This window comes from Chamaea fasciata, unplaced genomic scaffold, assembly GCF_029207755.1.
Source record: "Chamaea fasciata isolate MVZ Bird 193981 ecotype frontalis unplaced genomic scaffold, bChaFas1.0.hap1 SCAF_1, whole genome shotgun sequence".
NCBI lineage: Eukaryota > Metazoa > Chordata > Aves > Passeriformes > Sylviidae > Chamaea > Chamaea fasciata.
The window spans coordinates 24,265,586-24,409,764 of record NW_027094086.1 but is presented as its reverse complement, the minus strand read 5'-3'; the positions used below and the strand labels follow the sequence as shown (position 1 = coordinate 24,409,764).

At 39.6% G+C, this 144,179-nt stretch overlaps 4 protein-coding genes and 1 long non-coding RNA gene across 14 annotated transcripts in view; 4 read left to right on the top strand and 1 right to left on the bottom strand.

Annotated features, from left to right (window-relative positions):
• LOC136301591 (uncharacterized) overlaps positions 1-685 on the top strand; it is a 1,587-nt gene extending 902 nt beyond the window's left edge. Inside the window, exons 2-3 of the long non-coding RNA XR_010723903.1 lie at positions 1-179; positions 271-685. The exon at positions 1-179 is cut by the window's left edge and continues 27 nt beyond it. This is a non-coding gene — a long non-coding RNA (uncharacterized lncRNA). The remainder of the gene's footprint in view (positions 180-270) is intronic.
• A 34,607-nt stretch (positions 686-35,292) lies between these two features.
• Positions 35,293-56,269, top strand: CIBAR1 (CBY1 interacting BAR domain containing 1). 5 transcript variants are annotated; one of them, XM_066178823.1, is made up of 9 exons: positions 35,308-35,360; positions 35,553-35,594; positions 37,177-37,411; positions 39,859-39,927; positions 45,182-45,283; positions 48,838-48,942; positions 49,438-49,551; positions 51,124-51,243; positions 55,472-56,269. In XM_066178823.1, exons 1-9 carry the CDS (start codon positions 35,326-35,328, stop codon positions 55,580-55,582), a joined length of 933 nt encoding a protein of 310 aa, XP_066034920.1. In that variant the 5' UTR covers positions 35,308-35,325; the 3' UTR covers positions 55,583-56,269. The 5 variants fall into 5 exon arrangements, with proteins under 5 accessions (XP_066034939.1, XP_066034929.1, XP_066034920.1 ...); XM_066178814.1 differs by having other exon boundaries at positions 55,469-56,269; XM_066178842.1 differs by lacking the exon at positions 35,553-35,594 and having other exon boundaries at positions 35,293-35,360.
• Positions 56,270-58,667: 2,398 nt separating this feature from the next.
• RBM12B (RNA binding motif protein 12B) lies at positions 58,668-66,273 on the bottom strand. Of its 4 annotated transcripts, none has more exons than XM_066178773.1 (3): positions 66,173-66,273; positions 63,266-63,311; positions 58,668-62,581 (listed from the first exon to the last, which is right to left on the bottom strand). In XM_066178773.1, exon 3 carries the CDS (start codon positions 62,551-62,553, stop codon positions 60,454-60,456), a length of 2,100 nt encoding a protein of 699 aa, XP_066034870.1. In that variant the 5' UTR covers positions 62,554-62,581; positions 63,266-63,311; positions 66,173-66,273; the 3' UTR covers positions 58,668-60,453. The 4 variants fall into 4 exon arrangements, with proteins under 4 accessions (XP_066034870.1, XP_066034880.1, XP_066034900.1 ...); XM_066178783.1 differs by having other exon boundaries at positions 66,202-66,222; XM_066178803.1 differs by lacking the exon at positions 66,173-66,273 and adding an exon at positions 65,672-65,853.
• Positions 66,274-67,978: 1,705 nt separating this feature from the next.
• Positions 67,979-100,314, top strand: TMEM67 (transmembrane protein 67). Its single transcript, XM_066178761.1, has 28 exons — positions 67,979-68,162; positions 70,104-70,192; positions 71,629-71,722; positions 73,179-73,278; positions 73,702-73,771; positions 73,870-73,944; positions 75,159-75,221; positions 77,547-77,701; positions 77,821-77,929; positions 79,473-79,559; positions 81,470-81,535; positions 84,396-84,552; positions 84,938-85,061; positions 85,933-86,038; positions 87,792-87,848; positions 87,944-88,042; positions 88,535-88,633; positions 88,969-89,055; positions 89,776-89,875; positions 89,988-90,127; positions 91,622-91,762; positions 92,227-92,307; positions 93,462-93,578; positions 94,771-94,887; positions 94,970-95,074; positions 95,432-95,534; positions 96,548-96,690; positions 97,142-100,314. Exons 1-28 carry the CDS (start codon positions 67,979-67,981, stop codon positions 97,220-97,222), a joined length of 2,949 nt encoding a protein of 982 aa, XP_066034858.1. The 3' UTR covers positions 97,223-100,314.
• Positions 100,315-124,511: 24,197 nt separating this feature from the next.
• On the top strand, positions 124,512-132,097 carry PDP1 (pyruvate dehydrogenase phosphatase catalytic subunit 1). Of its 3 annotated transcripts, XM_066178740.1 has the most exons (3): positions 124,512-124,637; positions 125,077-125,111; positions 128,156-132,097. In XM_066178740.1, exons 2-3 carry the CDS (start codon positions 125,081-125,083, stop codon positions 129,805-129,807), a joined length of 1,683 nt encoding a protein of 560 aa, XP_066034837.1. In that variant the 5' UTR covers positions 124,512-124,637; positions 125,077-125,080; the 3' UTR covers positions 129,808-132,097. The 3 variants fall into 3 exon arrangements, with proteins under 3 accessions (XP_066034837.1, XP_066034845.1, XP_066034830.1); XM_066178748.1 differs by lacking the exon at positions 125,077-125,111; XM_066178733.1 differs by lacking the exon at positions 124,512-124,637 and having other exon boundaries at positions 124,659-125,111.
• Positions 132,098-144,179: the final 12,082 nt, after the last annotated feature.

Genomic DNA, 144,179 nt, shown 5'->3' with positions numbered 1-144,179 from the left:
ACCATTTAACTGAGAACTTGATCCTGGATAAAAGTGAATAGTTTCCATGAAGCCTGTGCTTGCCACACTTTATCCATAGCTGCATCCAACACAATCCTTCTGATCTCAGTGGGGAGGACAATCTCCATCTCAGTGCATCTGCTGCGAGTGCTGTTTGCAACCAAGAACAAGAGACTTTGGTTTGTGTTTTTGTTTTTACTTTCTATCCTTTGAGTATTTTCAATAACATTAGATCTTTTCATTTGTGGATTGATTTCTTTTCTTTTCCAGACAGGCAACACATCTCCTATGAATCACTGTTCCAGTACTGTGGCTTGGCTTCTGTTCAGTTAGGAGGACTTCGAGATCTTGTACAACACTGTAGGGGCTCCAGCATTCATGCTACTGATCTGCCTGAGTTCCCTGTTTCCTGCTCCTCTCAGTGCCATGGCCAACAAGTAGGATCAGTCAGACTTCATATATGAAGCAGCTGTTTAGGGTGGAGAGAAAAGATGTGTCATGTAGCCTGAGTGTTAAATATTGGACAAGTTTAAGCACACATTTATTTTTTTTTATTTTATTTTCATATTTTCAATATCTTTTCATGTAGCCCTTATACCTTGGCCAATATGTGCTATTCTTTATCTGTCTTTTATTTAAATATGTCCTGGATTCCAACTCCTTTGTCAGAGTGTCTTTTGAACTGGCAACTATTACCTTTCCTGCCAAACTTCTCACAGGTGTGTTAGTTTTGTCAGGTGCATAGTATCCTCAGTGCTATACATGTAACAGCAAACAGAGGAAACTCTGAAATCACAAATTTGAAAGGACTCCCACCCAAAAAAGGCCAGAGATGCTGTGATATTTATCATTTTCTCTGTCCCAGTCAGGCTACGTTTTGATTTTTCTGCAAAATGAAAGTCAAATCCTCAGCTTCATGATTTTTTCCATGCATTTGAATTTGAAAAATAGAACATGTTTTTCTGGCCTTTATTCCCCTTTTTAGATTTAAGTGGGGCTGGCCTACTTGATGCTTCTAAGAAGTCTCATTCCCTGAAGTGTCAGCATGTGTTTTTTCCTTTGACTCTCTGTTACTCAGTCTCCAATATTTCATTCTGCCAGGTGCAACAAGCATGCTACTTTATCCATCTTTTGAACATTTGCTTCTAATGTATGCTCGGCTACCTGGTGGTGTGTAGCTGACATTGTCTTTAACATGCCTTGAATCCATCTGTCTGTTGGACCATATGGTTGTAATTTATTTGGCAGCCACACTCCTAATCACAAATGGAGCATCGTCAAGTCTCTTCTATTCCAGGAGATGCAGCAGTTCCTCATTCCAGCATTAGGATTATTGGGAGATCCATTTCTCGGGCTCTCCCTTGCTGCTTTATAACCTCTTTAAGAGCCATCCTCAACATTCAGCAGTTCTCCCTGGGGATGTCCAGCAATGCAAAGCCTTTGTGCAAACCCTAATGCCAGACACAATCATTTATAATTTTTCCTGTGACATACAGGCCCAAGTCATAGCCAGCTTCTGTCAGAGAAACATCTGTCCTTTCGTTGCCTGAGCAGCTGTGCTGGCTCTCTTCCTGTAAGTTGGAAATACTTCAGTCAGTTGGTGAAAAATGTAAGTTTGGGATAAGAAGGGTCCATTTCACAACCTGCTCTATAGTCTAGACATCCTCTTGTGAGTTTATTACTTTTTTGTGTAACTGGTTGTCATAAATGTTATATTCCTAAGACACATCGCTACATCTTCACTTATCTTAGACCATCAGGCACCATTTCATAATCTTCTCAAAGTTTTATTCATTCTTGAATTTCCCTGAGGGTTATTACATGCTAACAACCTGATTTTTGTGTGTAGGCACTGTCAAGTCTTCATCTAAGTCGATATGCTTGTGACACCATACCACTTTCCATCCCAAACTATCCCACTAAATCAGAGAGGGTTAGATCTGGTGTTTGCAATACTATCTTGCCAAACCTCTGTCCTTCCTTGAGATGATGGAGCAGGCCATCTCTTAAAGACTTACAGCCTGGAGTGCTGAAGCTGAAGGAGGTGTGCTCTTTGCTGACTGCATGCTCTTTTCCTGCAGAGCAAGAGCTGGTGCCTCATAACATAATCTGAAACAGGATCCCAGCAGTGGCTGATCCACCAAGGTGTCTTTTAATGTTGCCATCTGTTAACCTGAACATAAAGTAACAGCAACTTTTCTTGAATCATTTTGCTAATACTTGCAGTCCCCATGTGAGGTGTTCCCTCTCCATCATAATCTGGGCCACCTACAAACCAAACAACCTACCCAATTTTTTGGCTTTGTCACTTTTACAGTACCAAAAAGGGTCTGTGGTTTCGGTTTGGGCAGGAAGTCCTCATAGCCTCACACTGATTTTTCTTCATCTATTAACAAATCAAAGACAGAGACAGCAATGGAGACAGATCTTGACCTCCTCCACTTTGTTAAGTGAAGGCAGTGGCCCCTTGGTTATCCCAGGGTTTGATGTGACTCTTATGAGCTTTTCCTGACAGCAGATGCATCACCAGGTGTGACATAGGTGCCTCTTTGCATGCCATAGCTGACTGGATGGGAGGCATATACATTTGAAGTGTGAATTGCTAACTTCCAGTTATTTCCAATCTATTTTATAGTGATGTATGAGGAGATAACTGCTCCTGTTTCAAAACAAAGTCATCTTTGCACTTCCACCTTCCTTGCATTCAGAGATGGAAACTACCCCAAGTCCTGCCTGGGAGCCTATCCTTCTCACTTCACTTAACTTTCAAGCCCACCCAGAAATGCTAAATCTGATGCCAGCATGATAAATGTGGGTAGCAGGCAATCAAGAGCTGAGATAAAAAGGTCCATCCTCTAACAGGAAAGCTTTACTGGAACATACACAACTACGCAGAGCAAAGCAGTGATATGCAGCCTCTGTTAATCAACTCTCACTGGTCTGTTGGCCAGATGTCCTATGAGTCATGAGACTGGAGATGCTCTACAGCAGAGATCATGCAGATTCAACTCCTTAAAGTTCAAAGCATTCACAAGTTCAAAGCATCCACAACTCCTCTGTTCTGTTCACCTTTTACAATTTTTTCCAGTTCTTTGTTTAAAGCTGGTAATGCCTCATCTTACCTCAGCAGTCACTTTCCCTCCCTGAGCTGTTGCATTCCTTTCTTTATCTTTCCAAACAGGCTTTTTTTTTTTGCTTTCCTTATCTCCTATTTTGCTCATGGAGTCTTAGATAATGCACTGGCAACAACTACTCTTGTTGCTGAGGAGAGAGAGAGGAGAGAGGGTTCAACCATAAAATGATTATGTCAGCTGTTACTTGTGCTGGCTACCGGCTACTTGGCCTGCAGTCTACTGACTTAAAATAAATTATAGATTAATTTAAATTTAGCTTTTAATTGTTTAAATCTAGTCACACTAACTCATCACTAATAATTCTTTATTTCTTCAGTATTTCAACAGATACCAATGCCTTTTAAAATCCAAGCAAAGAGTGGCTACAAATTCTGCTTATCTATTTTTCTGTTGAAGTATTTAAAATATTCTTGCTCTACAGATGCCAGATTTTCCTTTATTTAACTGTCATTCATGCTCTGTCATATCATGCAATCTGGATGCTTTATAACTATTTTTAGCTATTTCATCCCATTTAACTACTAATAAAACTATAAGTTTTATTGACTTTTCTAGGATCATCCCCAAATTTTCTGCTATTCTCTTTCACAGTGTGGTAGTTTTAATCAGTTACAGTTTCAATCCAGGTCATGTGTAATTGCAGGAAGGTTTAACTGGATATCTTGGCATTTCCTGGGTGCTTCCCCAGAGTCCTGGAGTCCTGGAGGTATTTTGCCATTGCCTTTAAAAAATTGTTCCTTTTCATCATTCCATCTTTACCTGACACAAGTAAGACCAATGCAGTGAACTCCCCGACACGTTCTGAAGAGGGGACTTATACAAAGAAATTATTCATGTTCTTGGCAGCCTGTGCATCTGTCATAACCATTGTTATTCTTCAAAAGCTGGTAAAAACCATCACTTCCTTTTTGGGTTTGCTGCTCTTGAAATACTTTAAAGTTTCTTGTTGTTTGTGCTAATGTCTCCATAGAGTGATTCACTATATCCCATTTAATTAGGAGAAAAAAATGAGACTTTAATTAGTATGTACTCCAGACAACATAAGGAAACAATTCAAACATGTAAACATATAAATATGTGAAAAATAAGGAAAAAGGAACACGATTAGAAATGGTTGGCGTGGATTTACCAAAGGCAAATTCTGCCTGACTAACATGATAGCTTTGTATGATGAAATGATTGACACAGTGGGCAAGAAGAAAGCAATAGGATAATTTGTACAATGACTTTACCAAGGTCTTCCTCTTACAGTCATCTGTGGCCAGGTTGCTGAGATATTGGCTGGATAAACAGATGATGAAGAGAAAATAGTCTGGGATCGCCAGGCTAGAAGGGTTGTGATTGGTGGTATAAAGCCCAGTCAGCAGCTCATTACCAGTGTCATCCCTTAGAGATTGATATTGGGGCCAATACTGCTCATGAAAGACCCAGAAGACTGTCAGTAAATGCAGATGATAAAACTGAGTGAAGCAGTTAATATGCTGCAGGTAGATCTGCCATGCAGAGACTTCAACAGCTTTGAGAAAAGGGCTTGCAGGAATCTTACGAAGTGCATAGAAGTCAAATGCCAAATCTTTCAATATAGATGTAACAATACCAAGCAACAGTACAATCTGGGTAAATAAAAAAAGTGGTAAAAAAAGGAAGTTTTGCCAAAAAGGACTTTGGTGTTTTGGTAAGCAGTACAAAGAACACCATCAACACATTAATCTGATCTAATACAGCGTAGCCAGCAGGTTGAATCAAGTGGTTCTTCCTTTGTTTGGCCCTGATAAGTCTGGAGGGCTATGTCCAAGAGGTGTTGCCAGGCCAAGAAAAACATGGACATTGTGAGTGAGGCCAGTAAAGGGTAGTCAATATGGTCAGGGCTGGAGCACAAGAAACCTGAGAGCAGGATGAGAAACCTGACTTCAATGTGCTTGGACAAAGGCACACTGGAGCATTTTACTGCTATCTTCAGCTACCTGATGGGAGAGTACAAAGGAGATGGAGAAACTCTCTTCTCAGAGGTAAACAGAGAGGTGACTGAAGACATCAGACACAAGTTGGAACATACAAAATTCCCATTGAATATTAGGACAATCTCTTCTACTAGAAAGGCCATCAAGTACTGGACCCTAAGGGTTTATGGATCCTCCATCTTTGGAGCTGTTCAAAACTTAACTAGACATTGCTAAATAAGTTGATCTACTTGAGCCTCCTTCAAGACTTCATTCCAACCTCCATCTGTAAATATTATACATTCACCTTGATATGTCCCAGGTTGCTTCCACTTTCTCTGAGATTTTTCTTTGCAATCAAAAGTTCCCAAATGGCTCCTATTCCTGCCCTGCGACGTTAATTTTTTTGCATTGACAGCTGTGCTAGAAATAAACTGGAAGGGCTGAGAGGGCGCACCCCATTAATAGGATTCAACAGCTTCTGTGAATCAGAGAGTTTCTCTGAGTCAGAAGCTGGGCACTACACATCAGCTGGTTGTTATATATATCACCTATATATATGGTACCTAAGGTAAAGATGGTTCAGGTAAGTCTTCTCTAAAGCAATCATTTTTCATCACTGATATGTAAGTTTTACCTGCATCTTCTCCCATTAATAGTTATCAGTAGAAGGAGGGTAGTGAGATAGTGACCTGGTTTTAAGAATTCTCCTTCTCACAGATGAGATCAGATTCAGATCTCCTCTTGTCTTTTGAAATTTTTCTCTCAAGAAGCCCAGCATGACTGCTGAGTGACTGAATTTCCACTTTGGTAACTGATAACACTGACTATTGTGTTCTATCCATTCTCTCTCTGTTTTTATGAGAGGAGACAGCAACGCTTTGTAGCCCCTATTATTTGCACATGTTGGGCTGGGGGCTTTTCTCCAGAATAAATTATATTAGCACAGCACCTGTTAATTCAGCTACACTTTTGAAGGAAAAGAAGTAGAGTTGCCTTTTATACTTAGACTTATGCATTGTCCAAAACAAAGCAAACAAAACAACAAACAAACAAAAAACCCACTATTTCCTCAAGTCCCCTTCCAGTCAGCATTACAATTAACTAAAAAATTGTCTCCTGACTTGAAGAAGGGATGGAAGTTATCCAAACAGAGGAAACAAGTAGCTTTCTCTGCAGTGGAACCAACAACACCCTGCTGGTTTACATCTCAAGGGAAAAGCCTTCCACTGGGATTTTTTGATGTCTTTTAAAGACAGCAGACTTCCCTTTGGCAAGGCCCTTAAAAGGGCTTCTTTCCTCTACAAGGATTTCTATTTTTTCACAGAATGTTTAAGAACACAGTGACTGTAAGTCTTCCATCCCTTCATTAAATTTTGTGGAAATTGGTCAGACAAACATTAAGGGACTAAGGTAGCTGTATTCATACACCTTCACAAACATAATTCACGTACACGTATACGCCTGTTACCACATTAAGTCTTATTTCCTTCAGCAAGAAAAAAAAAAGATATCTTCACAGAAAAATGCAAAAAAAAAGTCCCATGAATAACACTCATCCTCAGTACTTTCATGATAAAATTTTTTTCAAGCAATAATTAAAGAGCAATTATTAATAATTCATTGGATTAGACTACCAACCAACTACTTACAGAGATGGCTTACAACTATAGTATAAAACTCCAGGGGGGGAAAAAAAAAAAAAAAAAAAAAAAAAAAAAAAAAGGAAAAAAAGGCAAGGCAAATCACCACCTTTTTTTAAATGTTATTCATACTTTTCCAATTATGAAAATCCGTTTCAGGAACGATGATCGCAGCAGGATTACAAAGGGTCTGTGTCAACACTTTCAGCTGTTCCAGCCCTCCCCAACAAACACATAGAGTCTCAATTAAGGAATGTTCTTTACAATCACCCCCATTTTCAGCTCCCCACCTGGCTGCAGAGGACTTCAGTTAGTAATACCCTCCATGACAAAGGACAATAAAGGATAGGCTGTTGCACCACCTGCAATCAATCTCACACTTCTATCTCTGCCCGCAAGGCAAGTATTAAAAATAGTCAGAAACATTGACAGCTCTAAGCCAAAAATTCATGGGAGGTTTCTTAAGATGGCTGTGTTACCACTCAGTAATTTCCAGTCTTCTCTGTGCCCATGCAAATAAGCAGCCCATCACACCTAGCCACCACCACATCTTCCTCACCACCTGCTTGCTGCCCTGACCTTTAGTCACTGGTTCCATGGGACCATCCACCTTAGTCAGTGGAGACTAAGTTTGGTTCCATATGAACTAAACTTACTGCTGCTGAAAGGTTAGCTTCTTCACTGTGTATAAAGGAAAAAGCTGAAGGTCCTGAAACCCATGCCAGCAGTAAAACTTAAACTGATGTACAAACCAATACAGGGGAATCACTGCAAATATGTACTGCGGACACTGTCAGATCCACTTAAACCCAGGTTGCATCTCTTTGCTTGTGCTGATATCTATCAATCCAACCCAAGATTCAGTCAATGTGAAAGGATATTTGCAGGTAGATTTCCACAGTGTGACTGAAAATTGGCTTGGTTAAACTTAAGTAGATTTTGAGCCTAGAACAGGCATAAATTACTAGTATGATCTTTCCAACTGTCAGAGTAAAAAAATTATATATTCTAAAGACTACTAATCATCTGAAAGAATTCTAAAATTATTCTAAGTGAAAATTATCATCTCTATGGGAGATGAAAGTTATAGAGGCAAGCTTCATTAAAATGCATAATTAGGTACAGGAAATACAAAAGACTGATCATAAAGCAGCACAAACTAAAGCCCTGAATTACTGAAAGTATTCCCGAAGGATTATCCCAGAGTCTTAAAAAGGTGATTTGGATTTGATCAAGAGATTTTAAACCCGTGAAGAAAATGAGTAAAATTTAGGCTGAAGTTATGCCAATGGGAGCTTTGTAACTTAAGTGTTGTAAGAAATGTTCTATATTTACAATATACAGGGAAATCTGCACAATGGCATTCAGGATGAAAGAAGTTAATATGAAATTTAACTTATATTTATCTGTTTTCCTGTAATTTCATAGCATGAAGGGTGTTTTCTCTCCAACCTTCCTTCTATCCATCAGCTCCCTCCCACTCAAGTCAATACCAAAATTTCAAAAAATCACAGAATGGGTCAGGCTGGAAGGGAGTACAGTGGGGAGCACATCTGGTCCAAATTCCCTGCTCAAGCAGAGCCATCCCAGAGCACATGGCACAGGATTGTGTCCAGACTGATCTTGAGTATCCTCAGTAAGGGAGACTCCACAGCCTCTCTGGGCAGCCTGTTCCAGTACTCAGTCACCTGCACAGTAAAGTTCTTCCTCATGTTCAGGTGGAACTTCCTGTGCATCATTTTCTTCCCATTGTCTCTTGTCCTAGTGCTCAGCACCACTGAGAAGAGCCTGGTCCGTCTTCTTGACACATTCCCTTCAGAGACTGATAGACATTGATGAGGTCCCCTCTCAGGTGCCTCTTCTCGAGGCTGAACAGGCCCAACTCTCTCAGACTTTCCTCAGAAGAGATGCTGTAGTCCCCTCAGCATCTTTGTAGCCCTCCTCTGTACCCACTCCAGCAGGTCCATGTCTTTTGTACTGAGGAGCCCAGAACTTGACAGAGCACTCCAGATGTGGCCTCACCAGGGCTGAGCAGAGGGGCAGGACAAGTCACCTCCCTTGATCTGCTGGCAATGCTTTTATTAATGCATCCCAGGATACCTTAGGCCTTTGGCCACAAGGGCACTGCTGACTTATGGATGGCTTGTTGTCCTCCAGATCCCCAAGATCCTTCTCTGCAGAGCTGCTTCCAGCAGGTCAGCCCCTATCCTGTACTGGTGCAGATTATTCCTCCCCAGGTGCAGGACCTGCATTCACCTTTGTTGTATTTCAGAGGGTTCTCCTCTGCCCATCTCTCCAGCCTGTCAGGGTCCTTCTGAAGGGCTGCACAGCACTCTGAGGTATCTGCCACTCCTCCCAGCTTTATGTTGTCAGGGAACTTGCTGAGGAGGCCTCTGCCCCTTCATCCAAGTTACTGATGAAAAGTTAGGAACCACTTTTATAAAACTACTATTTGACTAGTTTGAATTTATTGATTTCATTTCCCAGATTAACTTCTGCAGGACATTTCAGTAAGGAAAGGCTTCTTTTTAAGCAGCTAAACTCAAGTCCTTACTACTGTCTGTGTCACAGAGGCAAAACCCACTGCATAACCCTGAAGAGTTCCCAGTAGTGCATGGAGAGCAATTCGAGTTGACATCAACAGTGTGCTCTTCACTTGAGGCTGTGGTGCCAGGAGGGTCTGCACATACTTGCATCACCTCAGTAACACAGCAGGTTTTTACTTTCCATGGGCTAAACATACATACTGTAGTCCAGAGCAGACTTCACTGAATGCCATTTTGCTTCTCACCCACATGCACCCCAACCATGACCAAGGTTACCACCAGGTAGGACTGCAGCAGCAGCATTAGGTTGGTCAGTGGTCCTGGCACTCACGATATTTTCACAAAATGTTGCATTGTCTCTGTCACAGCCTGTAAATCCTTGCAAAGCACATGCACATCTGAACTCAGTTCTGAGAGTACACACTTGGATGTTACAAAACTGCCTCTTCACAGTCTTACACTGCTTAGAGAAATGCTGTATTTGATTTCATTTTTTTTCCTTATATTCAGCCAAGAGATGTTCACTCTGCCAGTTGTTTAATATTCTGTCTTAATGAGAATATTTCTATTTTTCACTAAAAGTGAGCAATTTCTACCTGCTCCTTTTCTATTACATACATATATTAGGTCTAATTTGCAAATATATATAAAAATTCTTTAGGGATGAAAATTGTACTTATCTTAAACTACACATACACTCCACAAACAATATTTTTCTAAGAATTGGTGTGTACTTCCCTACCCATCATTTATTAATAGGCTTGCCATCTGTATTCATCTTTAAATTCCACCAATTAATATTCTTCAGCCTGGAAACTCTGTGGGTACAGCTTTCCTAATGTACAAAATCTGATGTACAATTCATTTTACACTGAGGAATTTAACCCAATACCAAAGTGATTTTAAGAACAGATTTGTTGCAAAGACTTAAAATAAATTGATTTAGTTGGATAAGACAACTTTCATAGGCATTCATTTAAACACTAAACTACACTAGCTGCACAGAGTTAACAAATGTGCTACAAAGCTCTTCAACTCCCACACAAGCTGACTCACACAAGATAACAAAACTATTAGTTCTTGAAAGAACTCTATATTTTTCTTTGTTGTTCCAATGACTTCCCCAGTTTTGAGGGGCACAATTTCAGATGTATACGCTATAAAGAAAGTGATATTTGGAGACGGATGGGTGACCAGGTTATAAATGAAGGAAAATAGCCGTGATGACAAGTAGTTTATATCACCACCCCAGCTGCAAAATTCATCCAAAACTCAGTAATTTATCCAGTGTATCCATTATTTTTCCCACCAGCTAGCAGTCCATCCAAAGCAAGCACAACCATTACTGTTCAGTTCCTTCTTTTTACTGCATCCCTCTCTTCTCATCCTTTATTTGTTGCTGGCATTTCATAACTTGTGACACATGTCCTCAGTTAATTTGCCCACACTACTCATTTGTGGTCTATGTACCATTTCATGTGACTCACATACTCTCTTATAATACTTTTTAATGTCTATTCCTCTAGAGTGAAGAGAAGCTTTTTTTTCTGATGCATCCATACAGACCTGTCAAATGTATGTCTGAAGCCAATGACTCAAAAATGTCAAATTTAGATCAGATATGTCTTTGTTTAAATTTTGATTTCTTTCTAATTTTATTGATATTCTCAAAAAGAGGCCTTACAGTTATTTCTAGGAACATTATTTCTTTGCTTTGTATAATACATTTGAATGTATTTTTACTAAAAGCGGTGACTTGCAAAGCAGGTAACACAAATGCAGTCTTGTGTTTTCTTTCTATTCTTATCAGAATTGGGTCCAAATATAGATAAGTCATGAAAAAAAAAAAATCCCTGAGTGTTCTTGTCTTTTAAGCTGTGTTCAAACTGGGGCGCCTTGGAGCGCATCCAATCTCCTTGGGCTGTAATATGCACTCCAGAATTTTGGATTTGGGCAAAAGGCACACACACCAGCTCCTTCACCCTGACATCGCCTGTTTTCCCTGGAGTGAAAGCCAGAACACATGAGTCAGAGCTACCCATGACCTGAACCTTCAGGGGATTATGACTGCAGGCATGCTGCTGTACCACATGCACCACTTCATTTGCACTCAGCATTAGAAAAATAAACAAAATCATCGGACCATATGAGATATTCCCCCTTGTCCTACCACTACATGCTCTTGAAAAAAGTTCCTCTCTGTCTTTCTTGTAGGTTTCCTTCATATACTAGAAGGCTGGAATTAGGTCAGCTTGAAGCTGTCACTTATCCAGGCTGAAAAGACCCTCAGCCTTTCCTCATAGGAGAGGTGCTCCATCCCTCCAATCATCTTGGTGGCCCCCTCTGGACTTGCTCCAACACATCAATGTCTTTCTGTGCTGGGTACCCAAGAGTTGGATGCACAGGTGAGGTCTCACCAGCACAGAGTAGAGGGGCAGAATCCCCTCCCTCAACATCATGCACACACCTCTTCTGCTGCAGCCCAGGACACGTTTGCCTTTCTGGGCTGCAAGAGCACATTGCCAGGTACATCCAGCCTCTCACCCACCAGCAACCCCAAGTCCCTCTCAGCAGGGCTGCTCTCCATCTGTCCATCCCCGGCACCTTGCCCTTAGTCTTGTTAAACTTCATGAGATTCCCATGGACTCACTTCTAGAGCTTGTTCAAGTCCCTCTGGATGGTATCTTCTTCAGGTGTGTCAACTGCACCACTTGGCTTAGTGTCTTCTGCAAATCTGCTGAGGCTGCACTCAATTCCTTTGTCTATGTTATTAATAATGATATTAAATAACACTTTTCCTAATACGGTCTCCTGAGGGTCACCACTTGTGACTGATACCCACTGGAATTTGAGCTGTTGACCACCCCTTCGTATGCAACTCTTCAACCTCTTCCTCATTCACCAAAGACTCCACCTACCAAAGCCATCCCTCTGCAATTTAGAGAGAAGGATGTTGTGGGGGACTGTGTCAATGGTTTTATACAAGTCCAGATAAATGACATCTGTAACCCTCCCCTCGTTCACTGATGTAGTCACCCCATCATAGAAGGCCAGTAGTTTGGTCAGGTAGGATTTTCCCTTGGTGCAGCCATGCTGGGTGCCCCGTGTTACCTCCATGTTCTCCACATGCCTTAGCACAGCTTCTAAGAGGATCAGTTCCACGAAAATTCATTACTGTGAGTGTGGTGAGGCTGACCAGAGAAGCTATGGATGTGCCATCCCTGAAAGTGTTGAAGGCCAGGTTTGGGGGCTCTGAGCAACCTGGTCTAGCAGAAAGTGTCATGGCCCATGTCAGAGGGGTTGCAACTAGATGGTCTTTAAAGTCCCTTCTAACCTAAACCATTCTATCATTCTGTGGTTCTGTGGATTAGGTCTTGTACAGGTATCTCAACCAGAAAGTCAGGAACATGAAAAAGCAGTCCAGAACAAAAATTATTATATGAGAAAGCCTGCTACTTTCATGAAAGGAAGGACAAAGAAACAGCCCAAGTAAAGACTTGTGGGAAACTGTAAGAGAGGGGACTGGAACGGGGGCTCCCAGAAAGAGCTGGGCAGAGGAAACCAAGCCAAACAGGTACAGAAAGAGTTGATATGTCTGAAATATTTAAAGACAGAAAGGATGGAAGAAAGAGAATATTGAGTGTCTAAGTTTAGATTACGATTAAATTTGTGTTTAGATAGTGATGTGAATTGCTCAAGTCTGGTTATGAGGAAATTACAGAACGGGAAGGAGGGAATGCAGTAGGTTTTTTTGATCCATCCTGCCATCAAGAATGGGAATTCCTGGATCAGTCTTGAAGAGGATGAAGAGAAACAAACAAAAGTCTGTGCTGATCTGTACATTGATATGTAGAAATAAGATTAACTGCAGCTACCACTTGATCTATTGATTAGATGCCACAAGATGATGAACTGCAAGCTAATGGCAAGCTATTACCCAACTCAGTCTAGGAGCAGTGGAAGAAATCAATACATAGCAGATATCTGACTTTTATTGCTGGTTTGCAGGGAGGAAAACCTGTAAGTTGGTACATTCTTTTAATTATGTACAATACAGATATGCACCTTAGGAACTGCATTTGTCTCTTAGACTTCATAGGACAATTAAATGTTTTTTTCTTCAGTGGACTGACTGCTCCATCATTATTGCAGCCTTAATCTTAGAAGTATCGCTAGCTTCATTGTTCAAGCTATAAAGTGGATTTCTACCTCAGAAGTAAAGGAGGAAAGTCTCTACAGAAGATGCAGATAATATCTGGAACTTTAACATTACTGGAACAGTCAACTTAAGTCAACTGGAGAATTCTCATTGAAATTCTGGAGTATGGGGCTTTCATCCTGTCCCTTATGCAGAGATTAGACCTTCCTCCCCTTTAAACTTAATGAATTTTGACAATGTTTATGATATTATTTCTAGAAGGTGGAAGAAGAATATTTTTGCAAATGTCACTTTGAATATTTGGAGGGTTATAGCACTCTCAACTTGAAAATCCAAATTGTAGGATCAGCAATATCAGTGACCAGATGTCATACACTTCAGTGCTGGGGATAAGTATGATATTAGTGTCTCTCCAGATTTAAAAACTCCTTGACATGAGTTAAGTAAAAGTTTTAAAAATGAAGATATCAGTTCAAAATGCTATTATTTCAAATTAACATGTTTCTTTAAAATAAACAGTGGAAAAACATAGATGCACTGCAGCAAGACCAATGAAGAGTCACCAGTATGATTGGGAGCTGGTATAAAGACAGGATGAGAAACCTGAATTTGTTCTACCTGCAGAAAGAAGGCTCAGTGGACCATCATACTGCTGTCTTCAGCTACCTGATGGAAGAGTACTGAGAAGATGGGAGACAGTCTCTTCTCAGAGGTGCACAGTGATGCAACCAGAACCAACAGACACAAGCTGAAACATGAAAAATTTCCATTAAAGATTAGAAAAATCTCTTTCACTGCAAGGGTGTTCAAGCAGTGGACCAGGTAGCCCTGAGAAGTTAGGGATTCTCTCTATTTGGAGCTGTTCACAATTTGAGTGTACATGGCTCCAAGGCATTTGATCTAATTGGACCTGATGTCCACAAACTAATCTATTTTGAGCCTGCTGACACTGTGTACACAGACTTCTGTAGTAGCTAAATCCAGCAATTCCCTGTCTTTGAAGTAAAAAGAGTACTGTTTCATGTTTTAAACCAGTCCCCTACTGGCCTCACGAAACTCCCTATATAGCTAATATCAAGATAATTGCTAAAATGCCATTCTGTGTTCAGCTTATCCAATATCTCCACAATTTCCAAAAGCCTAATCATACTGCAACCCCAACCTTCTTGTCTCCTGTTTGAAGCATATTAGCCTTTATAGTTTCTCCTCCTAAGGAAACTACTCCATCCTCTTAATCATCTTAGTTGTCTTTGTACCTTCTCCACACTGTCCTTGATATGCAGAGACCAAAATGGCATTTAGAATCCCCTGCCTTATTCTATATACCCTTTCTGATTATTTCCAACATTCAGTCAGCTATGTTTGCTACTTCACATCAATAAAAATTTTATTTGGTTTAGTAATGAAATTTAAAATTATTAATCCTATCATGCCATGCATTAGTCTTTTTGAGCTATACTCTGAGCTTATTTATTTACCTCAGCCTCAGTCATAAATTCATAGAATAGTTTGGATTGGAAAGGACCTTAAAGATCACCTAATTCCTACCCTTCTGTCATGGGCAGGGACACCTTCCACCAGGCCAGGTTACTCAGAGCTCCATCCAACCTGGTCTTGAACATCTCCAGGGATGGGGTATCCCCAACTTTTCTGGACAACCTGTGCCAGTGCCTGACCACCCTCACTGTAAAGAATTTCTTCCTAATATCTAATGTAAGACTACCCTCTTTCAGTTTTGACACCATTACATAGTGTCACATTTTGAATAAGTTTCCAAGTTTCTCATGATATTGAGCATGTCATCTATTATATTATGATGTGCCCATAACACTCTTGAGCCTACTGCAGACCTGATAGGCAGGAATGAGAATAGCAGGTATAGTATTAAATGTGAATTACTGCACTTTGGGGCTAATAACAAGAAATTTTGTTACTAGTTGGTTTACTAATACACAGATATTTTTGAAAAATAGGGGGTTTAACTGTTTATATGGTTGATCCTAGGCCATGGTGTAAACACTGGTGGTGATTTTGGCATGGCAAATCATTCAATTTAGGATTAAGTGGGTAATGAAAAAGAGGATTGTCATTACTGCCATTGGCAGTACTGTCAACAGTAAATTCTAATTGGGAATGCAGTTCATCATCTTGGTGATCAATTTCCACAAAAAAAAGGAGGAAATGCTGGAATGGTCTAAAAGAACTATTGGGGGGCAGTGGGGGTGGGAGGAAGAGGAAGAGTCAAAGAGCTCAGGTTATTAACCCTGCAAAAGAAAGTCTCGGATGAGTTACAATTTCTCCCTAGGATTATAAAAGGAGCAACATCAGGGCTGGAAAGAGCTATATAAATCAAAGCAAAACACCAACACAAACGACCATGAATAAATTTACATCTGAAATTGAAGACCAAAACCAGAAGAAAGAGGGCAGTGGGTTGCTACAGGAAGATTTAATGTTCAGTCAGTTATTAAAAATTGCTCAGTCTCTCCTAGATCGTGCAGACTTACTTGAATGGCCCCCAAGAGCAACCACCTTTTCCAGCTGGGGACAGCTCAGCACCTTGTCCCTTTATCATAACAAACAAAACTTTACACTGTTCAGCAACCAAACAGGTTTCTGCTGGAGGTACTGGTCTCATAAAGAGGCCTCAGCAAATAATAAACCTCTAAAATTCCAGACACCAGAGCGTGAGTGGAAAAACACTCCCATAAAAGATTGCACAAAGATACAAAAGATTCAAAACAAGATGGATATTTTTAGCTTTAGGGCTATAGATCTATTCAGTCTGCAGAGTTGCTGTTGTCTGTATCTGCCCTGAACTTGTTCCTTTCTTTCGGTCTGTGAAAGCAATGCTATGGAATTCTATTCAGCAACAGATCTGTTTGGTCTCAGCTGGAGAACTTTGTTTAACTACCTTTTAATAGCTCTTGAGAGAGTTTAGAGAGAAGGCGTGTGCACAAACATGCAGAAACACAATGTTGGGAAGCATCCTCTTGTGAAAGGACAGGAGCAGTAAGCTTGCCCACCCTGGGGAGAGCCTCTGACATGTTCTCAGAGATACTGACAACCAGGATGTCGTGAAGAGAAAAGCTCTCACACGGTGACATGTCTCAGGTTCTTCCTTCCAAGGAAATGAGATGGTGAACTGTAGACTATCCCTTTGCAGGAAGTTGAGAGGCCGTTTACACAGGAAGAATCAAAGATCTGGTTCTAGCAGCTCACAAACTAAGATGAAAGGTGAAGTCCAGCCTTCCTGATATTTATTTTCATATTGCCTGCAAAGTTCATTTTTCACTCAAATATTTCACAGGTCAAATATGGAGAGGAGCATGAAGCGTGAACTATCCCTCCCCTCATGCCATAGTGCTTATTCTGGAAACCAAGGAGGGTCTTCAAATGTAACTTTTGTTCCCTACAGCTCCTGAAGGTGATCGAAAAAGTAGCACTCTGGCATTTATGGGAGAAATCAGCAATTTATTTGATCCATTTTGCACTCCTTCTTGTTAATAATCATTGTAGCAAAATAATTTCCACTGCAAAATGGCCTCACAATTTTTTCGGCCCTCTGCCTGGGTTATTAGTACATACAGCAATCCTACAGAAATGTGGGGAAGAAAATGTTGGCCTAGCCTATCAGTTAAAGTCCATGAAGTCTGAACATAAATAGATCAATCTGGAGTCAAAAGCCCTATCCTCAAATTTTTTGTTTATTCAGTATTGCTCTGTTCATCTACTTCAACAAAAGATTCCAGACGGTATGACAAATCATGATTATAGACAGACTGAGTTCTTCAATTGCTTCTTTCCTCATGGTCTGAGCAGGAAATGATGATCACTCTCCTATGAGATTTCACAAAAGTCTTTCTCATTGAGAAATAAAATGGGGTTTTGGAGAACGTGCAAATGTTCCTGTGAATCAGATAATTCTGCCCCTTGGCAACTTTTCAAAAGTTACCAATATTAGGCAGAAAGTCAAAGAGTTATGAACTGGATGAGGGCAAGCCCTCCCAGGGAAGGAAGAGAAAAGCTTGAGGATGCATGTACATACCCTACAGGGAAGCTTTCAGATCAAGATCCTTTCTGACTCATTTCTGGTGTCAGTTCAGTGTAAGTTAATGATCACTTTGATTTTTCAAAAGAAGCCAAAATTTCTCTCAACTGATTACTAAAGCTGCACAGAGCATATTATTAACCACATAAAGGACAGATTCTGTCACTACTAGCAACCAGGTTTGCTGCTCTACCTGCATCTCATAAAAGCCGTGGGGGTTTCCTGCAAACTTAAAAGCCTGCTACAGACACTGTATCTTACAGAACCTGGGTGCCTCAGTAGGATGCCCAGTCCCCAGGGAGACAAGCTCAGGCGTGGGGTCTCTGGTCACATCTTCTCACTGCTGCAAAACTGTGACCAACACCAGTGATGCACCAGAAACTCAATGAAAAGCAAAATGTCAACTTTCAATTTCAAAGTTATCCTTCACTCTGTTGCTCTCAAAAGAGTTCCCAGGAGCTGGGTGTATTTCCCAGAATTCTTTCACCCTTAATTTCAACCATCAGCCTTCTTTTGCTACCCCGCATGCCTGCCCTGCACTTCACTCAGGTGATGCAAATCCAGCAGCTGCCCACAAGGTCTTGACTTCAATTTGTGCCAGCACAGACAACCTATAACTAACATGCACAGGTGTGCCTCTCCTCTGGAAAGTCATTAGTGCACAAAGTCAATGCTCAGAAGGTGTAACACTCTGAGGCCTAGCCAGGGACCTTGAAGGAACCAGGAGGACCCCCACAAGCCGCTGGACAAAGCTCTCTTGCTGTATGCCCCAGCCAGCTGGGGCTGCAGCCCTGTGCCCAACAGCTTAAGGAACCTTCTCAGAAAGGTGGTGACTGGTTGGGCCTGGACCAGAAGAAAAAAAGGAGTACCAGGTTACTCCTTGACTGAAAAGCAACTGGTGGAAGTTTCTCAGCCTTGCACAGTACATGGCTCACCAAGGACTGGAACTCCCCAACACCTCCAAACCTCTACATGCAACCAAGACTTTAACCTCTCTTTCCTATCCAAGCCCTCTGTTCCATTACAGCCCAACTCACAAGCACATCATTGCACCTTCTCACTGAAGCTGCTTTCTGTCCACAAAGACAAATATCTGTAAGCGGTCATATAGCTGCAATTTCAAAATAAAATACACTGTGCCCCAAACAAACCAAGTGTGGTGATGAAACAGACAGTTAGTTTAATTGAGAACCTGAGTAAAAATATCAAGCTCCTACTCAGGGAGCACAAGGTTGACAGCAGAGAAAATTCTGTTTAGTTCTGTTTGCATTTTCTCCAGCAGAAGTGTAGAACCAGTGCAACAAGTGTAATTTACTATAATTTAATTATTCAGGCAAGTGTCCTCTCTACTTTTATTTGCTGTTATCATGGAATAAGTTATTGAATTTTTGGAAGGAAAAACAAGAACTTGTGAACAGAGATGCTAAAAAAACCCACTCAACCAAATAAACCAGTATTAGCTCATCTAAAATATAAGGAACAATATTTTTCTTTAAACAAAATATTATAAAAATACAGTTATTTTAGCATACCATTCACTTTCCTGCAAAGTATGCATTCCTGTTTCTATGAAATAAAAGGTTAAATTGACAATAAATGACAAGATGTCATTTTGTTATTTAAGTGATATTTAACATTTGTAATATCGTTCACTTTCTTTTGGTTTTCTAATCATTTATTAGACCTCTTTGCATAAAAAAAAAACAAAATAAATTTAATTGAAGTTCACCTTAAAAACAATCAGTCTTCAGCAAATTTCTGCAAACTGTCCAAGTATGTTTGCACCAGGAATATGTCCTCCTTCTGCCATACTAGAGATAAGAAGGGACTTTCTAACTTCCAAAACAAGACTAAACACTAGACTGAATCCCTCCAACCTGCTAGTTTTCCAACCATGTTTATAATTTACAAAAATACTAGCATTTTTTTAAACCATCACTTTCCATTTTTCTCTCTTTTTCCATGAAGCATGCTTTATGTACAAATGCCTATGGCCAAAAATTGTCACAAGCTTTTTGTGGTAATTCACCATTCAATTAACAAATTATGTTTTAAGCTTCAGCACACACAAGCTCAAACTGTTTTAATTTTAAAAGTGTATCCATAGAAATCTTCTAGCACACTGTAAACTGTCACTGGAAATATCTCTGTGTTTTCTATATTTTTGGTTTCCTGGTAGAATACAAAATTGCAGTTGTGCAGTTCATACCTACCAGTAATTTATATGAGATAAAGAAAATTTTAAGTTTCATTCAAATTAACAATATAGAATTAACCACCTTGTGGGGACATGCTTCATTATTTTCTCATCTTCAAGGCTGACAACATAAAATCTCCCTTGTAATTTTTAAGTTCTTTGACAGACAAGATGCAGTGTCTGCATACAATATCAAGAAGGAACAATAACGTAGTTATTCCATTTATTCATGTATTATGTACTACAGGAACTATACAATTAGTTGAAAACAAATAACTTTTCCATTTTTTATTAAGTCATAAACACTCTCCTTCAGCATTATCTGTTACGAAGGATACAACATCATGGTGAAGCATTATTGAAGTTCAAACCTGGAGTCTCTAAGAGCTGGAGACACTAGTAATGGGGTATTATTAATGTCTTGAAAATTATCCTGCATATGGTGGATGTTTCTGCTTTAAACTGTGTAGCTAAAAACAATTATTGGAAACATTTTAATATTTCCATTATTGGAGTCCAAAATAAACACACGACCATTTCAAAAGTCTTCATTTTCTCAAACGAAAAAAGGATATAATATATTGTAACAGACGGAATATCTGCTGTACCAGGATCTATCATTTTAGCATTTTAGCAAAGATCATCTTAGAAAACAACAACAATTTTTCATTGTCTTTACTCAAACTTTGGAGGTGAGCATAAATTCTACTGTGCATTTTTGTTCACTCTTAAGGAATTTTATTTTTATAGGTGTTGGGAGAAATTCCTATGTGTTTTATTTGAAGCCATGGTGAAATTTTTCAGACCTGCTTTTGCCTTGTATCTGGCAATCCACTATGATTAACTGTAAAATTTCTGCATAAGCTACAGCAAGTCTGAAGAGGCACATTCCATTATTGTCTTCAATGAACCAAGCATCCCATTTCTCCTTTCCACCTGGAAAGTGTTTAGGGTTGAACATTCAGTATCACTGCAAGAAGGTGACATGCCAAAGTGCTCCCTAGCTGGCAGCTGTGCAGCCAGGATGACAAACTCTGAGGGAAGAACATGACCTCGAGGTGGCCAGGCCCAGTCAAAACAACCCTTTGGTACTACATTTCCAAGCCTTGTGGCAAGCACTAGCTGAACGTCTGCAGAGAACATCCCTACTCACAAAGCCATTAGCACACTATTCCAGGGGTATTCTTGTATGCCAGCATCTGATCTAAGTTTAAAACTGCAGAGAAGCCAGGGTTAATGCAATCTTTTAAAGAACAAAAATTATCAATGATTTATCTTTTTTCTGTTTTTAACCTTGGCTAGAGACACAAGGAAAATCTTTTATGAAATTATTTTTAGGGTATGGCATTTTCTTCTTAGCTTTTAGTTTAGGTTTTGCCAAAAGATTTAGTTTCTTTGGGCTGCCTTGATCTCTGAAACAAAGTTTAAGCAACAGTTGCCCTGCTTAGTGCTGCTTTTCAAATCAACTTTTACCTTTACTCATACAACAAACCAGAGACTGTTATACCGAGGAAGCTGTAGAAAAAGTGTAGCATGAATTCTTCCTCCAATATCACTATCTCTAAGAGAATTTGAAACAGAAAATTGGTAGCCCATTTAAAACAAAGTTATTTTCAATGTAATTAAGAAAAAAATCTCTACTTTTGATTACCTTCTGATTAAGTTAAAGGGTTTACTTTTGTTTTTGTGTGTGTGTGTGTGTGTGTGTACATGAAACTCCAGCATGTATTGGGATGAGTTTATTGCAGTTCATGTTACTGTACAGCAAGACTGCCTCCACATGTGCTCTGAGTGAGATATGGGATAGATTTTTTTTGAAATTCAAAGCAGCAAAAAAGGCTTATTTTGCTTATTTCACTACTGTCAGTCTGAGGTGGTTTGGGCTCTTTTATTGGCTTGTAAAGGTGGTCATGTTTATTAAAGTAAGAGGATCAACTTCCTGCTTTTTTCAGTTTTGTGCAAAAAACTAGGAACTGCTCATAACCATCTCTCTGTAGGAAAATTAAGCCATCTCATGTGCAAAGAAGGGAGCCTGTTGCAAGGGAACTCCAGGTGAGCTTCCCCATACACAGTGCACTGCTGAGCAGAAACACCAGCTCACATCCCTCAGCCACAGCCAGCATGCACTGTGCCTGGATGGCTCTTGGAGACAGCACCAACTTCCCCATCCCTTGCTGTACCGCCAGCTCCAAGGGCAGCACACAGCCCTGCTGTCTCTTGTGCCTATAGCATATTTATGGCCTGACATAGGGTAAGGTGTATACTAAGAAGGTCTTGACAGCTCTAAGCTAAGTTTCAATTTTTCTTTTGTTATGTCAGTCCTTAACTTCTCAATCATTTTATGTTTGAGCTTGTGCCTGACAAGTTGGCTTACTTGTATTTTTCGGTATCAAAATGAAAGCATGGCTAGTTTAAAAGGGCTGACAACAAAATCCTCTAGTCTAAATGAAAGAAAGAAAAACAAAACAAAACCCCTAACTCAGCATAATCATCTCTCTACAGCATGAGAGAGAAAGAAGTAATAGCAATCCACAGATTTTTAAATTATTTTTATTGATTCTCATTGATGTCCTTGCTGAAATGTGAACAAAAAATTCAGTCGTTTACTGAGGTCTATTCAAGACTTTTCTGATAGCTTAACCAATAATAACTCTATGAAAAACTCAGTTGGGTGGAGGCAGAGATCCTAAAGGGTATCTTTATAATTAGGGAAGAGTTCACAGAGCCGCCACAGGGCAGTATACCCACCCTTGAATACACCAGATGCATTTCTGCATGGAGGTTGAAAGGTGGAGTACCAGCATGGGCATCGACTTTGCTGGTTCTGCCCTTCTATGGTGTATTTGGTTTGCATGGCCAAGCTTTGGTAGCCAGGGACCTAGAGAGGTGCCTTCTTTGAGAAGCTGCTAAAAGCTTCCTCTTTGTCCATCAGAGCCAATCCCTTGTAGCTCCAAACTCACGTGCCACTGGTAAAGAGGGGGCCAATTAGAAATGGTGGTAACACCTCTGCAATAACATATTTAAGAAGATAAAAAAAACCCCCAAGTTATTGTTGAGTTATATTTGAGGCCAGAGAAGAGTGGGATGAGAACACATAAGAGGAACAACTCTGCAGACACTAAAAGTCACTAAAGAAGGAGGGGGAGGAGATGCTCCAGGCATTGGAGCTGGGATTCCACTGCAGACCCATGGTGAAGACCACGGTGAAGCTGTGACCCTGCAGCCCATGGAGGTCCATGGGGGTGCAGACATCCACCTGCCATCCACGGAGAAGACCCACGCCAGAGAGTGGATGCCTGGAGGAGGCTGTGACCCTGAGGGAGTGTGAAATGAGGAACCTACACTGGAGCAGCCTGTCCTTGAAGGACTGCACCCCGTGGGAGAGTGACCCACGCTGCAGCAGTTTGAGGGGGACTGTTGCCCATGGGATGGACTTACATTGTAGCAGCTTGCGGAGAGCTGCTGTTCATGAGATGCAGGCACATCAGAGAAGTTCACAGAGAACAGTCTCTGATGGAGGGACCCCATGGTGGAGCAGGGGAAGGGCTCTTCTCCCTGAGCAGCAGGAGAAACCACAGGTGATGAATTGACCATAACCCCCACTCCCTGTCTCCCTGCACTGCACTGGGGAGGAGACAGAGCTGGTAAAGAGGGAGGAGATGAGGGGAAGGTGTTTTTAAGGTCTTATTTTACTTGTCATTATCCTGCTCTGAATTTGTTAGTAATAAATTCAAATTATATCTCTAATTCCAGCCTGTTTTGCCTGTACTGGTATTTGGTGAGTGATCTCTTCCAGTCCTTATCTCAGCTCATGAACCCTTTGTTATATTTTCTCTCCCCTGTCCAGCTGTGGAGGGGAGTGATAGAGAGGCTTTGGTGGGTGCCTGGAGTCTGGCCAGCATCAACCCACTACATAAGGGAAAGGCAGATTTGGAAATTTATTGCTGTTAGTACTAAGTTATGATTTGACTAGCACAAGGAACTTATTTGTTGAGTTATCTTTAAATCATCACATTTCAGAGTAAAACCATACTTTAAATATGGGAAATGTTATTTGCTGTATATGTATTATGTTATTAAGCATAATTAAAGTTGAAAGCCATGAACCACACTCGAAGCTACTGCAAGGCTACAGAACATTTCTGTGGCCAACAAAATAAAGTACCATATGCTGGAGAAGCCAGCAGGCAAGAAGTAATGCACTTAGTAGCCTAAACTACAACATGCTGTGGGCCAGTATCTGTGCAAATATTCCAGAAATGAGTAATGAATAACTATTCTATTCTGAGAAACAAGTATGTGACTGCTAACATCATCATTTCTAGATATGAAAACTGCCAAAAACTAAACCTAAACTTTGGAGAACAAAACCTCTCTTTTTATGGGTACAAAATTCTACAGTGCCCTGTTTGAGGCATCTGAAAGATACCATATCTAGCTAAAGTATTTCACCTTCTGACTTTTCTAGAAGCCTTGCTGTGATTTTTTCAGGCACTAAGTCACACAGAATATTCTATGTTTCCTTTGTACCCTCAGAAGTAGACAACAAAAGCTTTTTTTTTCCTTTATGCTATGTTTTATTCATAACCATTGAAAAGAAAAATCGAAAGTCTGGTGTGAGTCATTCTTTAGACTTTTCTATTAGAAAATTGAATCAAAACTGTAAATGGTTTCAGACACAGATACCCAGGACCAGCACTGGAAACAGAGAAAAACCTAATGCAGACCTGGAAAAGGCAGTTCCAGTGCAAGGTCTTAAAATACGACTGAAATGAGACCTGATTTGCACCAGGATTGCCACCAGAATCATTCACTAGTGGAAGAAGTAAGGTCTATCTCTGAGACAAAAAATTATAGCTGCAGGCCTCATTGGCCTCCAGAAGAGAAGTGTTTTACTCCACACATCCTCCTGCCATAGCTCTGGACTGAGCACCCTCAAGGGAACCAACTCTGCCAGAAAGATCGCCACTGGAAAGAGTGGTGCAAACACAATACACGGTGGTTCTCCCTCAACCAGAGGCATGCAATCTAATGCTCTGGGATGTTTCTCAGCCAAAAGAGAATTTCTCCATCTCTATTGGAACAATCCCCTTTCTTGACCTCCATAGCACTGAAATGATGACAGCTGGAGCCTGATTCTGTTACACTGCTATTTCTGATATCTGATACTTGGCAAAAATGCCCTTTAGGCTAGAGGATATACAACCCATGTTCCCAGCCAACAACACAGTTTGCATTAGGAGAATGTACCGAACTGTGGCTGCCTTCAGTCTTCTACATTCATAGGTAGTCATGAGGAATAAATTACACATTAGAGAAGCTCAAAATTTTCATCAGGTTATATCTGGAGCCAGGTTATCCCCTAGACAAAGTTTCAGCTCATTCTAAGCAAAGAGCCAAAGAGATAAAGAGTCAAAACAGGCTTTCTAAAGAAGTTGCTATCTGACCTGTTCCCATTCCTCTAGCGCTGCACAAATTCAACTAATGAAATTTTGAAAAGCAATTGTGTATTTTTTCTGGGGAAAAGAAAAGAAGAGGAAGGGATCCTGGGGGCTACAAAGTTAGAACAGCTTCTGTGGAGACAGATCACTGACTGAGAAAAATACAGTAGTTACAAGATGTTTAGTCAATTCATCACCATTTAGATTACACTACATTGGTATAAGCTTCTGTGAACATACCAGAGCTGTGACAAGGAGGGCTATAGAAAAACATATGCTATGTAAACTTATGTAAATAAAAGTGAAATACATTTAAAATAAATATTTTACCTTCAATATTTACTTCTTTCTTTTAATTGTATTAAGCAATACTTGTGAATTTATCAGTTTTTTCCTAAAAGAAGGGGCATCCCCCGCTGTCCTCTACCATGTGTGGACAAAGCAAAAAAATCATTCACATTCCTTTAAAAACCACAAAACAAAACAGATAAAAAACCCCAATGAGCTCATATTTATATAAATACTATTACATTTGTGTCATGTACTTTTTATATCCAATGAACTGTAGCCTTAGAATGTTAATAAAAACCATAATGTTTGCATCCATAGTTTGAAAAACTTACAATTGATAACAGAAGTCCAACGCACTTTATGCACACTATCTAAAATAGTGTGCATTTTATGCACACTATTAAAAAGTGAGGGTGGGAAGAAAGCAAGGAGAGTACCAGGGGCCTGATCCTGCTCCCATTAAAGACAGTGGGAAGTTTTCCTATTGACTACAAGATGCTGGATAGTGCCTTTGGTTTTGCTGGCAGATCTGTATGTGACTTTTTGTTTCTCTTGTGGCTAAAACACAGTCATTTGCTGCCCTCTAGAAGTAGACTGACACATACACTTCAGTTTACTTCAATACAGGCCTTGTCACTGGAAATTTAAAAATGCACCTAACAGCAATGAGCAATGTCAAAGGACTAGAGGGATGTGAGGAACTATGAGGTACTGAGAATTTTGAAGTGTTCTCTAAATTCAGTTATTTGATAACATCGCTGGTTATTCTGTTTGAAACATGTAACAGTGTCATGTGTTGCTCCTGGGATTATCAAACTTTCAAGGAGGAATTAATTCAGATTATTGTTTTATTCTGCTTAATAAAACTGAAAATTAACAGAATAGAAATGTGAGTGCTCTATTTAAAGCCCAACCCTCACCACACTGATACAGGACACTGAGAGGAATGAGAGAATCATCATGCTAGGATGAAAGAATGACAAAATAGGTCAGAGAGTTTCAATTGATAGTTAAATCTTTTATTGCCTCCAAAAGTAGCAATCTATTAATAATGGTTATTTATCAAGTGTTTAGAATTTTTTTTCAATTTTATTTTGGTTTTATTATTAGGGGGGGAAAAAGGCTAAAAACCACTGGGAAGTGCCTGATTTCTACAAACTCCCCAATGAATGAAAATTAGGACTGAAATTCATTTTAAATTAAGAAAAAAAAAAAAAAAAGAAAAGAAAAGAAAAGATAACCCCCACACATTCTAACTTCAGCTCCAAGAGGTTAAAGAATCCAAGCATGAAAGCAATGAAAGAATAGAACTCAAATGTCAAGATACCATTCAATTATCATTGTGTAATGCAATTATTTTACAAGTATACAGTTAGTATATGGTTTTCTTAGATTTTTATTTATTCATTTATTTATTATTTCACTTCCATCACAATTGGATTTTATGTGTGAAATATGTAAAAGTAGAAATATAGTTCACAATCAGCCCAATGCCATTAAGTTATATCTCATACCATGCTCATTGCTATATTATGTTCCCTGAAGTGACAAAAGACTTGCAGACCAAGTCTTGAACAGCAGAAAAGTTCTTGATTCTCCTTATACCTATCAGAAAAATTTCCCACTTAAGGATATATGCACTAACCAACCAAAAATCAATTCATAATTAGCATCCATTTAAAAAAAATTGTCTTAGAATCACCAAGCTATTTACATTGGAAAAGACTTTTCCAACCTGTCAAATCCAACCTGTGTTTGCTTCTCTTCTCAGTACTTTGACAACAAATACAAGCAGGACAGGCTTTCAACTTTAAATCTGAAGTCAGGTACTCCTAAGATTCAAACTGAATGTGACTGTTGTGCTATATGTCATTTCAGAGACAGACAAAGACCTTCAAATTAAGATTTTGGCGGGTGAAATATATTTCAGATGCCTCATTTAAATGTCAAAATTTAGGTAAAGTGAATATGTAGTTGCTTGTATCTTCTAATAAGCATTCTTTAGAAATGCCAATGTTTCACACTTTCCATAATGAGTCTGAATATATTTCCTTTGAAGTGTAAATCAAAGATTCAAGAAGTCTTTCTAAGTACACTCTCCCCATAACCAGATCTATGCTATTTTTGCTTCTAATTGACTTGTCTAAAATCAAACATTATTTTAAACTCAGGTAAGGTAAGCAGCAAGGTCAAGACCAAAGGTCTAAGAGCTTAAGCATGTTTCCTGTGAATGAAAAATAGCTGAACAGTCTCCCAAAGAATGGCAGCAAGATAGAGTTTAATCACTTTGATAATTTGAGTCAACTGCAAGGTCAATAAATGTGTATACTCCCACACTAAAATACAAACAGAAGGTGGGTTATACATGTCAGGCCCTGACCAAACCAGACCTGTCTAAGATTAACTATTTTAAACACCCTTAAGGAGTGAATGTCAAGGCAGGCACTTCCAAAGTTTTCTCGGATTGCTGGCTGTGGAGTTTTCAGCTAAATAAAGTATGGTGTGGATGCCACCAAGTGGTAGCTGTTATCACACACCAGTGTCTTCAACATGGCCTCACTCCAGGCTAACACTTCAGTTGCAGAAAATATTCCAGGTACAGGCATTTGCCAGGAATGGAATATCACTACTGCAAGAAGAGGAAAAGAATTCTCCAAGGAAAAAATTAGATTCCTACTGCTAATGACAGAACTGTCACGGACTTAAATTAAACCAATTCCAACTTCCTTTTGAAATTTTATAAAATACTTACAATCTTCTGAGAGCAAATTCAAGGTTGACCAAAAGACCACATCTGGAGTTCAGATTTACAGGAATCCTGCAGAGAGATCCAAGGTGTACCTGGAAGAGACCCTGTATGTATAACTGATTCTTTGGGTATATACACATTGTTAATGTCAAAGGGCCATGAGACAAGTCCAAGTATTGCTTAATTGTCTTATCACTACCTTATTTTTGTCAGTTGCAAATTGTTCTCTCTCAGACAAAGCATAAACAGACTGCTGGGAACAATTTCCTCCAGAGAATGATCACAAAAGCCTGTTGGCTGAAACTGCCCTGGGTTTGCCATACTCATTTGCTCTGCAATTAACTAACTCCCTGTGTTCTCTAGCATCCTTCAACATTATCGCTGCAAGGTTTGCAAATATCTCATAAACCACATCTCAGGACATATATAGCCTCAGTTCCATGCCATAAGAGCACTCACAAGGGCTATTTCACGCCTTTGCATTATTTCAACCACAGTGGCTCGACAAGAGGCCCACAGGATCCATCCAGGCACACAGCACAGAGGTGGGCAGCCTTTACCCCTATGGAGCCAGGAATTACAGCAAGGGTAAGACAACCCCTGCCACTTGTTGGGATTTCTGAGAAGAAGTTGCTTATGTGAGAAGCAATTTAGAAACACACCCTATCTATGATCTCATTCTCGGAGAGCATTATAGAAGGAATACATATATTCCTTCAGGAATTCTGCTATGACTCCCAGTTTAAATCTGGTGTAGAAGACATGAAGAACCTTCTATCAAAGGCATTGCACCTGGTACATGTTGGAGATACCTGGTTCAAACACATGAGCTCCATCCATACCATCATTCTTCCAGCCTCAATCACTTCAGTTGTGAAGGACCTAGGAGAAATTCCCTGTCTGCTGAATGGGGCAATCAAAGAACTCTGTACTCTCTGCTCTACTTTTCAGGCAGCCAAGTGACTTGCCACCAGTTTTGTAGTTTAATAAATACCAAATTGAAAGTGAATAATTCTGAGTTGCTTGTTCTTGTTGACTCATACTCATTTCAATAATAAAGTATGTCTGGAAAAAAAACTATTTACTAATTAAAATTATGTACTATGTTAATAATAACAGTGTCTATTTAATTAATGTGTTTATTAACACAGTTATCTGAAAACAAAAGGCAGATTAGATTGCTTCTGGCACTAGCCTGAGGGGAATGGCAAAACAGCCTGGCTCCACTGCCTACCTTCATCAATCAGAGCCCTGGAAAGCTGAGCAGGCTGTGACAGTGCTACCTACCGCCACTGAAGAAAGGAGAGACACTACTGCGGAAAGTGTAGCAGACCCTCTACCCAAAACTTTTTTTCCTCACCATCTATACACTAAGTTCAAATAAATACTTTGCTTTTCACTAAAGATTTCCATGGAGGTGCGTAGTAAAAGTATCTTTCTAAAGAGACTTCTGCCCTGTCTTTCCAAGAACAGAAGTAGATTGGCACAGGCCCTTTGTCTACGGCAACGTTCACAATGTGCCCACACAGCTCAGGAACCATGAGCAGGCTTCAGGTGAAGCATTCTGACAGCCTAATCTTGGATTTCTACAGTGCAACCAACAAAAATCAGAGCACCATTTGTTGATACTAATGAATAAGAACATTCAGAATCACGTAGACAGTGAATCCAAGAAATGGATGTTTTCCAATTCCTTCCCTGGAATCTAAATCAGCACTCACCAAACGTTACTGAGATCATAATCTGCATCCCAAAAAATATGATTATCTGAAATAGACTATCAAACATCATAAATCAATGTCAACAAAGAACATCTTCATCTGTCCATATCTGAGCAGTATGTCTTAATGATAAACCAGAAAAAAAAACCAAAAACCCATGGATTAGGCAGGCTAGGGAAGTAAGCCAAGGACTCAGGGTCCTACTACATAAATAAGAGTTTGGGAGAAACAAGTCTGAAAGTTTACATGGTAGAAAAAAAGTGGGAGTAACACTGAACAAAACCTTACTGTCTTGACAAATCACTGAAAACAAGACACATAAAAAAACACTTGTACAGCAGCATGTTCCAGACATATTTTGCATTTCACCTCTGAACTCAGTTTGCATAAAGAGAGGCACAGGAGCCGAAATACTTACACAGAGGTAAACAAGGAACCAAAAAAAAAAGAACTCCTTCTTGTCTATAAAAAAAATTACGCCTTCAGAACATGAGTCCCTGTGCTGAACAAAGACCCTGATAGCCCAGCATCCTGCTTCTGACAGCGGCTAAAGCTCTACTGCAGAAGTAAGAAAACAACAGGCAAATGTATAAATCATCAAGAGGCTGTTATGCTTTCACCAATACTGACAAAATGGATGACAGAAGGTTATACCAGCCTGTGGGTATTAGCCTGAGGAAACAATGTTTTACTGCTTTTCTAATTATGTTGACAATTTTTTCTCTAACAAACTAACTGATTTTTAATTAAGATGTTTGAAACTTGGTATTGGAGACTTGTGCATCAGAGAAGGATGTTTCCCAAAAGCTGCCTCTTTTTCCTGAGAAAACACAGAGCTAGGAATAAGAGGTGGTCTAGTTCCTGCATTAAGTAAGGGAGCTGCAGACTCAAAGAAGTGAAATAGCACGAAGAGGGAAGCGGTCGCAGAAGGAGAAAACACTTGGAATTATTAAATCTAAATAATGCCCAATCTGCTAGGAGCTGAATTTCTCTGCTAAAACAATGTTGTTTGACACTGAAGGTCTACAGTGATTGCCTTTCAATACATATAAGAAGATTTGATAGCACAGGTGAACAGGAAAATGGAATGTTACATAATAAGTTTAAAGACGGCAAAAAACCATTCTAAAGTTATAAACACACTGTGAGAAAAGAAGTAATAACATGAATATATAGGTAGGTCATCAATTACATAGACCTAATCAACCACCACGCACAGATAAACCTCTGGACCTGTATGGATTATATACCATATACATTAACATCAGTCAACAAAAAACCAAAAGTTTTCTGAACATTCTGTTGGTATTTTACATATATCTAGAACACACTCATTGATGAAATTCCAACCCAGAAATGTGGCCTTACCTTACCAATGGCTAAGGCATTCCCTAAATATGATGGAAGAAATTCTATCCCAGTTAGTGTTCCTGAAGTTTCCACAGACTCATGCGCACCCTGTTTTTTCTACACAGTAATGACAGGCAATTCTTCACTGCTGCTGAACACTGCTGGAGTTACATACTGTTGTTCAATAAACCAGTACACAGAATTTACTCAAGCTGATTTAACTCAGAAGTCTGTTGCTTATCCTCGGGAGGAATATTGGAAAATACAGTCAGCTGGATATTTCAGAGCTTTCTTATCTGCAGAATTTGTCATTTATAAGATGTCATCATCTTTAGTATGTTATTCTGGAAACTTACTTAGAGGTAATGAGCAGGAAATTTGGCATTACTTTCAACATAATTCTCCGTAATTATTTCTAAATCATAGTACAAAAATATTTTTCCACTCTATTATTTATGCAGCTTGTATTCTTGTACACTCTGATGACTCAAAATTTCAACAGGCCCTCATGACATTATTTTCAACTTCCTATGTGCAGCTGGAGCTGGTGGGCCATATATTCCAGGACTATCTAGAGCATCATATTAAGAACTATTAAGTCAAACCATGTGTGAAATCAGCATACACAAATTAAGTTTTTTAATGTCTATGCCAAGTACCATACTTCAGGACTGAAGCAGAATTAGTTTGCAATAACTGAAGATGAGCTGTCATCCTCTTTCATGTCTTACTCCAATGACAAGTACTTCTTGAACTTTAATCACAAACAACTTTCCCTTATTTTCAGTCTTTTAGCTTCTTATTAAGTGGCAGTCTCTGTTTCTCATTGACCCATAATTTGAAGCAAATAGAATTGTATTTCTTTTTACTGTGTGTATAGCAGTTCATGTAGCACCATTCTGCTGTTTATTAAGAATTTCTGGGTATTCTGGAACTTTCTTAGCTTGACCATTGCTGGGTGATGAAGTCCAAACATATCCTAAGTAGCAGAATAGATGTTTTCAACTTACAGAGCTCTTAAAATTTGTGAGTGAGAGGTCCTGCTGGAGTACAGGCCCTTGTGAAGAGACAAGACTACCTCAGGAGACCAGGAGATTATCCAAAGAACGTGTCAAGGGCAATGACTTGTAATTAAGCACTTGAGAGCAGGATGCTGTCTGAGCACAAAAATAGTGAGGAATAAAATAAATTAACAGGATAAGCCTTGCTCTGGTATGTCAATTTTCTGCATATAGGATAAAGGGCTTAGATGTAAATGGAGGAAGGAATAAAATGGAATGGTATGTCTCAGAAAGTATGCCCCATAAACAACATTCAGACAGTAGAAACTGCATAACTGAAGGAGAATTTGAGGAAAAAATCTCCCTCAAAAAATCCATCCAGAGATGGATTGCATCTTGATAACAAGCAGTGTGACACAGTCAAGAGAGGGGTGATAGAGTCATAATTTAGTGATAGTGGAATGTAATGAATAAGATCCAAGAGTGATAAACTTGGGTCTTGCTACAGTGTGGAGATCTACAGGATTGCACAGTAATAATAGTGACATCATTATTTGCTTGGTCAATTAGCTGATTTATTAGATTATTAATAGTGAGTAGATCCAACAATAAACATTGAAGCCTCTCCTCTCAGGCCTGCAGTTGAGAAAATATGACTTCCAGGTAACAGCCGTCCTCTCACCCTTGCATCCTCTGAAAGACATTTTCCATTTAGGCATATTAGTCTACCACCCTTAAGGGCTGCAAACCTTTGGAGTGAGCTTTACCACTGATTTCACAAACTCGCCTTAAGAAAAATTGGCAACATTTTGTTTTAGCTTAAGTTGATGAAAACCACTAATTAGATCCTCATTATTTGAAGAATATTTTGCTTTATGTGAATAAAAGTTTTTATTGAAGTGATCTGAATTATCTATTTTCAGGAGAAAAACCAAGATGAAAAGTTAAAAACCGAAGTTTGACTAAATCAGTTTCTATTCACACACTCATGCAAGCCTATAAAATTCTTTTCATACACCTGTGGTAGTATTAGCACTCACCTTCTCCCTGGCTGACATCCGGAGACAACCAGCCTTTCATGACCCAAGGTGGGAATGGGAAGAGGCAGAACCCCTTGGTCCACAGACAGGGTCCCCAGACAACAGGGTAGAGACATTTCTGCACCATAACCTCCATCCAAGGAGACTTCTCTGGACTGAGTGCCCCTCACCATTCTCTCCCACAGCAGTGACTCTTTTTGTACTGGATATCCCTGAGTGATCCTTTGACCCTTATATCTTCTGGGTACCCTTGAGTGAGAGGCCTCTTTGTGTGCGTGTGTATCTGTGTGCACATGTACATTTTGTGTAGTAACATAATCCCAGTGGGTGCGCCAAACCTGTAACCTGTTAAATGCCATGGGAGCATCACTGTTACCTACCTTGTTCATTATTCCACGCCATTAGTTTTAGTTGCAAATTAGTTTGTTATCTGCATGAAGTTGTTGCGACGTACTTCTGTGCCAGCATGCTGACAGTTGTCTGAATCCTTAGCACTCATGGACCACTGTAATAACAGATGGGTATGTGTTGGACACAGCAAAATTCCCACTCTCCTCCTTTAAGACTCTTTTCTGCATTAGTATCATACAGCATGTGCAGTGACTCTGACAAGATCATGGTCATACAATTCTGATGCCACATTCCCAATATATTTCCACTACAGAGAGGGGGTTAGGGTTTTTTTTACGTTTTCAGTTTAATTTCGTTTTGTTTTTCATTTCTTTAAGATGTTTCCTGGTGCTACATGGGATTTTTCCCATGGCTGCCCAACTTCAACAGCTCACCCTTAGGGTGAAGACAAGTTGGTCTTTTTGAAAAAAGAAATTTTTTTGGTAGTGGGAGAGGCACAAGTTTTGTGTCTTTCTGCTCCTGTACCAGCCCAGGCCTTGACACGGCACTTGTCCTTGAACAGACCTTGCCCCTGCCCTTGGGCGGGCTCATGTGTGGGAAGCACCAGTCACTACTTGTGTCCCCCAGGGATCAGTATTGGTCCCAGTCCTAGTCAATATCTTTATTGATGATCTGGATGAGGGAATCAAATGCACCCTTAATAAATCTGCGGATGACAGGGCAGGAGGGTTGAAAGGATCTGCAGAGGAACCAGGACAAGCTGGATCAATGGGCCAAGACTAACTGTATGATGTTCAACAAGGCAAAACTCCAGGTCCTGCCCTTGGGTCACAACAACCCCTGCTGTGCTACAGGTTGGGGGAAGAGTGGCTGAAAACCTGCCCCATGGGAATGACCTCGGGTGCTGGTTGACAGTGCCTGAATGTGAGCCAGCATGTGCCCAGCTGGCCAAAAAGGTCAATGGCATCCCGTCCTGTATCTGCAATAGTGTGGCCAGCAGGACCAGGACATTGATTGTCCCTCTGTACTCGGCACTGGTGAGGCCAGACCTCGAGTGCTGTGTCCAGTTCTGGGCCCCTCACCACAAGAAGGACACTGAGGTACTGGAGCGTGTCCAGAGGAGGGCAATGGAGCTGGTGAGGGGTCTGGAGCACAAGTCCTGTGAGGAGCGGCTGAGGGAGCCGGAGTGTTTAGCTGGAGGAAAGGAGGCTCACCGGGCACCTTACTGCTCTGGACAGCTCCCTGAAAGGAGACTGTAGCCAGGCAAGGGTCGGCCTCTTCTACCGGGTAACAAGTGATAGGACAAGAAGACAGTCTTAAACTGCGCCAGACAAGGTTTAGGTCGGGCATAAGGAGGCATTCCTTCACAAAAGGGGTGATTAGACACTAGAATGGGCCGCCCAGGGAGGCGGTGGAGTAACCGCCCCTGGAGGTGTTTAAGGAAAGAGCGGACGCGGCACCCAGTGCCATGTTCCAGCTGACACGGTGGTGTTCGCTCACGGGCTGGACTCGACGATCTCAGCGCTCCTTTCCAACCGCAGAGATTCTGGTTTTCTGGCACGGCGCGCTCCTCCCTCCCGGCCGCAGAGCTGCCGCAACCCGTCCCGCAGGCCGAGGGGCGGTGCCGGCCCGCGTGTCCATGGAAACCGAGCGCACGCGGAGCGCCGCCCTCCTTCCCTGCTTCCCGCCGGCCGCCGCCGCAATCGCCACCATGATGCTGCTGGGCGGCCGCGGGCTGGACGCCAGGTACGGGGGCGCGGAGGGCCGGGGGAGCCCCGGGCTGCAGCGGGGGAGGAGGCCTCGCTTCCAGCAGCGTGCCCGGGGGTGGCGCGGGGGTCGGGGAGCGATGCGGGCCCGGTCCTTCCCGGCGCGTCTGCCTCCCTGGGAGATGGGGGCCGCCTCTGCCTTCCTCCGGTAAAGGCCGCAAAACTTTTGCAGGCCTAGTGTGCTGTGCAGAGATGGAGTAAAGCTGCGCTGCCGGTATGTATGTGGACCTCTCGCGAATAATTCTGTGGACAATTCTAAGCGGTCGCGATAATGAGGGGGGAATGAAAACTTTGACACCCCCATTTAAGAAAACGTAGTGTTTCACGTCCCAAAATTAAATACTAGGTGCATGGGTGTACTGTAAGATCTGACTTGTAAAGTGGGTGATTATGTCTTCCTCCTGGAGGGAAACACTTTCTGACATGAAGATCTTTCAAGAAAACAGGAAATATATACCTTTTACTGAACATCTTATCAGGTAGTTTAATTTTAAAAAACAGCTTTATTAGTACTTAATGAAATTCCTACTTGCCTACTCACCTGGTGAAACCGTCCCTATTCAAGTAATTCTGTGCTCCAGCATGTCCTGGAGGACTGAATAACTTCCTTGGGGTTTTTTTAACCTTAACGGAATCTCTTTCAAACAGTCTTCCAGACAGCTTGCCGTGAAGCAACCCAACTGGGTTTTCGCCCAAGGCAGGACTACTTTTTATTAATGCTTTTCCTGAAGTAAATGTGTTCCTCATTTGAATTGATTGCATTGTAGTTTAGTTGCAAAATACCAAATTTCTTCGAATTTTTCCGATCATCATGTATCCTGATACAAAGTCAGTATTTAAATATTGGTCAGCAGTATTGGGATAGCTTAAGTATATGAAGGAAGTTTTTTGTTTCTGTCTCTTGCCAAGATAGTGGTAGGAGTTAATTTTCTTGCAGAGAATTCTAGCACTTCACATCAATAACCTTGTGTTAGACCATAGAGACTTCTTAGGACCCAGTATCTGGTAGGTACTGTTAGTTGAATTGTCTTACAGCTGATTCACTCAGATCAACAACTGGCATTAGTTCACATGACCATCAGATAATATAGGAATATGAAAACAAAATACAAAGTGAAATATGCGAGTTACTGGAATTACTTACCTAAATCATTAATAATGAAGCATACAGGCATTGGATCAAATAAACTGTTTAGATTTATGTAGTTCAGAAGAAAGTAATTCATGAATGTGATGAATGTCCTTTCAGTGGTATTAGAATTTTCACCTCTTGTGTCCATTCACTTTTCTTCTTTAATTCTCAGTGGTATTTATTCTCTGTAGTGCAATTTGGTAACTGTTTGCAATTTAACAAACGATTAATACCTTTACCAGTTTGTCCTCTACTGCCTAATTTCTCTAGCCATTGCCTTGCTGTTTGGATGGCAGGCTGTTGCAGGAAGGGGTGGTCTTGCTTGAGACTGCAGGTGTTACCACTTCACTAGTAACTAATACCATTAGTAATAGTGAGCTTTTGCTTAAATGCAGGAGGAAAACTTCCAAGCAGATTTTTGCGATTTGGGTTTTCATCTATGGGATCTTTAAGTGTAATCTGCTTTTTTGTTTGTTTGTTATTCATTCATAAATAAGCACATATTACATCAGTTACAACATTGTCTTTTTCAGCATAAATTTCTGCTTTGCACTGAAATGAGATATCCAAGTAATTAATAGTATAATCATATAGTTTTTCTTCTGTATGTGTTGTAAATATTTCTGCCCTTCTTATTTTTCCCTTCTTTTTCTTTGGTATCCAGGGACAATCAGACTAGACAAATGCAAGATGCTGTTTCAAATGTGGAAAAACATTTTGGTGAATTGTGCCAAATATTTGCTGGATATGTACGTAAAACTGCCAGACTACGAGACAAAGCAGATCTTCTAGTAAATGAAATATATGCATATGCAGCTACAGAGACACCAAACTTAAAAGTTGGACTGAAAAACTTTGCAGATGAATTTTCCAGACTTCAGGATTATCGCCAGGCAGAGGTACAGAATTAAAGCTGTACATGTTGTGTTTGCCATCTGAACTTTTCAGTTACTTATCTGTGATTTAAAGGGAAATCATATACTCTGCAATCAGAAGAGAAACAGAAGAAAACACGTCTAAATATATTAATGTCTGAGCAGGGTAGGCTGCCAAAGCATTCATCATTTACCCTCCTAATCACTTCAGGGAAAACTGCCTAAAATTAGTCCTGCTGAAGTCAGGAAAACTATCCCTATGAACACATAAAGTATTTGAGGAAGAGCAAGGGGTTTTTTATTGGTTTTAGACTTTAGATTATGATTTATGGTTAATAAAGTGTTCTTTATTAGTTGTGTGATTTCAGTTGTCTAGCAGCAGGTGAGGCAAAATCAGTCATTTTCCTTTTGCTAAGCATTATCAGAAATAGTATTGAAGAGGTACTGCCAGGGCCCACTGTAGATTTCATAAGTTTGTAGTTCAACATTAAAAGTACAAACTTGATTTGGCCCATATGTGACTGTATAGCCACATTTCTTCTGGATGAGTGAGAGTGAAAAGAAAGGTGTTTGTGCCACTTGCACATTTATGTGTGGTGCCAGTCAAATTGTAACTTACAATGCAGAATTCCAATTACTGAGATTTAAAAAAAATGTCATTCACATGCACTCCAACTAGTTTTTGGAGTTCATATCTATTCGTATAGTAGAACACAGAAAATTCCCATTTATACTTTTGAACATAAGACCCACTATAATTCAAAAAAGAGACTGAAGTAGTTGACGTTCTTTATGTCTTCAGATAGGACTATTTTATTTTGGAAAGCATTGCAAGTCATCTCTTCATAATAACAAATTGGGAAAAGAAAACCGTTTATAAGTAGTTAAAATGTGAAGCAGAGAGTTTGAAATACAAGGAATTTGTGTGGATCTTTAACAGTCTGTTTAGGGAGGGATTTTTAAGACTTAAAAAGAACCTTAGGGTGTGTGCGATTTTGATTTTTCCATAAGCTCATACACATCTGGCTCCAGCTGAGCCACATATAGCTTATGCTTCAAATGATGTAATAGTAAATTATTCTCTGGTATTAAAATTATATTGTGGCCAAAGGTGAATGTGAATTCAGACTTTGTGATCTCTCTGTTTTCATCATTGAACTATGAACCTGTAATTTTGAGGTACATATGTAACAACTTGAATTTTGCTTTTGTTGATTTTAAATGTGTTTTTAAAAACTGATATTTGGCCTACATCCTCCTGCCAAGCCTGCCTGTGAACCAACATTGCCCTGTGAAAGAAAAAAGGCAGAAGCAGCAAAGGAAAAGAGAAGCTTTTAGTCTTTAAATCAAATTCTCCTTTGCTCCTGAAAGCAAAACATATTATCTCAGCTTTGTTTCTTCTGAGCATCAAGTCACTTAACAGTTTTCCTGTTTGCTGACAAAGTAGACAAGAGAAGATTAGCTTGTAAGGATTATCAATTTCTGGTCTTTAGCTGCAGTGCTAGATATATAAATACTGAGGGGTGAGGTACCACAACATGTAGGGTAAGTTAGATGGGCAGGTTCATTGGTATGTCTGTAACTCGTGTGTTGTTTAGAGCCTTACTGCCCTATTCCTTTCTATTCTCTTGGCAGTTCAAGTGAAATTGTTTGACAGTGCACTGGTAGATGGTATCAAGGAGAAACATTTGCTCAGCTGGCATAGATTTTGGCTGACTGGTGACTACCAGTATAGAGGGAACTGTCCCTTCCCAGTAGAGGTGTGGACCTTGTCCTATTCTGGACGTAACAGTGATGGGCCACAGCACTCACTCATGGTCCATAAGTCATTGGCAGATTACACTGGGGCCACTCAGACGCTTTTGTCAGATTTGACAAGCAGGTCTTATCCTATTGCCTGTCTGACCATATGTAGCTGTTTTTCTGACGAGGAGAACTGAAACAAAAATTCATCTGTGAGAGCATTTATGCATTTTACATACCCTGTTATTGGTATTTTTAGTGCACTCAGTACCAGTGATGCTGTTTCCATTATCTTTAAGAAGTGTTCCATTTTGTACAGTACATTTGATAGCAAATATTGCTTAGTCCATAACCTATCAGTACGTGTAGAGCAAATACACTGATCTTTAGATAGAAAGCCACAGAACTCCAAGATGCAATGTTGGATGTATTTAGTACTGAGTTTGATGTATTTAGAATTTTCCATGTTTCATTTATCCTGCTCTAATTAGGAAAAAAGGAATTCCACTAGAAATCAGCTTGAGCTCTTCAGAAAACAAATTCCTTAGTGGTTAATGTACTTGACTGTAGTTTTTACAAAATTTTTAAAAACTCTTATACTAACATTTTTTCAGCATATGTGGATTAAATTCGTATTTAGGTATGAGTCACTATTAAATTAATTGTTTCCCATTTCTGCACACCATGGATATGGATGATTTTAGCAACCTTGTGATTTCTTTCTGTAGGTTGACAGACTGGAAGCCAAGGTTGTTGAACCTCTGAAATGTTATGGGACCATAGTGAAACTTAAAAGGGTAGGTTAAATGTATGTTTTCTCACAAGGAATATTTCAGTGTCCTGGCTACTCATTTGAAAACTTCTTGCTTATTGGGAAAATGGTTCTGATTTTTCATATTTCAGTAATCAGTTTAACTTAATTTTGTAGTTAGGTATCTGAACTGAAGCTGTATATATGTTGGAGGAAAGAGCTTTGATGTGAAGACAAGGATATTCAGGCTCTTTGAATACAAGCAAATGCTCAGAAAAGGCATTTATTTCTTCTCTTCCAAACTTTGTGGATAGTGTAAATTCAGGACTTTTTATTTATAAATAATGTCATTTGTTATTGTTTGATTTTGATGATGATGGTGATGACATTATTACTACTACTACTACTACTACTACTACTACTACTACTACTACTACTACTACTACTACTACTTTGGCTCTTAGTGGTCAATAGGCTGCCTTTAACAGCTTTTCTACCTCAGAATTGTGTTCTACATTAAAGTTCATAACTTAGAAAACACATTTAAACCTGATAAGTAGGTAGTGGCCTAAATTCCTCTCTGTTAAGTTGTCATGATGACCTAAAGATACACAAAAATCTGAGGTCTCTTCATTCACTGTATTTTTGAAACAACGTTTATGGGGGTTTGAAATATTCCGTTAAAGTATCCGTAAGTTTCTTTCCTCCAGGAAAGATAAGCTTGAACAAATTAATTTTTAATGAGCAGATACTAAAAGTAGATGTTTGTAATATTTGTATCTTATGCAGAGAATACCTTAATCTTGCAAACTCAAATCTGTAATTATGTGTGTGTCTGTACCATAATCTGTATAAATCGAAAGCTTAAATTATTTTTATTTGATCTTAAAAAATAGCAAAACAAAAATCTTGCAGTGTGTTCATCATGATTAACTTGAGTAGATTGTGGCACTCCATCTCAAGCAAGCAGTTTTCCCATGTTTTTGTGGTGTTTTTTTTTCCATATGGTGAAGAACCAAGTAATGTCTGGAAGTCAGTGCACAGTTACCTCACTTGGTGGTTAGAGAAATGAGTGTGAAGGAAATGCATCCTGCACTTGAGTAGGAGTACCCACGGTAGTCCTTAGCAGAGCTGTAGACTATAGAGCCTAAAATCTGGTATCTTGATGGTCACTCTGAAACCCAGTTTGTGAGATCTAAACCTGGGTATTTTGTAAGGTATAAATGTTGAGGGTGGAAGACAAGTTTCATGTGTTTGTGGCAGTAGGGTTGCTGAGGAGACACAAAACATTACAGCAGTGCCTGGGGCTTCCAAAGCATTGAAGAAACTGTCTTGAGGTGCACTGCCACTGATAGCCAGTAATGCTGAGGACAGAAGCAACTGAAACCAAGTCATTGCTTTTAACAGTGAATTGAATTTCCTGTGGTCTTTGCCTTTCAGAATGTCAGAAAGCATTGCATAATGTTTATTTTAGCTACAGTGAGGAGTACGAGAGCATTTTTAAACTGTGAATGGGATCAACTCTTTTACCAGTTTACCTTTGAACTTAGATAGAGTTCACTAAAGATGTAGGCCATTAAATGGTTATTTTTTTCCCATTGCATGTTGACCATAAACCTTGGTTAAAACTTCAACTACCTGGTCTTCAGGTATGATCTGTAATCCCTGGGACATATTTAGTGACAAAGGAAATTTCGTCACTCATGTAAATCTGGCACAAGCAGCTAGTTCTAGGACTGTTTTAGCTGTAACTACATCAGCTGACTAAGTAAAATCAGGCAGAGTATGTCATTATAGCTACTTTCTATAAAGGGGATGTTCTCACTGCTGCTTACATACTGGATCTGTTCCAGGAAGTACACAGCAGTATTTCTGTGCTAAAAACAACTGTTGCTTCTTCTGTGGTGTAAGATATCAATGTCCTGTGCTACTAGATGCTTTAAAGAGGCCCAGGTCAATCAGAGTAGTGTTGTCCTGTATCTGCTCATGCAGTAAAATTGTTTCATTCATTTGTTCTGGTTTATGATGCTGAATAGCTTCAGTGGAAGCTAAAACATTATTCTTGTCCCATAACACAGCTTAAATGTAGGATATGAGGATTTCTTTCTGTTTCATTGTTCTATGTATCAATCTTCACATTTCTGCTTTTTGGCAACTCTGTTCCTAGTTCCTTTTCTTCATGTAAAACAGGACATCATAAAACCAAGGTGATCCACGGGCAGAAGAAAGGATTGATTTGCTTTAATAACTTCAGTGACTAAAGCAGGTAACAGTACAGTGATGAGGCTCTGCCAGCTCATTGTCTGGTGGATGAACTGATGAACTGTAGCTGTACTTCTGTATGATTTGAAAATAGATGGGTAACCAAAGTTCTTATGTGTGACTTGAATTCATAGTTAAAACCAAGAGGGACTATGAATAATTTTATATTCTTTGTACCTTTTATCTCATTGCCTATTCCATTCCACTTGTCCTTGAGTGTAACTAAAGCATATTTTCCAAAAATATGTCAAAGCTTGGTCTAAAGACACTGGAGGTGAATGTAGGACTGTTGGTGGTAGTTAGTGGTTAGTTGATGTTTGTGGTGTTTTGTTTTAAATGAAAGACTTCACCTAATCTTTGGTTCTTGTTATATGCTCCACTGAGATGAAAGAGTTCTGTAATGCTTTGGGGTTTTTTCTGAATAAAGGTATTTAGACACTAGTAAAACAAATTTTTTTTTTTTCTCTTAGGTAATGTAACACCATGATTCTTTTGCCATAAATTGCATTTTCCCCAGCTTTTTAATATTTTTAGTGTTTTTTTTTTCTGCACCCTTTTCTTGGACAAAATATGTATGTAATTGGGTCCTACTTTTGTACATCCAAAACTTAAACACAGCTTCACCACTGCAGCCATAGGAGCACTAATTCTTCGTCACACTTCAGCTAGAAGAGCAGTATGTTTCATGGTGGCTGTTGCTACAGAAAACAGAGGTAGAGGAGGGAACAGTTCAGTCCCAGTAGGTATTTCCAAAGTCACTACATCCTAGAAAAAAAATACTGAATTTAATAATGGTAACTCTAGAGCTTTGCATCCTCAAGTACACTTTGCATGGAAGTCAGAACCCTTTGAAGCCACAGTGTTAAATCTGATTGACTGTTTTAAATGAGCCTAGAAAGTCAATGCTGTTAACAGGGCTGTCATTAAATAGCACTAAACATGCAGCTGTGACCATTAGATAGAAAACTTTGTTGTTTCAAAAATAAACACATTATTTTCTCTTTCTCTACCTTTAAAATTTAAAACTGAAAAAAAACAATTTTAAAAAAATCTATTATTGCTTTTCTTGTAGCCACATGGTTTTCATAACAGCAAAAGGCCTTTTCAGTAGTCTTTGACCTTAGAGGTAAATTCCCTTCTGAAAGGATAGCAGTAAAATCAGCTTTGATGGGCTGAAGATGAAGTAGTTTGTCTTATCAGAAGCCAGCTCTGTGTCCCTAAAGATGAAGCAAAATGACAGTTACATACAGGGATATACAGACAGTAAGGACAGAAACAAGGAAGAAACTGCATGTTTTGACCCTGACCTCATGTGCAGCCTCATTACTCAAGGAACACACAGCACTGTGAAACTTGGCAATCTTGTGCTTGTCATTGAGTAGTAATCTGGTCACAGGATCACAGAACTTGCTGAAGGACATGTTCTTAGTTGCATATCCTTCTGAGTGACAGATAACCATTAAATGGCCTACTAAAGATGTAAGCTATTAAATGGTTATTTTTTTCCCATTGCACATAAAAGCATTAAAATTATGAAATCCAAGGAAGGAGCACAGACAACTGTCCAATATGATAGTTTCTAATAGCTCTAACTCCATTCTGGAGTAGTAAATAAAAGGAAAGTGGTATTTTTAGAGTAAAAGGTCATTTGAAATGCATGCCCAACCCTGCCTCAGATTTTGTTAGACCTTAGACTGTATTTCTGCTTGTTCTAAACTACTGCTTCTTTAAACTTAATTTCATCAAAATTAATGACCTTTTCCATACCAGCATCAGTGGAGTGATAAATACTTGACTGATAATCTTACATTCCATGAATGTCAAACAATTTGCAAAACTCAGGTTATAGCATGAACAAAAATTTGAGAAAACTGGTAGATGAACATTCTTAAATTGTCACAGGTCTTCCTAGAAGTACATACTACTTCTCCTTTGGAAATGGAGCAAAAACAGTTATCAACAGTTTTTGCCTTTTCTGGATGATTTAAATTTTATCTTCTCCAGCTACATCATTACTTGGATGTATTTTGTTTCAAATGGTTTTAAACACTTTACTAAGTGCATGTATATAAATATGCAGTTTAACCCTTTCAGCCTTAAAATTCCTATGGTACCTTGTAGCACAGAATTGTTTAGATTGAAAAAGATCACTGTGGCCAACCATTAGCCCAACACCACCATATTCACCAGTAAACTATGTCCCCCAAATGCCATAAAAGCCCCAGGCTTTTTTGAACACTTCCAGAATAGTGATTCTATCAGTTCCGTGGGCAGCCTATAACAATGCCTGACCACCCCCTCCAGTGGAAAAAAATCTTCCTAATATTTCATGTAAACCTCTCCTGGTGCAGCTTACATGTCCTCGTCCTGTCCCTGGTTGTGTGGGAGAAGAGACCAATCTCCACCTGGCTACAGCCTCCTTGCAGGGAGCTGTAGAGAGCGATAAGGTTCCCCCTGAGCCTCCTCCAGGCTAAACATTCCCAGCTCCCTCAGCCACTCCTCATCAGACTTCTGCTCCAGCCCCTTCAGTAGCTCCACTGCCAGCAGTGACAGTAGTTGGTAGTGGACAGGTGACAGCAGTTAAATTTTCTTCATAACTTCTCCTTGGTACTGCCTGCTGCCTGCATTGGTTTTTTTTTTTTTTTTAATGATGCCACTTTATTTGATGCTGCTTTTTATTTCTAAGTACCACATTTATTCTATTGCTAAGTCAGGAATGAGTCTGCCTTCTTAATGCTTTGGCGATCTCAGCTTGTGATCATCTTCTATACTTTCCATGTAAACTTGTGAATATCTTTCTCTTTCCTTCCCCCCATTTTCAATTATGATGTGTGCTATAGGGAGTTCAGCAAGGTGCTAAACTCTCTCAGTCCCCACTGACTTCTCTTTCAGAGGATCAATTAACAGATCACTAAAGTCTGCTTTTATTCAAAGCTCAAGTTTTGTCCATGTTGTCTAGGCAATGCATGTATGAAGGAGAGCATATTTTGTATTATCCTAAATGTATTTCCAACATGTCTCAAACATTTTATTTCCAGGATGATCTTAAAGCAACTTTAACAGCAAAGAACCGAGAAGCCAAGCAATTATCTCAACTGGAAAAGACACGTCAGCGGAATCCATCTGATCTACACATTATTGTATCCTGCATTTCTAGTCACTATGAGAAATAGTTTAAAAATTTCTTGGGACTTAAACTGTTATGTTTAGGAAGTAGTAGTAACAATAATACTCCTTAGAGGGACTGTTTCCAATGTTGAATCTTTTCTTAAACTTCATGTAGAGTTACAGCTGCTACAGAGCAGTAGTTATTCACTTTTGAATTGAAAAGAAACTATGAATTACTTGGTATGTTTATGCAAGAGAGGTAGGCATAGATTACATCTAGGACTTTGGAAGTTTTTAAAAGTACGTGTAATCAGTCAATTTTCTATTTCTGTGGATTTATTGTTTTACTGTTTTTTTCCCTGCCATTTTGGTAATTGTGCTTCCTGCTACCTAGATGGGATATGAGTTTTGTCCAGCTGCATGAAGGGTCGTTATTCCCTTAGAAGAATACTCAACTAGACTACTCTTTCTTTCCAAAGACCAGTCACCCTCCCCAGTGTTCTATTCTGTATCACAGCAGGAAAAATTAAGCCTCCATCAAACTGAATTACAATTTCCATTAAAATCTCATTGAAGTTTCAAATTCTGAAGCAATCAGAATCTAGGGAATGCCAAAATAAATGGAATGAAGACAATCCTACTTCAGTCCCTTTGTGCATACAAATTAGGATACAGGATCTAGGTTCATGATGTGATGTTTACTTTTTATTACATTTTAGTGTTGGACTTGAGAGTCCTTAAGCAGTCTGATTTATTGTTGGATTTTATCAACTCTATTTCAGAATCTTCAGGATCTTTCTAGTGTCTGAGGCATGAGATTGCAGAAAGAGTGAAAATGACTGTGTTGGTCAAACAAACAGAACACAGGAGAACTACATTTTATTTTTGTCTTTGCCAGAGAATTTCCATTTAATATTAATCAAATCAGCCAAGTCATGCCTAATTTGAATTCCTCATGTAATAAAGACAAACATATGTCAGCCACAGAGTTAGAACTTCAGCTGTGTTGCTAAGTTCTCTTTTGTTGGAATTAAGGGAGTAAACTATAATAATAAGCTGTTTTCCCCAGAGGGACACTGGTCCCATTTTTCTCCCTCGAGCTAATTCCCATTTCATTTCATGGGTATGTCACTGGACCTAGTTAATTTCTTGTTTCTTTTCTAAGCTTCTACCAAATACTCTTCTGTGACTTAGTTTCTTGCAACACCTGTTTTCGGTACTTAAGGCTTTGAGTGAAGAGTTACAAAATCTCGGTACAGTCTGATTCTGCACACAGCAAAGGCACCAAATGCTGCCTGTTTGCATTTTAAAGTGATTGACGCAAAACACATAAGTAGGTATTAGGAACAGGAATATGCTTTTTTGCTTTTGAGAGTGTGTGCAGGTCAGATTTCAGGTCTGAGAGAGGCTTTTCCACATTAAAGCACAGTAGCTGGGCTTGTGCAGGGGTTCTCTTATTCTTGAGCAACTGTGATGTTGCAGCAGTGAACAACTATGGCCACAGATAGCAAAGGATCTGTACTCACACCCATCCTACAAATGGGGTGTTAGCACAGCTTTGAAAAGAAAACATTATCAGATTTCTAAAAATACAGAAATACACTTCTGTAAATCAAAATAGAGTTATTTTTCTTAGGAAGTCTGCTAAACTGTAGGTTGCCTGCTTTTTATTTTATTCTTTTAAAAACAAATAAGCAAATCCTCAGGCCAAAACAAAAGCTGTCCTGAAACGTTTTGGCCTGGATAGTTGAATTCTAGCAAAGCTCTAATAAACTACATCTTGGAGCCAGAAGCTTCAAGCAACATAATAATAGCACTAAATATATAGATTTTTGAGATAATTAAAGTAAATAGTTCACAGTAGAAGTGAAAAAGTAGAAATGAAAGTGAACACATCCGGGAATATTGATTGTTACATTGCCATTTTTTCCTTTACTGATACTTCCAGTCACAGGTGAGTGTTCAAAAGAGAAAATACCAAACTGCTGTTGTCCAGACTATGCAGACTCTGCGACTTTAGACACTTCACTCTAAAACAACCAGAATTCCACTCGCAAAGCATCTGTGCACAAATTATGTCCAATCTAAGATGTATTGAGATGTATTTGATTATCACAGAAATAACATACTGTATTTGTACGTATAAGGGCTGCATATGCATAATAGCTCCCATCACTTAGACAGTGACTGATGGAAAGTAATTGAAAATACAGAAAATGTCTTTTCTTCCCTCCTGTGGTTTGGGCAAAATCAAGAGAGAGAGAGATGAACGTGTCATCTTATGTACTACTAAAGATTATCATCAGTTCTGTGCCCTGTAATGGCAGAGTTGTATCTTGTGATTTTAGGCTGTTTTTGAAAGGAGATAGTTTCAAATTGATAATCTTATAAAATAAGATTAGCAGATTACAATCAAAGAAGTGAACAGAGCATGCCTTATGCTTTGGGTTTCTATATATGTAACATTAAAAGCTAGATCACAGGAACTGGACCTGTGGTGTCTTTTTCCATTTAAAAAATTCTCTCTTAAGGTGCAGCTTTGTAGAAATGGGAAGAACCCTACAAGTTGATCATAGGATACAGTACTTGATCCATATACTACTTTCAAATCTCACAACAAAATAGATTTATGATAATACTTACTGACTGAGCCTGTAAGTATCATCAGTGTATGTTTGACCAATAATGAATGGAAAATAACAAGTTTAGACCCAAATCTTGTAGCTTTCAAGTGCAAGCTCTTAAAACTGTACATTGTTCATTTGTAATAGTACACAGTTCTCAGACTTGACTTAATCAGAATAGTTTCAATATCTTTCATTAAATGGTAGTGAACTTTCTATAAAGTTCATAATTATATCTAATTAAAATAGCTATCCAAAATGCTTTTTATAGTAACAAAATAAGAAAAACTATGTATTTATGTGTTAGGAATTGGTTGATGTGTCCCCTTCCCAGTGCCCTGTTGAAGATGTTTTTTATAAGATATTTTAATAATACAAAAATATTTAAAAACATAAAATACCTGAAATGTATTTGAATCTAAAAATTACAATAACTGTAGCCTGCAAGATTGAGATATTTACAGGATAAGTATGTTAGTTCCAGCTGCTGTTATAGTTGTCTATTTAAATAATTTTTAAAAACTTTCTAAGATGAGGTTCAGCACACTATACTGAAAAAGATTCTTTCTGGACTCAGCAGGTTGATCTGCAGTAGAAAACAAGGAGTGATCTTTCCTGCTCACCCACCACTCTGGCCTGTGCTGGATTAAGTACCTAAACCCAGTCACTGTGTTGTCAGTGTCAGGGCTGGCTCAGTAAAACTGTCACGATTATTACAGAAAATTAATCAGGGCAGAGGGATTTTCTTGACTGGCTGCAGCTGGTCATTTTTCATGTTTCACATCAAAGTCACAACAATGTAGAAGGCATGTTGTATATGTTCATAAAGCTACAGATTTAAAATACTGTAACACAGATTTGTATTGTCTTGAAAACTCAGACTTAAATGTTTTCATGGCAATTACAGGAAATAGCTTTGTAGCAAATGCAAGACTAATTTCACCTTTGTGTCACTTTACCAGGCTGAAAGTGAACTGCAGAGAGCGACACTGGATGCTACTCGAACAACTCGGCACTTAGAGGAAACCATTGATAATTTTGAGAAACAGAAGATAAGGGACATCAAAGTATGTGGGCTTACATTTCATCTTGCATAATAAAATTACTATAGTTAGTCAGGGACAAGATTAGCAACATTCAGTATTCACTGAAATGCAAATCTCATGGTATTCATTAATATTTCACAGAATTGTAAATTACAGGTATGTATAGAATCTACAGATTGTATATCCTCAACCTGTTATAAAAGACTGTCTTCAAAATAGTAAAATTTCTGACTGACTCCATCTTGTGAATACATATTGGACATTATCAAGGGACTTTTCAGTAAGACATGTTATTCCTATCACATTTTCTCTTTACTTTTGAGGTATTTATTTAGAATTTATTATTAAACAATAACTGCATAAGTGATAGCCCAGCCAGCATTTATGTTTAACTTCTGTAATTCAGGTCTGACTACTTGAAAGTACTAAGTATCATGCAGTTAGACTACAGTAATTCTTTGAAGTGAAAATGTACTTTACTGCATTAAGAAAACCTTTCTTTTCATTTGCTTTCAGAACATATTTTCTGAATTTATAACTATTGAAATGTTGTTCCATGGGAAAGCTTTAGAGATATATACTGCTGCTTACCAGAATATCCAAAATATTGATGAAAATGAAGATTTGGAGGTAAGAGTGATTGAGATTTGCTTTTCTCTTCCTGTATAAAAGCAGTTTTCACAGTTGGGCTATACATGTCCCACACAGAAAAATGCAACAAATATTTCAGGTTCCCAGAACAAACTCATGTATACCAAGCCTTTTTTTATTTGCACTTCTTCAGCAAGAGCATGCAGGTTTGTAATCTCAGAGAACACAGAGAGCAACTACAGTGGCAATCTAATCTTTCCCACAAAACAGAGAAAAAAGACTCAGAAAATTACCTGCCACTCCAAGCTCAGCTAAACATAGTTTTTAAAGAACACTTCTGCAGTTAATCTTGCTCTAAAGATGCACCTAGAAAAAATCTCACACTGCTGTGATAAGATAAAGACTAATTACTGCAATAAAGATCTCCCTCTAACCTGAATTTTGTTTGCTTGTTTTCATCTTTGAATCACTTTTATTAGGTTGTTCTAGAATTAAGAGACGTGTTATCTACTACATTGGGGTTTTTTGCCTTGTGGCGGTAACCAGCTTCAAGTCCCCCTTTCTTTTCTATTTGAATTATAGTCTCTCTTTCCCAAGATCTGCTTTTCAGTCTTATTCATTCTTGCATTTCTTCTGGATGTTGGGCCTTTAAACTTAATATCATTGAAATGTGTGTTGTGTATATATGTTTGGTTTGTCAAAAAAGTTGGATCATTTTCAGTCTTTTTTAGTAAATTCTACTAGTCACAATTTTATTTTGTCTATGACATAGCTCAGAACCAAGTTAGCACAAGACTTAAAAAAACACGATTCTTCAGTGACAGTCATACTTGAGACTACTTGGAAATTTTACTTCATTTAAACTATGCCATGGCAATTTTGTACTATTTTAGTTTCACAATTATAATGTCACATGGCACTAATTCAGAAATCTCCTTTAAGTCAGTACTTCATCTTTCACAACCAAATTTTTAATCTCATTTTAAATTTCCTGTTAATTGGACAATTATTTATTTTTGATAAAAATACTGATCATAATATACCATCTCCTTCACCCAAAGTCTTGCACAAATAGCTGTATTGGTTATTGAAATAACTTGAAAATATAATGAATGTTACGGTCTCCTCTTAAGAGAGGTCTCCTCTAACGTCTATTGTAAGGGGTTTCCCAAATTTTTCTTCAGTTGTAGATCTCCTGTACATTGCAAGTAAAATTTTTCTGATGCAGTTGTGACCAACAGCAGGGATTTTCTTGTGAAGGGGCCAAGCTCATCTTTAGAAGAAATGGAGAGCTTGGAGGAGTTGCAGGGGTTCTTACTTCTAGCTTAGGCTGAAACTCAGCTACATATGTTGGTGGGAAACCATTGCAGTTTTCCCTGTGTAAATGTCCCCAAACCTCTGAAGATTGTTTACCTTGACCACATAAGTATGTTGGTGTCTATCTCACGTTAAGCAAGGACCTTGTTTCAGCTAAAACCGATTAGTCCAAACTACGGCTGATGCACATCTCTAGATCAGGTTTCATTGTCCAATGCTGCATTTCTGCAAGCTTCAGTCTTGGTAATTCTTAGCTTGCAAGTATCTAAGTCACAGCTTTCTCCATTTGATTAGGTTTTTCGGAGTTCACTTTATCCACCAGACTATCAGTCTCGCTTAGACATAGTTCGTGCAAATTCCAAGTCTCCCCTGCAAAGAACTGGCTCCTCAAAATCTTCGCTGAGAACAGCACAGGTAAGAAAAAAAATTACCTACTAAATCACTGTATGAAAGCTCTGCATGACATAATCTTCTAGCTAATGCACATGGATCCACTGTCTTTACTCAGTTCAGGACCGTCAGAAATGTAAAGAAACTTTCAGTGGTATAAACACTGTATTAAGCCCTTGATAATGCAGCTTTATCATTGAAGGGAAAAAACCCTCAGCTTTTAAAGCTGTGTCGTTTACTTTTGACAAATGCCATTTCCAGCAATACTTGGTCTTCCATTAACAAACTGTGGCATCTTGCAGAGAAGAGATCTAGAAGCTTATTTGAAATTCACAGTAGTGACATTCTTTAAATACTTGCATATTTTAGTGTTCAGATTCTAGAGTGTGGCCTCCCAGATCCTAATCCAGACTAGTCATATCTTCTAGCAGCAGAGCAAACCCATGACCAACAGACCTCTCCTTTTATACTCTGAAAATTCACCACAGGAGGGGAAAAGGTTTATAAAAATGAGAGAAACAGCTGAAGACAGTGACACTCTTTTTGGACCAGCTACTGTGCAAAAATCTTTGCCACTTGTTTACAGCAGTCAACTTGCAGACATTGCAAAATGGCTAAACTATTTTTAATTTATTGCAACTGTAAACCTCTAACTACAATGATTGTTACCATTGTTTCAGTTAAAGACAAAGCCACATTTAAAATGTATCTTAACTTTCTTCTTTGAATAGAATCATGCATTGATACTGTAGTAAGGAAAACTTTTCTTGACTTCCTACACACTTTACACCTTCTCTGCTCTCAACACAGAATGGATCAATTATTACAGTTGAGCTGTTCTGTTGGTGAAAGTATGAATTGTGTCATCTGAAAGGATACAACCTAGTGACTCCATGCATGAAGTACTACCTTGACGGAGTAACTTGCCAGTCCTCTCACTCAAGCAAATTTCATGTTCAAGCTACTTCAGAAAACGTAAGAGATAAAAAACAGAAAATGAGAAAACTGAGAGTATGTACACTGTGATTTCTCCGAGAGGTGGAGTTGAGGGAACTGACAGTGGTCAGAACATGGATTCTTAGGCTCCAGGCAGTGCCTTGAAGCCTGTGGGAAAGCTAAGGACAAAACTCTCTCAGTCTGGTCTGGGAAGTCATGAGGAGGAACCCAAAAAAATCCCTATAAACAATCCCTGTAGATAGACTCCTCCTGACACCTGGTGTTTTTCCAACTTGTTTACTGGTAGGGATGTTTACAAAAAGGTGGTGTGCCCTAAAGGACCAATCCTATTCATTGTACCTAAACACTGTATAAAAAGAATCTTTCAATGGACTTTGCCATAAGCCCTCTGAAGAAATCGGAGTTCTATGTGTCATTACATGAATTGTAACGATAGTGGAGTGGAACTCCATTTTGACTAACTTGCAAGTTAACCTTTATCATTTCCTAGACTGCTCTCTTAATTATTACTTTGGGTGTTAGTGTTCCTATAACCTTTCTTGTTCTGAAAAGAACAGGAAGTCATCTAGACCTAGAGGGAAACTGCAATACAAATCAAAATAAGGTCATCTTACTTGGCTGTGCAGTGTGTGTGCAGAGGAGGATCATATGGCAGAAAAAAGGGGTGGAACACCCTACTAATGCAGTCACCATAGGGCAGTGAAGAAAAATTCGGGCAGCCCTTCCTGATTCTGTAAACAGCATGATGCTGAATTACAATAAGGACTGTAATCTTTGGAACTACCAAACATCCCATGAGAAAAAAAAATGCTGTATTCAGAAAAATTTTCAGGTGATTTGCTTTATCTTTTCTGTGGATCTTTCACTCTGAAATTTTTGACAAATCTAGTCTCCTGCTACACAGTTATCCTGTACTGTATGTAATGAAGTACTTTGCAATTTCCAATGTAAAGCAGTATAAATAATGAGGGAAGCAGTTCACAAAATCTCATGGCACAAATCTGTGGGGCAGGGGAGGCCACACACACACAAACACTAACCTGTACATGGGGGACAGTGTGGGAAGTCACTGCATACCATATAGAATAAAGTGTGCCAGTAACACAATTCAGGTATTTTCAGAGGATTTAACACATACCATCCTTGAATTTATTTCTGGCTCTGTGGATTAACTTTGTATTATCTCTATGTTAAAAATCTAAAGTTCTCCTTGAGCTTGATTCATTTTCTCACAAAGAGCTATGTCCTTCATTTTACAACACTTCACTTGGCAATTTATCCTCAGTGTTTTGGTTTAACAATTCAGGTTGGTATCTCTTATATTTTAGAACTATAGCAAAACAGAATGACCTTTTCCAGATATTTTAAATCAAACTTAACTACATAAATTTTATCTAAATGCATTAAATATAACAAACTTTTATGCTGACACTCTGTAGGACAGCAAAGTATCATTTTAACCATTACTGAAAATGTTTGCATCCGAATGTTCCAACACTAAGACATGGGGAGAGAATTGTCATGCTTCTGTAGTAGCATCTGCAGTGAAACAGAGCTGAACTGCTTAAGCAAGAACAGTCATCACCTACATGCAATTAGAATTAATTTTTACATAAAATTATTTATGGTCAACAAATTACTATTTTCTTTTTCTGCATTAAGTTATGAAAAATTAAATTCCAGTCTTGGTATGTTTTAGTTCTTTGGCACAATAACTTGGATTTAAACTGCATAATTTCTTTTCTCACTTTCCTTCCCTGATCCAGTTTGGTTCTTAGGGATAGCCATCTTAGCACCACCAGTGCCAATATTTATTAAACTATTTTGTTTATTGCTGCATGGTCAGAGGTATTTGAATAGTGAGCAGAAAAAAAGCCATAAAGCCAAAACACTTCTTGTTTCAGGAAAGGGGGGGTGAGCTTTTCTTCAGAAACATGATGCAATTTCTGCTGAAGAATTTCAGATGCTCTGAACTAGAAGAAAAAAATTAGAAAATTAGTCTATCTCAGGGAAATTCATTTCACCTTAACAGGCTCAATCTGCAGCTTTCCTTAAACTCCAATTACAAATCACTGCCATTGTCTTTTTCTTCATTCACAGAATGAGAGACTGCTGCTTTAGACATTTCAACTCAAGTTAACCCAGCTTCACCCAGTGATTAACTCCATTTTCTGTTGTGTTCAGGAATCTTTAAGCAAGTATTTGCTTCAAGCTCAATTATGTACTTTGTGAGCATCAACAAGACTAAGGATTTTTCTGCTTTCAGAAGTTCAATGACTACAGTTTGCTTTATGCACACACAAAAAACTTACATTACATACATGGCTGTATGAATTATAACATCTCAGAAATCAATTTAATAAAATGAGCATTTAAGGACTTTTGAAATAGGGGGCTGCTTAAAAAAAAGGCAAGCTCTGTCTTCAGTACAGAAGTTTTTATTATATCACTGTATGTGAGAAGACACAGAAAATATAACCAAAATTAGAGCTGCAGATGCCCTTAGAGAACTACTAAACCTGAAATAATTTTTCAAAAGCATTCCAGATGCCTTGGATAACTGTCTTCAACGTTCTCTTTCTCATGGGGAAACAAAAAAAAATCCCTATATCCTTCTTTAAATTGTAAATGTTGCATAGTCCGTGAAGAATCTATCTTCAATAGGAATTAGACTGAGCCCTCCTTAAAAAAAAGTACAGACTGTAAAATCTGTCAAATGAGATGAAAGCTTGGCAGCTGGCACTTGTTTTTAATGTTTGATGAACCAAAAAAGAGGAGCCACTCTAAAGGCAACCACTGATGGGCAGGGAAGGAAGTTCATCTATGGATCAAGACACTTCTACTAAGTTTGTCTAATTCATTCTTGGAAAAAAATAAAAAAAAGTAAAAAGCTTAGAGCAGCATAGCTTTTAACTGAAGAGGTCTGATGTCTTCAAGATAAGATTAGGCCCTGATACTCATCTTCAGCCTGCTGTTTCAACAGCTAACCCAGGAAAGAACTGATTTGTATTGTGTTGATTTTTAGCATTAATTGGGTAAAAATACCATTTTCCCTATAATAGTTGTCAAGGACTACATGGATTTTTTTAGCTTTTAAAAATCATTATAGCATTTTTATTCTGTCATGTATCTTCCCACTGGTGTGCATATAATGAAGAGTTAATAAATGAACAACTCAGTCCCCCCCCCATGAAAACTCTACAAACATTTAGACTGAAAATGCCAATGGAGAATTATTTTTTGTTTGCAGAGAACAAACAGTTGATACCCTTTTGTTGGATTTTTGTTTTAGCAGATTTCCCACAGAAAGCTACGAAAAGATGAAGAAGAGGATGAGGAGGAAGATGAAGATGATGAAGAGGAGGATGAGGAGGATGAATTTGATGCTACTAAGGAAGTGAGATAGCAAAGCTGTTCTAAGAGGAGGTTTTTCATTAAGGGGGAAGAAAACCCCTTTACCTATAGGCTTTTATATGTTGGATCTAAAATTTCACTGGGGCTATATATTTAGAATTCCAGCAGGAGCATGAAATCAGCACTGATTCCAGAGTGCCAGACAACAAATGACCAGTTTCAAAGAATGGAAAAAGTCCACTGAAAGTGGACAATTTCAGTAGCTAGAAAATTAAATATTTAAACAGATGCCTGTATTATATTTGCATAAATGTTATATTGTAATCACATTTGCTTAAACTTAGGTGATGAACAGTGTCCAAAAACTGCACTAAGCTTTCAAGCAGTTACAAGCATTGTTTTCTTGTTACTTTGCCAATATATTACCTCTCTAGCTGTACACCTCTTGAATTTATTAACTACTCTAGCTGTAACTGTTACAATTGGGTATACACATCCTAAACTGTAGTAATTAAGAAACTGTTTGCAGCAACAACCTGTTAAGATTTCATGTTGCTATTGACTAGGATGGCAGAAGGCAGGGTGAGGTGTACTTTTTTTCTAATTTTCCTCAGGCTTTCATCAGGTTCCGATGACTTTTGATTACACATTCAGAATGAACAGTCACAAATAAGGACCTGGCCCAGTTTCTTGTGTTCAATTCTGCTTTGCTTTTAATAAAAGTGCCTTCATGATAAAACTAGTGGATATTTTATCTAGTTGATATTTATTATATTAGTTGACATGCAATACACAGTTCAAATTTCATATGTTTAGCTCCACGATTCAGTTTCTGGCTCCATCAAACATACAAGAAATTGCACATTTTGAGTGTAATTTCTTGTCCTGTTTTGGAGACAGAGGTTACATGTGTTCATTTTTTAATAGTGTGTGGTTGTCTGCCAGAAAGCTCCTACCACACTGTTCTCCTCCACTTTTAGTATCTGCTAAAGAACAAATCCAGAACAATTTAAACTTGTGACTGGGATAACAATTTTAAGTTATAACAAAACCTTCTTTCAGTTACAGAAATGAACCAGGAAGTGCATTTATAATATTGATGTTAATTTTGTCCACTGATGCAAATTATGCAATGCATACCTGTTTTGACATGTGAAAAAACAGGTTTTGCCAAAAATAATGTGATGAAAGTAAGTGAAAAGTTCACAATATAGGGTTCTGTTTCAAACCCAGACAATAATTTTACACCAGCTTTACACACCATTGACATTGAATTACTGCTGGCAAGGAGTAAATACCAACGAGCAAAACTTTTAGAAGTATCTGTGTAATTAACTCCCATGTATTTCAGCAACTAAGGCACTTCAATAAATAGTTGTATCACATCAGAATTCTGGTGATCACCAGAATTTCATCTCACTTTACCATTTCACACACAATGAAGTTGTTCATCTCCAAAACAGATGGCTAACTTCACAACAGTTTTAAGTTTTCATATAGTATACATAGATACAAATAGAAAATATTTGTGTACTATGCCTTGAGAAAGCAATTCTGCAAAAAAGGCAGTTTTGTTTACATTAACTGGCCTCTAAAAGATTATGGAGTTCACAATCATGAAATTCATTCTTCCTACATCACAAAAAAAGTCAACTTCAGGAATCACAGAAAAACTTCCAGAAAGGAAGTATAGGGTTGGGCAACTTTGTCCTGCATGCATGATGTCTTAACTCTGCACGTTGCACAGAAATTGTGCAAACTGTTGAATCGACAGACGGAGAGTCCCTGATTAAAATACTGCAGAGCCAGAATAACAATTTCAGATGTTAGTAAAGAATTAAATATTACCCAAAGATACTTCTGCAAAGAATTTTCTCATGGTACAAGTGCATACTGCAAGATTGACTCAGTTATTCCATTCACTCATTTGTATTTTTTATTACTGGCACCTGGAAGATGCAGGAATGTGTCCAGTCTTGCCTGGACTATTTTGCCTCTCTGTTGAAGACACAGACACATTCCTTTGGGATTAAGGGTGCTCATCGCTGTCCTGTCAGACCTCCCCTAAATGCTTCAAGCTGCTTTCGTAGGTGATCACTGTTTCTAGTTTTTGACAACAGAAACTGTTCTTTTACATCAGAATTTTTGGACAATGGTAACAAAAGCAACTTCAGAGAAGGCATAACTAAGGAAAACTGCCGTGATTTATATCAGTGTCACAAAATGCAGCATTTCATTTGTCACTCCTTATTATATGGATGGTACTTAAAAAGGAAGAAGAGTATTTGAAGCCATGTAATTATAGACTATCTCTGATTTGTCCTTTGTACTGGAAATACTGTGCCTCCAAAGCACTACACATCTGATGTTATAAAACCCTATTACCAGGAAATGCTGTCACCACACCACGCACCTGTACCATGTATGCAGGCAGAATCAGGATACAATGCCCAGGGGCATTACAGAGGCAGGGGGGATCGAGGCAGGCACATACACGGACCCAAACCCAAAACACCAATGACACAACAGCTATAAACTAAGAACCCACTCTCCTGTTAACCTTATTATTTAACTGATGTCCTGGCATCCCTTCCCAGGTTCCCTATGCTTCAGTGCATCTGTACATACTTTGAGATACAGCTCCTTATAGACCTTGAAAAAAATAAATTTTTTTGGTCTATCAATCAAACATTTCAGATTTTTCAGATTAACCTAAAGTAGTCATAAACTCTAATCTGGCTTTAAATGGCTTTAAATTAAACACAAATCAGCTCCAGGAAAAACAAGACTATTTTGTAATGCCTTAATTATGACCTCTGCCATTAGAAGCTTTATGATACTTTTTATATGTTCACTAAGGGGGGGAAAAAAGGTTACCATCTGAAAAACTAATGGTATCTCATTAGCAATTACTCTTAAACTTTTCTGAAAACATTTTTTTTTTCTAAAAGATAATCTCACACTTTACTGGCAGAACAATCTACTAAACTCTTACCTTTCCAGCCTCCAGGTTTGAAATCTCCTGTGTTAGAAGTGCTCTAAAATGAACAAATCATCTAAAACTGATGAACTGGAGAAGTTAGTTGGATTCACATTTTCAACACAGCTTAGTAGTAAAGATACTAGCTTACAAAAACATTCACAAAAGTTTTCAACATGACGGTCAGGATAGTTTATTTTGAAGATTCTCATGTCTTTATTTTCTCTGCAACATTTTCTGGCTCCTTGATCTCTTTCACAGTAGCAATTAAATAAAGCACAAAATTGTTGGGTTTTAGTTCCTTTTAAGTTCAGAGGAAGATTCAAAACTGTATGATTCTGAAGCTAATTCCTACCAGAAAGCAAAAAACAGTATGCTAAGTGTTCAGAATTTGAAGACTTAGCCATTTTCTTTGCTCAGAGGAATCTGCATATACAGACCTTGCATTATCATTCAAAAAGCTTTTTTCTTGGCACTTAAACCAAAACAAATACTATGCAGAATAAAGCTATACTAATCTCGTAAATATTACAGAAAAAAACCCTGCAATCACAATGACGACTTCACATAACATAATGAAGGTTTGACCACCAGTGAGGGGGATCATTCACTGAAAAGGCTGCCCAGACAGCTCTGTCCTTACAGCTATTAAAGCGGCAGTGGACAAGGCCTCCAGCTGAAACTTGCTTTGAGGAGGCGATTGCAGTAGAGACCTCCCTACCTCGTGAATTTAGGAATTCTGGGTATTGAACAAGCAAATGTTACAAGTTTTCACTGCCAAGTTGCAACTTTGTTGTCTCAGTTTGAGGGGACTGCAACTTAATTCTTTAGTACTACAGATAATACCTTGCACAGTTGCAATGTCAACAAAAGTCCTTGCCCACACAAAGTTTCCTTCTAAGTGTTAATTTTGAAGACACAGCTTTTCCAAGCTACTTTTTATTTCTTCCTAAAATTTAAATATGCTGGTAACAAAGCAATGAAAACAACATGTTCTAAATGCTGACATAAGCATTTATTTTATTACGTAAGAAAATAACATAGTCGGTTGTCAGCTTGGTTGCCAGTGACAGATGTTAGTTAAAACTAATCAGAGATTGACCTGGAATGCATCCAGACATCATTAGCCAATTAGTATTCATATTATGCAGCATATAAAGATAAAACTGCTGAAGTCAGAATTCTTGATCTAACTCCAACATTCATTTTCCTCCTCAAGGTGAGTGAGAACAAAGCCTAACTGATGAACGCAGCTTCTGCAATCTCTGCAAACTACCCATCCTTTGCTGTGTTGACAAACTACCTGTTCAAACTACCTGAAGCAGCCAGCATCATTCTCACCAAGACCCAGAGCTGCTGAGAATAACAGTTGAGACCATTAACTATGCAAGTTTTAAATATAAGACACACATTTAAATGGCAATTTCCTTTTTATTTTAAAAAAGTTGCAAAGCCAGCTAATGAGAACAGGAAGCTCTTAGACAGGAATGCCTGAAAACACATGAAACTGAATAAAACCTGAAAAGTTTGCACAAAAAGAAACAACAAAAAAAATCAGTAATCTTTAAAATTTTACTATGCTAACCTCAGTAAGAAGTCTCATTTACTAATGCAGGTAGCACTGAAAATCTTCTATTTGAACCGTTTGTATGGTCAGTCAATGAGCACTTACGTTTTTATTTGATGCAGAGACATAAGACTGGAATTAATCTAAAAAAAAAAAAAAAACAAACCAACCCGAAGCATTACAACTCCATCTCTTTATACCTTGATGTATGACATTCAATATCCTACAGGTATTTCAACCAAGAGCTAAACAAGTGAACTGGTTATTATTTACAACCGTTGATGGAAACTCTTCTGCATCTTCCAGTAATTAAAAGTTAAATTAACTGTCAATACTGTCAAACCTAGAATGTGTTATTAGAGCATCTTTTCCTCCTTTACAGCAAACTCAGCTTAACTTTCCGTGGCCCAATGGGCCTATCGTTGAGTTCATTAATAGCAGCCATAGCTTCCTCATAGTTTGTCATAGCAACGATGGCATCACCAGAAGGCAATCCTTGTTCATTGTACTGCACAGAAACTGAATCCGGAATCACTCTGTAGCCATAGAAAAAATCCAGAATCTCATTAGGAGTAGCTTTAAAAGGTAAATTTTTCAACAGAATAGGAACAACACGTTCAGAACCGCCACTGAAATTTGGATCTGGCATAAATCTTCCTTCAGGAAAATTCCCCATTTTATTATTCCCAAACTCCATTCTGCCAAAAGGTTCACTGTCACCACCAAAATCCATGAGGGGTGGTGGACCCCTAAAATCCTTAGGAGGGCACATGAAGTCCTCAGGGGGATGTCTAAATTCAGAATGATGCCTGAAGTTCCCAGGGGGACCAAATGAATGCATGGGGGGCCCTTGTGGTGGCCCAGATGGTGAACCAACTGGACGGGAGAGGTCACTTCTGTCATACAAATGTGAATGACCGTGCATTTGATTTGATGCAGATAATGGTGCACCTACACCAAATTTCTGCATCTGATCTTGAGATATAAGTCTTATTAACACTTCTGTTCCCAAAAATGTTTGACGATTTAAATTTTCTGCTTTCATAGCTTGTTCTTCAGATTTAAATTTCACTAGTGCTTCTCCCAGTCCAACTCCTTTTTCATCATAGAGCAAGTAAATATCATCTTCATCAATATCAAATCTTGCAAAGAACTTTTGCACTTCAATTTTTGACACATCAAATGGAAAATTCCTTACATAAACACAAGTCTTAGGGCTGGAATGACCTTCCCGGTAACTTTTTTCTGATATGGCCTGTCCAAGATGATCTCTGTCCAGTGATCTTTTCCTCTCACAAGAGTCAATTATTTTCAACATTGACTTTCTTGAAATTGGAAAAATGTACACAGGACGATTGAGAAGAACCTTTCTATGACATTCCAAAGCAGCCTGATATTCTCTCTCACTCCTTAGCACCACAAATGCATCTCTAGTCCTTTTCTGATGCTTATCTGTTAGAATCTTGATCTGTTTGCTGTGTATATCCAGATCAGGAAAAAAATCCCTCAAATCTCTCTTCTCCACATTGAAAGACAGATTTCTTAAGTGTATGTAATATTCCTGACCGGGAGATGAACGAGAATGTGCTCTTTGTCTCCTTGGTGATCTTGAACGAGAATGCTTCCTTGAATGCATGTAGCCTGAACTTCTTGGAGAATGGTCTTCACACAAAAAGTGATCCATTTCATCTGGCATGTCTATCCTCCCACCGCATTCAATCCACCGTTCCTCTGTAGTTGGACTGATTTCTATAAACCTCTGACCCATGTATTGCCGATGACGTTTAAGTCCTTCTAAGGCATCACTGGGTGTAGCACACTTTACCAAGCAATCACCATTGTTTAAACCATTGCGGTGCTTTATCAGAATCACTTCATCCACACGTATCCCCGACAGGAAAGCACGTACTTCAACTTCTGTTGCAGAGTAGGGTATACCACGTAGAAATAAGTAACGATCGTCTGGGTTAAACGGGTGAGAATCCTTTCGTAACTGATAGTTTGACTTAGATATACCCATATCACCGTATCTGGTGCCGTTGGTATGGAAACCGGCCTCCAGACGATTTGGTGGCCCATAACTAGGTTTTCTTATTCCTTTTGGAGAAGCTGTAACTAAATGTGGTATATCTCCAACACTTGATGTACTAGAACCATTAGTACCTGTTCTTCTAGAGCCAGACATACTTTCTCGTCCCCCACGGTCAAATCGTTTTCGGCTCATTTCTATGGTACTCTGCATCTCTGCCTTGCTGCTGAGAAAGAGCTCTATGCGCGAGTCCTTGATAAACCCTCCCGAACAGCTCATGGCACGCCGGGCATCTTCATCTGTGGCAAATATAATAAAAGCCTCCCCAATCTCTCCTCCAATAATATGCACACCTCCATCAGGAATATTCAATCCCAAGAAGAAACGACGAATATCTGGAGGACCCGCAACAACAGGAAGCCCCTGTAAACGGATGACTACAGCCATGCTGAGCTCAACCCACAGCAAAAATCACCTGCAGACAAAAAGGTACACATGATAGCACGTCTTTAGTACTCAGCTATTACAGTATCTTATCACTTAAGAAGCTAGAGCCTTTTTAATGGATGCCCTTGTCTCATCAAGAGAGAAGGTATCAAAAAACCCACAAGTTCACGAGAACAAGATTAAAAGACAATTCACTGAATGTTGATTAGTCAGAACAATTAGCTACTCCACCGGCACACGTGCACAAATCTATCAATATTCCCTACCCTAAGGGCAACAAAATCCACCTAAGTCACTCCTCACCATCCACAATACCTAAAGAACACCTCAAGTCTTTCAGGGCATAGTTACTATATGCCAGAGATTTCTGCCCACTCCTAAGGAACAAAAAAATCCAGTTTACTTTTGAACAGGACACTAGCTGATAAAAGGAGAAAGGAAAAAGAGTAACTATGTCACTGAATAATGAAGTAATTCACCAACAGTGATGACTTTACTGCTTTGACAAGTTGCTCTACCCAGTGATCAGTTCTGTTCAATAATGTATGTTTTCTCAGCATTCAAAAATGTTGTCTCTTTGGCGTAGTCAGAGTATTAACTGCAGCGGCCACAAGCATATCCTAGTTGCCAGCCACCAGTCTGTGAGGAAAAACGGCTGTGTATGATCTTGTCACAATACTCAGTGAGAAGTGTTAAGCTTTTGGCAGCTTACCTGTTTCTGCTTTGGAGACCTGATAAATTCTGTAAAATCAACTTAACTGTGGAAAGAAAATGAAACATAATTAATGGCTGATACCTGTACTTTGCTTTACACACTGTGCTACACTGCTGCAGCCCATCCACAGCAGTGGCTAATATTAAAGCCAAGCATGTTATGAACCCATGTGAAGAACTCCTTCCATGTTCCAAGATGCCATGCACTGCATCTGTTTCCATTTTAGAAGCAAAAGAAATTCAAAATTTAGGTTGACTTCTGGAAACGATGAAAATACGATGAGATTACTTGGTCATCAATTGTGCCACACTGAACTGTTGCAATAAAACAGACTGACAGTGTATCAAGGGAACAGTTCTCAACTGAGTTCTTGAAAGGTGCTTAGGTCCATGTCAGGATTACACGACACATCCATTCTTCTGAAATCCACCTGGTTTCAAACTTCATATGTGTGCTACTCACCAGTCCAGCTCTGCACTTAACGTACACAGTGAAGACCGTCAAATGAAGAGCAAAAATATCCAACAAGGAGAAACTGCAGGAAGTACCTAAATTTACAAAGCCAGCTTCAGTCTTTTCCCTTTATCTTTAGTCTTACAGCCTTTCAAACATAAGAACAAGAAAAGCTTCAACACACTGACTTAACATACCCTGATTTTCAACCTTTTCTAACATCACACAATAAACAACACAATATTCTCAGAACAAACACAAGCCTCTGCAGCAAATCACTGCATCCCTTTAAAACACAACAGCACGACGCTCTGTGCATCTGAGAATACTCCTCCTACAAACCTTGCTCTGTAAAGCACTAGATCCTGATGACAAGTTATCCATCAAAAACCATAACTGTCACACCACCTGAACTCAGCAAAACAAGAGCAAAGCCCAAATTCTGTCACTAATGGACTCCACATCACTTCTCCACCAGTACTCTGTAAGCACAACAAACCAAAAACAACTGCCCATTTAGAAACTTCACTAAAGACCATCTGTCCTCTGTACTTCTGTAGTGAGTTGACCCCAGTCAGCAGCCAAGCACCCACACAGGCTGATTGTTCACTCCTCGTCCCCATCAGCAGGATGGGAAAGAACAAAGTCAAGAACCTTATGGGTCAAGACAGTTTCATCAGTGGAAAGAAAAACACAAAACAAAGGAAATCACTCGCCACCTCCCACAGGATGACTGATGTCCAGCCTTCCTCCAAATAACAACTGCCTTGGGAGTCAAGAAAAAATTCCCCCAAAGAAACCAAAACCATCAAAATACTTCTTCCTCTACCTCGTTTCTGTTGCCCAGCACGACGTTACATGTCACAGAATATCCCTTTGGTGAGTTTGGGTCAGCTGTCCCAGCCATGTCCCTCCCAGCTTCTCACCCACTCTGAGCACACTCATTGGAGGAACAGAGTAGGGAAAACAGATAAAGCCTTGATACTGTGCAAGTGCTGGTCAGCCACAGCCAAAACACCGATGTGTTGTCAACATTCTTTTAGCCACAAATCCAAACTGAACTGTATGGGCTGCTGTGAAGAACGTTAACTCCATCCCAGACAGACCCAGAACACTTTACAACATGTCTTCTCAACAGATGCAAGGGCAGTGCCAAAAAGCATGGAGAATTCAAGGGCAGAATTTTCACACAGCACCTTCGTGTCTTGAAAAAGCAAATCCGCTGCCCTGCTACTTCATGATGTGTTTAATCTGTAGTACTTCTGGATTCACAACTCCGCTTTCTTATCCCAATATTTAAACATCATTCACAACAGCTCTCCTCCATAATTCTTCGGTGATAAACAGCAAGTTATCCACGATGCACCAAGGATACAATACACAACCTTCAGTGGTGAAAACCAGACACAGTGGTTCCAGAGCACAATGTGATCTCTAAGAAGTCCATAAACAAATGCAAGTTCAAATAATAGCTCTTACTGACTGTATAATAAACAATCACACATGGGTAGAAAGCACAGACAAGCCATCCAACAACTTAAAATGCATAACCAAAAAGAGTTGACTTGTCATGAAAGTAAGAGCAATTCATTAACTGAAAAATTACTTCAGAGAGCAAGGATTTGGAGAATAAATAAACGACTTCATGCCACAACTTAAAAGCACAGAAGCGTACAGTTTTATGAAATTTTATATATAAGCAAAATTGGCTAGAAAACAGTACAATACCTATTCTTCCACAGCCTCGGGATATTCCAAATATTAAAGCCATTAAAATAATCCTCAACTTGTAAACACAGTAGGAAACTAAGTCTGCACTAGGCTAGTATTTTTATCATAACACTGAAAGATTACACAGACTACAAACTAGAAAGAACACCCACAGAAACACCCCGAATAGGAAACTGGACCAGTACAGAATAACCAGAGGAGCAGGGGAAAGTTTCTTACTCTGTTCCTCAAAATAAGCCTTAATAGAGGAAGCAGGCTGCTGCGAATAACCGTTTTCACAGTGCTGAAGGAAAACGTGAGTGAGCGGTGCAGCTGGACCCGCTACACGGTCCAATGTAGCACGGAACGGCTTCCGAGCAAGTCGCCCGCCGGCAGCAGCGCTGCTGGAGGCACCGCCGCGGGCGGCAGAGCAGAGAACGGGCGAGAGAGAACGCCCCGCGCCACACGCGCTACGGCCCGCCAGAGCCGCCCGTGCCCCGCCCCCACGGAGAAGCACGTCTGCTTCCCGACACCGGGACAGGGCTGACAGAGGCACCGGGAGCGGGGAAGAGGGATTGAAAGCCCAGGGATACGAGGAGGCCGGGGTACACGGAGCTGCTGCGCAGCGGTTCCGCGAAGGTCGGGCAACCGAGAACCGGCAAACTCCGCGCCGCCCTCGGCCGCACGCCGCACCCCGGGGAGGCGTGCTCTGTCCCTCACGCCATCCATCCACGCACCCACCGGACACGCCGCTCGGACGGGCCCCGCACCTCCCGGCTTCGCCAAGATGGCGCTGCCTCCACTGCCCCCCCTCAACGCTGAGGGGAAGCTGCGCTGCGCGAGCGCTTCCGGCCCGCGAGCGCGGGCCTGCGCGCGCACCTCCGGGCGGGGCGGAAACGCCGCGGCGCTGTGACCCCGCCCCCTCCGCTGTAGCTGCGCGTGCGCGGGCAGCGCGCCCTCATCGACGCGCGGGCGGGACCTGCGCCGGAGGCAATGCGCGCGCCCTTTCTGCCGTGGGAGCGCGTCTGCGGTCCCCGTCTAAGTAGATCTGTATGATTATAGATATCCACAGCGATAGACCTGTACGGGGATAGGTCTGTGTACAGAGATCGGTCACTCAGGGACCGCGCCGCTGCTGCGCTGTGCCGTGTCTTCCCGTCGGTGCCGGCGCGTGCCGAGCCTCAGGCACCGCTCACCGCTGCGTTTCCCATACCTGGACACGATTTCTAACGCAGCTCGGGCCTGCCTCAAGCCTGGGTTGTGAGCGGAAAGGAAGGCAGGGATGGAGGAATGAAAGAGAAAGAAAGGTTTAAGGTTAAGTGGGAAGGGCAGAGGCAGAGTACTTTGGTCGTGCAAGCGAGGTATTTTATCCTAATGTTTATCCTACCTGCCTTCCCTGTCTTTAGGTGTTCTCCTCTGTCTTTCTGTGTCTATCCAGTACTTGTCTGCTTCATTTTATCTAGGAAAGAGAAAAGAAAAAAAAAAAAAGAAAAAATAAAATAACAAACAAAAAACTATACTATTTATGGTAGATTAATCTAGCAATCTTGCCGACATTAGGAGCTCTCTCAACACTGGGTCTTGTTTAGGAAAAAGACATTGTTTATTCTGTGCAGGGTACAAGGTGTAGATTTCCACAAATTAAGCACACCGTAGAAAGATACATCTTTACACAGTCAAATTTACATGAACTTGAGCCTGGGGACAGATAATTCGACTTGAAAATATCAACTCAACCTTTTAACAGTTGTTGAGCCAACAAAATTAATCCAGTGAGAAATAAAACATAGTAATGTTGAAAATCATAATAGGCAATTAGCACGCAGGAGAGAGACAAGGAGAAACAACTAAAATGCAGGACACGGTGTCTTACAAAGTTTTGGTAACACCTGAGGGAATGAGAGAAAAGGCAACAGGTAGAAACATGCACAGAAAGTTCCACCTGAGCAGGAAGAACTTTACAGTGTCGGTGCGCTGCAACAGGCTGCCCAGAGAGGTTGTGGAGTCTCCGTCACTGGAGATACTCAGGAAATCCCAGGTGGCAGTGCTGTGCCGTGTGTGCTCTGGGTGGATACTGCTTGACCAGGAAGGTTGGACCAGATGACCCACGGCGGACCTTTCCGAACGGACTCATTCCGTGATTGTGTGGGATGTGAACGAGAGTGTGACAAAGGTGTAAAACTAAAGGGCAGTAACTTTGCCTAAGCATCCATTGTTCTAGGCATTTTGTGTTTTCACCTTGTTACCACTTCCCTTTCAGGGGAGAAATTACAAACACGTTACATTTGTATGATACACTATGCACCAGTTCTAGAGACCAGGTATCGGAAAGTGCAAACCGGGCCTCGGTGTCCGCTCGTTTCTCGCTCCTGATTTCGCACAAGACGAACAAAACTCCTTGTGAACCAAATACATAAATTCGGGCTTGCGCCCCTTCCGCCGGCCCGCCCCGCGAACGCTTCGCGTGCTGCGGGGACAGGCCCCCGACGCTCGCCGTACCGCGCAGCTCTGGCCAATCAGCTCACGCGGGCGAGGCGCGCGGTGGCCATGGCGACGCGGGGCCGCGGGGCCGCCGCCGCGCTGCTCATGGCGCTGTCGGCGGCGCTGCCCCCCGCCCGCGGCTTCTCCGTCCCGCTCCAGCGCCCCGCCGACTGCGGCCCCGACCGCTACTTCGACAGCTCCCGCCTGGCCTGCGCGCCCTGCGGGGCCAACCAGCGGCAGAGCGCCGGCGGTGAGCGATGGGGGAGGCGGGGCTCGGGCGGCTCCGCGCTGAATCCGCCCCCTGCAGCGGGAGAAGCGCAGTCGGGGCTCAGGCTGGGGCGGTGGAACAGCTGCCCTCGGGCACGTCTGGGAAAGACGCGAAGGGGCCGAGATCAAGCAAAGACCTAAGAGGCCTCAGCACAGCTGTGATGTATCTGAGATACAGCTCAGAGAAATTACTTTCAGCCTTTTTGTAATACCCTTTATTTCCTCAAGCATTATATTGTATTTGCATTTTCATAATTCCACAAGACCCTGAGATTATGTTCTAGAACACTTCTGTAACTTCAAACTCCTTGTCAAACTTGAGTGTCTGAGATACCAAGTGTCTGAGATGCTCAGGCTGTGCCTCTGCCAGTCCAAGTCCCCCAGGGGAGCTTGGAGCAGATACTACAGCCTGACAGTACTAAATGGAAAGTACAGAAAGTACAGATAGTTGGCTGCTTTCTTTAGGGCATAAGGAGGTATTAAAGTGTCCATCTTTTAAAAATACGGGATCCAACAAGAGTGGGAGTTCCCTGTTGCACGTACAAATTTGAGACTGAGACCCAGCAACATCTCCCTTCAGAACTGATGCTTCAGTCAGAAGCAGTGATGTGGAGGGCTGTGTTCACAGCTGCTGCCTGAAAGCTGCTTACCTTTTCCACCACCACCATGGTGCCCTAAAGACTAATCCCATAGTTCACTTACTGGAAAAAAATGCACTATTTGTTTTCACATCCCCGATAAAGTGGGTGTCTAGATCCATGACTCCATTTTAGGCTGGATCTTCCTCTAAATGAAGGGTTTCAAGGAGAGGAAAATTCCAAGGGGAGGTCAAGGGGTTTTTTTTTCCTGCAGATCTGACTGGACCGGTGTAGGTAGGTGCCACTCAGTGCTGTTTGCATCTTGACTGAATTCCACTTGAGGTTGCCCATACACTCCCTGGCCAGCTCATCAGTTTGGATTCTGCTTTCAGGTGACATGCCTAAAAATCTAGGTATTGTCACTGTGAGTGTCACAACTCAAACTTTTCATCGATCTATCCAATTGGGCTTTTTCTTCATTAGAACTAAGTAGAAATGGTTGATCACTTTGACACATTTCTGTACAACTGGTCTCATTAGAGTGTACTTCAAGGTTATAAAACTTTCCACAGAATTTGACATCATTTTTGCCTGCACAGTTCAATAAGCTTAAACAATAAAAACAGTTTATTATTACATATAATCAGTTTCGGTTTGTGGTATTTGTTGAAAAGTAGAGAGAGAAGTTCTTGATGCTGAGTCAGGAAAAATTTCTTAAATGTTGTGAGCACTAGCAGATGGGCTTTATACTGTGCCATGAAAATAGTGTTTAATTTAATATAAAATGTTAAGTATGTTCTGTTCACTCTTTGAAAACCATTCAATAGAAACTTTGATCCCCATGCACAATTTTAAAAGCCTTGAGTTTAAAACAGCTTTTCATACTACAGCTATATTTTGAAAAACCTTTTGATAGGAAGACATTTTGGTTTTAGGACTGACTTCAAATAGAAAAAAATAAAAGCTGTATACAAACATATAATGCTGGTGTTGTAGGGAGGAAAGGCTGTGGCAAGATTTATAAGGAGAGATTATATCTATTGCAGACCAACTGGCAAATTTTGGTTTAATTAAAAATCTCACTAAATACAAGCTCTGGGTCCTTGTTCCACCCTGGGAGATCAGTCAGCATTGTAACATTCTCCTAAAACATCTGTGTGCAAACTGTAACATGGGCATTTTTTAAAAAGCAAGATGATTTTCATTCACATCTCACTCAAGTTTTTTATGTGTCTATCTAATAATCCATCCTGTTCTCTTGAGAACAATAGTAGTTGTTCTTAGTATTCTGTCGCCACCAGTCAGTTTTATTTGGATTAAAAGTGCATTTGTTTTGTTTTCTTCAGGTAGTTCCTGTGTATGTGAGCCAGGATACAGGATGGTTTCTAGTAATGGTGGGTTCTCTGTTACTTGTGAAAAATGCCCAGAAAATATGGTAAGTATTGAATTGTTTCATGTTTTCCATAATGATGAAATACTTATCATAACCATTATGGGGTTTTTAATTTAAAATTTTATCCTGACTGCAAGTTATTTTTCATGAATTTAAAATATTTTTGCATAATAGTCTTTGATTGGGAATTTTTAAGACTAAGCTTATATATAGTATTTTTTTCAATTTAGAATTGTCTATTTCTATTATTTTGCAGGCTTTTTTTCATTACAAATTACCCCACACACAAAATAAGGATTTTTTAAAGTGTTTAAGTTCCTTCTACTGCTTTTCCTCTCTGCTTTGTCCTTGCCCAGAGAGCTCAACTCTGTATAGTGTTAAAGATGCTTTTCAGCGCATATATATCTTAACTGTTATTTATGTAAATACTATTATTGTAATATTTAGGCTGTATCTTTATAATCTGTGATATTTCATCTTCTTACTTCAAAATGAGCTGCTCTTACTATGTTACATTAATCATAATTATAGCTTGATCAGTTCTTCTGACCTTCCTTGACACCTTAAGCTATAATTTTGTGTCATAATTTTAGCATTGATCCAGAGACACCAGGCTTAATCAGATTTTTCCACTATAGTAAGCTAAAATGTATTTATCCGGCAAATCAACCTTTGAGGGTGAAGCCTTCCTGAATACTTCTTTCCCTTCAGTAACTATAGAATAACTTTCAGGAGAGCAGCTTCCTTGTCTGAGTTAGGTGTTCAATGGCTAATGGGCTAGGTAATTTCCCTTTTCTTTCCATCTTCTTGCTGTGTTAGACAAAGACTTTGGCACATAACCTTTTGTGTTGTGATCTTTGCTGTTTCTTCCTCTTTCCTGCAATGGTGGCATTTGCCTTTGATCTACTGCCAAGGCTTTTGCAAAGATAAAATGATGATAGTGGAGAGGGGAGTAACATCAGTAGCACTTGAGGGGAAGCAGTTATGTACATTTTCCTCAGTGGTTTTTATCCATAGTACAGTTACTTCATATTATAAAATAAGGGTGGATGTTAACTGTCTGGATAGGTACAAAATTCCAAACAATTATATAAACTGCTTCACTTAGAACTCTTCCATTTCCATTACTTCTGTATATTCATGTGCAATTGCAATATGCAATTTATATGCAAAATGTCTATGTATACATTATTATGTTTATTCAATGTATCTCTTTTTAAACATTCTACTTTTAATTTTCCCTGAAGGATGTAAGCTAACAGGTTTGGAAGAGCTTAACTTTTTTGTGTGTGTCTGCTAGAAATTACTTTTGTCAGATGGTTTAGCCTTTTTTTTTATCTTTAAAATCTTCATGAATGTAATCAATGTTTTATCTGAACACATTTTCTAGTAATTAATGGCTGGATAAGGCAACCTTCACAGATATTGGGTGATCTCTATAATTTTGAAAATTCTAATAGTTTTGTGTTTTATTTTAGAGCGGAGTTACTCAAGATGGATGGAATTGTATTACTTGCCCCAAAGGCCTGACTTCAGAAGGAAATTGTAAATGCCCCAATAATGAAATACTAGGTAAAAAATATGCCAATTATAAGATTATAGATATTTTAGATATTTGAGTTTATTAAGATATCCTCTTCTGTTAAATAGAGAAAGAATCTTTTACATTTGTTTTCATGTCTAATATAAAAATTCAACATTGCTGTTGATCTTAATCATCATTTCTGAAAGGCAAGGGATAAATCCGTACCATTGCAATAAAAAACTATTATGCAAACATTCCATAAGTTAACACTGGTGTATCACTTCCTCCAAGTTCTTTGGCAGTGGAATTAAAGTTCCATTGTCATAAAAGTTGGAATAAAAGCAATGTCACTGTAGACTATTAAAACATTACAATGTTTTGAAGTATAAAGAACAGTAAAGGAATTATAGCTACATGAGTAGGTGGAAGAGAACAGGCTGAGCACACCAAGCAAATGGCTGTGTATTAGTGTCAGTGGGTTTCATGCCTCCCTGAGACACCTGTACCTGTGGCATTATGAGATGTGCTTCCCTATACCTGTGCTTCCCTGTATCTGTGCTTACTTGATGCTCTCTAGTAGTTGCAGATGTTTTTCAGTAGACAGAAAAATAATGTTAAATTTAGTGTTTGTGTTAAATGCATTTTTGCTTGTTTTGCATAGTGGAAATGTAAGAGCAAAGCACAGTTTTCATCTGTGGTGTAAAACTTAATAGCCCTTGTGACCTCTAGTTTTCCTTATTTTCTAAGACATGGAATGCCTCTAATTCTCTGAATAAGTAATACAAATGTCCACTTTGGTTACATTTCCAACAGAGTACATTGGAGAATCACTGTTTTCCAGATCAATTTTAAATTTTCCTAGGAATCTGGAAAACACTGAATACCAGCTTTCTACCTTAAACTTTATGAGAGTTACAATATACATTCCAGGCCTTTATGATAAAATACTGAGAGCAAAGCTGATTCCATAATTTGACATGTAGGTACATTAGTACTGTATTTTTTTTATTCTCTTTGGTTTGGTTTTGTTTTTTTTCAAATAATTAGATTTGAGATCTCTTGCCAGATGATATAGTTGATGGAAGATGCAGTTTTGAAACTTGGAAATTGTGACATTTCTGTGAATCATTTCAGATGAAATGTAATTTTTTTCCCCGGTAATTTGCAAACTTGTTGTTTTGAACTTTTGCTTTGCAGTGAGGGCTTTTTTTGAAATCTTATTCAGAATAAATAAGAGGAACAGCCAAACCAGACATGCAATGTTGCATTTCTCATTTAAAATTAAACTGCGTGTGCACATGCATACATACATCCATACATGAATGTGCATTTATAGTGGATATTATTTGCATGTTGTGCTCTTGATTTTTTCAAAATAAACTCTCTGAATTTATTTTAGATCTGCACAGATGCTGAATTTTTTCACACTTTCCTTAACCTGTGTTAAACCTTAGCACTTTGCATCAGGGAGTTTTATCACAGTTGCTTTTCTTTTCTGCTTAGTGGAAAGAAGCATCGATGGCGTTTTGCTTAATGAGGCATTCTGCTTACATTGTAATGGAAGTGAGCATTCCTTCTCTACCTCAGATGCATCAGGAAGCAGGTGGGTGCTCTTTCCCTTTTGTGATGATAAATTTGAACGTTTCATGCTAGTTTAGATGGAATGTTCCTGAGGAACAGACTGTATCTTTGGAAAGATAGTTTTGAAGGCAGGGAATTGGAAATCTTGTGTCAGACCCACTGTGGTTTGTGCTGAAGTCCTTATATGGCCAGCAGTTTGGTTTTCTTGTCTTGCAGGCTTTGGATTGGAAGCAGAACAGAATTCTTATTCTGACAATTAATTATTGGATTTATTTTCTACTTCACTGATAGTAGAAACAAATGAGTAAGAACTTTTGAATTTCAGTTCAAACTAATGAAGTTGCTGATGCTGTTCCAGCGCATGCTATGTAATCAGCTTTCATTGAGGATTAAATATCATACTTAACTACATTTTAAGTGCATTCTTCATGTTTGTGCTCCATAGGTGTGTAAGATGTGAAAAGACATTCATCCAAGTAAGCAAGTCTTGTGACTGCAACAGCCCAAACATTCTAGTAAGTAGAAGAATGGTTATTGTATTGAAGTTCAGAAAAAGAAAAGTTATTTTGACAAGTGTATAAATATCAATATTTTTTTATTCTGTTTCTTTCAGACAGGGGGGTTGTGTTTCTTGTCTCATGAAGGCTTACCCCCAAAGGGAGTTGCAACTATTCGTTTTGCACAGCTAGTAAGTGTATTTTTTCTAAAACACTTTTAAGCTTTCTCATTACTTACTTTCAGTAAGTATTTGAAATTTCCTTTCTTGGAAAATAAAGGTGGTACTTTTTTATCTTATCCCGGTGATTGTAAGGTCATTGGCATCAAGATAGAGTGTAGGTGTGGACCGCAAGCAAGCATTGTTCTAGTGGAGTATGCTTTTAAAAAATCATGCCCTCTTGAAAACTGAAAAAAGGAAGTAATTTACATGACTTTAGTATCAAAACAAGTAGCATGTGGCCTTTTGTATTAATTGTGTGCATTTAAAACATACTCGTGTATCACAAAAACATGCCAGAAGAGTCCATGAGTGCCTCTGGACTTTTTTACCATATGAAGTTTGTATTTGTGTAAAACATTTGAAAAAAGATATAAGGCTTGAGTTTACTGCTTGATCTTAGAGCTTATAAAAGAAAACCTATAAAGTTTGAGACTGTGTATGAAATTGCTGAAGTCCTTGAATTGGCTAATGAATGAAAATACATTCTATTGAGAAGATTGAAGGGGTTTTCATTGTTTTAACTAATGAACTTCCTTTAATAATGAAATCTGATCAAAGTTAGGACCATTTTCCAAGTAGTTCTGAATTCAGGAAATGCTATCTGGCTAAGAAATATATTTTGCTCCTAAATGAATTGATGTTAAAAGCTACCACTTGAAAGAAAATAAAAAACAGTCTTCAGTTTTTCTGATATCAAACATTGGTTTGCTCCCTGAAAATGCCATCTTCTAAGTAATATTTTCTTGAAAATATGTCTTTTCAGTTGCTTACAGTATAAATGAATGCTATGTGTAGTTCAAATGTGAATAGTTACAAAAAGGAGGTTGTGTAGTAATTAATTTGACAAATTTGGTCCTGAGTTAGACTTTCCATCAAGCCAACATCTTACCCTTGAAATTGTCAGTACTTCCCTTGTGTGGTAAGAAGAATTCTGTGTCACAGAATCCACATTCAAAGCTTAAATATTTCAGCTCTTGTCCTGTATGCTTTGTCTAATTCAGTGAAGTGAAAGAAATTATTGCATTATGGTTGTGTTTTGAACTGATATTGTTAGACTGAGATATTTAAAGAAGGTTCTTAGAAAAAAATCAGTAGCATCTTCTAGTTGACATAGTTTTCCAGACTGTTACATTATGGATGAGTTGTTTTGAACAAAGACAGTGAAAAAGTTCCTTATTTTACAGGGTATAACACTGACATCAGCGTGGTTTCTGAAAAACCTGCAGTCCTCAGCCTTTGCCTGTTGGGTGAGTTTCATTAATGTTTGCAGTTTGCTTTTTTATACAGAGTATGGTGCTCTAGAAAAGCATGTCGCTTTTGTTTTTTTTAAGTTACCATGCTTATTTTTGAAGAATTCTATTTTGAGATGAGAATAGAAAAGAAATAATTATATATACAGAATGCTTAAAAATACTGAGGGCTAGTCAATGTTAATGCAAGTCTACAGCATTGGAATTTTCACAAGATGAATGGTGTTAAAGAAAAATCCTTCAATAATCAGCAGTATGTGACCTACCACCCATATATTTGGATATAAATGAGCATATCCTAGTAAGGGATCACTCAGAAAATAAACCTCTTACATTCCGAGTATTTACTGGCATCTGCTCATTACCTCTTAGCTGACTTTCAGTTATTCATAACCATGGAACCACCCTTTTTGGCTTTGCTTTACTTTCTGTATGAAAGTGTTATTTACCATTATGTTGCTTTGGGTGACAGTAACCATGGGTGAAAGAGTGGCTGCGGCAACAAAATCACAGACACTTGTGAAGGGCATGTGCCTCTGCCTCCCTTTTACCAACTCTTTTATCACACATTCTCATTTTCCTTCTGTATTGCTCTCCTGAATATCAGGTTTTAACTTCTCAGGTTCTGCTTTTTGTCCCTGTCTGTCACGACCCAAAGGGTTACCTGGTCTAGAAGTCTATAAAGATCACAATGTGAATTTTCAGGATTCCATAATACATGAGCACATGGAGTCTTTATTTCCGACATTTTTTCATTAGAGCTTACTGCAGATTATTACTGGTGAAGTGACTATAGTTATGGTTAGTAAAGCAAGTGCATGTGTGTATTCCAGTGGTAGCAGCAGTCAATAGTAGCAGCAGGCATACATTTCAATATTACTTGTTGCTACAAAATGATCACTAGGAGAGCAGCAAATGCACGTATGATGAATTACCCATATGTGTGTGTATTATTCCAAATAGTACCAGTACGGTGCTCAAGAAACCACTTTCAGGAGTGGGCCCTCAAAACTGATGACAGATGAAGTTTCACTTCAAAGATGATCAACATTGCAGAATCTAGAGGGAGTCAGGCATCTCTAGAGAGCCACAGTCTGGTAACTTGCCTAGGAGAGCTCATAGAAAAGTTTATGATGGGGACCTTCCCTGTGTGTAGAGATTGAGAGAGAGAGATGAGAGGTAGGAAGAGATTCACTCTCCATTTTGGGTAAAAAGTAATTTTTATATCAGACAGACATAAGGTGGTGTAGGGCAGCACCACCTGGAGCAGCCAGGAGATGACATTGTTTTATATCTCCAGCTAGTTTGGTTTTTTGGGTTTTTTTTCCAGACTTTTTCTACCCTTTCATGTACAACCATCAATAGCAGTTGCCTATTCCTACTCTTTTGGAATGTTTTCCCTCTTCTATACCCTAACCCTCTTCTAGACTCTTTTTCATCTTTCTAGATGATAGGTTGCTGTTACAATTCCTTGGGTTTGTGCTTATTGATGGGATCTCAGGAGGTCTCTGAAGTTCAGGTACCCAGCTGCACTTTTCAAGGATGTTTCAGAAGCCCAGGCTATGTTCCCAGGCTGGCAGGTGTTCTCTCAGTCAGCATTTCAGCAGACTTACATTCAGAATTTTCCCAATCACCTTTGCTCCTATCACCATCTCATATACACAGCTCTGAGATCTTTCTCCCACTGGTCCCATTCTTTATCACTGACATCAGTTTATCCTGTTTGCCTGCCTCACCCTGCTCAACCATTCAGAGGTGCTGCCTGAATGTGATGAGCTGCTACCCCACACAAATGGGGGTAAGGAGGTGGCAAGTTAATCCCAGTGCAGTGACCCCTGCACACGGATCCAGGTGTCACCTCTGCGTACCACTTGGCACTGGTGTGTTTAACAAAATTGAACAAGGTACATAAAACTGAAGAGAAAATACTTACACTGCATGCATCTGTAGTTGTCCGTGTGAGGTCTTTGAAGGAGTCATCTTTACTATACAGTCTAAGTGATATTAAACATTTTGATTCATACTTTGTTTCCTAAGTGCAGATTTTGACATTTCTGTCACTTTTTACCATCTAGTCGATGCAACTAAAATGAGCTAAAAAAGTGAGAGTATTGATTTTGTGCTGCCATCTTCAGATATATAAAAATATAGTACCTGAATAAATGGGAGAAAATATTGGGTGTTTACAAAATGAAATTACTTTCAAGTGTAAACAAAGGTTTAGGAGTGGCTTCTTAAAAATAACACTAATTTTATGACTGCCTAACAAAAGGGAGGGGTAATTAAGTACTTTTTCTGTGTTCTTGTGTTTTTCCACTGCAGTTGTACTCTAATCTAACAGCATGCCAAGCTCTTGGAAATATGTGTGTGATGAATATGAACTCATTGAGTTCTTCAAGTAGTGATGCCTGTGGTTTGTTTCAGTATATTTTTGTCAGTACAGCAAGGGTAGGCATCATTCATTCAATACCCTACTGGTAAGTTGCCTTTTCCATAACTTTTGGTCTTTAATAGCTTTGTATGGAAATTATTATTCTCAATGTTCTTTGATGAAAATATTATGTTTCTTTAGAGAAAACAATGTAATTCTTTTCAGGAGGCATAATCTTCCATGGCTGTATTATGGTGACCAACCAGGATTAGCATCCCAAGTGCTTGAGAAAAACCATTTTCCTACAACTTTCACTTTTAAGGGAACAGATAAGGTAGGTGATGGGTAGTAGACATAGGGAAGCATACATTAGGAAGAGGACATAATCACATAAAAAGGTTTAGATTTATTATAGATGTGACTCTACTAAAGGTAAATTTTGGGCAGTTAGTGTAACAAGACTCAGTGTGAGATCTTATGGAAGAGGAAGGTGATATTTATGTAACTAATGTCTAGTCACTTCCTTTGCTTACACTCTCATACCCACATTCTCATAAGGCCAGTCCTGTGTGGTCTGACCAAAGGATGCCAGCTTTTAAGAGTTCATTGTGTCCCTAAGGATCTAGATTAGCAGTGGTAAACTAGTAATTAGACAAATCTTTTAGACACCTTAGGAGTTGTTTTGACACTGTCTTTTGCTTCAGAGCCTTGTTTACTTCCATCTTCATAAATCTGAGCCAAAGTTGGTCCTTGTCTTTTTTGCGCATTTAAAATATGTACATCCTTTTGTCAGATTTCACGGTGATCTAGAAATGTGAAAAAGAGTGGTAAATGTGCTGTGACTTCACTGCCACTCTCCTGGCGTGCCAAAGTGTAGGGTCTTTTGCTGACAAGATGTCCATGCCAGGTTTTATCACAACCCATTTATCAGCTCTGTAGCTGGGAACACTGTTCTTCATCACTCTAATGTGATGTTTAATGCTTTCTCTTGCTTACACACACACTTCTCCCCCTACTTAATTTATTTGTAATATTTCTGTTACAAATCTCTACAAGTTGATTGTATCAGAGCTGGTTTCATTGTATTACTCCAGCCTTTTCCTCTTACTGCAGTGAATTAGGGAATAAAAAAGAACTGAGAAAAATAATTTTAATGCTAACAAAACCAGATATCCATCCCTGGGAGGGATGGACTGCTTAAATAGTTTGTTAATTGACACATTTTTATGAAGGAATCAGATAGTAAATCAAACAGTAAAGTGATTTATTTTTCCAAATTCATTGTAAAAATAGAAGAACTGGAATAGGTTATTCAAGTTCAGCTAATCACAGAAAATAGTACTAGTGATAACCTGTTTTTCAGTTATACTGCCAAGTTTATCTTGAGTTTTCTTTTTGACTCAAAAATAAAATAATATCCTTTTTCAGCTATATTCTACAAGGCTATGTTTTAAGTTAAGCAATATTGCAACTTGGCAATTGCAGTTAATGTTTTAATAACTAAAATACTTGTTATTCCTCTTAACAATGAAGGTTCTGAAAGCCCTCTAGATTCCAGCATAGATGGAAGATGTTAAAAGTTTCATATATGTTAGAAATCTGCATAGATTTCTGATTAGTTTAGGGCATATCTACATGTGTAGAAATTCCTTTGGAGTTTTTTGCATGTCACTAGTAAAGGTGTAGAAGAATGGTATGTTTTTTTAAAAAAGTAAGCTACCAAACCCAAGATTAAAGCAAAATCAAAAGGGCGGAAAAAAAAAGAAGGATAGTACTGAAAGTTTTAGGAAACATCAAACAATTAGACAGCAGTCTCTAAAATGTGAATGTCCACTTCAGGGCAGTTTCATTGGTCTTTATCTTTTTTTCATCAACAGGATGTAAAACTGAAATTTATTGCAGCCTCATTTGATGCAGCAGGAAACTTTCTTAAGTGGCAAAGTTTGGAAGGAGGTATCTTACAGGTATGTTTGATTTTAGTTATCTTTTCTTGATAGCACAGTGTTCTGAGTGGCTTTAGAGCCAAATTAAGACAAAAGCCAAGAGTTTGGTTATTACACTAATGACAGTTCATAACTGTAGAGGTAGGTTGGGGAAAATAGCCCTTTATTCTTGCTCACAATGATCTCTACAAAATCAGAAGTATAAATTCATCAGCACTGCCTTCATCCTTTGGACCAGTATAAATTTGGCAGATTGGAGAGCTCTGAAAAATAGTGTTAGTCATGTAGAACCAACTATCTCTGTCTTCCATTCAGCATAGTTGCTCATGTGTGTAGTTTCTTATTAAACCTCTTTTTCTTCTTGAGAAAAGTGTATTCTTTAGCTCTTTGTCCACATGTGTTTATAGATGATGCTATGAGTATGTCCCTATTAGATGCTGTCACCTATTTGCACACATCATGGGGGTGACAATCAAATCAGTGGTCATGTCACTGTCAAGAGAGGTAGGAAAGCTGATCTACACCATTTTCTTAGCATTGCCTTGGTTTGTTTTTTTTTTTTTTGCATGCTTATTTCTTCTGGTTTTAAGTATTAAATGTACACTATGACTAGCGTGTGCCTTTTTCATAACAGAAAGTTAGAAATACATGGTGGGGGACTTTACATAGAAATGGGGAATACTGGCTGGAAGTACCCTTGGACACTACACTCTCAGATTTGAGGTACACAAACATTCTACTTCAGCAGAACCACGCTGAGTAGTTAGGCTGTGAAAAACGCAAGTAAGCAGCAATTAGAAAGTGCAATAATCTATCAGAGAGAACAATTGGCTGCTGCAACATGTTACAGAATAGAATTTGTTTAGCAGTCCAGTGGGGATCTAGGCACTCTCAGTATTTCCCTAGGCAGACAACAATAGGAACAGTAGCAAGAACAATTGGGAGTTCTTGGTTCCTTTTCTGTTGGAGCACGTCACTTCAAACATTTCAGTGTCTACAGAAGAGCAGCTGACATTTAGGATTTATTTTGTTACTGCCTCAGGATGAGCCATCTTGTGTCTCTGTCTCCAGTTTTAAGGAAAACTAATGTTTAAGAGAATAGGTTACTAAGACAGTTACTATGTGTAGAAAATTATATATTCTGACACACAAGTTTAGGTTTATTGGGGCACATTTATTTTCTGGGGCAAGCTTTTAACAGCTATCAAGAACCAATGGGAAATGAATAGCTTTTCCATTCAAAGCCTTCTGTAATGTAATAGATTGTGCTAAAGTGGTCTCAATGCATAATTGTAACAATTCGCAGAATTTCAGTTTCACAGTAATAGAATTGTGTTTTATGCAAATTTAGACTTGATTCTCATTTTGGGAAAATGGCTCTGCCCTCCACTAAATGCTATGCTCATTTAGTTAGACTTTGGACCACTTTTTTTCTGGATTCAGCTGAATCGGCTTCTTTGCTGAAAATATAAGTGCTGTATGAAAAAAATAAAAAAAATCTGTTACTTGGTATAACTTTGATTCTCTGAGAATGCCAGCTTAAGAGAAACAGGGCTGTGTGAATGTGGACTTCTTTTCTTATGGGATTCTTGAATTTAGCAGAAACCACTGATTGAGCTTGAGGCAGCACAGTGTATTGAGCATTCAGTCCACAGAAAGATTATTCCTGCCTGTTTTGGTGGTGCTGTCCACAGATTTCAGTGGTGGAACTGAAAAATACTATGCAAGTATGAATAAGCTAAACCAGCATTTTAAGAACATCAGTATTAGTGAAAGAAATAATTATGTTTACTCCAAAAGAAATCCTTCTCTTATTAAAAAATAGAACAAAATATCTTTTGTGAGAACTGAATACATAAGTGCTTGTAAATATTTTTCATATGATAGACAATACCTTTGAATTAACCTAATTATAACTATGTTTTATTCAGCTTTGTCCTGATACCCAAACTAAATTGAATGCAGCTTATGTTTTTGGAACAACTTACCAACAAAGTGTAAGTATGATAAAAATGCTGTTTTGAATTTTGAATTAAGCTGCCTTATATGTCATTAGTTATTCAGTGTGTATTGAAGAACATTTGGAGTTTAGGCATAAGCTGCAACATGGAGTTCTTTCTTGGGAAATTGAGTGAAATAAGTGTGGGGTTTTTGAAATTATTTAACTACATCCCAAAACTTGTTTACTACATAGCATAATCACAATAAACTGGCATTTGTATTTGTGAGGTTGCTGACTTAGCAGTGGAAGAACACAGTGCCTGAATTACAACAGCCATATGGTTTTTATCAAATCTCCTAATTTTCCTACCACCATCTTGGGCCAGTTTTCATATGGAAAGAAGGCAAATCCAATCATGCCATGCCTGAATATTGTTCCCATTTACTCTTTATTGTATGCCCTGATTTTAGTGAGTTCGGTAAAGAGATTGAAAACATATTTTAATAGAACAGATGACTCATCAGAGGAAAGAGATTCTTTAGCTGTCTTAACTATGAATAAAAACTGTTGGGGTTTTCACACTTAACTAAACACCAGGAAAGGAAGTGGGAATAGAGCACTAAATTCTGTCAGCTGCAGAAGTGGTTCTGCCAGTGTTAAAGCTTAATTAATTTTTGTCACTTAATATGTTAAATGAAAAGGTGGTAGTCTCTTATGGGAAGGGAGTGGAGAAAGAAACATCTTTATAAAACTTTATATATGTGCACAGCATCTCATACCTATAAAATAGTTTTGTTTATTAACTCATCTAACATCGAAAACCATTTCCCACATTATGTGTTGAAGTGTAAAAACACAAAACTTTGGCTGCTATTTAGGTGGTGTGGAAGTCTTAGAAGGTAATAGCTGTCAAAGCTTAGTCTGGGAAATTTAAAGTGTTTACCAAATAACACTAACAAATCTTTGTTAAATATTTTTACTCTTCCATATTGTTTAATGTTGTTTAATCCATATTTCAGCATTTCAGACAGAATGAAAACATGTTCTATTTAGGATCATTAAATGAGTTGAGTTTGGGGCTTTTTTTCTTTTTAAAATCTTGAGTATTTGATATTGAGTATGTATTACCTGTTGTTAAGTATTAATTATAGTTAATATTGCTGGGTTTAAATGGATACATCAGTAACTTACTGAGTATTTTTTAATACAATTTTCATCCACTGCGTTACTTTTTTTTTTTTCCATGTGGCTTTGGAAAAAATATGGTTGACAAATTATATGAGTATTTAAAGATGCCTGGTTGTTCACATTTGCAATAAGTTACCTGCTTTCACATCTAATTTCTTCTTACAGTCACAGAGTGGTTGAGGTAATCAGAGACCTCAGAAGGCTGTCTTGTCCACAAGACAAGCAGGGCCATATAGAGCAGGTTGCCTAGGACCATGTCCACATGGGTTTTTCTCCCCAGGGAGTGAGACTCCAGAGCCTCCCTGGGCAACCTGTGGCAATGAAAACCTGTCCTCTGATGCTCAGAGGGAACCTCCTGTTTCAGTTTATGCCTATTGCCTCTGGTCTTGTCACTGGGCACTGCTGAAAAGACCCTGGTTCTGTCTCTTACACTCTCCCTTGTACAATATTTGTACATGTTGATAAGATCCCCCTGAGCCTTCTTAACTTCCAGGCAAAAGAGTCTCAGCTCTTCCTTGTAGCAGAGATGCTTCAGTCTCTTCCTCACCATAGTGGCCTGTGCTGGACTGTATCAAGGAGTTTAATTTCTCTCTTATACTGGTGGGCCCAGAACCAGATGCAGTACTCCATGACTTCAGCATTTTTGTTTCTTGACTTTAATGTTTTCACTGTTTCAAATTTTGTGTCTGTGAGGTTGGTAGGATATTTTTTCCAAATCTGTTGAAAATTTTTAAGATCCTCATTCTCCACATTAGCCATTCTGGTTAATTGCAATCATTTCCAAGAAGTTTGCATAAAATCATTAGTACTTTGTAATTGCTTGGAGATACCTTGTCTATCAGTACTTCAGTAAAGCATTTGACACTGTTTCCCACAGCATTCTGAAGAAGCTCTCTGCTCATGGCTTGGACAGGTACACTCTTTACGGGGTGAAAAAATGGTTGGATGTCAGGCCCAGAGAATGGTGAATGGAACTAAATCCAGCTGGTCACTGGTGGTGTTCCCCAGGGGTCAGTACTGGGACTGATCCTGTTTAACATCTTTAGCAATAATCTTGACAAGGGGATCAAGAGCACCCCTCAGCAAGTTTGCAGATGACACCAGATGGGGTGCGAGTGTTGATCGGCAGGAAGGCTCTGCAGAGGGATCTGGACAGGCCAGATCGACGGGCCGAGGCCAATTGTGTGAGGTGACAAGGCCAAGGGCCAGGTGCTGCACTTGGGTCACAACCACCTCATGCAGTGCTCACACTTGGGGAATAGTGGCTAGAAAGCTGCCCAGCAGAAGAAGACCTGTGGTTTGTGGTTGGCAGACAGCTGGTCAAACATGAGCCAGTGTGTGCCCAGGTGGCCAAGAAGGCCAATGGCATCCTGTCCTGTACCAGGAATTGTGTGGCCAGCACGACCTGGGCAGTGATTGTCCCCCTGTGCTGTGTCAAATTTTGGGCCTCTCATATAAAAAGGATATTGAGGTGCTGGAGTGTGGAGAGAGGGGCAGCAAAGCTGGTGAAGGGTCTGGAGCACAAGTCTGGTGAGGAGCAGCTGAGGGAGCTGAGAATATTTAGCCTGGAGAAATGGAGGCTCATGCAGGACCTTGATGATTCTGTGATTCTTTTGTGAAAAAGTGTGACAGATTCCACAATGATTTTGTAGGGAAGGAATCCACAACTTGACAAAATAACTAAATGGCTAAAGTGATCTTCTTATTTTCACTATTTTTTCTCGTAGTGCAGAATTTCAGTTTCTAATATTTTACTGGATTTTGCTAATCCAGTCTTTTATGACCTGTTCCTTGAATATAATGATGGCAATGGACAGCAATATCTTTGGGCCGTGCCAGTTTTAAATTTGAATCTTCAATACAATGAAAAGTTTGTTAATCAAGGTAAGATGATGATAGTAACATCTCTATGAATTTATAAACAATCTGAAAACTTCAAATAGAAATAATCCGTATTAATTACTGTTACTGTGTTGTGTTGAAAGATACCACAACACATCATAACTTGTTTCCATTTTAAAAATTTAGTATTTGTGGGCAAGTTCTGATAGTTTAATTGCAAGCTTTGGTTGCATGCACCATTCCAGTCAGTAATAAGCACAAATAAAATAATCTCCTTTCATTATATATTTGTATAAGTTGAAAATAAACAATTTTCTATCCTCAGTAGTTACTACATGTTATACAATTATATGTGTTCTTTCTAATACATTTCATTCTTTTTCTGTGTTGAATAATGTGTGTGTGAAACTGTCATGTTTTTTCATAGGCAGTAATATGAACAACTGGCTTTTGACTCGTCGATTTTTTTTGGTGGATGCACTTAGTGGAAAAGAGAATGACTTGGGAAAATCACCCAGGGTAATTCGGATTGCTAGCAAAATAACAATAAGGTAATAAACTCATATAAATATATAGCACATAGAAAATAAAGCCAATGTTGTACAGTCTGCATTTTATTGTCTTAAAGTTGTTTTGTTATGTATTTTCTAATATGTCTAATATGTAATACGCTTTTTCCATTGCATATTTGGAAATGGCATGAATTTCCATAGGTTGTTCTGATGAGTGAAAGAAAACAACATTGACTTGTGGGAATTAAAATCACCATGATTCCCTTCCAGGTACAAGGATCAGACCATGTTTGCATAATGCAAGTTAACAGGTATTATTCAGTCACCTCTTAAAAGCAGGTGTTGTCTGAAAAGACCTAAAAGCTTCTCTGTTAATTCTTTTTCGACATGTGTACTGCTGACTATACAAGGATCTTATTTCATACTCCATATTCTTTTTTGAGGTATTTTTACAATCCTTTGCCTATTCTGTTATACAATTAAGAATAGACTTGTAGTCATTGAACTAAAATTGTGAGACTGCCTGTTAGGGTGACTACTGATTGCTCATCTCAGCTGGAATATATTTTGGAAGAAACTTTTTTCTCCTTCTTTATGTGATGTCCTCCTGTAAGATGCAGACAGGTAAAGACTGATTCAGATGTTTTCTTACAAGTAAACAACCCTTCCCATAATTTGTTTTTATATATTTCTGTACATGCCTTTGTGCACTCCAGTTGCTTTTAAAATGTGAAGTGCCATGTCATTGGGTTAGAAATTCCATTTTATTTATCTATTTCTTCTGTTAATTTAGTATTTTCTTGTAAGTACAAGTTTCAGTAATTGCTTTCCAAGCACTCATCTATTGGGGTTTTTGGGGGGTTTTTTTTGGTTTTTTTTTAATTAAAAATCATACTCTCTGTTTCTGCAGTATTCGTCTGGTGTCCCATACACAGAGAGGAACTATCTACCCTCCTCTAATTACTGTTGCTTACACAGATGTGCTTATCCAAAGCCCTGAAACCCAGAGTGTGATGGTGAGATCTTTGTGCTACCTTAATTATACTTTCAGTTCTGTTGGAATTCCGGCTTTTCGTAGTGGGTTATAAAAATCTAATAAGCAGTTCCTAGTTTTGATCAGCTTTGAAGTTACAAGTTTTCACTAAAACCTTTCAAAACAAATCAGTTAAAAATACTCTCTTTTCAATTTATCTTCCGTCTCTTTTAACTTAAAACACTTCGACTTTAAGTTGGTTTTTTAATGCTGAATTGGACTACAGTTCAAATAAGATTATACACATAAAGTAACAGATAAAGGACTCCGTGCAACACTGCAAACAATTTATGCAAGGAATTAGTATTTTTATTTAGAACAATGCATTAAGAGCAGGTTGTGATGACACAAACATTTCAGGTCACCTGTGGTTTAAGTTAAAATATTGGTAATATATTTCAAACATCCTTTAGTGTTTCATCTTTCTGTACTGAAAACCACCAAATTCTGCTGTGGCAGATGAAGAAGGGGCATTTCTTACTTGCCCTTTTGCCTGCCTTCATGGGCAGCAGCTCAGATACCCCATTCTTCTGTCTTGTTTGTGTGTTAGATCACACTACATTAAAAAGTAAAAATGTTGGTCTTAGGATGGTAGAATAAAAAAAAAATTAAAATTAGCACTTTCTGCTTGTTAACTTTCAACTGTTCAGACTTCCAGTACAAATAGACATCTGGCTAGAAGAAATATGTGGTGCTAGAAGTATTCCCTGAGTTCCATATTATTTGCATGAAAGGAAGAGAATTAGAAAGATAGAAAAATTAAGACTTTTTTTCCTTCCTAAGTGATGTCTTTATTTAACTGCTGAGACAACACTGTGTCTAGAAAGTAATTCATTCAAATAGGGGTGGTAGGAACAACTGTTTTCAGTTCCTCAATTTTGTGTCATATTATTTCATCCTTACATCTATGTGAGGTCTATATGGGTATTGTCAATTTTGGATGTCTTATTTTATGCAACTAAAAAGATACATTGAATTTTGTTTCCAGTTTCTGTAAACACTGAGGTCTGACAGGAACAAATGTTTGGGGAAGACAAGGTGTAAGGAAGGAGGGATTGTTTGGGGGGAATGATGCTTCTTTTAAACTTAGTTTAAAATACTATTTATTATCATGGTTGTTTTAAATTTAGCTGTGCAGTGGCAAAGACTCAGGCCAGAATATTATAAAAAGAAAGCCAAACATTTTCTCTTCCATGTACAAATCTTTCAGACCAAACTCAAAAGAGGTCTTAGGTTAAATTTAAGCTAGAGGGAACAGTTTTGATGCTGCATGACAATTTTTATTTCATTCACGCTGAAAAAAAACCTAGTATCTGAGCTGTGCAAGCTTACCATATGATTTTGCATGTTGGTGTAATTACATCAAGGTTACCTTTAATCACTAAAGGTAAAAGGGAGGGTATCAAACATTCAGTGTCTCCTTTCAGTAGGAACAAAATGGTGCACATTTGAAAGAATTACAGATAGGTATAGCTGGTAACTTGCAGATGGCAGGCACCCATCCCAGCATTACTGCTGGTAAAATCTGCAGGAAGAGTAGCACAGTACATGCTGGTACTGAGGCTGGCACCAGAGCACATCAGGTCATATGCAGTAAAAAAAGATGTATGTGGTACTTGTATAGTAGCAGTAGATGGGCCTTCCCACCAACTAAAACTGAAAACTACCACTGTCTGTAATGGAGGTAGCACTTCAGAATTTCTGTACATATTCACTTTTTGTCTTATAATATTCAGGTTTCTTTCGCAGTCAGCTATGAGATGAATCAGTCAGAGGCTCAGATTCAGACTGATGTAAGTTGTAATTACCTTTACTTTCTTGGTAGAATGATTTACTTCTATTTTTTGTGTTTTAAAAATATCTGCAAATAATTTTTTGTTCTTTTCAGATCGCGCTGGGTGTGTTGGGTGGACTGGCAGTGTTATGGTCCCTTCTCAAGACTGCAGGCTGGAAGAGGCGGACAGGAAGCTCTATAATTGACTTGCAGGTATGAACAGCTGGCAAACTGAAATGGGGCATGTCTGCCTCTCTTTAAGGTCACCTTTGCTGTCGTTCCCTGTGATCGTAACGATTCGTTTTCTTAAGGTTACTGAAATAATTTCTAGCCTAGCTGCATGGAACTGTGCCCCAGAGTTAGACTCACTTGGGGAGGTAGGTTTTTGGCATTCTTTTTGATTCTGATATTGTCATTCAGAAAATGCTGCTCTAAAAATAAAGGTAATTACAGGGCTATTCTGATCAGTTGAATGGACTTGGTTTTCAGATTAATGTTTCCTTGAACAAAGACCAGCATGCAGGAGTTTCAGCTAGTGAATGTAACATAAATATATAACCACAGTGGAAAGCTTTTGTTCAGGGCTACTTTCTACTACTAGAGTTTCCTGTGTGAGCTACATAACATTTTATAGGAATGCATTATGAACATATGCATTACTTAATTAGCTATACAGATGTCTACAGAATGTTTTTATAATTGCAGACAGTTTTCAAGTTCTTACTGTTCTATGCTGGAGATCTTGCCAACGTTTTCTTTATCATCACAATGGGCACAGGGATTTATTGGCTTGTATTCTTCAAAGTAAGTGTTTTTCCAGATTTGGTTGTATGAAAACCTAGTAATATTAAATATATTTTTGCATGGACATTAATCTTCTTTTTTCTTCTTTTTTTTTTTCCTTTCTTGTCAGACTGTTGAGGCAAGTTTAATATAATATTCTGGTTTGTGTGCTTAAATTTTGTGTTCACCTGTTTCTTTTCCTTAGGATTTGTTTTACTTGCAATCTGCTTAATAGTCACTTAAAATATTTTAAACATCCATTGATCTTTTTCTGGAAAAGCTTTTTCACATTTAAGCATTTATTATGTTGTCACGTATGCCAGGTGTACTGTTTCAATGTAACTTCTCAATTATAGGCTCAGCAGTTTGTATCTGTCCTTTTACCTCTTCCATCTCAAGAAGAAGATTTTGTTACATACATAGCATGCGCATTTAGTTTAAAGGTAAACAATTTTTTCCTCACCATAGAATACATGTCAGTGTGCTTCTGTATATTTTCAGCAGGCTTGTTTTTAAATACCTTGTGCAGTTATTAGTTGTTAGTGTGTAGATGTTATGTCCTAATGGTTATGTTCTTCTAAGAATTAAGTCATTATTCCACAGAAATTTATTTTGTGGAGTCTTTATAGGAAAATAAATGTCTCAAGAAAGTCACAAAAAAAAGACTGAAAAATCATTCTTTCAAGGATACAGGTATAAAGAAACCCAAATAAAATAGCATCCTATCAAGAAAGCAAGTACTTCAATTTAAAGCAGAATGTAAGTGCTGTGATTGGAAAGAAGACAGATCCAAATCTGTCTACATTCTACATTCAAGTATGTAGAATTCTGAGATCACTGTTCTGTCTTCATGGCACATAAAAATATTACATAAATTGTGGGTATTATATTGAATTGGAACTTGTAGTGCAGGTTATTATGTTATGGGGAATTTTTTTTTTTAATTTGTTACTTTCCTGTATTTTCTGCATAATTTTGGACATTGTCACATGACTTACCATTATTCCAAGCTTTTAAACAAGAAATTATCAAAAGCTGGTAATAAAGTTGCAGTCTCGTGTATAATTAAGCTGTTGCTTGTTATGTTTTATGAATAATCCATGCAATGACTATTCCTCCATCTTTGTGTATATGCTGTTTCTGTCCTTACTTTTCTCTCTTAGGCTCTGCAGTTTTTACACTTGCTGGTTTCACAACTTGCTATTGATATTTTTTTTATTGACTGGGAAAGACCTAAGGGCAAAGTTCTTAAAGCAGTCGAAGGTAATTCAAACTGTGCTTTTTTGTATAAGCTTTGGTGAAATTCAGATACTACTGATATCTGATGATGTTTAGATATTAAATTTTAGAGCTTTACTGTGTGTACTCTTTTTAGGTGAAGGTGTTACTAAAAGTGCTGCTGCACCTGTGAGCATATGGAGGACATACTTCATAGCAAATGAATGGAATGAAATTCAGACAATGAGGAAAATAAATCCGCTCTTTCAAGTGCTTGCAGTTCTTTTTTTTCTGGAGGTAATATTACTATTATTACTACTACAACTATAATTATTATTATTGTCACTATTAGTATTATCATTTATAATTCACACCCAGAGTGTAACTTAAAGGTCTGATGTTTAATTCGTGCGTTCTGTGTGGTAATAGTGAATTCACTTGAAATCATGTAACTTAGTAAAATAATTATTTTAATGCATTTTTAAATTTATGTGTATGTATAGGTCATAGCAATATTTCATTAAGGAAGACCTAAAAAAAGAATAGAACCTTTAGTTACCTTAGAGATCTTTGTTAGTTTTGTTTAGGATTTTTTAAAGGGTTTAAGAGACCGATAAATCCGTGTACACACTTGATTCTTTATTTGCCTACTAGCACCCTCCTGCCACAGTCTACAGCTTTATTTCTGATTTCATATTTGTCTGAACTGAGCTTCCTTCCTGCTAATTTGCTGCAGTGCCCTTTCATAATGCAGGAAATAAAATGTGCCAGTTCTGTTTCCAATGGCAGTATGCCTTCAGTTACAGCCTCAGGATGTGTGAGAAACTGTGCTCTAGCTTTTAAAAAATGTTTGGGCTTGTTTCTTTTGCAGTTTAGTAATTTTTTCTATCTTGTGAAGTATTCTTAAAATGTGTTGCATATAGTTGTTTTTGTGAGGTTCTTAGACATATTTTAACACTTTTATTCAATTTTATAGTTATTTTTAAATTTTTCCTTTAAATTAAAGAATGAGAGTCCTGAAACTTTCTTCATTCACTATGTGAGCATTTTTGCTGTTACTAAATGCAGGCCAGGACCAACTTAGGTGCAATGTTACAAGAGAGAGAGAGAAGAGAGCACCTATTCTTACTGCACACTGCAGCAACCTGAAAGGAGGGTGTAGTGAGGTGGGTGTCTCTTCTCCCAGGTAACAAGCACTAGGACATGAGGAAATGGTCAACCCACCACAAGTGTATTTTGGTGCAATTTCTGTTCTGAAAGATTTTCACTAATTTTTCACCTCTTAAATGTTTCACCACATAGTGTACCTCTCATCTTTTTTATTTTGGAACTTTTTTTAGATTTTTTTGTTTAAAATAGATTCAGCCATACAGAGAGTGGAGGAAAATATATTTCTATTCAGTAAAAAAAAAAAATCAGTCTTTTAAGAGTTGCAAAACACATTAAAATTTGTTTTAATAGCGGAATAAATAGGACCAAAGAGCTGAAATTTGCCAGAGTTTATATCCCTATGCAGTACAGCAGTAGAATCTTTTTGAAGTTTTTCAGTAAAAGCCAATATTGAATTCTTGTGAGATTTAATTTACCTATCAACCCATACATGTGCAGATTATGTTTCTTAGTAACCACACTGGATCACACAATTGAGCTCTGTCATAGTGAGCAGGTGACTATTCCCAGGTCCATTTTTCATTATTTTTTTGTTACTTCCTGTTATGATGGAAACAACAGGATCCTAATTAATACTATTCATTCTCACCTGTTGTTATATTGACCTTCTTATCTCTTCAGGTGGTGGGATTTTCAAACCTGGCTTTAATGGATGCTTCTTCCAGTCTTACAAGAAGCAGTGAGAGCTACATAGCTCCTTGGAGCCGCATTTTAAGATTTGGTGTGTCTGCTGCCCTCTGGATAGCCATTGCCATCCTACAAGTATGTGATATCCTGAATTATCATTTTCAGGCTGGTTCTTGGAAGCTAGAATAAATCACTAGACTGTCCAAACCACTTATCCTAGCATGGGGTAGGTTCTTAACTGTTATGTTTGGTTGTTTTAGCCTAGTACACCTTTGGGACTCAAAATGAATCTTCTGAGATATGAGATATCTGACTTTGGAATCAGAATTTTAATCCTCTCAAAGATGTGAATTTATGCAAATACTTTGTTTTATTTTAAACAACTTTGAAGCATCTGACAAGTTCAAAATAAAAAGCATGTTCTTATTACAGCTTTACTTCTTAAAGGAAGTAGTATATCAATCCTGTTTCATTAAGTCCAATACAATGGTGGCCACTACAGAAGTCTGTTATTTGTGGGTGTTAAGTGGTGAAATTAATTGCTTAATAATGTCAAATCTGATGCACTAATAAAAGAAAATTTGGTTGATTTATTTCAGGTTATATTTTTTGCTGTGATTTATGAAAGATTTGTTGAAGATAAGATAAGCCAATTTGTTGATTTGTGTTGCGTGAGCAATGTAAGTATTTCTTTGTCTCATTTGTAGTGTGGCATTTTAAATAGAATACTACATAAGATAGTTTTAAAAATATTAAATAATATTTATTCATTTAATTTAGATTACTAGCTAACAACCAAAGCTGATGTTTCCTTCAGTTCATTTTATTGGTGAACTCTGCAAGATTTCAGTTAAACTTTAATTGGAAAATTATTTCAGAAGCATAAGTATCAATATGTTCTTTTAGACATCTGATTTTTAGGTTTTTTGTTGTTTTTCTTTTTTTTTCTTAATTTTAAATTGGTTACATGTGCTGATACAGAATTCAAAAATAACAAGGTATAACAGAAATTATTGGAACCACTTACTGCCATTCTGTTTACTGGTTTGTGTTTTCGTCCTTCTGACTTGCAAGTTGTCTGGGTTTTATTTTATACATATATGTCCAGTTTCTGCTCCATTCTTGTGCTTGTCCGTCAACTGCTGAACTTCATTTTGTCCCTCTTAACAGTTATCACATTTTCCATGCATTTTCTCTTACTCACTTTGAACTTTCTCTTCTTTACATAGGGTTTTTGAAGCTTTGTACTGCAGGAATTGCCTTTTAACCAAAGAGGAGTTCAGTCAGAACAGATTGGATGACCTCATTTGTCCAGAACTTCTTAAAAATACTAATTTATCTCTTTTGTCAGTCTTTCCAGCCATGGTTATTACTCCTCTGTGAAACACCCATGTAGTACCTGGGTTGTAGAAAAGAATTAGTTTTGAAGTTTATGTGATATATAAGTATTGTATCATATTGAATGAAATTCTGTTAATTACAGTCTTTTAGGGGATCAGCTGGAATCATGCATATGTATTATGTAGCACAGAAATAACCCTTGAATCAAAATAAAATCCAGTAGCTTTAACTTCTTGGCTCAATGGAATTAAGCAGCAGCAAATCCTTGCTGTTGATAAACTAAACTTGAAGCTGGTATGTGTTTCTTGTTACATATGGATAAACCTAATTAGTAAAAGAGTTGCTGAATATTTTCCTCCCATTTTTTTCAGTACCTGCCTACTTTGTATTTGTTGCATGGCTGGCTGGTTTGACTGATCTTCACCATGAATTCAGAAGATCAAAAATAAAATTATAATTGTTGATTAGTGTTCTCTCTTCCCCCATCTCTTAGATTTCAGTGTTTCTCTTGTCACACAACTGCTTTGGTCATTATATCCATGGTCGCTCAGTGCATGGACATGCAGATACCAATATGGAAGAAATGAATATGAACCTGAAGAGAGAAGCAGTAAGTAAAAGTATTCAAGTTTATACCTTCTCAATTATTTATTTTATATAAAGATCACACACCATTGCACCTTGCAGCTGTGCACTGTAACATTGAACCATGTAACTTAAAGCTGTTGGTATGTAAATATATGACTCAGCAGTTCTTTTAACTAGCTCTTCATCTTTGTTTTTCTTCACTATTTTGTCTTGTTAGTTCTTCACATTTCAAGGATATAAACAGGATATACCTGTTTCTCTAAAAAGTTTTTTTCATGTATTTAAGAACCTTCTTTTCAATATTTAAGCTTTTCATGAGGTCACAGCCACATTCAAAAAGGTGCATACCAAAGGGTTTTTGTAAAGAGACATCTGAAACGCTAATACAGAAACTTGTTATCTGCCAATCAATTCTTTTATTCCATCTCTTCTACTATGGTGATACAACCCATTCTTTATAGAAATGAATTTGCATAAGTATTTTTTCTAGTTTGTCATATGTTGTATCTTTGCTGCAAGATGGGGCAAATATAAAATGTCTAATACAAGATCAGAGACTGCATTAAATTTCATGAAATCTTGTATCTTTTTAGGGACAACTAAGAAAGTACCTTAAATAAGGATATTGCTATCTCAAGTGGACAGAAAAAAAGATAACCATGTGAAAATTAAATTTCAAACACTGAAATACAAAGGAATCTTATTAATAATGTTTTTGACTTATGTGTTCCTACAATTTTTTTCCTAATTGCTTATTTTAATATAATTCTGGGAAAAACAGAGGGTTTTGCCCATGAAGATGTCATTTTTTTATTTTCTTGGGGTTTTTGAGATTTATTAAATGTGACCAGAAAAACATAAGGAAAAAGTCAGGAATCCAAAACAAAGAAACAAAAAAGAGTGAGACAAGTATAGAAGAGATTATAGACCTAAAAGAAAGATCTTCAGAATAAATATCAGAATGTAAATGCATTATTAGAAGGAATGAACCAAACACAGGTGAAAGGAGAAATATGACTTTGTGACAGCAGGGGTCAGGATTTCATGTCCTAAGGAAATCTTGCTGCAGTAGAACAAGAGTGCAGTGGATTCAAATATTTAGAGATATTAAGTATTATCTATACATGAAAGAGAGGAAATGAAAACCTTTTGACTATTTTTGGGTCTATGAATGACATTAATAACGTTAATTTACAATTGCTTTGATTGTATAGGAAAATCTGTGTAGTCAGAGAGGTTTGTTACCAAACACAGATGGCCAGACATTTCAGATTTCCATTTCAAGAAAAATGCGACTGCACTATGACTGGATTCACGAAACCTTAACAAAAGTAAGTGAGATATTGGTATTCTTTAAATGTTATTTAAAATATGAATTTCTTCTGCTAAAGTCTTGGTCTTGTTGTATTTCAGAAACGTGGTCCTGCCAGGCTTTTAGACTCATCGGCAAACACTTTCGAACAAAGCACAAGGGCCTACAACGCCATGAACAAATTTCTCAGTTCTTTTATTGATCATGTATGTATATTGACATTACTGTATTAAGGAAAACATACTTATTCTAAGTACAGACTAGAAATTGTAAATCTAGAGCACTGTAATTCCTCCTTAACCATATGTGCTTTAAGATTTGTTGTTAAAGATTTTATGGCATCCAGAACAATGCTTCATTCACCAAAAGAAACAGTTGGAGTGCTGTCCAGCAGTGCAGACTGCACTTAAAGATGACAAATCCTTTTTTGTTATGTACTTATTTTTGTCTTGGAATAGACCAGTGGGTTTTGTTTCATTCATAAAGTTCTAAGTAGCTGTACTTCACTTTGTAGCAGATTTGAAATCATAAAACAAGGAGTGTTGTTTTTCTTTTTCTTACAGGTTCATAAAGAAATGGATTATATTGTTAAAGATAAGTTGCTGCTTGAACGAATTCTTGGCATGGAGTTCATGGAACCAATAGAGAAAAGTATTTTTTATAATGGTAAAAAGATGTGTGGTATTTGTACTATTTTACGAATCCTAGTTTCTGTGTAGATTTCTTTCCCAGGATTTACAATCTAAAGTGGACTTTACAGCAGGAGGGATTATTGAATGACTGCTTGTGAGGGAGATATTTAAGAGAAGTTCTTTAGGTTACACAAATCCTGTTTAAAATTCGTTATTTGACTGTGATGTTTTTGATTTAGGGCAGCTGAAGGTGACAGATGTGCATGTGTACAGATGTGCATGTTTATGAAATTCATATTCATAAGCATTGATAGAAATACATTCTTTCACAGTTTGGACTGCTATGGTTCCAGAAGTTTAGATATAAGTCAGGATGTCATGGCACTGAAATACACAATTAATAACATACACGGTTTCCAATCAAACTTATATCGGACATTTTTCAAAAACATAGCAAGAGGGGAAAAAAATGTTTCCTGTAACTGTTTACATATTCTTTTCTCTTATAGAAGTGGTGCTTTTTGATAAAATAAAGAGGTACAGACTGGTCTAGAGTACTTTGGCTGTGAAAAATGTACTTTCACCTTAAAGGACCCATGTTGTGGGGAACGATTAAATAAAAATAATGCTTAGCTCTGAACCTCCTCCTAAATAAGGCATTAAGCATGTGTTTTTAGATTTTGTTGAGTTGGGGCCAGAGCTAGTAGTTACTTAAACTTTTAGTGACAAGGAAGTTACATCTGCCTCTTGGTTTAAAACAACTTTTTAAAATAATCTGATTTAGAATTCAGGACTAAATAGAGTTGTGTGTGATACACGGGTTTTACCTATTGTGTTCATCAGTATGATGCCATTTTATAAGCAAAAAGTTTGTATTGTTTTTCAACAGAATGACAGGACAATCTCTGTGTTGCCATAGAATGTCATAAATTGCTCTAGCTCTGATTTTCCTTTTTCCTATCAGCTTCCACAGCACGGACTGATGAACTCCACAAGCTTGCAACTCACAGAAATACTAATTTTTTTTAAAATGTTCTCTTTCCATAGATGAAGGACACTCTTTCAGTGATGTTCTCTATTATGGCAATGAAACAACACTGCTCATCTTTGATATCCTGTTTTTCTCAGTTGTGGATTTAGCTTCCCAAAGTTTTGTTTTAGCAGCTATTCTAACATATTTGCAACAAGAGGTAAATTTTAATTTAAAAACAAAGTAATATTTTTTAAAATTGGAATCAGTATGGCAGTTTAAATAGTTAACTAGATAATAAATGCAGTGAGTTAGCAGTGTGCAGTGAGAGAAGATTATACTAAGACCTTATAAAGTAGTTTTTTATTAATTTTGTCAAATAGACTTGTGAGAAATTCATTTTGTTCACATGGTGATCCTGAATGAAGAGGTTACAAATAATTTGGAATAGAAAACACCAATATCTGTTAAAATTAATCTCACATACTTCTATCATAATTTAGAGTGGAAAGGTAGTAGAAAATGTTTTAAAAATGCTAAAGGAAATTAAGCACCTAATTCATATTACATATTATTTAAAGATAATCTGAAGTTACTATTTTACATTAGATACTGAAACATACTAGTGTAAGTATTTCTTCATTAATACATGTTTTCCAAAATATTCTTAGTTATTTAGGTTTATTCGTAATACACTTGGGCAGAAGAATTTGGCATCCAAAACCTTGGTGGATCAAAGATTTCTCATTTAACTGAGAAGATAAAAAACTGTTAAGGATTTAATCATGGAAAGTATCAACATGATAGAAGCGTCTCTGACCTGCAGGTTAATTGTAGTGCACTTTTCAACAAGAACAATGTAATGGGTTTGAAACCTGTAATTTTTTATATATTGTGCTATTAAGCTTTATTTTTCTGTATTTATAGGGGTTTTTTTTTAAAATTGTAAACACTAAGCTATAGGCCTTTAAAAAGAAATGTACATGCAAATATTACAGAAGTAAACTTACTGTTGTTATTATTAGAATAAGATAAAAATTATTTTATGGCTTTTGATAAGATATGGACCACAATTTGGGCATCTGATTGATAGGAGAGGTTGCCAACTCTAAAATTCTCTGAAAATACCTTAAATCTTTTTTTCTTTCTTTTTTAAGTTATTTTGAGGTGTAATGTTTAGCAAACATATGTTGAATTTTACATAGCACAGGATTTGTTCTGAATTAAGTTAGTATTTCAGGAGGAATTTTTAAAGATCACTTATTTGCAGTGACTTCCACTTGAAATTTTAATGTTTCTGTCTTACGTTATACAATATTGTATCATTCTGTCTCATCTCTTGGAGTTTATCATTGTTTTTCTTGGGTGTGGCCTACACATCACATCCCAAAGATGTATTTGAGGTACAGTGGTGTTACAGTGATGTAGAGAAGAGACTATGATAGAGCAGAGGAGATGGTCATCAGCATTTGGTGTTTGTTCTTGATCTTATGTCTTGTGATGTAAGATGTTCAAGGATACGAGTAATTATTCTGTTCACTTTTTCTACACAACTGAAATGGAAGCAATTTTTAAAAATCTTTTTAGAATTGTTTTCACAGGTACTCATGGTCTTTTTAATTTTCTGATTTCATTATCTTTAGATATAACAGAGACCATAATCATTTTACCATCACCATATTTTTTGAATTTAGACAAGTTAATAATTACTCAAGTGCCAAGGGACATTGTGAATGGCCTTCAAATCACCTTAACCTGAGGTGTCTACCTCCCATTTTTATCACTGAAAAGTCTCCCTACCTTTTTATACTTAATGTTTTTTTCAGTAAATGGTTACACATGAGTAGTGTTGGATGAGTTCATAGCTGTTACTTGTCTTTAGATGATTCAACAAGGGACTTACACAAGCAAAAATAACAGAAAAATATCAGTCAGCATCATCTCATGTTTATTCTGAAACAGAGATTGAGAACATGATTAGTTGAGTTTAGCAGATTTCCAGTGCAGACATGCTTATCTGAGTTGAAGCAGCATTGCATTTCAGATGGTTTTTGGCTTCATAAAGAGGAACATGTTCTCATGTTGGTACTATGTCTTATCATTCTAAATTGAGAGTAACATGGACATGAATCTCACTATTGCTCCATTGCATTTGCTTTTGGTGTTGCAAAGCCTGTGTCACTTGCTAGTCCAATACAGTTGTATTGAGTGATAGAATGTGCCTGCCAGTAAGGTGGTGAGCAGAGAGGTAACTGAAAAGTTGATCTACAGTGGGATATTCATTTATTAATGTGCAGTTTAGCATGGGAATTTCCATTCTTATGGACACAATTCAGTTTGTTGGTGCCTCAGAAAAGGTGTGCATACAAAATTTCTAATGGAGTGAAGTGTTCAGGATAAACAAAATTAAATTGTTGCATTTATGGTGAATGTAGTAATTAAAGTGTCCATTAGGTTCTGGATCTGTTTAAACAGCCAAAAATTGTATTTCCACTGGGAACCATGACCGTATGACCTCATTAATTGTGAGGTTTCTTGTCAGTGATCTACTGACAGCCAAAACTGTAAATTAAGCTAAGAAGCCATCTGAAGAAGAGTCTGTAGTAGGACATTCACAAGGCAAAGAGCCTCACCTGGTGTCCCTGGTTCACTTTGGATATCTTTGCATAGCTTAACTAAAGTTCTTACAAGTTCTACTGCAAAGTCCGTGTATGAGAGGAAATAAAATCTTTGTCATATGACTGTATTTACTCATGCTAACAGATGTGACTAAAGGGGTGTAGGGAATTGCTGTGGTCCATTAATGAATGAGGGTGACCCTGGTCAAGTGCCCTAATAGTGGTCTTTAGAGCAGTACAACTGTGAATAGAACTGTGCATCACTATCAGTGGTCACAGGCACAGGCTTGTTCTCTCTGGATTCTGGTGATGTGTTCATGATCATGAAGTTTTTCCAAGGAACAGAACCACATCTCAACCGTGCCTCCTCCAGAGTGGTCAGATTTATGACCAACTACAGTCAGAATAACTAAACTAACTAGACTTGGGTGAGTCAGAGAATGTTTGAAAGCAGAATGAAGATGTGGCTATGCAATCTGTAGATGTGTGGTTTTAATTAGTTCTGTTTTTATCAGTTCAGTACCAGCAGAAATGGAGACATTTTAGCATGTGGGCTCTCTCTCTGTACCTCATTCTCAATGCTTATGCTAACCAGGTACACCTCTCCATACAAAACTCCTGTGTTGAGTTTGCTTAGATATGCCTTTAATTATCTGCTGCACAGTAGGGCACATGAAAGCTTTCATCACTTTGCATTTTGCAAGAACTAGTGTTAAAAGCAACTCTTCTTAACAGATAAATGATAAATTAATCTAAAAACATCCTGTCAAAACAGTTAAGTCACTTGGCTTCTCTCCTCCTCAGTGTACACACTACTCTGTTTCGTTTTATTTTTCCAGATCATTTGTCTAAAATGTTAGTATATCTAATATAGGCACTCTACATGATTTAGGAAATAATTACATGAGTCAAAAGCTGCAGGAATTCATAGAAGCTTTTCTTCACTCTTACTGTCCAGTGAACACTTGGAATGGGTTGACTGAGCTTTGTTCCTCTGTTCCTTGATATTTGTTCAGGAAATACCAAGCTTGATATTTGTTCAAGAAATATCCCTTGTGATTGTATTTCCAGCTTAATTTCTTTATTTTTTTTAATTAATATTCATCTACAGTGTGTTGTTCATGGGATGAGTGGCTTTCAGGTTTCTAAATGTTCTGTTTGCCCACATGGCATTTCAGTCTCTCCTGTCTGTTTCTCTGAGCAATAAAAAAAAATCAAAGATTTGAGACTGGGGTTTTTTTTTTCACTTGTTAATTGAGTTGACCCAAACATACGTTTCTTCTCCCATGCACATGAGAGTAGGGCCAGAGGCTGCTGCTGGCACTATAGTCCAGAGAAGCTCTGTCAGAACAGGTGTGAGAAAGGGGTTTTGCAGTCCGTGCAACGATGGAGGGTATGGTTTTGGAGAACCAAAATTAATGGAATGAGATGATTTTTTTTACCAAGTTAAGACACCAAACAAATTATTTCTACATATAATCAGAAGTTGTATGTACAGACAAAGTACAGTAACTTCAAAAATATGTTAAAATTTACAGGTTTCATGTACTGGTGAGGACTTGCCATTTTACTACAGCATTCATTTGAGTGGTAGGGGCAGGTGTGTGACTGAGGTAAACCCTACCACAGGTGAGAAGTGGAGCTGGCAGAGTGCTCAGCTTCCACTCTCCCATCAGCTGCTGCAGCACAGTGATGCCAGCCAAGCCCAGCTCGAGGGGTTTTGGTTTGTTGTCAGGCTCAGCAGGAGTGTTTGAGCAGTGGATGAAGGGGACAGTGACATGGTGACACACTCCTAAGGAAATCACAAGTGGATGGTGGAAGAAGGTAACTACCAAACCTCTCAAAACCGATCTCCCTCAACACTACCTATTTTCCCCTGACTTTTTTTCTCTACCCAGTATCACACCCATTTCTCCTGTACCTTTTCACTAATTAAAAGCACTGTTCAACTCTCCTGTGCCCCAAGGCACTGCCTTCAGGCAGTGCCTGACACAAGCTCTTCCATCACCCCATCACTGTCAGCTGAGATGCAGATCCTGCCCCTTCCTTACTGCAGGTCTGGCACCCAGGTTCCGCCGGGGCAGCTGCTGCCTCTCTCCACTTCCCTGGGCAAATGAGGAGAGCTGTGACCTCAGCAGGAGAATGCTGCCAAGCTGAGCAGCACTGTTTGCCAAGGTGTGGCCTCAGGGTTGCAGCACATGTTCTTTGGTGAGAAAAATGAAAATCCAAACATAGCCTTAAAAGTCAGTTTAAAAGTGTGAAGTCTCAACTTCCATGTATGGCTAAAAGAAGGAATGAAACCAAGGTGCCTCAAAAACCCCTGCTCTTTGAGCATTGGCTTCCTCCAGCTTTGCCTCTTCTGTTACCTGCATATCATCTCCATCCCATAATACCATTTTCCTTCCCAGTCTTTTACCATGGCACAGCATACAGATGACCCCTGTGAAAAAGTCATGATCCTTGCTGCCAAAGGGAACAGGGCTGTGGATGATGTCCTGCAGACAGGATGGCCGAGCTGTGCCAGCCTCCATGGGCACTAGTGTACAGGCAGGTCTGGACTCCAGTGCCCGTGGGGAGGAGCTGGATCCACAGGTTGGGCTGGGGGTCCTGGAGCCTGTTGCACAATCCCCAGGGAACTCCATGGGAGATGCATTTGCCTCTCTGCAAGCTGAGTTAGTTACATTTTACCCTGGTAAAGAGCTTCAGTAAGCTGTGATAGTCCAGAGGCCTGACCAGCTGTATCCCTCTGTTCCAGACTGCTTTACCAACCTATTGATGCTACTCAAGACTTCTCACCCCTTTAGTTTTCCCCTGTGACTTCAGTCACAGCAGGAGTAGCTCCAAGCCTGGGAGCTGGAGAGAGGTGAGGCAGCCCTTGGGGTTAATGAGGAAATATTTGATGTTCAAAGCTCATCTATGGAATAGCTCTGCAGAGGTCAGGAGGCAGCTCTGCATTCACTGACACAGATAATTTCCCTTTGAATGTTCAGAATTGTTCTTTTGTTAATCTGAAAGCTGAGCCCACACCTGTCAATCTCCTCACAACCTGTGGTGTTCATGGAATCAAACTAGAGGCTGAATCTGAGCAGAGAGAAGGAAATGTACTTGCCATAGCACTAAAGCAGTTATTCCTAGAAAATCTGCAGCAATTAAGAGATAGATCTAGATGGTTTATTTCAGTTATGGGACTTTCTACATAAGTGCCTTTTATTAAGGAATTATCAAATTTCCATTTTACAGCTCTGTGTCAGGGTAGCAGAAAGGCTCATGCAGTAGGGAGGAAATGGGAATGGATAAAATTACCTGTAACCCCATGGTCACCATAATTTTGTCACCCTGGTTTACAGCTGCAGGAAAATAATCCCCTTCAAATCATAAAAGAAATAAATCTTCAGTTTTTTCCTGCAAATGCTGAATGGATATTTGCTTTTGGCTTTGCCTGATCTCTGGAACAAGAAGAGTTGCACCAAGTGACCTCCCAAAGCACCTCCCAGAGCCTGATTCCCCTTCCTATCTCTGCCCTGCCACTGGCAGCCAAGCTGGGATTAATAAATTTGGCTCCTTCATGTGCTCCAGTTCCCCCTGAATCCTCTACACACTCCATGGAGCTGTTGGGGCAGTATCCACCCTCTGCAGCCTCTTGGAGGATGAATCTGGGCATTGGCTTTGGGACACATCCCCAGGCTGCTGCCCCACCTGCACCAGCCCTTCTCCTCACCTCTTCCTTTTCAGGCTCACCTGGGCCTGCAGAGAGCCAAGCCCCAGAAACATTGTCAAGGGAATTGCAAGAGTTAAGCTGAAATCTTTATGATGAGTAACAGCTGTGCTGAAAGCTCGGTATTTATTGCACTATCCTGGAAGGTCAGGGCAGCAATGACACTGGGAGAGGGACCCTCTCAGGTGTTCATTTCTCCTAAAAGCATACAGTCAGAAACTAGTTTCTGGGGTTTTGACAGTTTGAGACAGGGAAGGAAAAGGCTGCATTTCCCATTTGCAACATTTTTTTTTTTTTCATGTGTGTGGGTATTAATAGCTGAGCTTCACTGTTGAAAAGACCAAAATTACTTGTACCTTGTAGTGCAAGTTATTCTCTCTACAAACACTGGAAAATATTACCGCATGGTCAGGCACATGACAGGACACGCAGATTGCTTTCTGTGGAGGTTACAATGCAGTGAGTGTTGTGACACGTGGCACCCAAAAACTCAGTGCAGAAGTTGATGAGACTCTGGGTTCTCCCCACATCATCCTAAATCCACAGGGACAGGGAGATTACACCTTTTCATAAGGATGGAGGCAAAGCCTAACAAATTCATCTGTGTAGACATGGTTACAGCTAAAAAAAAAAAAAATTAAAAAAGAATAAAAAAGAGAGAATATGGCTGCCTGGCTTGCACAGGCAGCTGCAGCTCACTGGAGGCTAACACTGATGTTACTGCATAATATTTCTCTTAGGTGGTACCCTGTCCTTGCATTTGCAGAATGCCCAGCACCATGCTGTTTGGAAGGCAACACAACTGAATTCCTTTGAGGGCTGCAGATGCTGTGATGAGTCTCAGGGATTTGTGAGCATGGTGATGGGAAAGTGCTGGGTCTGAGACCTGTGGATCAGGACCATCTGGTCTGTCAACAGGAAGAGCAGATCCTACAGTGATGCTGTCTGGTTTGCAGCTGCAGATGTGCAGCTGTGACACCCCTGTTATACAGGTTGTATGGAAAGGTTGGCTGCTGTCAGTAAGGAAGTTTTGCTTCCTCACCCCAAATACTGTGAGCAAACCACAATTTCCTCAATCTCTTTAGCTGTTTAGAGCTAGCATTGCTCTCCAGTGGTTTATTTTTGACAGTCTGCATAAATGCAGAGAAATGCTTTGATGACACACTTCTTTGAAATAATAATATCCATTGCCCATGCTCAGCAGACATGAAGCCAGAAGAGACTATGAAGTAATGGAACCTCCCTTGGTGGCCACTCAGAGCTCTCGTCTCCTCTGGCACAGTCACACTGATTCCCCATCCCTTGTCATCAAAGGAAACGCTGCCTTCTCAGCAACCATTGCCAGGAAAGGGCTGGGATTCTTTACCATGCAATTAAGTAGCAGACATTTAAATGTATCTAGATGGGAGAACAGAAAGGAGCTTATCTTCCCTGGGGAATGACTTCTGTCTCCGGCTTAACCTGGGAGAGCTTGAAACAGATGCAGTAGGTGAGGGCAAAAGTTAGAGAATTTGGAAGGCTTCACCTCGCACTAGTGATTGCCATGCCATCCATTGTTATAGAAGCTGTACCGGAAACCACAGTGTATAATTAGAGGAGGTGGATGTTTTCACATTCTCTGCCTGTGTGTATGCAGGAGAGTAAAATCCTGGCTGCTCTTCACACCCCTTGTCAGTCTCTCAGCTCAAGGACAGCATAATAGACATCTGTAAATCACGAACCAGCTCAGTGGATGCTTGTGCCTGGAAATAAACACCTCTAACCCAGCTCACAGCTGGGGACAAGCCTCAGCCCCTGATATTATCTGTGCAGTGGCACTGAAATTGATGTAGCTGGGCAAGTGGCTCAGAGGGTTGTTGGTGAGCAAGGAACCCTGGCAGGGTTTGCTGTCCTGCAGGGCCATGATGATGCTGGTGGCACCAGTAAGGGGAGGAAAAAGTGGAGGAACCAGCCTGGGAAGAGGTGCCTGGGGCAGCAGGCCTGTTTTGCTCAGAGACACTGGAGCAAAGTGCAGCACCAGCCCAGGATCACAAGTTCTTTCAGCTGTGTTTTGGTATTGCACAGGAAATATAAGGCAGCCCATTCTTGTGTGCTCCTTCTGTGCAGCCCCTTTGCCACAAGGAGAGTGTGCAGTAAATGTGAATGCTGAACACATGATACTGCCCCATCCCTGGCTGCCAGCAATCCAATGGGGGCAAGCTGGGACTACACTGAGGGTCCCAAGCCAATCATCCAGTGATGACACCTTCTCACATAGTTTTGTATTCAGACCTTAGCCAAGAATTACCAGATTCCCTTGTCCCAGCAAATACATGAGAAAGGCATTTCTTGAGGTAAGTGCCTACAGTCCAGGAGGTTGCCATCTTCCAGCTTTTCTGTATGACAAAGGTGCAGGACATCCATGGTACAGAAGGCTATATGCACCAAATTAAACTCTGTGGGAGGACTGAAGCCATCAGCAAGGTGGGGAGTAGAGAGCAACGTCTTGTAGGGCTCCCAGCAGTGAGTCTGGATAACCCTTGAGTGCACTTTCTTCCTGCAAACCACCTCTGCAAACAAACCCGATGGTTCCCAGCAGGGTGGCCATGCTGGCAGGTAAAAGGTACCTGGCCCCCAGGTGTTTGTCACCATTAGCCCAAGAGTCAGTAGGGACCAGTGACCTTCCTGGCCCCAAGTCATTGCTTAAGTGTTTAAAGGAGGGCTGTAAGCAATGGTAAAATGGTCCAAAGCTCATATCCCTGTCCACAATCTGGGGATGCTGCAGGTCTGTGTTTCCTTTGTTGCCAAGGAGTGATTTAGTTAAAGGAAAGGGGAATTCGCCCTATTTGCTTTGGCTGGAAATGTTTTCCTTAAAAAAACCCCACCAAACACATGCTGAAACCCCACTGGTAGCCTGATCCCTCTTGCTGGGTCATAGCATAGGCTCTTGCACAGTTTGCTCCCCAGGTAATTATTTTTGGGTTAATTTCTGAGCAGGGGAAGGTATTCACATTCCAAACAAACTACACTGTTAAACACAATTTTCCTCTGAGTTTACATAAAAAGGCTATATTCAAACCAGATCGGGAACAGAAATGTTTCAAACAACCTCCCTCTTGTTTGCTCAGTCCCAGAGCAGTTTTGATTGAAGAATATTGTCTTGATGGTAACCTGATGGAAAAGTTTAAATTCCTTTCACAACCTGGAGAGAAAAGGGGGCCTCTCAGTGAAGGTTCTTCCCAGCAGTGGCAGGGGTTGGCACTCCCCAGGCAGTCATCTGAGCTCATTAATTCTGCTGGAAGGCTACACCGACCCATCATAGGAATAAAAGGTCTCTGGAAAAGTACGAATTGAAGTAGCTGGTAATTCCCCTTTTGCCTATACCTGGAGCATGCATGTTTAAATGAGATATAGCTTCAAAGCAGTGATTTTGGAAGGCTGTGCCAGTCCTGGAGCCCTGCTGGGGTTAGGCTGGCTCCTGGGTCGGGGGGCTGCACTCCAAAAACACGGAAGAGAGCTGAAAGGGGCGATGTATGCAGGGGCATCTTTGGGTGCGTGTAAAGCTGTGGGACAAAAGGCACACTTGCGTAAGCCGTGGAGGCTGAAGGAGGAAGGGTGTTTTCTGGCATCCTTTCCTCTCTCCAGCTGCTGCTCCCAGCGCAGCCGCAGCAGCGCTCGCACACCCCTGCGCCACCCATCCGCCTCCGAGAGGGCCCTTTTGACAGGGAAGCGTCAGGATCGGAGCCATTGCGCAGCAGCAGCACTGCTGTCAAGCCGAGCTCTGCTCAGCAGGAAACTCCTCGCAGCTGCAGAAGGAGGAGCCGCAGAGGCTCTGGGCAGCTGGCACGACGCCCGAGGAAAACGGAGTAGTTGTCACGCTGGTCTTGGACGTGTTGCTGGGGGTTGCTTGGCTGCCGCCCCAAACTCCTCTTCTCTTCTAAGCTCACAAGTCCACTCGTTCATCCTCTCTAAGGACACTTCCTTGCCTTATGCACCTGCCTATTCAGAACACTCCATCTGATTACCACCACACTGCAAGACTCCAAGTGTCTCCCTGTCCTTGTGTCCCACAGCAGGCAGTCCCACCGCCCCGCAGTCCCTTCATGGGGCCAGGGCCGACCACTGGGAACAGGTGCTGCTGGGCAGCTCTGGCTACCAGAATCCTGTCCAGTTACATTCAATTGCTGACAGAAGTCAGGCCAGACAAAGCCAAGCTTTTTTTGGACAGAAAGGAACTACAGGACCACACTTGGCCCAGGGAAATTCTCCATCCAGGACCAATACAGGACATTGTTTTGTTTCTGGGGATAGAAGGGAGTGAGCCAAAGAGGGGAAAAACATCTGGGAACATAGGAGAAATGCCCTTTGATGAAATTAGCTGTTGTTTTCAAAAAATACCTGGGTTGAATGCTGAAAGTTTTGGTGTGGCAATTTAATTTATGTGATGCAACTGCAGCACAGAGAGTTGGGAATGCTCACAGAGAATGGTGGTTGAAACACTCCAGAATACTTCCAAATACTTTGCAAAATATTGTATCACCTCTTTGCCATCAAATATCTGCCAAGCACTTGGAGATCCCTGGCCCAAGCCCTCTCTGTGTAGCCTGCTCTTGTACAAGGACAAGTTCTAGCCTAAACACTGCCTTTCCAACAATGATCCCAGAGCTGCCAGCAGGGTTTCAATGCTGAGGCTTCTACACAGTGAACAAAACTGTGACCTTCCTGGACCACCCCAACCACCGACTCTCCTTCTGCTGGCTGCCAAGGGATCAAAGCCAAAGGAACAGCCTTCAACTTCTGCTTGTGACAATCTCCCCACTCGACTCCAGCCAAGTTACTTAAGTTCCCAACAAAAGCATAAAATATATATTAAAGGGACTTCAAAACAACATAGGAATAGGATCTCAGTGAGGGAGAGGCATAAACGTGAAAGTATAGTCTTAATTAAAGCCAATCTCCCTGTAATTATCTCAAGTTAATGGTCATTTTGTAATGTCGTGCCTCAATAATTTGAATTAACGTTCTTTTATGTATACATTATATATATTGTTATATGGAACAACATGCAAATCACTTCAGGGTTATCAGCCTGTTGTCATCCCCATCCATATCTTATGACTTTTATTCAGTATGAATTGAGGCAATATAGCTAGACCTTACCAAAGCCCCAGGTTTTTTAGATCAATTATGATCAGAAATACACTTCCATGAAACCATGGGGCCATATAGCCACCTGCATACACATACAATCCCTGGTCACAAACTCAGTTCAGGGGTTAAAACCACATTTCTCCTCACCCCCAGCATAGCCAAATGTAAATAGGCCATTTGTTTTGCTGCTCTGCTCCGTATCAGCCACAGAGGGTCCAGAAGTTAGTGCTTAGCTGGCAATTTTGCTTATAATGAGGGAGGCAAAGCAGCGTGTTCATTTACAGCCACATCACCTCTGCTGACAGAAGTAAAAATGAGCTTTTGTCAACATCAATAAACAAATTAGAAACTGCTCTGGAGAGACAGAGCTCTGGTAGCCCCATTGCATCAACAGTGAAAGGAGGGGAGGGCCAGGCCCTTCCAGCCACCAACTGCAGGGGATGGGAGGGACCTGGCTGCCTGTACACTGCTCTTCTCTGCTGCTGGCCTGCTGTGCAGGCAGCTCGGGGACCCTGGCCAGGGGCAGAATGAGCAGGGCTACGCTCCCTGGATATGGTGGTTCAGAGTCTGCTGACCTGGCTCCCACTGGTCACTGCAGCTCCACCAGGCAGTAATGGGTGTCCCACAGCTGGCAGGAATTTTCATCAAAACAGGTTTTTATCAGAAAATGCAAGTTCATCAAATTCAGCAGGCTTTGAACCAGCAGAGCAGTTTCTAATGAACTTCTAGAAAAAAAAAAAACCAAAAAACGTAACAGATTCTTTGCAAGACCTGCCTCATTCCTTCCTGGTTTCTTGAGCTGCACAGTTGCCAAGGACTCACACATCCACAGCTCCACAGGGCTGCTAATATTTCAGACTTTTTATTTTCCAGGGATGAGAAGCCTGGAAAGGCCTAGCACAAACAGGGCTTATAGGTCCCTGCAGAACAGGACATAGCCTGGCATCCTGGAGGATATCCTGTCACACCAAGGACATAAAGGTTCCAATGCCCAGGGAACAAGGAGCCTGGACACACTGATGAAGACTTGGATAACACAGAAAGAAATTCCTGGACTAAAGGAAGTTTATAGGAACACCAAACCCTAAACCAGTTAAAACCCCAGGATCTCCATTCAGGTTTCATACTATCAAAACTTCATTTTAAAATTGAACAACTCCTTTGTTTTCTTTGAGGAACAGGCCCCACCACCTGTCCTCCCACCCCTGAGAAAGGAGAAGGCTTGTGCTTTCTAAATCTCCATCCTTTCCTCTCACTTCTTGCAGTATCTGCAGGTTTTCCTGCATATTTTCCCATATTATGGGAAAATACGTTTCCCTCAGTGCTGTCTTCATGGTATTGAGGGCACACAATTTGTTGTTTTATCCAAGTGCTTATCTATCATGTGTTTGATGTTTATAAGAGCTATTTGCCAATGATTTCCAAGGTGTTTTAATAACAGGTGTTGCTTCCTTTATGTATGCCAGAGTGAAATTGCCTGAATGAGATGCAGAGATAGGGCAAAAAAAGGGACACACTGCTCTGGCTATGATAGTCTCTTCTTCTGGATAAATTTTTTCATTCCACTACCCAGGGCGAGGCTGGATATCCGATTAGGTGGGTCATTTAATGCTGCTGGAGGGAGCAAAAGCTACTCTGTGCAGTCCAAGCGCTCTCATGCAAGGTGACAAGTCCACAGCCCTCATTGTCTTACAGGGGCAGAGCTGTTTGGATGCCTTTCCAACTCTCAGCTCGGAGAAAACTGCTCCCCAGGGCTCACACTAAAGGTGACATTCAGGGCATTTTGTAAACATGCAGGTGCCTAGATCTGACAGACACACTTCCCAGACCCCAAAGGCACAAGGCACACACTTATAACCTTCCTCACAACTTGAAGCGCTTCCATTGCTGTTTCTGGATTATTACCTGTGGTTAACCATCTCCTTAGTTATAAGGACCAGCTTGAACTCCTCATTAACAACCATATCAGATATCTACACATTCCTCCAGAGCTCTGGTTCAGCCTCGCATGGGCATAAAGAAACACCAGCTGCAAAGGGTGTCAGACCCGAGCTGAGAGCAGAAAAGGTGTCCCATAATTCTGCAAGGTTTGGAGGAAAGGCACTAAATATATTGATTTTTTTTATGGCTTGAGGGAAGTAAAAGCAGCAAGTGACATAGAGAACAGCAAGAGAACATGAGGGAAGATGACGAGGAGAGAAAAGGTTTCCCCATTGTCACCACTGAGGCTTTGTGCCTACAGCAGAGATTATGAGATGACTTCTGATGTCAAATAAATCATGGCCTCATGCACCACCCTATTTTTCTTACAATTACTTAATTACCAGATCACCTTGTCCTTTAAAAGCACCTGCCTCAAGGTTGTAGTATTGTATCTTGAGCAGAAATAAGCAGAAATCACTACCATGCTCAGCACGGTGCTTTTTTTGGTCAAAAAACCATCAGAACCACAGGCAGCTCAGATGACAATGTTGCCCTCTGTAACCAGGTGGCTACCCCCTCAGAAACAGAACAGATGCAAAAAAAAAAAAAAAAAAAAAAAAAAAAAAAAAAAAAAAAAAAAAAAGTTAAGAGCTTAGGATTCAATAAATGGAGAGACAAGAGAGACAAACACTTTGATTTGGGGACTGGCCTGTCCTTTTCCCATCTGGATGGCAGAGGTTTACTGAACTCAGAAACAAAAGACTCCTCAGTCCTTCATCACTTTCTCTTTAGTTGTATGCTTTTGCTGTGTTTGCTGCTGGCAGAGCAAGTTCTGCACTCAGTCACTCTCAACCAGTTGTCATGAGAGCTGATCAACACCTTGAATTATTAAAAAAATATGAATATCGACCTAGTGCCGATAGCCATCTATGATGGACAAAGACTCTCCAACAGTTTAAAGTTAGAAAGTGTATGTTTAATTACAACGCCAGGCAGCGTGCGGGATAGCTCCCATCCCAAATACACACACGCACCCACAGAAGATCACAGGGTCTTTTTATGTACAGAAGTATTGAATACCCAAAACACAAATGTATATTCATGACTCTGGTACATCCCATTCTGCACTTCGTATGGTAATTAGCCAAGAGCTATTAAGCATGCGTGGTTTGTTCTTTGAAATGTGTCGGTGGTCCTTTTCATGGGGTGGGGTCTCAGAATGATGAAGTGAGTCTTCTTCACTTTGACTTTTTAACCTTTTAGTGTTGAGTGACAACTGAATCCTGTTTTCCCAGGAGTGTTTGATTTATGATTTCATTGTAATTCTTGAAGCCTATTGATTAGTCAGAATACACAAACATAAGTTGACAGGCCTCATGATTTATCAGTTCCTTAAATCTGGCTTCTGCTTATCAAAAGGGAAGTCTATCTGTCTTACCTCAGCAATATCTAGTTTAACTAAAGTCTTTAATTCTTCAAAATTAATGTCTCAACCTTGCACAGACACCTGTGCACAGAACATGCCTTTACTGACTGACCTCCATCTCCAGCAGTACTTCATTCTGGGAATAATCAGATTTCCACCGCAGGAAAATTTGGGCACTCCTTCCAGTGCTTTGATTTTGATTAAAAACATAGCTTTAATTCTACTCATAATTTTAAAGAACTTGGATAATTTTAACAGAGCTTTAAAAAAAAATCACATGATTTTTCATCTTCTAATTACTGCATCAAAGCTTGAAAAATTATAGATTTGCTATGGTCCATGTTTCAGATGAGAGCTCAATGCCAGTTTGCCACTGGGGACTAAAGATAAAGATGAAAGAGTAAATGCAGTCCTGCGTGTTCAACACAGAAGTCAACCATACTGTTTCAAGACACATTTCAGACATGGCCACAACTGATTTGGAAAGGAAAATTCAGCTACAGTTTGAGAGAATTCAGTGCTAGCTGGAGCAATGATTACTTGCTCTCTTAATGGAACTTTACCAGAAAAACAATAACATCCTTAATATTTCTAGCACAAACCAGGCGTGGATCCAAAAGTATTTTAACTCTGAGCAACTGGGGAAGTGAGCTTTTTCCACCGTGCGTTCTACTGCAGTGACTCACCAAGGAACTCAGCCCCCAGTGTAAGGCATCCTTGCACAGCGATCCATCAGGAGTAGTGCTCAGCCAAGCATATGGCGTCACAATCACAGGCAGCAAGCAAACTGAAGTTTTATTTCACCATGGGTATGAAATGCATATTTCATTATGTCTACTATGCAGATGAGCTGGGCATATAACTTCAGAGAACTCAATTACAGCACTAAAGGATGGTGAATGCTGGTTTTCTTGAAGTTTTACCAGTATTGTATCAAATATTCAAAACAAAGCTCTGTTCATGTCAGTTCATGGTGGTTTGTCCCAAATGACCAGGGGATCCCTACTGTAAGGCACACACATGCATAATCCTGTTTTGGAAAAAAAATTACAGGAAAATATTCATAGAACAAAGGTTGGCCCTACCCCATCTTGTGCTGTGAGTGTCCCACCCACGATCTCAGGAGAATAAAGCATATTTATTCTCACTACTGTATTAAAGAAGAGATGCTGATTGTTTAACAAATCCTTTGGTAACACATACCTTTAAAGCTCAAGAGACACAACTGGATGGTGGAAAAGAGCCAAGAGGACAAGTAGACCTGCTTTCCTTGCTCCCCTTTGCTTCCCCCAGGTCAATGGCTCCACTTGCCCCAGCCCAGCCCCTCCCCCCCCCCCCCCCCCCCCCGCCTCCTCTGTGGGCAGATTCAATTTTCTGAACCAGCAGTACACAATGCAGAGGGAGGGAAAAAATTATAGCCATTTCCAGTTTTGGAAGTTGTGTTGTCCTGGCAAAGGGTCTGTGAAGCATGACAGCCGGCACAAGGAAGGGGGCTGGGCTGCAGGTGAGGAATGCGGGAACGCGGTGAGGATGCACTGTAGTTGCTGTGTCGCTGAGCCGCTGCCCCGCTCGGGCCCGGGAGCAGGGGAGGCGTCGCACCCTCTCTCCCGTGAGCACTGGGCAGACCCAGATGTGCCGAGTCCTCACCTGCAGGGCGGTACGACCCCAGCTCCCAGTCTGCTTTGTAAGGACTAAGGAGCCTGACAAAGCCTGACAAAGCCTGAGTCATTGCCAACTATTCATGTGTCATTTTCGATGTGTTGGAAAGCAGCTCATGGAGACAAGTTGTTCTGACAGTAAGACATTCCTCGTTGCTGCCCAGCTAGGGGAGAAGGCATTTGCTTTTCAGAGGATATTACATGAAGTTCTTGACAATTCCTGCTTACCAGCCACCATCCTGAGACCTATCCAAACCACACAGAAGTCAGTGTGCAGGTCTTAACACTGGGACTGTTGGGACCTCTGTTTTTTGTCAAAATAAATGCCAGCATAATCCAGGTATATATATGCAATACAGCCTATATAAAAGGAAGCTGTCGGTGTACCTGTTAACTTGGTGGTGTATATTTTTGCAATGAATTAACATGCCAAACTGAATTTCAAGGACTGGGCTGAAGATATTCACAGAAGGCATGCAGACTAGGTGCAGGAAGTACCATGTCACTCACTGGTTTTGGGGAAAACAAGACAATGGAAAATGTCCCTCATCTCACATTTTCTCAAGCATTTTTAAATGAATGTGCAAGATTTTTCACACCACAGTTAATTACAGAGATGGAAATGTGTCTCTCACTGTACCAGTGCAAAAGAAGCAAGGTAAGAAACCAGAATTACAATACAATAGTGCCAGTTTCTGAACTCAGCTGTAACTATGGCAATCTTCATTCACAGTATTTAACTGAGACTATAGAAAAATAGTGCACTTAGGAAGCTTGAATAAATCGCTACTTCACCAGCTTACAAATGTCTCAAATACATAAACTTTTACAAAAATGAAACTTCATAAGAAATTTGTATTTGCAGAAATCATTTGACATTACTTCTGCATTGCCTGTCCATGTTGACCACAGGGACTTTTCAGAGTAGCCAAGCATTAAGGGAGATTAAAAAAAAAAAAAAGAAAAAAAAAAAGAAAAAAAAAGAAAAAAAAGTATTAACATAAATTCTGATACAATGTCCTGTTACTGTGCAATTACTGTTAAAAGCTGGTAATGTCAGCAACATTATTTTAATTTTCCTGGGTTATATAAAGTCTACAGGGGACACTGGGCCAAATTCTTCTCTCACTTATTTGTGTGTTTTTCCCTTCCACTTTCATTGGCATCAGCAGCCTCAGCTTGCCGCATTGTCACAGTTCCCAGTGCTCCCCATACATAAGCTTGAATAAAGGAGTAGTGTGGTATTAAGAGGTACCAAACCAAAGCAGAAGAAATGGATCAATATAGCACATTTCCTCTCTGCATCCAGCTCCCCTGATGTTCTGGGCTGTCAGGGAGTGCTTCACTCACCAGCTGCTCCCTGGTATGTGGTACAAGCCTGTTGTTCATCTCTGCTTCATACAGCATTTTTCTCTACTCTTCTGGTACAGAAAGTCTAAGCAAACATCAAAACCAAACCTTTCTTAATAGAGGTGCTTGGTTTGAGACAGCCAGTGAACAAGTTTTTGCTTGCTATTTTATGTCCAAGAGAAGCCAGAGAATGCTCTGGATGCTGTATTTATTTCAATGTTCACTATACCAATGCATCATGTAGAGCAACTGCACTATACATATGTTTGGCAAACACTTAAGCTAATCCATAGCCACACAAGTTTGGTTAGTGGTGCTTGGAGGCAACAAAGAAGACATTTCTAATTCACAGGGATGGGCACATTTCTGGCAGGACTCATCACTGCATCCCAACCAGGTCAGGGACATCTGGCTTCTCAATATCACACTACATCTGGTGATTTGGCCTTGGTAGCAAGACCAAACAGGCTTGGCCACGGTAACAAAACAAAAGGTAAACGTGGCAAGGCACTTGGCAGAATTATGATTGCTGCAGGCAAAATAAAATCATGAAAACATGATGGTCTGCATTGCAAGTGCTGTAAAGATGGCCTTAAGGAATGACTGTGGAAAACGGCACAGTGTGAGAAGAGACTCAGGTATGCTATAGCCCCTTTTCCCTTAAGTTTTCTTTTTCTGAAACTTTTTTTTTTTTTTTTTAAAGAAAGATCTAGCAGCAAAACATTTTTAAACTTTTCTTTACTGACATGACTGGAATGTTTGGGTGCGAGCCTTGCTGCAGTATGTGTTACAGGTTGAACACTCTGCAGCAAGTCCCACGCCTTTGAGCACAAGCTGGGCACAAGGAGTGCCCTTCTTGTGCACATGGGAGCCCTGATATTTTGCTGTCTGGAAACAGTTCAGAGTTGTCAACGACGCAGATTTGCTAATCAAAACTGCACATGGCTGAAGGACACACACACATTGACCTTTACTACAGCCCTGGGAATGCTGCAGCAGCCTGAAATGACTTTCTAGAGTTGCTCCCACTGTTTGAGTTCTTTGCAAGTACTGGCGGGGATACTGTGCCTCAGAACAAAGCACCTTTTAAACATGTACTTTTCAGAGAGAAGGGAGGAATTATCTCTGATTCAACAGGGCTTTCAGATACCCTTTCCAGATTACTACAGTGGTTTCATTCAGTTATGCAGACTTCAAATTAAAGGTTAATGAAAACTAACACACTTCTTATTTCTCCTGAGGCGCATTTGCTCTCCTATTCAGATGGCTGAGAAAAGTAAGTCGGAAGAAAATGCCTCCTTGTCTGACAAAGGGTGCAGGGATTCTGGGAACTGCCTGGCAGCAAATTCCTGCATCAACACCGTTGCTGTAATTTGGAATGAGTTGTGCTCATTTTCCAAGTGTGTTTTATAGCCACCTCCCACGTGGCAATGCATGAGCAAGTAAAGTATCATTAGCTCTGATGGGCACCCTTTGTCTTCCCAGGAAATGACAATATGCTATCCTCAAAAAGCTGACCATTGGAGAGAAATTACAGACTCATGTTTGGCACAGAGCGTGGCGTTTGCAGCTGTACTGACTGCTTGCCAGGAGCTGTCTGCCTACAGAACATGCTGTCTTCCAGCTGCTCGACCCAAGATAGTCCAAGAGGATAAGAGCAGTGTTACAGAAGTGAACAGACTTTCTGTTTGCAGATTTCTCTTGCTTGGTTTGCTGGGGAAAGTGAGCTTGTTGCCAGTCTTCACATGATGGCAGATTCAAGAAGTGTTTCCTGAATTAACCTGAGGCACTGCTTTTTGACTCAGGGCAAGGTGTCCATTATTAACATGCAAGAAAAAACCCCCACCCGGTGACTCATATATTCTACCCACTGATACATGCAAATACAAACCAGAATGACTTGAATACAGGAAAATAATTGGGATTTTCTTTTTGCTAACATCTCTAAACGCTTACACTTCATAGACCCTGTCCTTCCATATCCCAGATCTTCTTTTAGCTGTTTCTGTTTAATCCTAGCAATCACGTTGAGTCATGACGCGGGGTATAATGCAATAGACTCACATGTACAATGCTTGTATTTAAAAAGTGCTTGTTTTTCTGAACACAGCAAAAAGCAGGCAAACAGCAAGAGCCCACCTGTGCTTACGTTCAAGCCCTTTCCAGGAAGTCCTTTGCCCCAGTGTTCTCCTTCCTTTCAGTGTCATGTCCCTGAACTCAGTTTACTGTGCTCTTTGCAATTCTAGCCTTTTTTTTTTTTAAATAGTTTTTTTCCCCCCCTCTCCTACATGCACATGTATGACCCCACAATTTCTGGCGTAACCACTTTCTGTCTGTATCATTTACAAGTACACTGCATTGCAAGCCTGTATGAGGACATGCTATTACTTAATTTTATGATATTGGTGCAATATTTGGAGAGGTGGATTGTTCTGGTTTGAGTTACAGTAATCAGTCATTTAACTGCTTCCTCATGCCAAACCAATTTAATATATATTTTTTCCCTTCACATAGCTTTTTCTTACTATTTTCAACAAGAGCTGATGTGATCACAAGTTGATTACATTTTGCTGCATGAAAAGGGAAGTAAATTAGAATTACATACATGAATTTTGCCAAAATGATGCTGGGATAGCTCCACAGGCTGAAGGAGAGAACAAAAATCACTCCCAGGGTGTTGTTTTGTATTTCCTCCTGCTCCCCTGCACCACTGCAATGCCCTTCCCTGCTGCCAGAGACTGCTGCTTGCCCTGCTCTGTGTACTGAACAGTTGGTGGAGTTGTGTCCTGAACTGCTCTGTGAAATCATCCAAGTTTAAAAGTGCTTTTGGGAGAGCTCAGAGCACTTTCACTTTAAAGTATGGCTGCATACACTTTTTTATCGGTGGTGACTTGGAGGGCCTTGAAGGGGACATGAAATAGGAAGCAAGAAAGATCTTTCTATAAATGAGGGTACAGTTGGATGGCTTAAACCAGACAGTAGACCGAGTGAACAGAAACATAGCAATCTGCCTTAGAGACCCCAGGGTTATCTGTTCTGGTACCTTTAACCTGCATGGCATCAGTATGACTGAGCCCGTTTACACAAGGGCACAGTGACACATCACAACCCAGTTGTTCACTGGGTAGATCAAAGCACTCTGTGCACTTTCACCCTGGATCTTAGGTCTTCCATTGGGATCAAATGGTAACAGAGATTAATTGCTGTGAGCACCAAAAGTGAATGAGCGTGAAGACTGTGCCTATGATGACAATATTTGTGAATGCATTTGTTTGCTAGTATTGAAAGTAAATATTTTATTCATTATCTCATGGGAATGCATGATTATATCAGCAACACATCTAAAAGAAACAAAAATATTGTGTGCTACAGCAGTTTGCTAAGGAAACTGAAATAGTGAGTTAGGTGAATCAGTCCTTGATAACCCAAACTGTAATTTAAAACGCAAATGCCTTTCTGAGCTCATCTATTCTGAGCTGGATAGAGCCCAGCATGTTTCAGTTCTTAAATAACTCATTCCCATGACCTTTGCAATTCACTACCTTACACAACAGTGCAAAAAAGAGCCTCATACACATGACTCAGGCTGCCTTAGGGTTCCTGAAATTTAAGAAGGCAGCCTACATAACATGATCACAAGCAAAAGGAAAATAAAAGACAGCTTATATAACATCCAGACAAATTGAACAAACCTCTGCAGTTACACAAGGCTGCAGGCTGCAGAGATGCATCCAAAGTTTGAAGAAGTTTCAAAGAAACAGCCTGGTGTGGCTGGTGTTTAGCCCCACTGTTCAAAGTCAACACTAAGAGAATAAATAAACCTTATTCTTAAAATACTACTCTAAAATACTTAGCTTGCAATCTGGACTTGCTCCAGGGCATTTGAAACACATTGAGTAAAATGATCATGGGGAAGGAATAAGGTGCCTAGACTGCTAACTTGCAAGTCCAAAAGGTTTGCAGGAAACGTGTGTCCTGAGCTCCCAAGCAGCAGCAGGGTAGCAGTCATCTTGTGCTTACTGAATGTCCTCCCAATGCTCCTAGATCTTTATGGAGGTTTCTCAGTGGCACAGCTCATCTGTGGGGAAACGTGATCTTGCACCACCTCCCTAGCCTCTGCCACAGGGACATCATTGAGCTGTGCAACAGAATATGCAGGTTATTCAGACTTGCAAGCCAAATCCAGCCCTGGGCTGGAATCCAGATTCAAGGAAAGCACCCCAGTGCCAATGCAGGGCAAAATTAGAATGGGGATCTCTAAATGACCTTATAAAAAATTGCCCAGGAAGAGAAAGGCACCCCTAAAAGCAGGCCTGCTGGAAATGATCACAGTCAGGCCTTCTCTTTTGCTTAAAAGCCTGGCACAGGAGCACAGCTTTGCTCTGCTGAGATGGCCAGGATCTCTCAGAGCGAGTTGGCTGCCTCCAGTTCCTGAATACCATAAACAAAGGTTCAGATTCACTTTTAAGACAGTGTTGCTCCTTCTGCTTGTTGCTATCTTACCATGTAACAGCCTAATGGCTAAAGCTTTTAACTGTAAAAGGCTGGTATAATTGTCACCTTCATTCCACACTGCCTCTTTTTCCAGGTGAGTCCTGTTACTGTCTGGCTGCAGGTCAGCTGAGGAGTGGGCAGTGCCTTACCATGAAAGTGAAGACTGGTCACTCACACAGGAATCCACCACTCCTTGGCTCAGAGGCAGAAAATGAGACTCTGTAACCTTCTGCTTGGGACACTTGCCTGAAAGAACAGAATACTGGATCTAGTCAGGGAAGGGAAGAGGTTAGAACAAACACGTTTGGTTTGTTGTTTAAAAATATAAATTAAACATATAGTATAAAGCAAATGGTAAATATTTATGTAGATGGGGTTACTTGAGATAATAAATCTGTTTATCAACCAAGGAAACCAGTAACATAACTCATCTTTTTTTCTACAGAAAAAAAAACCAACAAATGCTTATTTTGTTTTATCATTAAATACAAACTCCAAAGGATACAAGGTCTTATTTTCCCAGCATTTAGGTAAGGCTACACTGAGAAAGGCAAAGAGGAATGAGAAGGAGGTCACTTTGGTATTCTTTCTAAACTTCCTTGTTACAAGTGGAAATGTGACCTGAGCTAGCCCTGGGCCCCAAGACACCTAAGAGATTGATTCAGAGCCTACTCTTGGTTCTAAATTGAAATTTCTAATTTTATCTTCCATAACTACTTTTCACTTCAAAGTACCCCCTCATGCTAAGACAATAACACCTCACGCTAACACAATAACACACTTCTCATAGTTGGCACTGGTTGCTTTTCCTCATTGCTGGAGAAAATATTAGTCTTTAACATTCACATTTGCATAGAAAGATCTCAATTCAAGCCAGCTGTTTCTACAGATCATCCATTGGCTTCCATCTCTTGCTCCAGTGACCTCAAGTAAAGACAAAAGGCTGTATTCAGTTACCAGTGTCTGAGCAATCTTTTATTTCAGGGTATCATCTCTGATAAAATGAACCCAGGATATCATTGTTCCAGCAGCATTAGGTAAACAATATTTTATCTGTTGAAAAGTGTAAGCTATTCTGTGCACGGAAAAATGCGGGCAGACTCCCCTCCCAAGTTTGATCTCCACTCTTTCCCCTGAAATCTATTGAATCTTTTGCATGGCAGCCATTATAACTGCAAATGTAGTTACTTTTTTAAATGACTGTGACAAAGAAATTTGAAAAACACACATGATGAACTACAGCTGGAAAAGGGATCAGAGCCTTCAGAACTAAGGTAATTGCTGGATCCAACTTCCTGATATCCTGAAACTACTTCCTCATAGCCAGACACTGATAATGTCCTAAGCACCATTCTTGAAGCTGCCCAAAAGATTCTTTTTCTGCAGACTCTACCTTGCTTCATCAAGCAGTCAGAATGCTGTATTCCCCAAACTGGATACCAGACCCTGAAAAACCTGCCCAGGTGAAGAGTTCGAACTAGTGCGCAACTACTACCTAATGAAAAAAATGCATTTAATTCTCTGCTAATGAGATGGGAATCAACATATAGGATGGTACAAAGAAGTCTTTAGGGACAAGAGGCAACAGCTTAACATGGAAGATTCTGATTAACTAAAAATTAAAAATCTTTAGAACGAAAGTGGTGAAGTACTGGAACTGGGCCCAGGCAGATCAGTGAACCTCAGTCCTCAAAGATGTCCAAAACAGGACTGACCAGGTCCCTGAACAACCTGACCTGGCTTTAAAGATGGCTCTGCTTTCAGCAGGTCCTGTCTGACCTCAATTACTCTCTGAGTCTAGGAAGTTGGATCTGAACTGTTGAATGAGTCAGGCCCATTGCTTCATTTCAGAAGGGAATTAAGAGTGAAGATACAAAGGGCCTCCAGGGGTGACAAAATAAATTAAACTATCCTTGAATCCCACAATGACAGCAAAATACCCACTGAAAGCAATTGTCTGTGATTTGCCATTGGACTTGTCTTTAGAAAGGGCAGGGGGGAGATGAATCATGTGGGTCAGTGCTGCTGGCTTACTCTGAAGTTGTTACAGTTGAAGTTGACGGTCTTTAAAAATCACCTTTTGCAGGGCTCATTGTAAAACTTCAGAAATATGCACTGTACTCAGGAACCCAACTGTGCTGAGGCAGGACAGATGCACCACCCACAGCAAACACGCCCTGAGAGGGCAGCAGAACATTTGAATGTACAACTGAACTCTCCCTTTGAAGCAGACTGAAGAACACAGGCCACCGCTGTTTGCAGGTACTCCATCTGCTCTGAGCTCTACTGACACATTTATTTTTGCCACATAATGCCCTTGATTTCTGCAAAAAAATAAATTGCTGCTCTGTGGAACAGCACACTTAGATCGCTGTCATTGCTTCTGTAATGCTCTCAGGAAAGGAAAGAACAGAGTTTAGTCTTGTCCAATCCTTCCTGATTATTCTATACCTGGCTTGTTTGTCTCCCTTGTTAGGCTTTTCTTCCTGCTCTCAAAACTTATCTGAGTCTTCTGCCCTTTTTTCCTGCTCCAGGTTGGTATGGCAGCCTGCCAAGTGTTTGATCCGTGCACTCAGTTTTAAGACAGGTTTTATGAGCAACTGCTCTTTTCAACAAGCACAGGAGCAACAGGGCATTTCTGTAACACTGTGTGCAAGGATATCATAAAAATATTAAGGAGTCAAGGGATATAAAAACAAGTGAAATATTATCCTGTGCTCCTGAACTAGCTTTCAGTAAAAATGAATCAATAAAAATGAATCAATAAAATATTTATACATTAGGCACAAGAACCTATTTAAACTAGACTTGATTTCAAATGAAAATGGATTTTGATGATCTGTAATAGAGTTTTTCTGGAAATGTATTTCTCTGGAAATGGGGTTTTTTTGTTTGTTTTTGGGGGAGTTTTTTTGTTTGTTTGTTAGTTTGTTTTTGGTTTTGGTTTTGTTTTTTGGAAATGTGAGTTACAGTAAGTACTGCAGCACTTTAGCTGCAATGATAATGCATAGCTGCCTGTTGGTTCTGCAGTGCAGAATTGGCCACTGCTGAAAACAGGCACATTAAGACAAGAACTAATGTCTCTTGTTACACTCTGTTGATAATCCTTTCTTCCAGAGAAATAGGGAGACTTTGCATACCTTGAAGTAGTTACAAGTAATTGCTTTTCCAAGAGTCTCTGGTGTAAAATGTTAAATGTGGAACAACATGTTTTTATTCATAAGAATATTTTTTATTCTTTAGAATCAGCAAAAATGGACTGTTGCTTTAAGTGCACAAAAAGGTCTTGGCAGCAGCAAGATGAAAAGAAGGAAAATCTAACTTTCCAGCTAAATTGCAACATCCAACTTCTGGCAGCACACCAGCAAACTCATATAAGCTCGAGGAGCAAAATGTCAGCCAAATTTTAGCATTTTATCTCTAATTTGTGGGATTTATATGTGGCTGCTAAAACTACAATCTTTTCCCATGCACTTATTTAAAATTCAAATTTTGTCTAATGTTCAGATATATCAACAGGATACTGTAGCTCCCTGTTGTGAGACAGGGAGCTACAACTTCCAAGACCAGCTCTAAAAATAGTTCCTCTCCTGGTCTTAAATCAGGAAGAAAGGGATAATTAAATCAGTAAACAGGGAACTGTACCAATAACCATTCAATTTCACAGCAAATTACAGAGAATTGAACTAATGGGCACAAGATGTTCTGAAGACCAAATGTGCTAAATGCTAACTATTTTGTGGAAATTTTTTTCTAGGTAGGCAACTCGAGACAGCAACCTTCTCTGTGAAAGTCATACATGAAGCCACTCTACAAACTCCTCACTTAGAGGAATATGACTTCATCCCAATCCATTTCTGTGTATCTGCTCCTAGAACGACGACTCAAATTCACCCAGGCAGAGGTCTGTCTTCCCACAGCCTTCTTCCTTCTTTCAAGGTAAGAAGGTGGCTTGATAGTGCACCCTTACATGGTCTACAAGAAAATTTCTAAACTTGGGGGCCTTACAGTCACTCTTGCTGCAAGTAGAAAATTATGTAAATGGTTGTTATTTCAGCACATGCTGGCAATCTATTTTTAACCATATGCTACCGTTAAAAAGGAATGCAAATAATTTGTTTTCCACGCTGTTTAATGAAATTTTTAATGTATAATGGTGTCTGTCAGATGCCTTCTTTTTTCACTTCTAAAATAAGACTCAAAGAGAAGATGATGGCAATACCATTCTAGATAAACAAATAAATGTCTCAAAAGTCACCCAGAACACCAATAAATGAAAATTTTAATACTCTGTGCTTTCAACTACTTCCATGAAAGACCTGCATTTCTAAGGATGGCATAATTTTATCTTTCTAGCTGATTTTCACACAGAGGGTCACGGGGCAATATTCTCCACACTTAACATTTCAAGCAGACCTCTTGAGTCTTCTGGGCACTAAGTGCAGATTTTCCTTTGTTTCTTCTCCTGTTTTTGGTATGCAGCTGTACACATCCTACCAACTGAGTAAAGACATCAGCATAGTCAAAAATCTGTGTTCTGTTACAGTTGCTGAGGGAAGGCTAATTGCAACACCCCAAGGCTTGCTAACATCTGCTGCCAACAAAACACAGGAGAGTGGGCATCCCAGACACCCTGAAAAATAGTAAGGAGTGAGAGCACAGGCATCTATAAACAGAGAGATGATCAAGGAAATCAAAATACTGTCAAATTTATATATTTTCCTTATTCAGAAATGTACATGAAGAGCAAAATTGAGTGTTGCCCTAGAGATGTGGCACAGTATAGTAACTAAGAGAGGAGAGAGAGAGGAGAGGAGGGAGGGGAGGCTACTACTTCTGTCGCACCGGCAGAAAGCACAGGTGTTGCCCTTCTAGGGAAGGGCTGCTCCTTCAAAGCCACTGCCCTCAAACCATTCCTTGCTGGCAGTGACAGCAGCACTGTGGCGATGTCAGGGCAGAGAGGTCCCCCTGGTCTTTAGCACTCCACAGCAGCCTGCTTTGCCTGGAGGAACCCTGCAGAAGACAAAACACCACGGGGCAAATTAATTAAAAAAAAGACCCCCAAAACATAAACCCCCCGTTTCAGTATGAGCTTCAGTGGCCTCTCGTGGAGTTAACATGCTTTGGGACTGCAAGTCAACTCGAACATTTCAAGGAGGAAAAAAAAAAACCAAAAAAATACAAACCAAAAAGCACCACTCTTTTAACAGATCAAATGCCAATACGCCCTACAAAATTTAAACATTCTCCCATATTCGGTCTCCATAAGAGTCAGAAGTTGTGTGATTCTGACTCCTGGTCAAAAGAGCGTGGGGGGCTTTCTCAGGGCAGAGAGGTCCCTGGCTTAGGGGACAGACTTTAGCCGTCTCTTGCAGAGTTAACGTGCTCCGTATCTGTTAAAGACACATTGAAAGAACATTTCGGGAGAACGGCGCCGGCCTATTTCCCATTCGCAAAAGCGCTCCGGGGGCTCTCCCTCCCCTCACGGACACCTCGGGGGGGGGGGAAGGGCGCGGACACAGCGCGCGCCGCCGCCGCCTTCGCGGCTTCCCGCCCCTGTGCGTGCGCGCGCACGCAGAGCCCCCTCCTCCCCCGGCCCCCGCGCGCTCCCTCAGCCTCCGCGTCACGTGCCCGCCTTGCCCTCCTCAGCAGCCAATGGGCGGCGCGCCGCGCGCCGCAGGGCCCTTTATAAAGTCGCGGCGGCGCGGGCGTGAGGCGGTGGCGGTCGGGGGTTTGGGAGTGGCGGGTATTTGGGGCGGCGCGGTCTTATCCTTCCCCCCTCCCTCCCCGCTCCCCTTCCTGTGCCGCACGATCCTTCCACCCGTCTTCCTGAGCCGCCCGGGAAAGGCCCAGGTCTGTGCCCGAGGCGGGTGGAGGGAGGAGGAGGTGGTCGTGCTGGAGGCGGGCGGGCGGCTGGCTGGGGAGGGGCGGCCATGTCGGGGCCGCGCAGCGCCTGAGCGGGCAGCGGTATCCGCCGCAGCCGCGGCGCGCAGTGAGAGAGGGCCCTGCCCCTCGCCCTGCCGGAAGGGAGAGCGGGGCCCGCGGGGCTCGGTGCCCGGGCGGGCGGCGGGCTCGGGCGGTCCCTGCGGAGCTGGCTCGGTCCCATCGCTGGGCGAGTGGCAGCAGCGGCGCCGTGCGCCCGCAGAAGGGCTGTGTGTGCGTGTCTCCTCCTGTCTGCCGTCCCACCTCCGTGCCGGAGCTCTACGTCTTCTCTAACAAACTCTCTGCCTTGCTTCTCCCCCGCCCCCCGGGCTTCTGCTTTGTGGATGTTGGCGGCTTCATGTTGTGACAGGAGAATGTGTGTATGTCCTGGGCCCAGGCGGATCGGTATGTATCTCCCTTCGTGGAGCGACGGGCTGGGGATTCGGATGGGACCCGGGGAAGGGGCTGCTAGGCTGGGCTCTGTCTGAGGGCTGAGGCCGGAGGGAAGGATTAACGGTGCTGCTTGTGTTGAATGCTGCTTATTCCTCCTCCCTATACTCTACAGCTGGCTCATTCAGCTCTGTGAGGTGTTGGAAAGGCACCCGTGTGAGTGTTTTTGCGTGAAGCCATGGGTGTCTTTGGCACAATGTTTTGGAGAAGCCCGTGCAATGTCAATTAGCCTTAGTAGTATGGCTATAAGGAGCCTTTATTAAAAGAAATGGAACATTATTCTATTTTGTTTTACTGTAGTACTACAAAACCCGTAAGTTGATCATCTGACTCATTATCGGTCATATTACATTTACAATTTGAAAAATAGCACTTGTACCCTGCTCTGGGCTTGGAGAGGTATTTATGCTGGATTGATTCTAAAATCTTGACAAATTTTGATTGAACTGTAAAATTTCTACTCTTTCTCTGCCATCTTTTGATCAATCATAATGATCTTGGGATCTTAATTATTTAAAGGACAGGTGGAGTGTCTGGTTATATTTGGGGCAGCTTTGTTGGGGTAAGTGGGAGTGACTTTAATTTCAGTTCAGGTTTGGACATTTGGAATTAGGCATTTACTTAATCAATTTGGAACTACTGAAGCTGGTACGTGGAACAGACTGATCTCTTAAGCTGGCAAAGATCTGCTGTAAATGATATGAGCCGTGGAAAATGTGAGGCCAACTTCTTACTACTTCCTCTTGGATTTCATGTAACATTTGATAAACTAATGATTAAAAATCATAAGAATATCCTCTGGTGGCACTGCAGAACTGTTACAGCAGCAATACATTTGTATTTTTGCTTCATCATAGACAAACAAAACTGTCAGAACAGTTGAGGCACCACTGTGGGTTAGCACTGAACAGAAATGCTGAGCAGTAGGACAGCTTGATCCAGGTGAAGTCTAATGGGAGACCAGTGCTGAGTCTTGCTGCAGGTGCTGCTGTAGGCCAGGCACATCCATAGGACCTTAAGCAAAATTGTTGATTTTAAATGTCACGTGAAGAAATATACATAACTGTTACCAAAATAGCTCCCATATAATTGGAAGGCAGTGAATAGAATTTAAAATCTATTTTTGGAGTTGCAGTCTACTGCTTGTCATGCTGAGTGTATGTGAAGCCTGGACTGGAGAAGCCAATGGCTAACATAAATTCACTATGCATCTGCAAGCTTCTGCCAATTCTCTGCTCCTCTTTATCTAGACTACAGCCCAAGCTCTTCCTGGTACCTGCACAACAGAAAACTTCAATCTTTAGCTGTCAGTGGGGGACTCAGGAGAGTTTTTGTCAAAGTACAGCAGTCACACATTAGTACTGGGGAGTCAGTGGAGTGACAGCGACATGAATTCTATCCTGCTTTCAGTACGTACATGTCATGTAACTGAGAAAGGGGCTCTACTCTGGCTTACTTAAAAAGAAGAAACAGGCTTAGAGGGAAGAATATGAGTTGCTTCCCTTTCTTGTAACAAGGAGAATGGGGTGAAGTTTCATGTGTTTCCAGACACTTCTCAGCTGGCCCAGGTGATCAGAATCATGGCTGAAGCTATGGAAAGCTAATGGAATGGGATGATGCAAAATGCAGTTTCTCCTGTATATTGGATGATCCTCCAGACTGAGTATTTGGACTGTTGGGGTTGAGTCTCATCTGAAATACTGGTATGCCTGCTTGGCCAGGAAAAGAATCCATTTAATGACTGAAGCACCTTGCATAACTCAGCAATATCCGTTTCTTCAGTAAAACAATTTGACATCTAGCTGTGCTGATAGATTAGTACTTAGGACTGCAGTAAGCCTTCTAATGGTCTTTTCTGAGAAAAACCTTTTGTGATGAAACTTGATCATAAAAGAGGAAATTGAATTTGCTTTAAATGTGTGTACTTCACATTAGGCACAGTTCAACTCCATTTCCACTCTGGAATTGTCTCTCAAGTATTACATTGTAGAAGACTTCCTGGTTATGAGGCATAGTGAATCAGGCTTTTGAGAGGCACTCTCACTAATGTTGTGATTTGGTATGTAAATGGAGACAAGAAAGAGCGTGCTAGTATGCTCGTCTTCAAGGAAGTGAAAAATAGGGAAAACTAGGATGTGGCAAGTAGCAGTAGAATGTTGTTAGATACTAGTAGTTTGTCTTAACACTGAACTAGCTTTAGAGTATTGTGCAAGCCTCTGTTCTAGTCATGGAAGTAAACAATTTGCTTTCAATTGAGTAGCTTTTTAAAGTGTTCTATAATCTTAAAATGTACTGGGATGGAATAGCTGTTGGAAAACTGTATTTCCTTTCTACCTCTTGTACTTACATCTTAAGCCAGAAAATTGCTGTGTAGACTGCTGTGGCTATTTCGGACATGTCACACAAGTTTGAAGTTTTAAATGAGAAAGGGAGGAGAAACAAAACCCACTACTGACTTCTGATTGCGTAAAGGATATCAGTTCTTTGTCACCTACTTCTTGCTTCTGCTGCCTAGACCATCTTTGTTGTATATCATCTCAGAATTGTTTTTTGAGTCTTCCTGTTAGATGCTTTCTTTTCTTCAGCCTTAGAGTTTTCTTTCTTGTGTGCCACGTCTGTCAGCTGTGAAGTCACCAGGAAAGCAAATACCAGTAAAAGTCCTGTGGCAGTTCTCTAGAGTGCCCCATGCTAACCGTTGTGCTGTTGTTTGAAGCTTCATTGACTGTCTGGGTGGTGCTTTCACTTCCTGCCTGCTTCCTGAGTGGGTATAAGAGCTGAAATACCTGTGCTGAAGCACGGTATGGCTTTTTTGTTACAGCCCAATGTAGTGTCTGTAAACAAGCACCTCCTGATGCCTTTCTTTGTCAAGTCCTTTGAAGCTATGAACTCCATATAATAAGCAGCTTGGTTAGGAGCTGTAAACATCTTAACACAGAATTCTGGGGAAAATAATTTCTGTTAGCTGTCCCGCTAAGCAGAGTTGTTCTCTTGTCTTTCAGCAATTCCAGTCCGAAGCTCCAGGCTGCCATTGTTGTCTGATGCCATGCCAGCACCAGCTCATCTGTTCCCATTGATTCGTAACTGTGAGATTGGCAGGATAGGCAGTACTGCGTGTTACTGCCACCATAAACATCTGTGTTGTTTGTCATCTCATTTTGCCCACAGTCACTTCAGATATGCACCGCAGAAGAAATTTGCGGCACTTTACAGGCCAAAGGAGCACTTTAATCATTTTATTCACACAAGGGATTACACTTCTACGCCACAGAGGTTTTACCTCACCCCTTCACAGGTCAACAGCATTCTGAAGGCGAATGAATACAGTTTCAAAGTCCCAGAATTTGATGGTAAAAATGTAAGTTCTGTTCTTGGCTTCGATAGCAACCAGTTGCCTGCGAATGCTCCGATAGAGGACCGGAGGAGTGCTGCCACTTGTTTACAGACAAGAGGGATGCTTCTGGGTGTGTTTGATGGCCATGCAGGCTGTGCTTGTGCTCAAGCTGTCAGTGAAAGACTGTTTTATTACATTGCTGTCTCTTTGTTACCTCATGAGACTTTACTTGAAATCGAAAATGCTGTGGAGAGTGGCAGAGCTCTGTTGCCCATTTTACAGTGGCACAAGCATCCCAATGATTATTTTAGCAAAGAGGCTTCCAAGCTTTACTTCAATAGTCTAAGAACTTACTGGCAGGAGCTGATTGATCTCAACAGTGGAGAGACTACTGATGTGAGAGAAGCTTTAATTAATGCCTTTAAGAGGCTTGATAATGATATTTCTTTGGAAGCTCAAGTAGGAGATCCAAATTCTTTTCTCAACTACCTAGTACTGCGAGTAGCATTTTCTGGTGCAACTGCCTGTGTAGCCCATGTGGATGGTATTGACTTGCACGTTGCAAACACAGGTGACAGTAGAGCAATGCTTGGCGTACAGGAAGAAGATGGATCTTGGTCTGCAGTTAATTTGTCATATGACCACAATGCACAAAATGAACGGGAAGTGGAACGTCTGAAAATGGAGCATCCAAAGTCGGAAGAGAAAAGTCTTGTGAAACAAGATCGTCTCTTAGGTCTCCTGATGCCTTTCAGAGCTTTTGGTGATGTGAAATTTAAATGGAGTATTGAACTGCAGAAGAGAGTAGTAGAATCAGGCCCAGATCAGCTGAACGACAATGAATATACAAAGTTTATTCCTCCAAACTATTACACTCCCCCATACCTCACAGCTGAACCAGAAGTCATACATCACAAGTTACGGCCACAGGATAAGTTCCTGGTTTTGGCCACAGATGGGCTCTGGGAGACAATGCACCGGCAAGATGTGGCTAGAATTGTGGGGGAGTACCTCACTGGTGTTCACCACCAGCAGCCAATAGCTGTTGGTGGCTATAAGGTAACTTTGGGACAGATGCATGGTCTCTTAACAGAAAGGAGAGCAAGAATCTCTTCAGTATTCGAAGATCAGAATGCAGCAACTCACCTGATCCGTCATGCAGTGGGTAATAATGAGTTTGGAACTGTGGATCATGAGCGACTGTCCAAGATGCTTAGTCTTCCAGAAGAGCTGGCTCGAATGTACAGAGATGACATTACAATTATTGTGGTGCAGTTCAATTCACATGTTATAGGTGCATATCAAAATGAGGAATTGTGAATTTAATGCAGTGAACTAGTTACTGAAGTTGTAACAAGGGCCAGTATGAGCAGCAAATTAAAAAAACAAATCCACCCAAAAATAAAATTAGAAAAAGCCTTTGGCAAACAATTGTTCGTTTGTTAGATTCAGCATATCTATTGTTCCTGCCTTTCCCCAGAGCTCTAAAAACATGGGAAGTGCTATTGACCCAATATAAAACTTGAAGAGGATGTCCTAGCTTGGGAATAGAGTTTTTTATAACTTTGCACTATTGATTTCATGAATGCTGCTAAAACAATGTCTTGAATTTGGCAAATTTGGATGAGGGAGGAAGTAGGATAAAGAATTAACTATCAAAGATCTGGCTGTTCAAGAAACAGCTTACTTATAAAATATCTGCAAATATATACACTTAAGGAAAAGATAAGTGAAAAGTATTGTTGGGTTTTTTACAGGGCTAATTCTTGCAATGGTTATCTGTGAATATATTGTCTATTGTTTCTTCTAAGCAGGTCACTTTAACCAAGTAAGTCTTCAGTGTAACAAAGTTGTCTCACTTTCATATGGACAGTGTCATTCACATAAGGATATTTGTCTAAGTGTTGACTTTCAATGCAGGTCTAAGCCATAGTCAATACCTGAGATTCTGTTACTGCTTAATCATATCTTATGCATGGTAATTTCTAAATTCCTTGTGCATTAATACTTGGCTGTAGGTTTCTGCACAACTCGCAGGGCAATAATGCATTACAACATGCGGCAAGATACCAGATAACTTTGTGGAGGACTTCAGTTTTCAGTATAAAGAAACTTTCTGGAAAGTCAATATTGTTAGTTAAGGCTGTGTTTGCTTTCCTAAAGGTTATGTCCTTCATGGACTCCCCCTCTCCCTGCCGTTGCTTATCTAGTAAATAATTTTTCACCTGAAAAGATCAGGAAATCATTGGTGACCTCTTTGTAACTTGCACTCGTTTTCACTTCGGATATTTCAAAAGGTCACAGTATGTGTCCTTCACTTAAACTCATATGTGTAAGTTGGGTTAGAAACTACAAATTACAAAAAATTGAAGTATGGCTTGTAAATAGCATTTTAATTGGGAAACTCACTGGCATGCAGGTGTATGTTCAGTGGCTATTTCTAGCAACTTCTTTTAGTTGTGTGTTTCTGGGCAGCTGGTGTATGCATGTTTTTACAGTCCAGAATGCTATCACAGAGCAGTCTCTGAAATGGGTCTCTCTGGCTTGGAATGGTTGAATTTGAACTTTAAAGATTGGCTATACTTGTGTGCCAAAATTATTTGGCTTGTAATGGTCAGAGTAGAGGCTGGCAGGTAGTTGGTCATCATTGCATCTGTTTGAGGTATGTTGCATTGTATACGGATTTTTTTTAACCTGCCCTTAGGTTAAAAACTGAAATGCCTGCTGGAATACTGGTCCTTGATGGCTGAGAGAACACATTTAACTTTATTCCTGGGTTCTAGAGAACAATGATAGGTCAGCTTATTTCACTTTACCAAGGTGTTTCAGTTCAAATAACTCCCTAGTCCTCATCATAGCTAGTTAAATCAACACTTTACTCAATTAACTGAAATATGCTAGGTTTCTAAAGTGGCATTTTCTACTAAATATGTCCTGCCAATTAATGCTACTGTTACAGAGGGTGCACTTAGTTTGAAAAATGAACCTGTCCTATAGTAAACATTGGCTCCTCAAACTCACAAATGCTATGTGTCCTCAGTGGCCTGCAGCTTTAGTATGTCTCTACCCAACCTTAACTATCAGCATCAATATTGCTGTAAGGTTAATGATGCCTAAGTTCACCTTCAAGATGTACATAACCCTTCCTTATTTGAAGGGAAAAGGAGAACTCTAAAATGCTTAGACAAGTACTGGCTGTTGACATTGCTTCTGTATGTTGTGTTTTGGTGACTGTGTCATTACCTAGGTCAATAGACTATGTTCTATCATTCAAATGCAGTATGTATCTCAGCTGTTGCAGTATTTCACTTTCTTACTTTTTTTACTGTTAAAGCTCTATTAACATGCATTGATGTATTTAACCTATGATTGTTGGTACGGATTTGGTACAAGTCATAGCTAGAAGAAGTGCATGTTGGTCCCATGGATACAACTTTTATTGAGGAGAAGCTGTTTTTTGTAGTAAAGATACTTAACTTTATGTATTGCTTGGAGACTTGCTCAGTATGTATGCAGTGAACAGAAGCAGTGTAACTGCCTGCTGAACAGGTGATCTGAACAAACATCTTTTAACAGATTCCAATAAAATGATCAATTATGCAGAAATCCATGTGTATTGAGTTGATGTAGAATGTGGTATCTGTTCTGCTAGGACTTAGTTCTTTTGTGTGATCCCTGTTATGAATACATCAGATGGCCAGTGAAAGCCCAGTATAAATGGGAACAGAGAACTGAACTTCAGAGTGCTTCAGTGCCCTGGTGAGACTCAATGCCACCCTGCATCAGGCATGCTGCTGCTGCCTCCCCCAGGCAGCAAAGCTCACATCCTTCCATTACTATTGCTGTGTCTCAGTTCCCAGCACCTTATGAGTACCTTCAGGGGCAGTGCTGCTGAGGAAGCAGCATAATTTCAGATCTTAGAGCTGTGTGCTGTACTCTGTATCAAGCAATACAGCATTTCATAAACAGTATAAAATATGTGCATATTAAATTGGGGCAAGAACAGGTTGATGGTGGGCTGAACAGAAACAGCTCTTGTGCCACAGGTTGAGGACATATTTACCTTGTTTACCAGAATTGTTGCACTGTGGAAAGCGCAGATCTTGTGTATGTAAGGGTGATGCTGGGATTACTTTTTCAAATAAGGATTTCACAGCTGCAAATACATGGTTCAACCATGGAGGGTGGCTGAATCTTGACAATCAACACAAGATTTATCTTGATCTTTAAAACTGTTCTAGATGAATGTATCAGTTCAGTAATACCATATTAGAGCAGAGTGGGAGGTGTGTTACCTGTACTTCTAACTTAAGGCTCTGTTAACTCTGTTCCCTTGTGATCAGTGGTGTGTGTGTTGTATTTGCAGCCCATCCATCTGAATGCTGAAGCACAGCCCATGTCAGTTGGACAGAGTGTAGTTTCTAATTGAAGCTTCTGTAGAACTGTATTCAAAAGCTTCCTTGACAGGTTTCAGTACAAATTGCTCACACCACTGACATGGTGGTTGATGGCAAGTCCATGATGTGGTGGTTGTATTTGCAATGCAATAGATAAGCCTGTTGTTACAATGCTGGTTACACCTTCTGTTTTATTTGCTGCTTGTGAGTATTAATAATAAATTTCTGGGTAGAGCGAAAGGATAATCTGACTTCTGTAACTGGATTACAAATGAAGTATAAGTTAGCAGGAGCATTGTGTGGCAAAACTAAAAGCAATCTGAGATGCATAAATGGTCTGTTCCTACCTGTTCTGCAAGGTTTGAGGGTAAAAAAAACCCCAGACAATTTCTCTCATATTGATCAGTGTGCAAGTCTTCTGAAACTGCATTTCTTGCAAATGACTGACCTAATTAGTCATGAAACTTTCCAGGATTACATAAAGCAACATAATACAGGTGCCATTCAGTATATACCATGATAAGCAGGTACTTTGTGGCAATTAATAAGAAATTAATTCTTTTTTGACTTAACAAATAAAAGGACTAGACTGAAAATTCTCTAGCTCAAAAACTAAGCACCACCCAGTACAAGATTGTTCTAGGATTGTTCTCCCTGTATCATCTCTTTCTGTGTTGAAGGGGAAAAAAAAGATGAACTGCAAAGCATATATCTGTTATGTTTCCTAGTCTGGGTAAGTAATCGGTATTGCAGATTTCAGGGGATGTTTTATGCAGCAGGCTGTTCACTCATAGCAAATCTTTCTCTGAACAGAAAAATGCTTGCTTTATAGACTTTCTATTAGATTTCCTAGATGGAAAATCCTCTTTAATAAAACTAGTGAATACCAAACTATTTTTATGGCATCATTAACAAATTTTAATATTCAGTTTTAATACCTAAAATGTGTACTTGTGGTAGCCTTTAATATATTACTTCACATCTTAATTGCAAAAATAATCCAGTTAGTGCTGTCTAATTGGACATCATTTGTCGTGTCACATGATGCTGAAAGACAGGAAAAATGCCTAATAAATAGGGAGATCATTGATATTAACAGGAAAGCACCCATGAGCTGACACACAGTCACGCATTAAGCATAGTTTCATTCAAAAGCTCTGTATATTAATGAAATGAGTCTGTCAAAATTGTTATAAACCTATAGTCATTAATTTTGTAGTCGTTTGTATTGCTGCATCCCTATTACTCCGTTGTCCACTGTAGTGGTACAACAGCTGAGCTAATATCAAGAATACCATTTTCCAGGATTTTGTGGATTGTGTGCAAGGTGATTAAAATGGCTAATAGTAATTAGTGTTCCCAGGTTTAGGGAACTGGGAGAGGAATGAATGTTGCTTCCCTAGTAGCAGCCTCTTCTAGCAATGGGGGAAATAAGTATTTCTCTTAAAAAAAACTGGCTGCTGTACAGAAGACCAAGCCATAGCATGTTTGGCAGGCATTTATTAACTCCTGCTAAAAAAAGCAAAGTGTATTCATTTGTACAGCATGCTACATTAGTGCAGCTGCCACCCTACTACTCTGGAAGTAGCTCAGATGTGCCTGCAAAACTTGTAGTCCTGTGTACAAGCTTTGTGGCTTATGGGCAGATCCCTGTCCCAGGTGGTGGAGCTGTGTTCAGTGCATGCTGTGGGGTCTTAGTGGCTGTTCAGCCCCCTCCATGCCTACATTCAACTCCATTGGGCACAACAGAAGCATAGTCACCTTGTCCACACGTAGGGAGCTACATTTACCTTTTTGCTGGAGGCAAATCTTAAAACATTTTTTCCTAGGTCTTCAAAGGTACCCTAGTCCTGAAGTTCTTGTGTCTGCCACTTTTGCATAATTACTTTGGGTTTTTTAATGTCTTGTACCGAATATTCCTGTAATTAGCCCTATTCTAAGGGGTTGTTCTTGCTGTTTGGTTCTTAAGGTATGTGGAAGGGCAGCTCAAGCTCCAGTGTCATCTTTTGTGTTGGCCTACACAGTTGGAGTGTAGAATGTCACTGCTGTGCACTGCAAGGTGCTGCTGTTACACCAGGGGCTCTCTTTATCACCCCTGCTCCAGAGCCCTGCCAGTGTTCAACAGTTAAGTGAACAATATACGATTTCCTTAGCATAACCTCTGAAGCCTGCACTTGGAACAGGGTTCAGCACTTGTTCTTGCTTGCATGAATAGGAATGTGTGAAGCTTCCAACACAGCTGATCAGAGGAATCTATGTTCTTCTACTCATACTTTTACAAAGCTCAGTCCTAAGAACAGCTCAACAGAAAAGATGATCCAGGTCTTTACAAAGTCCCTCTTTGTATGACAAAAGTAAAATATCTGGAATGGAGGAGACAATGTCTTTTTATCAAAATAGTCCAGCTTGTGAAATGCTGAAATATTAATAAATAAGGAAAAAACAGAATCTGCCCTTATAGTTGGTAGTACAGAAGGGAGAAGAGTCTTCTAGCAGGTGGCTTGGCAGCACTGTAGTGTGGCAATGCAAGGCAGTCCTGTGTCTGCTGAGGCTGATCTAGAAATGAACGTTAAAGTACCATTCACTGCTTCGGAAACACTGACACCAAAGAGTCTGAGAAGCTGTTTAGCTCAATGTCAGAAAGACAGATAAACTTAAAATACATGTAAATTATTGACAGACACTTTGTATTTTTAGTATTTGGGGCTTTTTTTACATTTTGGCCACGTTTATATAACTTTGTGCCAAGTCATGTTCCAACAGGTGAAAAGAGACTGTGGTCTATAGAATCAATGTGTAAGAGACGCTTCTTACAGCTGAGGAAGGCTCCTGACCACTCCCGCTATTTAGTGAAGAATATGTCAGGAGCTTGTGAAAATCTAGCTGACAGAAAAATGCAGTGACAAGGTCACACAAGATTAGGGCCCAAAATTGACATAGGCTCTCCAACTTGGTAGATGGCAAGCATTTAAGATGGTGTACTGCATTTTAAAGCCACTGTATCATACAAAATTTTGGGAATTAAAAATTGCCTGAGCTATGACAAGGGTTGAGGCAGTTGAAATATATCATGACTAAATTGATAAAAACCTCTGATGTCTGCTGTATATGCTAACCTGTATTAAAATAGAAATATTGGAGTGTTATGGGTCTTATTTCTTGATGCAGTTTAAAGAAGCATTTGAAGCATCTCACAGCAGTGATATTAAAAGCTTAGTTCTGGAGTCAGAGAATCATAGAATCTCGTCCCTTTGATACGAGATCAAGTGTTCCCAGGATACCTGCTTGGAAACTCTCTCTTGCTGCAGCAGCTAACTCTTTAAAAAAAAGTAAAAAGTGACACAAGGCCTGTCTAGCTAATGAAGGGACATAAAAAGCCCGTGAAGCAGTGGCTGAAAGGGCAATAGGAAGTTAGGAGACAGATTCAGAAAAGCGACAGAATGTGGAGTATTTCAAAAGTACACAGAAATACAAGAGTGTGAATCCTAAAAAAAAATCAGGATAAAGTAGGAGAATGTAAGGGAGAATAAACCTGTTATAATGTGTCTTTAAACCTGAAATTGCACACATGAAAGAAAACTTAGGTGTGTGTCATAAAAGAACTGCAGAAGGCAGCACAGTAAACCACAATGATGTCAGATGGCGATGAAGAGAAAGGTCTTGCATTGGTGACATGGTCCTGCTCAGAAAAGCAGCCAGCAGATCAAGAGATCAGAAATCACTGTATGTCTAAGCTGAAGATAAAAAAAAAACCAAAACAAAACAAAACAAACAAACAAAAAAAAAAACAAACAAAAAACACCCAAAAAAACCCCCACCAAAACAAAACAAAAAAAAGCTGAAAAAAGAAGAGCCGCTGTTCCGATTTTTAAATGTTTACTGTTTCTGTGCAAATATGAAAACAGAGATACAAGTCATCAAAACAAATGTATGGGTGCAGGGAATTTTAAAATCCAGGGGCAGTGCACATTACAAAACCTTACTTTCCTGATTTTTACATTGCAACGGTACCTCAGTAAAGAAGACAGAAAGCAAGCTCTGAGTGAGGATGAAAGAAAAAAGATCAGAAAAAACTAAGCAGAGGAAAGAAAATGAGCTGAGGAGAACTTGTCACTTCATTTTCTGTCAGTCTTCTAATTTGTATGATGCCTGTGTGGTTTTTTTCAGAGGTTTTTGAGCCTCGGGCTATGTTTGTAGACCATGAAAAGTTAAGTTTGGCTTAGAATGTAGTTAAAAGCAACTACATGCTGACATTTTCACAGTTGTTAACATGCCAAACTGGAAGTTTTGCTCTCCTGCATTCCAGCAGTTGCTGCCCAAATGAATGCTAATGGTTGTGGCATTCCCTTGTTCAACAGGTTTTTCTTGTCCTCCATACCTCAGGTGAATGCTACTGTCCTGAAGACAGAGAGTTCATTTTGTTTATCTTAAATCACCCTCAGCCAAGAACAATGCTGCAAGTATGCAAATGGGTGTTCATGTGCATTCCTTAAATGGGACGTCCTCAAGGCATTTGGAGTTCCTGCCAGTCCATCAGAGACAACTCGGTCAACTACTACCAAGAGGGGAGTAAATAATCAGATGACTGAATTGTTAGCAAAACTGGGAGCATCACATGATGTCTGGCAGCTTCATAGGCAGAGAACTGAAATTTTTATCATAGGATAAAAATAGGACTTTTAGGGATGTTTCATTTCCAGAACCTTCCTCTGAGATAAATTTAGTTGCCAGAATATTCCACCGGTGGCAATATTGTAGAACAGTGAATGTGTCTGTATTGATGGTGTGATTGTTGGGGCAGAACCTGCCAGGAACATGACTGCAAAATCCGTTTTGACTTTGCAATAGCAAATTGATCAATAATTGACAGAACTAAGCAAAAAATTGCATTCTAGAGCATTTGATCAGCAGGGACAGTAATACATCCATACCTGACAGCAAAACCCAAAGTAAGTAGAAGACTTTACTCATATCTTAAGCTTAATAATTTAATAGGCAATCCTATATATACAATGACAATAAAATCATTATTGTTCTGGATGAAAGTTTGTAAAATTTGAAGTAAAATAGCCTGTTCCAGCTGAAAAAAAACCAAAACCAACAAAAAGCCTAACATACCTAGAATAAACAAATCATTTCCATTGTAAGTTCAAAGTTTTCTTGTAAAAGAAGCATAAAACCCCAAAAAGCTAGTGGTTAATAATAAGGACAGAGATAATGTTTGAGCAAATGGATACCCATTTTGATCTACTCTTGATTTAATAAAATCAAAAGACTACTCAAGAAACAGGTCTTTGTAGATGTATTTGTAAGAGTAAACTAAGCAGCTTAAGTTACAATGGCTGCAAAAGACAACTTGGATTCAAAATGTGTATTAATTTTCATATGCTTAAATACATTTCCAAGGATTTAAACAAATGAATTTGCTAAATTACTCTTCAAAGAAGCAGTGAAGAGCAACACTAAATGTCCATGATTTGCTAGTTATCTTATTTCCTTAAAATATCAGTTAAATTAAACCATTAATTTTTAAATTAAGAACTTTAATTAAGAACTCTTCCCAAACATGTTGCATCAGCTCTATTTATTATTCCTTCACTTGAAAGTTTGGATAAAGGGAGTCTGAAGACTCTCTATCCTGAGGCCTTGCAAATTCAGTTCAAAGCTTTTGGCCCATTGCTAGGAATGTCTATGCTGTATTGCAAAGCTCTGTGGTTACAAAGTCCATGCTGGCTGCTCCCAGTGACTGTCCTTCAATCATTTGGAGGTGCTCTCCAGGAATGCTTGCTCAATCACCTTTCAGAGGACAGAGAAGAGGGTGATGCGCCTGTAGTTAGTGTGTCCTACTTGAAGACAGGAGTGACATTCACTCTTTTCTACAGTTTAGTAACTTTTCCCGACTACCATAGTCTTTCACAGATAATAGAGCTTCAATGACATCAGCCTGCACTGTCAGGAGGCATGGATACATCCCATAAGTCCCCATGGATTTTAATATGCCCTTTTTAAAATTAAAGGTTTCTTAACTTGATCTTCTTCCTCTTGCTCCAGACTTTCTCACAGGTTTGACCATGTGATTCCTGAAGGATGACCTTACAGTAAACACAGGTGCCTCAGCTTTCTTGTTACTAGGTCCCCTACCCCATTCAGCAGCAGGCCCACATTTTCCCTTGTCTTTCTTTTGCAGGTGATAGATATTCTTGTAGATGTCTTTGCTGCTGTCCACAATTCCTTACCAGGCTCAACTCCAGGTGGGTTTTGCCTTTTCTAACCCTGCCCATGTGTGCTTGGACAGCATCTCTGTATTTCTGGCAGTTCACCCGTCCTTGCTTCTACCTCTTGTAGAACATTCGTTTTTCTATCTGAGCTTTGTCAGTCTCCCTGCTCATATTTGCAGCTGCCTCCTGCCTTTGGCTGACTTGAGGTGGATTATTCTGAAGCTGGAGGAGGTGATACTTGAACCTCAGCTAACTCTTCTAGTCCCCCCTTCTGTGGATGCATTGCACAGGATTTCTCCAAGTAGACACCTTGAGAGGCCCCAACGTGCTCTTCTGAACTCCACAGGTTAATACTGCTGTTTTCTTTGTTTCCTTTTTGTGGGATCCACCACCATTTCATGGCCACTGCAGCAAAGTCTTGCTGGGACCTTCACATCTCTGATGAATTCTTCCTTGGTTGTATTCCCTGGTTTTAAGTGTGGAGTCCAGCAGAATGCTTTGCCCCACATTGCCTCTGTGATCATATTTGTTAGCAACTGCTCACTCCAGTAACCTCCAGATTGCTTGGGTCCTTCTGGGTTAACCTCCCAGCCAGTATCATAGCAGAGCAGAGTTTTGTTAGAATGCAAACATTCAGCATTTAATTTATTTTATTAAAACAATCTGTTGAAGATACTTGTTTCTGAATAATTCAGAAAATAAATACATTACCATGAGATTTTTTTTTAAAGTCTTAACTGCTCAGGTAATTTCATTTTGCAAAGTAGGCAACAAACAAATGGAAAAGTAATCAAGATAGCAGCAGACAGATAAAAAAGATATAAACTGCTTACTTTACTGTGAATTTTGGGTATGTAAAATAAATGCACAAAAAGGAAGGAAAAACCACTCTGCTTTTAAAGTGTGTGAGCTGAAAATTGAGCTAAACCCCCCCTACATGAAAGAAATCTTGAATGAAATTCTTCCTCAAATGAAATCAAGAGAAATCCTGGCTTGTTCTTTTGAGGTATCTGGCAGCATTTTGTGGATCTTTGACAGGTATGGATTTTGTTCCTTATTCTGCCAGGAATGACTGGGTAACTGTAGGCAAGTTACTCAAGATGAAGTTTGGAAAAAAGGTCACTTGATTTGCAAACCTGAGGCTTTGGATTACAGTTTAAAAAGCCCGTGCCCATACAGGCTCAGAGTGCAAATGCACCCTTTTGGCATAAAACAGCTCTCAGAAGGCTCAGTACACCTGAAAGTCGAGTAGGAGAAGTCACAACTGCACAGCTGTTGGCACATTTGGTCTCCCTACTCTTCTCCAGATTACTGTGGGTTAGTAATGGGGCCATTCGGAAAAGGGTGCTCAGTTAAACTAATCTTTGTGGGTTATACTGAAATAAGCACAGTGAATTCAAAATTAAAACTGCTGTTGCACATTCATGCAATAACTTTACTGTGTAAATCTTTCTGCTTTTACTGTGTTTCTTTCAGCATCATGCTGTAGTTCCTAGGGAAGCGGTTTCACTTAATCACATCTTCCTGCCTGGGCAAAACGTGCTTGGCATCGGAACTAATCGAGAGTAAAGAAAAAAAATTCGATTTTGTAGGCTCTTGTTGTAGGCGGTTGGTCTTTGATGTTCCTTCCCTTTGGATTCATTTCCAGTCACAAAACATCTGTTCTCCTTGTAATTGGGGAAAGTTGGGATAATTTAATTAGGCAAACATCCCCTATCTGGCGAATCTACTTTCTGATGGGAGTTTAGTTGAAAAGAACCCCACTGTTTCTTTTATCAAGAAGTGGTTCTTGGCTAATCTGTTTAGCATGGGTACGGCTAAGGCCGAGCTCTCGTCTTTTCTCTTAATGAATTATTCGTAAATGGGGCTCCTCCTTGTGGGTGATGTTCGTAGCACAGGGCTGGGCAGAGGCGGGCCGGTGCTGCAGCTGCCTGGGTTTAGGCACAGCAAATCATTAACGATTAATATGCAAAAAGCCTTTCAGTCATATGCCAGCACTTCACAGGTTCATGTGCAAGCCCGAGGGGCGGTTGATGGTTACGAGCTCTGGAGGTGTTTTTGTAGAGCCAGGCCAAGGCGGTTCGAAGGAAGATGCTCTCCAGAGGACCCCAGCCAGCCTTTTATTCACAGCAACAGCTTATGTCTTAGTGGCTGCAAAGCACAATGGCTGATACCAGCAAGTTTACCCACTACTCTTCAATCAATGTAAAATTAATTTTACATGAACTGGAGCTGATGCTGCCAACAGTATCAGGCTTGGCAAGGGCAAGGACCCTGAGAGGAACACTCCCCTTTGTCCTGTGCCTGCAGTTTTATTTCATGGTGATTTTCAGTCAAATATTCTCTTACTAAAGCTGGAATAATGTGCTGCATTTTCAACCTTAAAATATTATATCTGAAGATTATGTGGAAATGAAGGATCCTGTCAAAGTTGAAACTCTCCATTCAAGTTTGAAAAATTCAAATTTTACCTTAATAGAATTTATAGATAGCTCTTATATGCAATTTTTATTTGATGTTCTATACTGTATATATCTCCAATCACAAAACATGTTCTCCATCTAATTATGAAAAATCAAAATTAAATTAGGTCCACCTAAAATAAAAACTGAGGTTTTCTCAGTATAACACTTCTGAATTTTCATTTATTCAAAATTCGCTATTTGTGAAAGGCATACTCTTAAAAGGAAACTGACACATTCTTTACAGTGATTATGAAAAAAGTCTCCCTTTCTTTTATATTAGCTGCTTTTTTTTTATGGTGTCTTTAGGAAGCACTGCTTCTCTTTGTACTTAGCATTAAGATTACCTGGCAGGAAAAGCAGTGGAGGATGTTTCTGGTCCTGGTGGGGTGTTTGTGTTTAGCTCCCAGCTTTGTCAAATAGCAAGTATAACATCCACACTCACTTGGAAAAGAGGGGAGCAAAAAGCAGTCATTCAATTTCATTTCACTTTAGTACTGTTTTCACTTTTAAGATAGAAGGAGAAAAGGAAACAAAATTGTATATCTATGCATTGTCTTTATTCTCTATTGAACATGTTAATCAGGGATTTGTTACAAAACTACGAAAGCGATACGCAGGTGATTAGACAAGATCCAACGCAGGGAATAGCCTCCACAAACCTCCTTTGCTTTGCTCTTGATCAGATTTTCAGTCTAGACAAGACACAAACAATGACATTTCTGTGTCTTTCAAAGTACAGCAGTGGTCAGATAGCATCTGTGCCTGGAATTGTGAGCAGTCACAAGCGCTGGCTCTGGCCTGCAAGCTCCACACACTGCAGCTTTGGCTGTGTGATTGTCCGCTGCTATGAACTTGTTTGGCAGCAGGAACACAGTCCAGGGAATTCTCATGTCCCTTTCCTCATGCTGTAGCTCCACCCTACTGAGTCCTGAAGTGCCACCAGAGCAACCAGAAGAGTCACCAAACCAGTGATTTGGATTCCTCATGGGATATATCTGCATAGGTCCTTGGGACACAGAGATGACCACAGTGCTGTTGTGATTTTCTGTTTTGGTTAGAGTTATAACAGTAGAAATACACTATGAAAATAATAATTAAAAAAACTATCTAAGTGATCTGATTGAATCATTATCTACTATGCATGCTACTGAGTATAGAAAAAGAAATCCTATACAGATAGATGAAGCTTTTTCTGTACAGGTATTTACAAAAATTAGCCAATTTGTTTACTCTTTGTAATATGGAAAGAGTATATTCAACAGCCATGAAAGGAAATAAAAGTAAGAACTATAAGAGTTTCTTACAATCAACCTGTCAACAGTCTTGCCAAGAAGAAATGCATCAGTTATTATCTTTGTGTCTATGTCATTGTCACAGAGATAATGATATCATAAACAGCTGAAGTACTTGCAGGATTTTATAAGCACATTTAGAAATTAGAACAACTTCCATACCTTTAAAGGTGAAAGCTATTTTGAGCACCCTGGGAAGTTCATTGTTTTAGTGACAAGTTATTTTTGACTGCAAACTATGGATTATCTCTAACTTTCTCAAAAACTATTATGTTGGCTTTGGAGTTGGTATAGGAAATAGTGGAAAACGGAATGTGAAACGAATGGTTTAGTAAATATATAAATATGATGTGTGGATTTATTGGCAGTTGTATCCCTGGTTGAGTCAACAATCCAAACGAGCCTTTCCTGCAGAATCTAATGTCACTGTATTGTAATTAATGCAAATTTGTCTTCCTGAAAGACTGGCAGAAAGACACATTTTAAAATTCAATATGCATACTGTTCCTCAAAGGAAGAATAAATTAGGTTGAACAGTTTCAGAAGAACTAACAAGATAAAGAATTGAAAAATACTTGAACTGACAGAACTCTTTTAGGAGAGAAATTGGTATTTGAGTGGATAAGCGTGAAATTATGATCTGCCTGCCCATCTTACCATATAGAAGATGAACAGCCACTTCATGGCAAGGTGTTTTTTTTCTTTAAGTTTTGTCCATATGATTAGTCCTATATTTTATGAGAACTTGATCCTGACGTTTATGATATATTAATTCTATCATTGTCCTATACATAACAGAACTGTTAGTGCTAAAATCTGTCTGAGCTTGTGTAACCCAGATCTCAGCCTAGAAAGAAATACTACTACCCTGTGATAGAAGCTGACTTTGGAAAGGGAATTTATTGAGATGATTATAACTGCATAGGTCTCTGGTAAATCACATTATCCTAGTGTTTTGCACTAAATGGACTTCTGGCCTGAGCTATCTAAAAATTATTATGTTGATAAAAATGCTTAGCAAAACTCAGTCCTCCTCTTGGTACCTTATGGGAACCAGGTTCACCTGTCAGAAAACCAAATAATTTGTTTAATGTACCAATAAGGACTAAATGTAAGACCAGAGAGGTAAGAACTGTGTAACAAGCACTTTGTTTTGGTGTTGTAACTGTGAACCTTCTGGGCATTCCTAAACTTGGCCTTTCAATGGCAACAAAACACCCCCCATCACTTGCTGAAACAAAAGCTGCATGATGTTTGCATGATGCCCAGTGTGCTGCCCTCCAGGTCCTTGGCTCCTGGAAGGAAGGGGCTCAGCTACTT

Coding starts and splice junctions, on each gene's coding strand:
- RBM12B (XM_066178773.1), bottom strand. CDS start 62,553: ATGGCTGTAGTCATCCGTTTACAGGGGCTTCCTGTTGTTGCGGGTCCT.
- CIBAR1 (XM_066178814.1), top strand. CDS start 35,326: ATGATGCTGCTGGGCGGCCGCGGGCTGGACGCCAG. Junction 37,412..39,858: donor AGGATTATCGCCAGGCAGAG/GTACAGAATTAA, acceptor TTCTTTCTGTAG/GTTGACAGACTGGAAGCCAA. Junction 49,552..51,123: donor ATGAAAATGAAGATTTGGAG/GTAAGAGTGATT, acceptor CCATTTGATTAG/GTTTTTCGGAGTTCACTTTA.
- TMEM67 (XM_066178761.1), top strand. CDS start 67,979: ATGGCGACGCGGGGCCGCGGGGCCGCCGCCGCGCTGCTCATGGCGCTG. Junction 73,772..73,869: donor GCAACAGCCCAAACATTCTA/GTAAGTAGAAGA, acceptor TGTTTCTTTCAG/ACAGGGGGGTTGTGTTTCTT. Junction 93,579..94,770: donor TGAACCTGAAGAGAGAAGCA/GTAAGTAAAAGT, acceptor TTGATTGTATAG/GAAAATCTGTGTAGTCAGAG.
- PDP1 (XM_066178733.1), top strand. CDS start 125,051: ATGTTGGCGGCTTCATGTTGTGACAGGAGAATGTGTGTATGTCCTGGG. Junction 125,112..128,155: donor TCCTGGGCCCAGGCGGATCG/GTATGTATCTCC, acceptor CTTGTCTTTCAG/CAATTCCAGTCCGAAGCTCC.